The 144,179-nt window shown below is 46.4% G+C and overlaps 1 protein-coding gene across 1 annotated transcript; it reads left to right on the top strand.

The window, feature by feature from the left end:
• Positions 1-37,537: 37,537 nt before the first annotated feature.
• On the top strand, positions 37,538-140,279 carry LOC147668315 (sterol 26-hydroxylase, mitochondrial-like). Its single transcript, XM_086948607.1, has 10 exons — positions 37,538-37,727; positions 45,582-45,781; positions 66,342-66,539; positions 77,412-77,575; positions 100,638-100,804; positions 120,071-120,152; positions 128,155-128,355; positions 129,289-136,437; positions 136,480-139,689; positions 139,863-140,279. Exons 1-8 carry the CDS (start codon positions 37,564-37,566, stop codon positions 129,412-129,414), a joined length of 1,302 nt encoding a protein of 433 aa, XP_086804733.1. The 5' UTR covers positions 37,538-37,563; the 3' UTR covers positions 129,415-136,437; positions 136,480-139,689; positions 139,863-140,279.
• Positions 140,280-144,179: the final 3,900 nt, after the last annotated feature.

Below are 144,179 nucleotides of genomic sequence, written 5' to 3'. Positions count from 1 at the left end.
TTTTAGGTTTTAGGGTAGGGTTTGGGTTTTGGGGTACAGGGGTGTTTTTAGGTTTTAGGGCAGGGTTTGGGTTTTGGGGTACAGGGGTGTTTTTAGGTTTTAGGGCAGGGTTTGGGTTTTGGGGTACAGGGGTGTTTTTAGGTTTTAGGGCAGGGTTTGGGTTTTGGGGTACAGGGGTGTTTTTAGGTTTTAGGGCAGGGTTTGGGTTTTGGGGTACAGGGGTGTTTTTAGGTTTTAGGGCAGGGTTTGGGTTTTGGGGTACAGGGGTGTTTTTAGGTTTTAGGGCAGGGTTTGGGTTTTGGGGTACAGGGGTGTTTTTAGGTTTTAGGGCAGGGTTTGGGTTTTGGGGTACAGGGTTGTTTTTAGGTTTTAGGGCAGGGTTTGGGTTTTGGGGTACAGGGGTGTTTTTAGGTTTTAGGGCTGGGTTTGTTTTTTGGGGTACAGGGGTATTACGACTTTATATAAATTAAATAAATTAAATTAATTTTATTTAATTTAATTACATTAATAACTATATTTACAATTATTAATTTAATTGTATTAATAAACGATTATTTTTAAATTACATTATTTAAAAATGTTTAATTAATTAAATTCTTTTAAATATATTAAATATAATTATATTATGTATTATTTATAATTTAATTAAATTATAATTATATTTATTGTAATTAATTACATTATATTACTTACTATTTATAAATTTTTTATATTTCATTAATTATATTATTTTATATATATTAAATTAATATCAATTTTAATATTAATTAAATTATTATAATTAAATTAATTACTGTTTTAAAAATGTTATATTATTTTTATTAATTTAAATTAATTTAATTAACTTTATTACATTTTTTTTTAAAAAGATATACTTACCTATACTTACGATGTAATGGCATGCGTTGTAAAAGTATCTGCTATGTAATGCCATGCGTTGTAATGGCATGCATTGTAATGGTTTTTGCGATGTAAAAATCGCGTTGTAACGGAATACGTTGTAAAATAACGCGTTGTACTGACACCAATCCCAGGTAGAAGCTCTGAGGGCAGAAGGGAGAGAGTTCCAAAAGGATGGAGCTAGGACCGCAAATCTTGTCCCCCCGGACCTCTTCTTCCTAAAGCGGGGAATTGTCAAGAGGGCCTGGTGAGATGAGCGGAGCTCTCTGGCCGGGAGGTAGGGTGATATGACATCACAGAGGAAGGCAGGGGCAGTCCCTGACCTAGCCTGATAAGTCATGCAGCCCAACTTAAAGAGAGCCCTCTCCTTCACCGGTAACCAGTGCAGAGATTGCAGCAGAGGGGTGGCATGGTGAAATTTAGGAAGTCCGTAAATCAGGCGGGCGGCCTGATTTTGAATCTGTTGAAGGCGACTGATCAGGTAGTCTGGGGCGCCATTGTAGACCACATTCCCATAGTCAAGGCGCGATAGCACCATGGCCATGAGGATAAGCTTAAGGGCGGGAACAGAAAAAAAACGGGAAACCTTACGAATAGTGCGAAGTGAAAAGAAACAAGAGGACACCACTGAGTGAACCTGCGTGTGAAGGGAGAGCTGGGAGTTGATAAAGATGCCCAGGGTTTTGACCTTTGGAACCGGGAGGGGAGGGGGACCAAGTGAATCGGGCCAAAAAGAGGGGGACCAGAGACTGCAACCACTCCCGGTCAAAACCAGTTCGGTTTTGTCGGGATTTAGCTTGAGGTGGTTGCAGTTCATCCAATCTTGGATGAAGAGCATCACCCTCTGGAAATTCTGGGCAGAGGAGGGAGAATGGGAAAGGTTAAAGATAAGTTGGAGGTCGTCGGCGTAATTGAACACCGAGACCTCCATCTGCTGTAAAGAAAAAATAAGGGGTGAGATGTATAAATTAAATAGCAGGGGAGACAAAGAGGAGCCCTGGGGAACGCCGCACATCACTCTACGAGGAGGGGCAGCAAAGTCGGCCAGATGGACAGCCTGCTCCCTGTCCGTAAGAAAGGACCGGAGCCTATGTATGTATATGCATATTTATATTTATACCAGTGGCGGCTGGTGAACTTTCTGATAGGCGGGGCGTAAAGGCCTGCACATAATGATCCAGAGGAAGCCCAAAGTCTGAGAGGTGACATTCCACTCCTCGAAGAAATTCTAGAAAATATAGATGCCAATCAGTGCATTTATGGTCTCTTTTTTCCCACAACCCTCCCTAAACCAGCGTGCACATATGTGACTTCTTAACAATTTACACTTTGAGACAGTTTAGTATTTCCTTTCTTTGGACCGAGAGGGTTACAACACTAGCTACGGTCACCAAGGGAAGAAGACCCTGACAACACACTAAGCAGTCTTTTCAGTTTTCTCTCATTGTTACAAACTAAGGATAGTCTGCTGTAGCAAAAAGAGCAACTTGTTTAAGATTCACGACTGGCAGGTGACTACAAGTGTGTCAATGCTTCAACCGTGCTACCCAGAAGCACAGTGCCATGAGGCGGGGAACACTGTGCCAACACGACGACCAAGCTAGAGAATAGGTTTTGGATACAGTAGTACAAGGGAACCAACCACAGTGCACCCATGTCAGTAAGGCCATCTTCGCCCTCCGCTGCAGTAAGCATAAAGTATAAAATCCAACTGCTCAGGTTTTATGCCCTGCCGCACTGGGTTAAGCTGGGTGCATTCCACGGGACACCATCAGATTTTTGTCAGTAAATGCCCTCAGCAAGGAGCACAGAGGTAAGAGCCTCACAGAAAAGGCAGAAAACCAATGACGACACAAAGTATAAAAACAGAAACCCACTCGAGAGGGTGCCAACCGGAAGATTAAATGTGAACAAGGCAGCCAGGGATCCAAGGTCTAATAAACGGTGTCTATTGTTTTCACGGATTTCACTTGGCCTGGCATCCAGCAAAAAACACATTTGTGGGTTTTTGAGCTCTGTGATTCCCACAATCTAGCAGAGGGAAGAGTCATCTGAGGTTTCAAACACAAAGCTTAGCTATCAAATAAAAAAAAATAAACTTACGGACCGGAGACTCAGTCCCGACTCCCGCCTTCCTCGGTACGCAGCACGTCATCACAGGAAGGCGGCGCGGCAGGCAGCCTCCCTCTCCACCGCCGCAGGTTGATTGGTGCGGCCGGCTGCCCCAGATTACGTCATTTTCTCTCGTATGTTGCTGCTGCAGCATACAGAGAACAGGGAGAGCTGAGGCCAGGGGGGAGTGGCTTGGGCGAGGGGCTTTCCCACTGTAGTTAATACTTTCTGTTTGGGCGGCCTCAGGCTGTCCAAACAGTCAGTATTAACAACAGTGGGCAAGCCACTCCCCCAAGCCACTCCCCCTGCCCTCGAGTAACGCACCCACTCACTCTAAACCAGGAAGTGTTCTGCTTTCTCGTCGTGCGAGAAGGCAGAAACAAATCACAAATGGTAGTTATATAACTACAATTTTTTTCTGCCTTCTCGCACGGCGAGAAAGCAGGGGGGGCGGCGCCCATACGCCCCCATGGAGGAATCGCCTCTGCCTGCCACGAGGTTACGTGTTTGCTCCTTAACTCCTGCTCCCTTATAAAACAAAAAGTAGAGTTTGCTGATCTTATCGATCAAGAGAACAGGGACATTGCTTTCCTGACTGAAACATGGGCAGATGAAGCACCTGACCCGGATTTCATAACATGCATACTTGAAGGTTATGATCTAATTAGGCTAGGTAGACCATACCGGAGAGGTGGTGGGCTTGCAAATATCCACCGTAATTTCATAAAGCTACTTTTAAACCCCTCTTTAACCTGAACTCTGAGGCCCTTATATTTAATCTGAAAATTCATAACACTTATTCCTTCAAAGGCCTACTAATCTATCCTCCCCAGGCCTGAGAGAGAATTTTATACGGACACTGCTAGGCTTCACTGAATCCTGCGCCGACTATTTCAATTTTACCATCCTTGGAGACTTTAATTTTCATCTAGGATGTCTGGAAAATAAAATCACCAAACACTTACTTTATACTTTACAGAGTTTCGGTCTTCAGCAGTTGATCTAACATCATACTACTGATGCCTCATATACACTTGATGGTATTTTCACAAATAGCGCCAACATAGAAATCAGGAAGGGGGTGTGGCCTGACGCCGATGGAGTGAGCAGTGTTGCGCTGAGCTCCAACCGGCCGAGCCCCTTCTAGTGCCATCCTGACTACATGAAACCAGCCAGGTGACCCCAAACGTCTGCCTGCTGCTACCTGCTTGGGGAGAGGGGGGTCTGCTCTAGCCATGGATGCATGGTGAGGCTTCAGCCCAAGATGGAGGCAGTGGCAACCCTGACGACATAACCTATAGTACTGCACTGCTGGTGCTGGGACTCTGATTTAACGGAGTGGCTGCACTTCGCTTGGTGAAGGTGCTGGTGGCTCCAGAGCCACATCCCCCCTGCAGCGGGATCACTATTGCCCCTACATAACTGCACTAAGGAAGTGATACATTGCCATGCATTGAAGGAGAGGGTGCGGGGCCTCCGACGAAGTCCCCCCGAGATACTTTGATCCGATCATCGAGAGAGCAGAGCCTTGGATGCTGCAGCCCTGAAGGGAGCGGAGCGAGGTGAGCCTATGGCTGCCGGGAGGTGGGGTGTATGATGAACTCCTCCCAGGGCCGGCACTGGCTGCGCCTGACAGAGACATCGGGGCAGCGGAGTGGCCTCCACCCCCCTGACTGTGTGTTGTGAGTTGCCTATGGGGATGCCTGGAGCCCGCATAACGACAGTTGACCCAGCATCTTGGTACTGAGGGGCGGAGGTCCACTTGGCTACCCCCAGGCTGAGGATCGGGTGTGAAGGCCTGAGAGCAGGGATGTTTGCCGACGCTTCTTCTGGTGCCCTGCCCACCAAACGTTTTGACATTTGTACTGTTGCTTCCTGCTGTCTGGGGCACCATGGAGGCAATTCCAGTGTGCTGTCATGAATGATTAGGGAGTACTCTCTATGCCGGTGGACCCCGTGCCTGAAGGGGCCTGCCAGCACTGGTCTAAATTGATGTTGGCAGAGGACCTTATAAGAAACTGGGTAGATGTTGGTTCTGATAGGGACTCCTGCGATTAATCCGGACTGTGCCTCCAATAAGCACTGGAGCTGTGGTGCGCTTTCTGCTGGTAGGTGGAAAGAGGCCATTGCGCTGCGGTCTCCTGGCGGGGGGAGACAGTAAGAAGGGAACTGTCTGCCCGTATATCTCCTTGGACTTCAACAAAATCTGGAGGTCGAGTGTAAGTGTAATTAACAATTGACAATGGATATGCTGCCCATAAACTAGCAACAGATTCAGTAGGGTAACAAGGAGTACCTTTTCCAAAAAATCTATTGTGTGTGTCTAGAAATACATTACCCGGTGCTGCCCGTTTGGTGCGGACCTGCAAAGCAACTTTAGTCTTAGCACATGATGATATATCCTGATCACAGTCCAAAACCCAGGACACCCCTCCCAGAATTAATAATAGCAAAATCACAAATCAACGCATAATATTTTCCTTTTCGTAGACCAAAATATACGTGTATGAACAAGGGGGATAACAGGCTGTTCTTCATCAACAGCCGTTCCGACAAAGGGATGCATAGCTAATAATGGGATCAAGGGGAGGAAAATGCCAGCAAAGGGACTATATATGTTCCCAGTGTCCGTCAGAGCCTCACTGGTGCAGGGTCCAATTGTCCATCAAACGTTGGTGCTCTGGAGCACCAGCGGTGGAGCTTGCTCAGTCCTAAACTTGGGTTCCCATGTCGAGCAGGGTAAGCTACCCCCCTTCAAGGGAATACTTTTATACTATCCTGTCCAATTTTCAAGCAGTGCACAGTTCCCAAATCACCCTAAACTAACTCCGTTGGTACTGTAGCAAAGTGCACCCTAACTTGAGTATTCCACCCCTGACTAATCTGACTTCTCCTTTGGTGCACTGTCTTTCAACCGGGGGCACAAATTGTACCTAGTAACTCAAGGCACAGAGGGGTCAACAAGAAGGGGTTCCTGAATTGCTCGTATTTCTGGAGGAACTGCTGCATTGAGTACTTCATCGTTTACCTCAACGGTTTTGGTCTGGGTCAACCTTGCATCACTAAAGGGGACACACCAGGGCACTTTTAAACTCTGAGCCCCTGACTCCATACTTTACCCATTGGTCTTAGGGCAGAGGAAGATGGACCTTGCAGCAGTGGGTGGCATGCACCCAGTTCTTCCGGGCGGCGACTTTAACAGCGGTAAGAGTAGATAAGAGGACCTGTTCCGGTGCCTTCCATCACAGCTTCAAAATCTTTTTCCGGTGGAAATTGCACCCTAAGATGTAGTCGCCGGGCTGGATGTCATACCCGGGTCCTTCTAGTGTAACTGGCAAAGCTTCCCGGATCTGTTGGTGGATAGAATGCAAACTTTCAGTTAACTGGCACAAATAATCAATCAACAAGGGATAATCAATATCAGAGAACCATCAAGGACGCGGGACGTCCCAGACATTTTCCGGGCATCCAAACACGACCTCATACGGGGATAATCCTGTCCTAGAATGTGCTGTAGTTCTGGTAGATAAAAGAGCTAATGGTAAAGAATTTGGCCACTTTATCCCTGTAGTCTCTTGAATTTTTGCCAATTTCAGTTTGAGAGTACAATTGTACTTTTCAACCAAACCCACTGACTGCGGGTGGTTTGCAGCATGAAACTTCTGTTTTATGTGCAAACCATCAGATATTAACTGAATGACCCTGGCATTGAAATGACTTCCGTTATCCCTTCAAATCAAATGGGGCAAGCGGAAACGAGGGAAGAACTCCTTACTGAAGGCGCAAACAACCACCAAGATATACTTCAGATTATTGCACCTCTCCAGTTCAATGTAATCCATCTGGAGAACCTCAAAAGGAAAAGTGGGTGGTGCAAAATTACCTGGCGGTATAGGGGTACCTTTACCAGGATTATGCATCATGCACACCATACACAACGTCACTAAATGTGTGGCCGTTTTCGAAATGTTATCATTCTGCCATACAGGGTCTAGTAACTTGCAAATACCCTTAGCACTATTATGGGTTGGGTCATGGGCCGTTGTGACTATAGGAAGAACATACGCATCTGGTAACCTCATCTCTGTTTCCCTGACTTATCTATCCAACACTCCTCATCATTCAGTTGTGCTGTACTTTCTTGCTAAATTGCTAATTCCTCTATTGTGGCCTCACTTTGTATTTCTTACACATTTTCAACCTGGTAACTTCAGGCACCCACCTAGCAGGACCTGCTACAAACATTATTTTCATTTTAGTTCATGCTGTTTCCTTACTTACTTTTCAAAAAGGGGAGAGTGATCAGTAGATCAACGGACACTAATTATCACTTGAGGAAGTGAAAGGTCCAGTCACAGCATGTGCCCGTATCTGGTACAAGTAGTTCAACAAAAAGGGGGGTGCTGCACTGTTCCTCAAAGGAGGGAAAGATTAGGAAAAGCTGACGTGACCGAAGGTGTGAGTAGTACACCCTGGGGCATCCATTTTGTTGGATGGATTTGCCTCACACACCCAAAAGGGTGTCATGCTTCATCATTGGCGGTTGCTCCTCGTTGGGGGGGCGGTGCAATCCCCAACGGGCTCACCTCGAGGAGGGGCTCTTTAGCGGAGATCTTTTTTATCCATCTGCCCTATGGTGAAGTGCGGGTGTGTGGGTAGAGTAGCAGGTAGGCTCGTGTAGTGATTAAAATGCAGCAGGGGGTGCCGGAAACAACTTTATTCTGGAGGTCCCCCTACTACAAATAAAACCAGTGAAAAAAGGGGGCTCGCTAGGTGTCACCACGTTAGGTAGAGTGATCCTAGAGAAGCCTTAGAAAACAATTGGTCAACATGTTTCTCGCACTTAGGTTAGTCACCTGCGATTCATCAGGACCTTGTAGAGGTGAAAAGAAAAAGAACTCAACAACATGCCAGTGTCATGTATGTGGTGTAGGTGTATTTTACCTTAGTGGAAATTCCTATGCCTAGATAATGAGAAAAAAACAGATAATTATTAATAATATATTTCTCATCAAAAGAGCAGGCAAGGTCAGCGTCAGAATATAAAAACAGTGAGGCATGCTAAGGGTGGTGTTGGGGGATGTACCCAACCTATGCATGCCAAGTGATTACAGCGTGCAGTGTAAAACACACACACTCACACTGTGTTTGTGATGGTAAAACACAATGGTAAAAACCAGTGATTAAAAGTAGCAGAATTATCTAAAAACACCATCTATGTTGTTCAGTGGCAGGTCGTTCCATAATTATATAAGTGACACCACCTATTTATCTGTGTGGTCTGGTAAACAAAGTATATACAGGCTAATGGCTCACCTAATGGTCAAGGTCTAAGAGCCACATGAGTGCTCGGCGGGTCAGTCCAACGGGGTTAAGCCTTCAGGTGTGGCTGCAAGGCGAATTGAATGTTAAACCTCGGGGCGAAAATTAAAAGGTAAAGAACTAGCTAACAAAGACTGTGGGAATCCAAGTCTAGTAGAGTAGTCCCTTCTTACCTTAGTCAGCCCGTGACCGCGTGGATGCACCTACCCATCTCCGCCGAGTTCGGATAGATGGGTAGTTCTGACGGTGTTTGTTATTTATGGAGAACCGGCAGAGTGGGACCTCGCCAATTGCGCCCTTCCGTGTGGGTCACATGACAAAAAGAGGTTACTGTAGCGGCCATGATGTAATGGTGAAACGTGTATACGGGAGGCTACAGCCGACGTGGCTCAATGACTGGAGTTTCTGAAAATGAGCGGGCAAACAATTCAACCAATACCCATGTCGTTGCAATCATATTTTATATGAGCCCGCTCGGTGTATCTAGTCGTACGCTTAATTTACAATGTAGTTCTGGCCCCTTAAAAAGTCACGTGGTATATTCTGTGGACAGGTCGGCCATGATGGAACGGGGCGAAGGTGATGAGAACCTGAATGTAACACAACCAGTGGGGGTTTGGTCGCGTAGACACCGGGCAGCGTTCCGCGAGATTAAGAACTGCAACCCTTCCAAGGCATGTGTTAATACTTAATATTTTTATTATTATTTTGATTTTTAGCCCGCATAATGTGCCCGGTCATGCACTATATTAACGATGTAAATTTAGGCACAAAACTTGTGGTGTGCTGTATGGACTGCTCGGTCATATTGGAGGGGGCGAAAAGTGATGTGGCACAACTCCCGAAGGTCTAAACAGGTAGACACGGAGATGCGTCCCACACGTATTTGAGCTACCACCCGTGCTGGTTATTGTTTTACAAAATAGTGTCAGCCAAGATCTAGTGAAGGCACCTGGAATCTGGTCACATAAACAGAGAGTGTCATTGTTGTATGTAGTCCATGCCTAACCAAATTAAAGGGGAGCCAATATCAGTGTAAGGTAATTGTTAAAGGTTGACTTACAGCGAATGCCAGGGAATATCTTCATTCAAACCATGGCTATCAGAGGATAAGCGATGGACCCATCTCTGCTCCTTCATAAAGAGTGCATTTTTTGGGGAATTAGGGCTGGATTCCAAGATGACCCATTTCAAGGAATCTTCATTATGATTGCATTCCACGTAGTGTTTACACATTTTTGTATTGGTTTTTTTACAGCGAAAATTGCAGCGGTGTTCAATGATGCGGGTTTTAATGGGGCGGGTGGTCATCCCAATATATTGCAAATTGCATGGGCAAGTCAGTAAGTAGATGCAATGTGTAGTATTGCAATTAGTGTGTTGCCTGAGTTCCCAATTGAAAGTCTCAGAAAGTTTGATGGTTTTCACTGTTGAGGTATATCTGCAGACACCACAGGATCCACATGGGTAGTGGCCCCTGACAGGAGGTAGATGCCAAAGGGTTTGTTGTGTCTCTTTTGTGACCTTCTTTGGTCTGGTACTGATCAGAATATCCTTCAGGTTCTGTGATCTCCTGAAAGCAAACCTAGGTTGTTCCATATCCAGGTCACCAGTGTTAAGGATCCCCCAGTGACGTTTAATGGTCTGTTTGATTTTGTTGGACAGTGGGGTAAAAGTGGTGACACAAGTGATCGGTTGGTTCTCGATCGGTGTACTCTCCTGTCTCTCTAGTAGAGCTTCTCGGTTGTTATTCCGAGCCCGTTTTCTAGCTTTGGAGACATCGCTTTTTGGATATCCTCTGTCAAGGAGGTTCTTGGAAAGGATTAAGGATTCCTTCTTATAATCGGTCACATCGCTACAATTGCGCCGTATCCGGAGACATTGTCCGAATGGTAAGTTTGAGCGCAGGGCCTTTGGGTGGTGACTTTTATAATGAAGTAGACTATTACGGTCTGTAGGTTTTCTGTACATTGAAGTACTGAGGGACCCCTCTTCTAATTTGATAGTAAGATCAAGGAAGGCAATTTCCTTCGGTGAAGAGGACATGGTAAAATGTAAGAAGGGGTTCAGTGTATTCACCCATTCAAAGAACTCCTCGTGGGCTGTTGTGGGGCCTGTCCAGAGTATTAAGACGTCATCTATGAAGCGTCTCCATACTTGAATATTACCTCGAAAAGGGTTAGACTGGTGATGTATATGCTTGTCTTCGAACTCTTTTTTGGAGATCCATTCTTCACTCTCAGCACCCATCACCAACCCTGCGATAATGGTCTGTAGGCGCCTGGTTGGATCACCGGGGATAGGTGTGTAGTACCTGTTATCATTTAACTGTCTGGTACACTCCAGATCATAATCAGCAGTATTCAACAGGACTGTGGCTCCACCCTTATCCGCCTGTTTAATGGTAATGAGCGGGTCTTCTGCCAGTGATTTTAAAACCGACATTTCGTTATTAGAGATGTTCGAATAACGAGTCTGTCTGTCCAGTTGGTTAATTTCTTTGAGTACTGCTTGTTCAAAAGTCAAGACTTCGTTTGGAACCATACCATTATGTGGTGTAAAAGTGGAAGGGTTATGTAAACCAGAGTCTTCAATAGGTTCACAGGGTTTGCCTTCAAAGAAGGCCTTAAGTCTTATTTTTCCGGAAAAACGATTTGATTTCCCTTGTCTGTTGGAATAGGTCGGTACTCGGGGATCTCCAAAAAAGAGGCAGAGTTCTTGATGAAAAGGGACCCCCGGGTACCATATTTCTATATACTGCCCAAGATCCATAAGGGAACGAGACCAGTACCAGGGAGACCAATCGTGTCAGGGATCAACTCAATCCTAGAGCCACTCTCACAATTTTGTGACCATTTTTTACAACCACTGGTTAAATGCATTCCCTCTTACATCCAGGACACAACAGATGTCCTACGCATTCTGAACTCCATCCAGGACACAACACAAATTGACCTTTTGATTACTCTAGATGTGGAGGCCCTCTATACGAATATTCCACAGAGGGCCACCCTAGAAGTAATAGAGGAAAGATTGGGGCAACAAACCTGGAATTCTAACACTCCACAAACCTTCATCATGGAGTGCGCCACTCTTGCACTCACCGAGAATTACTTCGAGTACAAGGGACAATACTATCACCAGACCCAAGGGACATCAATGGGCAGTACCTTCGCTCCTTCGGTGGCCTGTTTGTATATGGCAGAGTTCGAAGACAAGCATATACATCACCAGTCTAACCCTTTTCGAGATAATATTCAAGTATGGAGATGCTTCATAGATGACGTCTTAATACTCTGGACAGGCCCCACAACAGCCCACGAGGAGTTCTTTGAATGGGTGAATACACTGAACCCCTTCTTACATTTTACCATGTCCTCTTCACCGAAGGAAATTGCCTTCCTTGATCTTACTATCAAATTGGAAGAGGGGTCCCTCAGTACTTCAATGTACAGAAAACCTACAGACCGTAATAGTCTACTTCATTATAAAAGTCACCACCCAAAGGCCCTGCACTCAAACTTACCATTCGGACAATTTCTCCGGATACGGCGCAATTGTAGCGATGTGACCGATTATAAGAAGGAATCCTTAATCCTTTCCAGGAACCTCCTTGACAGAGGATATCCAAAAAGCGATGTCTCCAAAGCTAGAAAACGGGCTCGGAATAACAACCGAGAAGCTCTACTAGAGAGACAGGAGAGTACACCGATCGAGAACCAACCGATCACTTGTGTCACCACTTTTACCCCACTGTCCAACAAAATCAAACAGACCATTAAACGTCACTGGGGGATCCTTAACACTGGTGACCTGGATATGGAACAACCTAGGTTTGCTTTCAGGAGATCACAGAACCTGAAGGATATTCTGATCAGTACCAGACCAAAGAAGGTCACAAAAGAGACACAACAAACCCTTTGGCATCTACCTCCTGTCAGGGGCCACTACCCATGTGGCTCCTGTGGTGTCTGCAGATATACCTCAACAGTGAAAACCATCAAACTTTCTGAGACTTTCAATTGGGAACTCAGGCAACACACTAATTGCAATACTACACATTGCATCTACTTACTGACTTGCCCATGCAATTTGCAATATATTGGGATGACCACCCGCCCCATTAAAACCTGCATCATAGAACACCGCAACAATTTTCGCTGTAAAAAAACCAATACAAAAATGTGTAAACACTACGTGGAATGCAATCATAATGAAGATTCCTTGAAATGGGTCATCTTGGAATCCAGCCCTAATTCCCCAAAAAATGCACTCTTTATGAAGGAGCAGAGATGGGTCCATCGCTTATCCTCTGATAGCCATGGTTTGAATGAAGATATTCCCTGGCATTCGCTGTAAGTCAACCTTTAACAATTACCTTACACTGATATTGGCTCCCCTTTAATTTGGTTAGGCATGGACTACATACAACAATGACACTCTCTGTTTATGTGACCTGATTTCAGGTGCCTTCACTAGATCTTGGCTGACACTATTTTGTAAAACAATAGATAACCAGCACGGGTGGTAGCTCAAATACGTGTGGGACGCATCTCCGTGTCTACCTGTTTAGACCTTCTGGAGTTGTGCCACATCACTTTTCGCCCCCTCCAATATGACCGAGCAGTCCATACAGCACACCACAAGTTTTGTGCCTAAATTTACATCGTTAATATAGTGCATGACCGGGCACATTATGCGGGCTAAAAATCAAAATAATAATAAAAATATTAAGTATTGACACATGCCTTGGAAGGGTTGCAGTTCTTAATCTCGCGGAACGCTGCCCGGTGTCTACGCGACCAAACCCCCACTGGTTGTGTTACATTCAGGTTCTCATCACCTTCGCCCCGTTCCATCATGGCCGACCTGTCCACAGAATATACCACGTGACTTTTTAAGGGGCCAGAACTACATTGTAAATTAAGCGTACGACTAGATACACCGAGCGGGCTCATATAAAATATGATTGCAACGACATGGGTATTGGTTGAATTGTTTGCCCGCTCATTTTCAGAAACTCCAGTCATTGAGCCACGTCGGCTGTAGCCTCCCGTATACACGTTTCACCATTACATCATGGCCGCTACAGTAACCTCTTTTTGTCATGTGACCCACACGGAAGGGCGTAATCGGCGAGGTCCCACTCTGCCGGTTCTCCATAAATAACAAACACCGTCAGAACTACCCATCTATCCGAACTCGGCGGAGATGGATAGGTGCATCCACACGGTCACGGGCTGACTAAGGTAAGAAGGGACTACTCTACTAGACTTGGATTCCCACAGTCTTTGTTAGCTAGTTCTTTACCTTTTAATTTTCGCCCCGAGGTTTAACATTCAATTCGCCTTGCAGCCACACCTGAAGGCTTAACCCCGTTGGACTGACCCGCCGAGCACTCATGTGGCTCTTAGACCTTGACCATTAGGTGAGCCATTAGCCTGTATATACTTTGTTTACCAGACCACACAGATAAATATGTGGTGTCACTTATATAATTATGGAACGACCTGCCACTGAACAACATAGATGGTGTTTTTAGATAATTCTGCTGCTTTTAATCACTGGTTTTTACCATTGTGTTTTACCATCACAAACACAGTGTGAGTGTGTGTGTTTTACACTGCACGCTGTAATCACTTGGCATGCATAGGTTGGGTACATCCCCCAACACCACCCTTAGCATGCCTCACTGTTTTTATATTCTGACGCTGACCTTGCCTGTTCTTTTGATGAGAAATATATTATTAATAATTATCTGTTTTTTTCTCATTATCTAGGCATAGGAATTTCCACTAAGGTAAAATACACCTACACCACATACATGACACTGGCATGTTGTTGAGTTCTTTTTCTTTTCACCTCTACAAGGTCCTGATGAATCGCAGGTGACTAACCTAAGTGCGAGAAACATGTTGACCAATTGTTTTCTAAGGCTTCTCTAGGATCACTCTACCTAACGTGGTGACACCTAGCGAGCCCCCTTTTTTCACTGGTTTTATTTGTAGTAGGGGGACCTCCAGAATAAAGTTGTTTCCGGCACCCCCTGCTGCATTTTAATCACTACACCGAGCCTACCTGCTACTCTACCCACACACCCGCACTTCACCATAGGGCAGTTGGATAAAAAAGATCTCCGCTAAAGAGCCCCTCCTCGAGGTGAGCCCGTTGGGGATTGCACCGCCCCCCCAACGAGGAGCAACCGCCAATGATGAAGCATGACACCCTTTTGGGTGTGTGAGGCAAATCCATCCAACAAAATGGATGCCCCAGGGTGTACTACTCACACCTTCGGTCACGTCAGCTTTTCCTAATCTTTCCCTCCTTTGAGGAACAGTGCAGCACCCCCCTTTTTGTTGAACTACTTGTTTCCTTACTTACGTCATCAGTAAATTTACGATGGGCACTAGACTTTACTATAGCGAATCTTTTAGATAACGTCAAAGCAGACAAAAGCCTAAATATAAGGTGTCCACGTTGTATCTTGGTGCCATGTGAAGTGAGGAAGTCTGCTCAGAGTCGCCCAATATTATCTGCAGCTCAAAAGGCATATTGGCTGTCAGTATAGATATTGACAACCAGTCCCTCAGGGATACTTAATAGGGGGGCCATAATCTCTTCTGCGTCTAAGGGTGCATCTAGTCTCTTCCCATCCTCCTCAAGGAGAGTGGAAACCGGAATGTCCTGCAGGTATGCCTGTATTTCAGAGGGGTCTTTTGCTTGCACCTCATCGTATAGCTTGAGGTAGAACTTCCTAAAAACTTCACGTATACCTTCATGATCTGTAAGGTGTCGCCCAGCAGAGACCGCGATTTCCTTTACTTCACCTGTAGCTGCTTTCTGTCTAGCCCAAACCGCTAATGTGCAGCCCACGGATCCGCTAAGCTCATAACCGCGCTCTCTGTTTGCTAAAAAGATTTTGGCAGGCTCGCGCGCGGCAGATACATCAAAAGTGCAATACGAAATTGAAATAGATATTTTACCAGTTCTTTTATTTAATGTGCGAATGAATCGGATGTTTGTACACTTTTGGGAGGCTGAATTGGATAACATTCTGGAACACAATCCTCATGTTTTTCAATTGATTTTATATTGTGCTACTATTTTTCTAAAAGTTGTGTTTTGTTCTCCTGTGGCCCCCCCGGTCCACCGCCGGAAAGAGCGGACTGTTTGTTGTGGAGGGAGGTCACAGGACAATTCTTTCTTTCATCCCTAACCCACTTCCGGGTTGTGCCACACGCCGCCGCCATTTTGGGGAAAGTGACGCTGTAGTTGTTGCGTTCCCCTCCCAAGGCGGGGGCCTCAAAAGCAGCCTATGGAGCGTGCGCGCAGCGAGCACGCCAGCGGCAAGCCCGTCTGCGCCCGTCCGCGCCAGGCCGGGACCCGGGGCCCGGGGCCCAAACCCCTGCTTCTCTGAATATCGATATTTTAAGTTATTCCTCTTCTCAGCTTCAAAATCTTCGCATGCTCTCTCAGCCTGAATGTACCTGCTTAAACACAGGTGGGAATATGGGTGCAACTTCTCTATTAATACTGACACACATGAATCTGACCGTGTTATTAAAGCTCATACTGCACTGAGTCAGCCTACTTAGTACAAGCTGAATTGAATTCAAAGCAACCTCCCACCTATAGCTTCTTATTTTATAATATTAATTGCCGATCCCTCCAAAAACATCAGGCTGACGTACTTGTGGACTCTCAGTCTGATGCGATCTTCCTCACCGAGACATGGCCCTGACGTTGCTAGAGCATTGTCATCCAACTATACCATAGTCCGGAAAGATCGAGAAGACAGAATTGGTGGTGGAATCGCTATAATTTAAAAAAAAATCTTTTGTTGTAAGTTTGATGAGCTGCTCATCCCTGGTTGTGAAGCAGCAGTGTTCAAATTATGCCTGACACCTTCTTTTTCCTTCTCTGGGATACTCCTATACCGCCTACCAGGGCCACCTGGCCCGTGGGCTATAAATTTCCCAGATTTTACTTTCCCTTTTCTTTTTAGCTCGGCCAATTTCACAATGTCAGGAGATTTTAATCTCCATCTGGAAGACCCTGACTGCAATGTCAGCAGCACCTTTATCTCTGACCTGGCCGCTATGAATATCCTACTTCATAATTCAGGCCCTACCCATAAAGCTGGTCATCTGCTTGACCTTATTCTTTCTAATATACTCTGCCTTATCTGACCAGCTGCTACTCCACTGTGTTGGTCCGACCACTTTTTAGTGAACTTTTCGCTTGCGGTCCCTTGTCCTTCACATAAATGGAGCGACAGCGCAAAAAACCCAAATAGAAACTGGAAAGATCTAGACGTGGCTAAACTTAATCATTTTCTTTCTGCTAATGCTCCTACCTTTAAAAATATACGTGCCCTTGATCTGGTGGCCTTTCAATGCTGGATTCAATCAGCACTGGATACCTGTCTTCCGGTTTCATCTAGGAAATTAAACCACCACCGCCCTCCCGGCAGCTGGTTTTCTGATGAACAAAAAAGGGAAAAAAACCAAATGCAAAAATATGGAAAGACGATGGCGTAAGACCTATGCACCTGATGCTAAAGCTGCCAATTTGTCAGCAAAAAGGGCGTATCATTCCCACTGTAGGTCCGCATGTGCCAATTTTGTCTCTTCTACCATTACAGGGGCTAACAACTGTCCTAAAACCCTTTTCAAGATGGTCAAAGATCTCGCAGGTGCAGCTACTGCGCAGGTTCCCCCCAGCCTAAATACAATGCAAAGCGAGGATCTTGCTCAGTTTTTTCTTAATAAAGTGGAAACAATATACTCTGCACTGGGAGGCAACATCCCTCCACCTAACCCTCTGTCTACCTTGATTTCTGATCAATCTAGCCCCCTGCTCGACTGTCCAATTGCGCTTGCTTCTGACCAGGGAAATTTACTCAACACCAGGCCACTTCTTGATATGACCATGCTTAAACTACTCCTTAATAAGATTCACTCTGGATCCCCGCTCAATACCCTTCCCATCTCGGTACTACAACAGCTTGAACAGCCAGTCCTTCAACGCATTTTGGAACTCCTTAATGCATCCCTTATGAAGTCTTCCATCCCTGCTGACTGGAAGCACGCAATGGTGGTTCCTCTATTGAAAAAAGTTAATACAGACCCGGCTCCTCCCTCCAACTATCGACCTATTTCTTTGCTTCCCGCCCTCTCTAAGGTCTTAGAGAGACATATCAACATCCAGTTATGTCAGTACGTCGAAACTAACAAGCTTCTCCATCCCTCCCAATCCGGTTTTCGGACCGGCTATTCGACTGAGATGACACTTTTAAGTGTTACTGAACTGCTTCGCAGGAACATGGATGCGGGCGATACGGTGGCCTTGGTACTATTGGACTTGAGTAAGGCCTTTGATATGGTTTCCCATGCCGTACTAATACAATCCCTCCAATCCATAAGAGTAACGGGCGCCGCTCTAAATTGGCTGACTTCATTTCTACGAACCGTACATTTCAGGTTTTTTCATCTACTGTCAATTCCACGGTCCACTCATCACCTTATGGTGTCCCACAGGGTTCGATTCTTAGTCCCTTGTTATTTAACATTTATGTTAGACCCCTAGCTACTATTGTTGAGGAATATGGGTTGTCGATTTTTTCCTATGCCGACGACACCCTGATTGTCTTCTCTCTTTCAGCAGGGAAGACCACAAAGCCCTCAGCCCTTAGGATAGGGCTAAACAAGGTGGCGTCTTGGATGAAGGCAAATCTTTTAAAATTGAATGGTGAAAAAACGGAGGTGCTGGTCCTGGGCAAAGAGAAAGGACTCTGGGCCCTCTACATTGGCCGACAGAAATGGTTCCTCTTCCTCAGCCTTCCTCCCAGGTCTGCAACCTTGGCTTTATCATTGATGAATCTCTATCTATGCGTCAACAGGTCACCAAGGTTGCGGCTACCTGCTTTACCATCTTGAGATGGCTGAGGAAGATTGTATGGATGTTGCCTGTCTCTACCCAGAGAACCGTAGTCCAGGCCCTTGTCACTTCAAGGCTGGACTACGGTAACATCCTTTAACTGGGAGCTAATAAAGATGTCTTGCGCAAGTTGCAGCTCGTGCAAAACACGGCCGCAAGATTATTGTGCCAGGCCTACAGATTCTCCTCGGCCTCCGGTCTGCTGAATAAGCTACATTGACTCTCAGTCGAAAAATGGACCAGGTTTAAGGCTTTAACCCACAGCTTTCCAAACTGCGTGGCGCGACATGTTACTGTGTCGCGCCCCATGCGTAGGTGTGTCGCGCGATCAACATGCTGTTTAGAGCACCCCCGCTGGCCTTCCAGCAACAGGCAGAGTGGCGCTGCAGGGGCTCTAACATGAATAACAACAAAGCCTTATTAGCACGTTAAATGGTCTTTTAAAGACCTGTGAAGTGCTCGGGTGCGGCTGTGTTTGTGCCCGGGAGCCGTCTGAGGGGCACTACCAATACCGAGACATTACAACATCACAAATTGTGATCGGGCAGACCTTACAAGCAGTGTTTTCCTTCGCACCAGCTGTTTACCATAAAGAGAGTGTTTCTCGCTACACTTGGCAGGCTTTTCTTCGTCACCAAAATGTATCTGGGAAGGCTAAAAGATGTTTTATAAATGAAGAGTGTTGCAGCTCTCACCGGTGATCGATGACTCTGTTGCCGGCCACAGTTTTATGTATTACTTACTTTGTGAGAAGACCAGCGCCGTACGCTTGTTGCCAAGACAGTCGCCATCAGCACTTATTTATTACCACCATTAGGAACCATTCTATCTGGGATTCTGCAAGTCCCTAAATTACCCTGGAGGATCAGCTAAATCTGACACTAATGTATTAGTTTTATCAGTTGCTTTTTGGGCGAAGGCAGTCTTTTTTTTACTCTTTTATTTGTCTGCTTTAATTACTTTCACATCTAGCTAATAGGTCGTTCCTATGCTGTTTTTATGATGCGCATTTCATTTTCCGACTTGACAAATTGAGTTCATAAACTCTCATTATATCAGGGGTGCCTGGTGCATGCTCAGCATCCCTTCAAAGTACCATTTGAGAAGACTTAACACATTCTTACCGATTATGGATTCAGGCAGAGCTAGTGATTATCACCGGAACCTCCGCTTTTCAGTTTATGAAAATATGCATATTTAATTATGAAATACGTATCTCCATTTAAAAAAAAATAAACTCAATACTTCCTAGAAAAAAAGTTTCTCGTTTTTCATTTTTAGAAAACTTAGTGCCAAAAGATTAAATTGGAACTTTAATCAATCACAAATACTGCTGCCACAGATGGATAGATTGTGCTTTGCAAGCCCAAGCATTATCCGCTCATGACATGGATGCCCACAATATGCCAGGAATTGCCAGTAAGCCTTGCCAGCTGATTTTCTAGGTGTCCACAAAAGGCCAGGTTTAACAACTATTGTTGTAGGCTACATTACACAATGGGTGGCAGTAGGTATAGATGGTCACCTTATGCTATGTATTGTTAGCATTCCAGAGACAACAGTACCATGGGGAGACACCGGCAGCCCTTATATGCCCATACAATGACCAGAACTACCACCAATATACCAGAGCCAGCATCACAGACACATACGCAGACATGCTATCATGCACATACACAATGCAAGTAAAAACCAGGCCTGGGCGTAGTTTGCAGAGTTTTGCTACGTGGAACTCTGCGAAGTGACAATAAACCTCAACCGACTTCTGCTCGTGGCGTAGTGCAGCTCGTTCTCTCAAACTCACCGGTTGCAAGCATGAGCCGGGAAAAAAAACACTGCCCTACGTGAAGTGGAGGTTTCTGCACTCCGAGGAGTGCAGACATTTCTGCAAACTCCGCACCTGCGCACCGCCAATACTGGAAAATATTAAAACGATTTAAGAATGAAAGCAACATGCTTTCCTCTTTGTCACAGACCCTTATGGAACCCACAGAGTATGTTGGTCAGGGGGAGAGGGCGGGACGGAGACAGAGAAGGAGGGAGTGAGACAGAGAGGGAGGAAGACAGAGAGAGAGTGAGACAGAGGGAGACAGACAGGGAGGGAGACAGAGAGAGTGAAGCAGACAGAGGGAGACGGAGGGAGAGAGTGAGACGGAGGGAGACGGAGGGAGACAGTCAGAGGGAAAGGGAGGGAGACAGAGAGGGAGGGAGGGAGACAGAGGGAGGGAGACAGTCAGAGGGAGAGGTAGTGAGACAGAGGGAGGAAGGCAGACAGAAAGGGAGTGAGACAGACAGAGAGGGAGGGAGGGAGACGGATGTATGACATTACAACGCATGCTTTTACCACGCATGCCTTTACAACGCGGTTTTTACATCGCAAACCATTACAACGCATAGCGCTTTGGGGTGCTGGATAGTGAAAAGTTTAATTTACTATTCCAACACCAGTCCCCATGGACACTAGGGAAGGTGTTGGATAGTAAATTAAACGTATTCCCTATCTTAGAGCCCCCCCCCCAGCGCAATGCGTTGTAATGGTTTGTGTTGTAAATACCGCGTTGTAAAGGCACTGCGTGGTAAAAGTTGCGTTGTAAAGGTTGTTCACCGAGGGAGACAGTCGGAGGGAGACAGATGGAGGGAAAGGCCACCTCCGTCACTGATTCCCTCACTAGTAGCCTTTAACAGTGGCCCTCAAGTCTCTATAACCACTGTCTCTCAGATTTCTATGTCTGACAGCTGTCGAATAGTCCTACTTTTATGTCGATGGTTAGTGCAAACCGTAGTCCTATTTCTATGTGGCAAGAATAGGCTTGAGTGTTGTGTGGAAAAGCAAACCCAGCTGAAGCCAGTATACTAGATCAAAAGTGTGGCCATGAAGAGCAGAGTTTTACGAGACAGAATTCCTCCAAGAACGTGCAACATTTTGGGATTCTAGACCACAGAGATTTAGTCTAGTGCCGAAACTGGTGACCTAGTGATCTGGAACTTTTGGTTTTAATTCCAGCTCTGGCACTTGACTTTAAAATGCGTGATTCTGGGCAAAGTAGTTGACCTCACTGTTCATAACATTGTAAATATGTGTGGAATGTAACATGATTGTAAATATATAAAATGTAATATCACAAATGTGCAAATCTCCTGTTCATGCTCTGTTACCAACCATGTGGGTTTTCTTCAGATCCATACAAACATACGTACATTATCTGGGGGTGGATGTGTGTGGGGTTGTGTGTGTGTGGGGTTGTGTGTGTGTGGGTGTCGGTGTGTGTGTGGGTGGGTGTGTCGGGGTGTGTGTGGGGGCGTGTGTGTAGGGGTGTGTGTGGGGTTGTGGGGGTGGGGTAGGTTGTGTGTGTGAGAGGTTGTGTGTGTGGGTTGTGTGTGGGGTTGTGGGTGGTTTGGACTAGTTCGCTGCGCTCGCTCGCGTTACCATGTCCCTGAAATTTTTTTGACAAAAAGGTGTGTCACCAACATGAAAAGTTTGGAAAGCTGTGCTTTAACCTATATGTTCCGTTTTACGTACAATAGAGCCCCCTCTATCTCAAACACCTAGCCCACCCCTATGTACCTTCCCGCACTCTTTGGTCTGCCACACAAGCTAAATTCCAGGTCCCCAAGATAAGACTTTCCCGTATGGACGGTCGGTCTTTTTCATACTTGGGTCCTGTATTATGGAATGCTCTTCCTCTTTCTCTGCGCATGCAATCCGACCTTCTCCTGTTTCGAAAGTAACTTAAAACCTGGCTATTTGGCCAGTAGATTGTTTTTACTCTGCTGCTCCTTTGATAGCGCCGGGAAACCCTTATTGGGTAGCTGTTTGCGCTCATACAAATTTAATAACATAAAATAAATAAATAAAATGAATAAATATTAGCTATATTCTCGTCTGCCTCCGCTTTTGCCCTAGCTATTTTAATAAGTACCTGCTCTAGCGGTACCGCTGTTAACACACAATGGGCCAACTCTTCTTCAGCACTCAATAACACCCTAGCTAGTTCTACCATCCTTAACCGCTCTTGCTTCTGTTTAACACCTTCCATGCTATTGCTTTTCCCGTCCTGTGCTTGAAAAGCTTGAAAGGCATTATTTCATGACGAGCTCACCTTGTCATAAGCACAGCTCCAGTGTGCCTTATGACGAGCTGAGCTCGTCATGAGCATGGAAGGGGTTAAAAGTACTAAAGCTTACTGTCTCCCTCCGAACGGCCGCCTTAAAAGCATCCCAAACAATTCCTGTTGCAGTGCTACCCCTATTAATCTCACAGACATTTTTAATCCACTGTGTCATGTGCCTGGTATATTTATCATCTTTCAACAACCCCCTCTCAAAAGTCCACACCCGCTCCAACCTGCATCTTGTTGCTACCTCTAGAGTAAAGATCAGAGGGATGTGATCCGAAATGATCCTGGGAAGTCTTTCAATTTCCGATTTAGTTAGAATAGAGTTTGACACAAAAAAATAATCCAGCCTGACACACAATTTATGGGGAGCCGAGTAATAAGTAAAGCCTTGATCTTTAGGTTTTAAACTTCCCCATAGATCCACCAGTGCATTATTCCTTGCGAGACTAAGTATTGCTTGACAAACTCTCTTCTTCCGGCCTTGTATCTCCCATAAGAATCCAAGCCCAAACCCCCCGCCCCATTGATATTAAAATCCCCAGCAAGAACAATACATGGGGACCATGTGGCCAATTCAAGATCTAGAAAATCGAAGATTTCAGAATCATCTTCCGTTGAGGCATAGATTGATCTCAGAGTAACCCAATCACCATCAAGCAAACATTCTACAAACACCCATCTGCCCCACTGATCTTCAAGCTTCTTCCTTATTGTAACATCCTTACGTTTTGATAATATAGCCCCTCCTCTAGTCCTAGCCCCCTGTTTCCAATATTCGAGCAAGTGAAATCCTAAGTGTTCTAGAAAGAACCCTTTTGTTCCCTCAATGTCACCCCCTCCCAAGACCTCTGCGACGCATTATCCTCCTTTTTCTACAACAAGATCGCAGACATCCACAACAGCTTTGAGAATTCTCCCAGCGATCAACCCTCTCCACCCCCTTCAGATCCCACTCCACCAACTAACAACCTCAACGCCTGGAACCCAATCACCACTGAAGACACCATTCGCCTCATTAACTCCATCCACTCTGGCTCGCCTTCTGACCCCTGCCCCCACCACATCTTCTACAAAGCTGACTCCATCATTGCACCCCACCTCAGCGATGTCATCAACTGCTCTTTCAACTCCGCCACCTTCCCAGAAAGCTGGAAACACGCCGAACTCAGCACCCTTCTGAAGAAACCCACAGCTGACCCTTCTGAACTTAAAAATTACCGACCCATATCCCTCCTCCCATTCCCGGCCAAAGTCATAGAGAAAGCCGTCAACAGCCAGCTTGCCGCCTTCCTTGAATCCAACAACTCCCTTGATCCATCTCAATCCGGGTTTCGAGCCAAACACAGCACCGAAACCGCCCTCATTGCAGCGACCGACAACATCCGATCACTCGTGGACAACTGAGAAACAGTGGCCCTCATCCTACTCGACCTTTCCGCCGCTTTCGACACAGTCTGCCACAGCACCCTTATACAACGCCTCAGCAACATCGGCATACAAGGAAAAGCCTTGGACTGGATCATCTCATTCCTCGCTGGGAGAACTCAAAGAGTCCGACTTCCCCCATTCAACTCAGAGGCCACTGAAGTCATCTGTGGCGTACCTCAAGGATCCTCACTCAGCCCCACCCTCTTCAACGTCTACATGAGTCCTCTCGCCTCCATCGCGCGTCATCACAACCTTAACATCATCTCTTACGCCGATGACACCCAGCTAATCCTTTCCCTCACCAAAGACCCCAACACCGCCAACACCAATCTTCACGAAGGCATGAAAGAAGTAGCCGAATGGATGAAACAGAGCCGCCTAAAACTCAACTCAGACAAAACGGAGGTGCTCATCCTAGGATCCTCCCCCTCAGCTTGGGACGACTCTTGGTGGCCTTCCGCTCTGGGCACAGCACCCACACCCACAGACCACGCACGTAACCTTGGCTTCATCCTAGACTCCTCTCTCTCGATGTCCAGACAAGTCAACGCTGTCTCATCCTCCTGCTTCAACGTACTTCGCATTCTCAAAAAGATCTTCCGCTGGATCCCCCCCGAAACAAGGAAGACTGTCACCCACGCTCTGGTCACGAGTCGACTGGATTATGGTAACACACTTTACGCCGGAATCACCACAAAATTACAGAAAAAACTCCAGCGCATCCAAAACGCGTCAGCTAGACTCATACTAGACATCCCGCGCCAAGATCACATCAACGGACATCTAAAAGACCTCCACTGGCTTCCCGTCAGCAAAAGAATTACATTCCGCCTTCTCACCCACGCACACAAGGCCCTCTACAATCTAGGACCCGAATGCCTCAACACTCGACTGTCCTTCTACAAACCCACCCGTCAACTAAGATCGTCCAATCAAGCCCTTGCCGCAGTCCCGCGCATCCGGAAATCCACCATGGGTGGCAGATCCTTCTCCTTCCTGGCTGCCAAGACCTGGAACTCACTCCCCACCCACCTCCGCCTTACTCAGAACCACATCTCCTTCAGAAAAGAGCTCAAAACCTGGCTATTCGACAAATAATCTACCCCTCCCCCTAGCGCCTTGAGACCCTCTGGGTGAGTAGTGCGCTATACAAATGCCCGAACTTGAACTTGAACTTGTCTCTTGCAGACACACAAAGTCTACACACATAGTTTTCAATAAAGTAGCTACTCGTTGTCTCTTGAGGCGGTCATTCAGACCACACACATTCAGTGTGACTATTCGAATACCCATTTAAAAAACATCCGGCGACTGCCCTAACCAGTTTACCAACCTGTAACGGGCGTGGGAGGAATAGGCAGGAGGCGAGTCCGTGTTAAAGAAGGTTTTAATGCGGCATACAGAAAGTCAGTGCAGGTTTTCCTAACGTGGAGGGCCCGGCGTGGGGATCGACTGCGGCTGGTTCTTTTGGGCTTTCTTGTGCTGGATTTCTCCTCCGACGTCCTTCGGGGTTCCTCCCAGGACGGGACTCGTCTACTTCCGTGATGCCTCTCGACAGCAAACAAAAGCAAGAAAGAAGTATCAGGGGGAGTGTCCGGGCTATTTACACGTGCAGAGGGGAAAGGAGTGAGGTAATAACCTGTGTCACACTTTCAAGGCGTTCGTTAGTGAAGGGGTCTGTGCACAAGGTAAGGGGATACCAGGAAACGGGAGAACCCTGTTACGGTGTCGGTTCGCTCTTCCTCCCCAGCCAACCCGCAATCCGACCGCGTACCTGTGTAAGCCACACACCTCCCACGGGTGTGTGGCAGGGCGATTCGTATGGACGGTGGCCTCCTGGCGTACTCTCCGTCTCGAGTACTGCTTCTCGTCTCAGCTCCTCTTCCTCCGATCTTCCCACGCTCTCGTCCTCCGCTTCTACGCTTCTCCTCTCTCTCGATTCTCCTCTACAACCACCAACACTCCTCCAGTTTCCGTATTTGACATTGGAGCGTCTCCTGCTAGCTCCGCCCCCTCCTCCTAGGGCTGGGAATTAAAGGGCCTGGGAATGTCATTGTCGTCTGACAACCTGGCAAGGTAATTCATCGAGGGAAGTTCGGTCTGTGTAGGGTAGAGAAGAGAGGAGGGGTCTCATAAGTTCAGCGGGGGTGCACCATACTCTCCATTCCGTTAGGTTCGCTGACCCACTCCGTTACACAACCAAAATTCATTCAAGTTTCCTCCAACCTCTATTGCTTCTGCCAAGTCTACTGTCACATTAATTTTGCTCTTTATATTCCAAATTGTGCCTTCTCTGTGTGCAAAATGATACAAAAGTGTGCCGTGCCCTGTACCCTTGTCCCCCCTGACCCTCCCCAATGCCCTTCCCTCAGGACCCCCCCTACAGCAAAAAGGTCAATCCTGACCTATATGTGACAGCTAGAGCCCCAGGAAGCCCCACCCCCCCTCCCGTTATATACTCTAAACCTATTTGCTGTGCTGGTGCTAATGCCAGTGCTCCGTGTAATTAACATAATAACATAATAGCTCATGTCAGAACATAACTCCTTAACACTACTTAACATTACTAATGACCCTTCTGCATTGGTTATCTTACAGCAACCGTCATACTATTTTGGCCCCTTTTCTCTCGTAACTCAGTTAGATATGCTTGAGCCTTAATTTCAGAAAAAAACATCCTAGTTTGGCCATTTACCACCACCTTAAGACGACATGGGAACATCAAGAAGGCCTCGCACCCCAAATTTTGAAATGGAGATATCTTCTCTCAACTGTGGCGAGGCAAAATCTGGGCGGGCAAAGAATGTTGTGCCATCGTAAGATCACCTGGCCTCGGATTTGGCCTTGTCCATGACCTGTTGTCTAAGTAATAATTTCCTACATAGACCAATATAGCCCTAGGCTTGTCCGCCTGCGACGCTGTATGGCCTTTCTTCTGGACAAGTAGGAACCGATGGGCGCGCTGTATTTCACTCTCCCAGTTCCAAGCTGTTATGTCAGGAAAGTACCCCCTAAGCAAAGCAATGACAAATGCCCGCACATCCTGCCCTTCCTTCCCTTCTGCAACCCCAAGCAGTCTAATGTTATTGCGTCTCTGATGAGTCTCGAAGTCCTTGATCTTCCACAGAACATCCGCCAATATTTTCTCCTGATCCTGCTTGAATTCCTGCCACTTTGTTACTTCATCCTTTAGTTTCCCTGTCCTTTCTTCCACCTCAGTGACTCTGCATAGAGTTTGTTCATTTTTCTTAGCTATCCCTGTATTTTCTTATTTGCTTGCTTGGCCCTTCGGCTTTCAGATCTAGCCTCCCCTTGCATTTGTTTCAAGGGGATGTATGACATTACAACGCATGCTTTTACCACGCATGCCTTTACAACGCGGTTTTTACAACGAAAACCTTTAAAACGCATAGCGCTTTGGGGTGCTGGATAGTGAATAGTTTAATTTACTATTCCAACTCCAGTCCCTGTGGACACTAGGGAAGGTGTTGGATAGTAAATTAAACTTATTCCCTATCCTAGAGCGCCCCCCAGCGCAATGCGTTGTAATGGTTTGCGTTGTAAAAGTTGTGTCGTAAAGGCACTGCGTGGTAAACGTTGCGTTGTAAAGGATGTTTCCCGTTTCAAGGTATTGTATAGCAGATCCATGGTGGTGCCCTGCGGTGGAGTGAGAGTGGTGCACATTGCTTTCTTCCCCCTCTTGATATAACTGGGAGGTATCGGAGTAGTGCCAATCCAGCTTCTTGACTACCTTCGACTGGGACGGGCTCCCTAACATCTTTTACTGGGTACGAGCTCTGTTTTTTGTATATTTAGGCTTTTAGTGAGCAGAGATCCTATGAACAGAAGTACTTTCTACAGCCGATGAATCAGATTCCAAATCTGAGTCTCCTGTACCACTCACTTCTGCTATTGATGATGAACCTGAATCGACGTCGTCCACAGAAAAGAAGCAGTCATCACTGGGTGATCCCGGTATTGAGGTAGCAGGATCCTTTCTCTGTGGTGGAGCCGCATATTTAATTGGGGCATTCATGTTTTTGGCTAAATCCGAGTTTACCTTTGATCGTACTACCTGTTCGCCGCTATGTCCCCGCATCCTTAGCGCCACCATTATTGTCAATCTCTTTAACCTGAGCGCCTGCACCTGTGACAAAGATATTGTTCAGATCAGCGCTGGCCATATGTTTTATCTTGCACCATGAGCCCTCCACTGCTTGTACCAGTATATGCCTCGCTACCCGTATTACTTCCAGCAGGGATGTGCGATTGCACAACTGGCCCCGGCCCCGTGTTTCTACCACCCAGTACCTGTGGTGTCTGCTGTTCTACCAAGGGGTCTGCCAAAAGGTTGATCTGTTCTGTGAGCTGGTCTGCGGGAGAAAACGCCAGCCGCGAGGTCTCGTCAAGAACTATCATCCGTGTATCGGCATCCGCAGTCAGAGTCTCTCTCTGCTCATCCGCACTGTCGTCGCTCGGCTCTCCTTGCCTTCCGTAGACCCTACGCATTGAGCAGGGCTTCTCGGTGAGAGGTGCTTCTGGATTTAGTGCAGGCGTTACTGGAAAACATTCATACAGGCTTTGGTCCTTTCGGCGCCGCAGCAAGTTGCTCTGATTTAAAGGAAAGTAGTACTTCTTTGTTCCGATGGCTAAGGAGATAATACGCTGTTGTAGTAGCTTAATTTCTTCCCTAGACAGCCAGTCCAGAAGGCGCTGAATTAGGTTAGATAGAAACAGCATACTCCAGGCTAAAGCAGCAGCATTTCACAGCAGCATTTGAGAATCCTGGGGAGAGAGAGAGGATGCGACTGCTCCTTAGGGGCTGTCAGTGGCCATCTTGCCTCTTTCACTTGTGAGAATCATGCCTGTTGGACTTAAGTCTCCCTTCGGGCAAAGCAGCAGGGCCAGACCAGATACCAATTGAATTTTTTTTAAACTTTCTGGGATACAATTAGTAAGGACCTAATTGCTACAATACAGCAGGCACACATCAGGGGCATCTATACCAGGTACCTGGGCAGGCGCAGATATAGTGATTATTTTAAAGACAGGAAAGCCACCTGCAGAACCAGGATCATATAGGCCAATCACGCTCATGAACGCGGATGCAAAGATCTTTTCTAAAGCATTGGCAAACAGATTTGCAAGAATAGTAGGTACATTGGTGAGTATTAATCAACATGGCTTTATCCCAGGATGAGGCACGATGCATCACACACGTAAGGTTATTACCTTATTTGATGCCATGGAAGTTCCAGGAGACCCAATGGCAGTTATGCTACTGGATGCCGAGAAATCATTCGGTCGGGTCTCCTGGGATTTCCTATGGGCAATTCTGAGATGCGCAGGTATCGGGGAGGGTTTCATTAAAGCAATACAAGTATTGTATGTAGCCCCTACAGCTCGAATTCGAGTGAATGCAGGATATACAACACCGTTCCAGATTAAGCAAGGCACTAGGCAGGGCTGCCCATGCTCTCCACTCCTTTTTGCCATGTATATGGACCCTTTAATACGTAAAATGGAGCTGAATGATAGCATTCCCCCATTAGATACTCATTGGAGACATTGAAAATCTTGGCATATGCTGATGACGTGGCTGTCATTACCCCAGATCCCACAGAGGCTATACGACAGGTGGAGGCAGAAGCTTTGCGCTTTGGACCGGTCTCAGGATATGCCTTGAACACCTCTAAGACACAAATTATTAAGAATGGGAATGTAGAATGCTCCGATCCTCGTGTAGTACAATCAGGAGTTTATTTAGGGGTAACTATCACCGCGGATTTGGATAGATTAGTGGAGGCAAACATAGGGCCAATAGTCACTAAAGCTAAGAAAGATCTGGATAGATTGCACAATCTTCATCTCTCCATAGGCACCAACATTGTCAAGATGATCCTCCTCCCGAAGTTTCTTTATTTATTTAGGGCAATCCCACTCATGTTCGAAACAAAGTGGTTTACTATTTTAGAACACATCATAAATAGGTTTGTTTGGGCACATGGCAAGACTAGAAGAGCATTGAGGTACATGTTGCTCCCTAGGGAGAGAGGAGGATGGGCCTTACCCGATTTAAAGTAGTACTATTGGGCAGCAGCCCTGCAATATCTGACGGGGTTATTGGGGGGATCAGAGACAGAAGTAGAGAATGGGCTAGGAACTGTAGCTATATATGCACTGGTGCTAGGTGCTGAGGCAGAGAACGTCTTTTTGAAAAATACTGACCCTAGCTATTTCAAAAGAATCAAATTCAAGACGGTGATTGCAGCACATAATATCTGGAAGGTTTTTATGAAGAAATGGGGCCTGGGGAGGTATAATGCGTACACAAGACTGATGGTAACCCTACACTCCTACACTCCCTCGGGAGATATTCTCAGATGCTGTGTTTGTAGAATGGGGGAGGCAGGGAATAAAGAAGCTGCGAGATATAATGGGGGCAGAGGAAATGATGCAATTCTCTGATATGCGGACATCATATGGCCTTCATCAAGGATTTTTTTTTAATTTTTACAAGTTAGAAGCTTTCTAGTGGGGAAAAAAGGTGGGCCGGCCAGGTTTGGAAATAATTCTATCTTGGAAGTCATTCAAGGTGGAGCTGACTGTACGATAAAACGATTCTATGCCGAATTGATTGAATATAAGCAAGATGACTTGGAGAAATATGAAGGCAAATGGCCACATAAGTTAGGTCTAGCGCAGGAATGTTTCCGACTCTAACTAGACCTGGGGCAGAGAATTTTTTGCTCAGCGGCCCTTGAGGCACAGCATTATAAAACACTCTATTCATTGTATTACACACCTGCAAGGATTGCACAGTGGGGAGGAACAAGTGGAATAAAATGCCCTTGCTGTGACAGCCTTGAGGCTGATAAAGTGCATATCTTCGCCACGTGCCCACATTTGCAACCAACCCGGGATGCTATAGAAGCCTTTCTTAAAATGTCACTGAAAATAGAAATCACATTAACATCATCAATAATTTTGCTTGGGGTAGACAATGATGCCAGGCAGGCTCAATCCGATCATTTTATATTGGTAGCCATGGCAATTTTGCGGATGTGCATTGCCTCGGCATGGCTTGACCGACTTCCGTCTACTTTTCATCAATGGCTGGCTAAACTCTTGTCAGCCTATAATGTTGAAAAGGCAATCTATGCAAGGAGGGGAAAAAGGGGAAGGAAACTAGGATTACAAATATGGGAACCCATAAAGAGATGGAAGGAGAGACCACTCTAGTTTTTTTTTTGTATTAGTTGAGAACAATTTCTTGAGTAGATAAGTATGGTTAGCATTTGAAATCATCTGTGTGCTTCAACTTATGTATGTGTATGTAAAACTGCGACCAGCTAGTGTAAACCCAAACAGATACCTGCTATCCGAATGAAAAGGAATACTAAAGAATGCATTTTTTAAATCAATGACAGAGACAAATTTTGCAGTGGAAGGAATCCTAGTCAAAAGGGCAGTAATGTTAGGAACCACTGGAAACTAGGGAAACACAATTTTATTAACTTTGCGCAAATCAATCACAAAGCGGTAAACATCTTCATGCTCGTCAAGAATGCGGCTATTGCAAATATTAGATGTTGTCTCCTCAACCACTCCTTTCTTAATCAAGTCCGGTATAATTTGCAATAGGGCTCGCTCACCTCCCTGTGGTATTTTATACTGAAGTATACTAGACAAAATAGTACCATCCTTAACCTGTATTGAAATTGGTGGTATTTGTAACAGCTCCACATCTGTGTCTCCTGTCGCCCACAAGGTGGGCGGTACATCTTTAAATTCAACAGGAAGAGGCGCATCTTTAGGCAAACACTGTTTAGCAGGCAAATGAGTCTTAAGAGACAACACTTCTTTTCTTTTCCACAGAGTATAGACCCATTGCTCCTGAAAGAGGGCCGCTTCCCTTGTCCATGTAACATTACCATGCTGATCCGTTAATTCTGGTATTTCTGGATGATATATAGGATCAAACTTCCGCATCAGTAATTAAGACCCTGACCTTGGACTTTCCTCATGTAATCTTCCCCTATAACCTATTATTGTTGTAACATTAGAAAAAACCTGTCTCAACCCTAATTTGCTAATATACACCCGATCTCTAATGTCATATAAAATTTGGGGCGCTTCTGCTTTGAAGTACTGTTGCCAAAGATCAATTAATGTTGCGCACATGTGTTTGAGGGAATGCTGCTATATAAAGGCCACAAATCCTCTCATAGACGCCCAGACATCTTCTACACTATAAATAGGATTACAGGCCCATTGTGCAGCCTGGTTAGTGATTACCTGCTATCATCATCATCCCCCACATAAGATGGCACCATCGTCCCCTTGCGGTCTTTACATTTTTTCCAATCCCTATCCTTAAATCCATTTGTCGGAGTCCCGCTACTTGCCAATGTCAGAGGAAGAAAAATCATAGTGGGAGAAGCAACGAAAGTAACAGGTACTAACTTCGCTAATGATTGTGTTGTGGGAGAAAGAGCTGGCAAAAGGGACGCAGAGACAATAGGTGTAGCAGGAGTTCTAACAGTCACCTTTGCCTTCAGATGGCGAAGAAACAGCAGAAAGAGGAGGAGGAGGAGGAGCCGAAGCCACAGCCATTGAAACAAAAGCAGTAGACAGGCAGCAACTGTAGACACAACTGTAACAGGTGGCTGTGAGGACACCGGAACAATAGGATATATTCTTTATGGAGCATATGAAGGTGGGGGTCGGGTGTTTAACAATTCTTCTACAAAAATATCATCATCTTCCTGAACCACCTATGATTTATCAATTTGTAATCAGAAACTTCTATCTTCACATTCAACATTGTTTCCTGTTTCTCCCTATCATAGGCAACTGCTTTCTGAGTCAGTGTATGCATTCTTACCTTCAGAGCCTCTTTCTCTGCTTTCATTCGTCTCTGCTTAGCTGCCTTCTACCACGTTCTGAGGGAATCAAACATAGACTGCCTACTTTTTTTCTTAAACATCTGTTCTTATAAATACTCAACCTTTTGTTCGTCAAAAGTACCTGTCAGTTGCCACTGCAACTCAGCATTATCCCTCATATATTTGTGCCACAATGCACTAAAAATTATAGGGCCAAGACTGTGCTTCACATACATATCAAAATTCTGAGTGCCTTCTGGAGGCGCTGGCTGACTTTCTATCAATCGAGCATCAGTAGAAAAACAACAACACAAGGCAAACAGTTTACTGAAACTAGGCACTTTCAAAAGAAAACAAGTTTACTATTTTATGCCTAGCAAAACAATTGCAATTGTTTTTATCCAAAAGACGGTCCTTAGACCGTAACAAATACAAACCAAAATGGTACCATTTCCACAAACAACCAAAACAAATTCACCTGGTATACGCAGGTCAAACAAATTCATTCTCTACTGCCGATTCTTCAGACCAAACGGTCAGATCCAAGGGTTTTGCCGTTCAGGACTCCAGTCGGGATGACCACTGGGCGAGGCACCGTCCAGCGGAACAGAAGGGGCAGCTGCAAGTACAAGGATCTCTTTGTGCAGGGATCCCTGATCCGTCCGTCCAACCGAACGATGGCCTCGACCTTCCTCGCCGTCCGTGGACGTGGATGGGTCACTCACCCGAAGGAGTACCTGTTCGGGCGCCAACTGAAGGAAATGACCCAAATCGGGCCACCTGGGTCACTCATGACCACCTCTCAGCCTTCCATACCAAGTGAAGAGTCGGTCAGACAGTAGAGAATACACAACAATAATCGTTTATTCAAATACACTCAGAGTGGAGACCGATCTGCCCAGTCGCTTAGGAGTGTTGCAGAGGGGCTAACATTAGCAAGCATAACGATACATTATGTACATTTTAGAACCAGAAGAAGCACGCCCACCATGGAATTCTCCAAACCAAGGCAGCTGAACAGTAAATTACAAAGGAGTATGTTTCGATTCTGAGGCCGGGCGCCCATTATCTGTTGGTCAAGGTCATCCTGCCTGTGCCTGCCACTAGACACATGGGAGAAGGCCTACATCTCACAACAAAGGTATGCACTAATAAGAACAGTGTATTCGTTAATGTACTGAAACTCGGCTCTGAAGAAACATAACCTAAGGAAATGCATTTCACGGAAAAGGCAAAGGATTGGTTTTGATCATGACTTAAAATGGCGGCAGTACATAAAATGGTGCTGCAAATGCTAACTTTACGTGAACAGGAACAAAAACATATTTCATTATTATTTTTATTCTAACAACCCTCACCCTTGACCATTTGGAAGTGAAAAAGTATAGGCCCATTTTTTGCCTACCTCTTCTGGCTAAAATACTAGAGAAAGCCATGAATGTATTTGTACATGCTGCTCAGCTGAACTTTTACTTCCGGACTTTGCAGTGGGAAAATAGCAGACCATCTCTTATTCCTGCCTCTTCATGGGCTGGTAGGGCCATGCCCCAAACACCCATATGGATGAGCCACCTTTGGAAATAACAAAGAAATTAGTTTACAAAACTTGCCTGAATGGTGGTGCTACCCATAGAACCATACGTTCATACATAATAGCTGTTAGTGGCTTTATTCATGTCATCAAAATTATAGGACTAACAGGAGTGACCTCGCAGGAAGGGACATCACACAGTGACTGTCGTGTTCCCGGGCCCCAAGAACACGCAGGAAACTGTAGGGTCTTCAATATCTTCTTTATTTAGATCGAGAGTACATCACTGCAGCGCTTCGTGTTCCCCAACCTCTTACCCCGAGGTCCTGCTAGTAACTGACCCCTTGTCCCCTCCCCTGACCGGATGTGGTGTCCGGTGTCCCCTGTCCCCGCCCTGTGCCCCAGGGTCCTAGTGCCATTTCCACGGCACTACATCTCCCCCTTTGTTGTGAGAGAGAGAGAAAAGAGAGAGAGAGAGAGAGAGAGAGACTGGGTGTCCCTTTACATCTCCTCAATCAGTCTTTTTGTCTTCTTGCACTCTCTTTTTGGTCGTTGTTCTCTGACGTTAGTTCGTGATTCTGTTTGTGCTGTGTCTTCGTTCTGTTCTTGCTTTGGTGTCTCCTCTTCTCTTGTTTTTAGTTCTCTGAAATGGGAGCTGTTCCCCGTGATGTGATATCTGCCGGCCGATGCTGTTATCATAGGCCCCTTGACACCTTCAAAGGTTCCTTTGCGAAAGCGCTGTCCGATTTTTTTACTCGTCTCTGTTTCACTAGCACGGTGTCTCCTTTAATTGTTGTGCTTGTCGCGTGTCTTCTCTGGTCAGCATACTCCTTCATTTTCGCCTTCTGTTCCTTGTCTCTTGTCGCGATGTCCCTTTGTTCTGTCTGCTCCACCTCTTTCATTTGTGGCAATCTCGTTCTGCTTGAGCGCCCTAGTACCAGTTCTGCGGGGCATTTCCCTGTGGAGCTGTGGGGGGTGTTGCGATAGTCTCTCAGCACCTGACATAGTGCCCTGTCGATATTTGTGTCAGTTTCGCTATCTGTATCGCCTTTTTGATTGTTCCCATGAATCGTTCTGCCATGCCATTTGCCTGTGGCCACAGCGGCGTTATTCTTCTGTGATTTATTCCCAGATACGCCATGAATCTCTTGAATTCCTCGCCGGAAAATAGCGGGCCATTGTCTGTTTTTAGTGTCTGGGGCGAGCCCCATGCTGTGAATACATCATCTAGCACAGGCAGTGTCGCATTTGCTGACGTTGATGTCACTGATTTCACTGTTGGGAATCTTGAGTATTCGTCTATGATCACCAACAGGTAACTTCCTGTTTCCAAAGGCCCATAGAAGTCTGCTGCCAGCTCTGTCCACACCGCCTTCGGTAGTGGGGACATTTGCAGTGGTTCCGGCTTTGATGACGGTCCTGTTATTTGGCAGATGTACCAGTTCATCACCATTTCTTCCACCATATTGTCTAGTCCCGGAAACCACACTTTTTCCCGCAGCATTTCTTTTGTTGCTACCATTCCATGTGACTCATGTGCTAGCTCCACAGTCCTTTTTGTCAGTGTTTTGAGCATCACTATCCGTGTGCCTCTCATTAGTATTAGTATTAGTATTCCATTCCCGCAATCCGAAATTTCTTCACTTATCCTTTTGAAAGCTAACAGTTCTTCTTTTTCTACCCCTTTTTCCACATAGCTGTTGCTGTTCACATGTCTCCATCTTTGCTGTTTGGTGATCTTTTTTGGTCTCGTCCTCTAGCTCTTCCAATGTGATTGTTGCTGGTGTACTCAGTTTCATTGCAAAGTGGAGGTATTCTTCTGCCATCATTGCTGCTTGTGATACTTGTGGCAGGGAGTGTGCGATACATAGTCAGCGGGGTTGTGCTCTTTTCCTGGCTTGTGAATGATCTTGAAGTTGTAGTCCATTAGCCTGATTCCCCATCTCTCTATCCTGGGCGGTATTTTTGTGTTCGGGTTCCCATAAATTTTTGTGAGTGCCTGGTGGTCTGTTATGATTGTAAATGGCTTTCCGTAGATGAACATGTGGTAGTGTTCGCAGGCCCTCACCACTGCCAAACTCTCCTTTTCTGGTTGCGAGTATGTTTTTTCAAAATCTGACAGGCTCTTGCTTCCGTATGCCACTATTTGTCTTGTGGAGTCCCTCCCCTGCTGATGCTGAGCAAGTATTGCTCCCAGCCCGACTGGGCTAGCGTCTACTGTTAACTCTGTGCATAGTCTTGGGTCGAAATAGGCGAGATGATACACTGCTGTTACGGCCTGTCTTATTGCTTCAAATGCTTTGCTGCATTCGCCGGTCCACAGGAAACGTTGCCCTTGTTTTGTTAGTTCTCTTAGTGGTGCTCTTACAGTGGCAAAGTCTTTGATATATCTTGCGCAGTAGCTTGCTAGACCAAGAAATGACCTTACTTCTGCTACATCCGTTGTTTTTTTTTTGATTTTTCCAGTGTTTCCACCTTGCTATGATCCGGCCGCATTCCTTTCCTGGAGAAGATGTGGCCAAAGAAAACCAGTTCATTTCGCCCTAGCTTTGCATGTTGTTTGGCCAGCACTGATTACTGACTATTTGGATGTGGCAGTAGAGTGCACTACTTAAACTAGATGAGTAGTCATGTTAGTTATACCACATTGGTTGGAAAGCAGTACACAGGTTCGGCAAGCAGCAGTTTAGGGATAGTAGTTGTAATTCCTAGCTGTTCTAACTGTCCATGATCTGTATGTGACTAGCTGTTAGAGTGAACATATAAAATAACTGCATTCTTTCTGTCTCTTACGTCTATGTGTCAAGGTATCACACCTCCATATGCACCACTCACTCTTAAGCATTATGGCAGAGCGCATGCTAGTTTCAGGGGTATGTTTGTGGTCAGGAACATTTAGGACACAGGGGTCCCTAGAAGCAATAAGGCAAGGGACACAAGGCATAAATTCCACTCCTTCTTGAGCGAAAGTCATTACAAGGCATTGTCTTGGATAAATAATTTGGAAGAGTCATCCAGGAAACTGATACTTCATTTATCTACAATGAGAGTCATACAGATAGGGCATTTCACAACTATCTTGGCTAATCCTATCCCACAGAATGTCCACTGTCTTGCTAAGAAATACTATTTCTGTCCATTAAAAGTGGTTGTTATTCTTAAGAGAAAGACTTTAAAATGTTTCTTTAGAATATAACCACTGCTGTTTAACGCGCTGGCTGTGTTCTGCACAGCTAAAATGATACCAAGCCAAGATCTGTTTCAATGATGTCTTGTATCTGTGGCTTGTGTCTTGCAGCTGATTTTCAAAAAAGTGTATGGACCCATGTGGAAATCCACATTTGGGCCATACAAGAACATGAACATTGCCTCCCCGGAGATTTTGGAGATGGTGCTGAGGCAAGAGGGGAAATACCCCATGAGATGTGACATGGCGCTCTGGAAGGAACACCGAGACCTGAGAGATTTCGCATATGGGCCCCTGACTGAGTAAGAACATTGTTCTTTGTTTTTCTCATAATGTGATGAAATTGCTGATCTATAATGCACAGGCGCTAACATGTACATGTTTTCTGGACTTGGGTGTAGTCTGCTGGTCCCACATTGAGGACATCTTTCAAGTAGAAATGGTGTACCACTCCCTAACAGGGCACCGAAGGGATTTCTGGCCTAAGATGTAGTATGAAGGGCCCCAACAGAGTACCTAAGGGATTCCTGGTGTAGTTTACAGGCCCCTGACAAAGAGATGCCTGGTATTGACCAGGAACCCTTTCTGTATTCTGTTAGCTACCAGTAGAATGTATCTTACTTGTAGATCACCGGTCCCTAAGAGAATATGTAAAGGGTTATATGTAATCTACTAGTCCTCTATGAAGTGAGTAGGGAATTCCTGTTCCTATGTGTAATCAACAGGTCCCTTACAGAATTTGTAAAATATTCCTCTTCTCAAGTGTAGACTACAGGTATATAATGTGAATTCGTAGTGTTATGTTCACTTATCTCGCCAGTAGCACAATATGTAGGGAATGTCCAGTCTAAGATGTAGCCTGACAGAATACATACAATTATTTGTTTTAGGTGTAGTTAGCAGAGAATGTAAGGAATCCCTGGACTTAGGTGAAGACTATGTGCCCATGTCAGAGTGAGAAAGAGATTCCTGGTTTAAATGGAGTCCACAGACCCTTAACACAGGAAGGAAGAGAGTCCTGGTTTGAGGTGTAGTCTTCAGGCTCTTGATATAGGATGGAAGAGATCTCTGGTCTTGACTGTAATCGACAGATCCATAGCACAGTGTGTAAGGGATTCCTGTTATTAATCGTAGTCGACAGGTCCATAGAGTAAAGAAGGAAATCCTGAAATGAAGTGTTGTCTACAGACCTTTAAAAGAGTAAGAAATGGCCCCTGATCCTAGGTGTAGTCTACAGCCCCTTAGAGTAAAGTAGGGAGTCTTTGCCTTAGGTGTGGTCTGCAGACCCCTGACAGTGTCTGTAATGTAATCCTGGTCTTAGGTGGAACCTACAGATCGCTACTCTGGCGTGTAACGTGTTCCTGGTCTTAGGTGTAATCTACGCATCTCTAACTCAGTACAAAAGAGATTCCTGTTCTTGGGTGTAATCAGCAACCCTCAACATGCCATGGACGATATTAGACCTTGACATAGTATACACGCATTTCCTGGCCTTAGATGTAGTCTGTGGGTTGTTAGCAGAGTATCGATGGAATTCTTGGTCTTATAAGCAGTATGCAAGTCCCAGGTATGGAATGTCAGGGGTTTCTGGTCCTTGACAAAGAACAGCCCTGCGCTGCATCGGTGACTGTCATATAACAATATCAAGCGCGTCATTTTAAGTAAAGCCGACCTACTAGATTTATCAACTGTTCAGCACAGCAAAATTTTAAAAGCAAGGACGTACTTGTTTATCAAGGGGTCAGCCCATCAACAAGTATAAAGCAGAGCTATTGGCTTTTTCAAAAAGTCACCAATAACTATAATCAAATATATATTTTATAAATTCACAAATTGCAATGTTTAGTTATTGTGATTATCACAAAATATTTTAAATAAACATTTTTTAAAAATACATAAATTATGTTTTAGAGGAATTATTTTCACATTTTTCAGGCCAAAAAGTGCAGCCATAGAATCAACCACAAGGGGTCCCCGCAGGCCAGGTGATGAGCATAGAGCTCCATCTCAGAATGCTTTAACAACATATGCTAAGCTCTACTTGGGGCATGGATTCATTGACCCAGGAGACTTACTATGCTTTTTAATGTTGGGGCTGCTGCATTATCTGCTGCACTCCACATCATTAAAAACAAGCATTTGCAATGCAATAGATCTCACTGTTGCAATTATTTAAGCGATTGGCATTGTTAATGACAATTTCAAAAACAACAGTTGATGGACAGAATGCAGAACAATGTCATACATTCACCCCAGTACAGAGATCTGGGCCTAAATCCGTCGTTTTTTTGCTCACCACCCCAATTCAGACATGGCCATATGCAAATCAGCCTTGACCCTGTGCCTCATGGGAACAGTCCAGCCCGAACTGCCAAGCCATGTCTTCCCTGGACTGGAATCGAGCATCCTAGGACCGGTTTCTGGCTATCAGCCATCTTCAACCAGGATAGCTTGACTCCAGTGGCGTGAAGCGCACGGGACTCACGTCTGAGCATAACTGTCCCACTCGGTGTGACAAATGCAAAAACAACAGTTGATGGACAGAATGCAGAACAATGTCATACATTCACCCAGTACAGAGATCTGGGCCTAAATCCATCGTCTGTTCGCCCTATGTGGGAAGGGTATGCCCAGACGTGGGTCCCGTGCTCACTACGCCACTTGAGTCAAGCTATCCTGGCTGAAGACGGCTGATAGCCAGAAACCGGTCCTAGGATGCTTGATTCAGTTCCAGGGAAGACATGGCTTGGCAGTTCGGTCTGGACTGTTCCCATGAGGCAAAGGGTCAAGACTGATTTTCATATGGCCATGTCTGAACTGGGGTGGCGTGGTGAGCAAAATAACGACGGATTAAACCCAGATCTGTGACTGGGGGCGAATGTTTTGCCAATGTGCAACATTCCGTCCATCACCTTGTGTGTTTTGCTGTTCGCCCTATGTGGAAGGGTATGCCCAGACGTGGGTCCTGTGCTCACTACGTCACTTGAGTCAAGCTATCCTGGATGAAGATGGCTGATAGCCAGAAACCGGTCCTAGGATGCTTGATTCCATTCCAGGGATGACATGGCTTGGCAGTTCGGTCTTGACTGCTCCCATGAGGCACAGGGTCAAGACTGATTTGCATATGGCCATGTCTGAACTGGGTTGGAGTGGTGAGAAAAAAAACAATGGATTAAACCCAGATCTGTGACTGGGGGCGAATGTTTTGCCAATGTGCAACATTCCGTCCATCACCTTGTGTGTTTTATTGTTAATGACAATGCCTTTTATTTATGTTACTAAAAAAATATATAAATAAAAGGCATTGTCATTTACAATACCAATAGCTCAAACTCTCACAAATGTGAGACCTAGTGCATTGCAAAGGCTTGTTACTAATTAGGATGATTAGTCATAGTTTAACAAGCATATCACAGAGCCCAGAGCCTGAGCTAACATCCTTGTGTGTATGTGGAGTCTGTGTTGTAGGTACATTGAGTGCTAGCAGGGCTAATTCTTGTGAAAGTGTGTATGCTGTAGCTATTGGGGTCTATTTTGGAAGGTAGGGGAGCCCCTTGAATGTAACTTGGTAACACCACTTCCATACTTCTAAAAAAGCTTTTGCTTACACTATAAAAGCAGACAACTACTCAGACCACCTTCACAGCCCTACCTCCCACTGCACCCCTGGCCATAGGACATTTTTCAGAGGGTGGCACACTGCATCGGATCAGCTTTGCTTTTCCTTTGCCACACAAAAATATATTTCTCTGTTGGAAATCTAGTGTTTTTCATTTGACATCCATTTCACACAATATGTATTTCTCCTAGATAATAGGCACTCACACTGAGGTTTTTGAATATTTGACCTATACTGCAACGTCTATGCCCGTTCGAATATACGTTTGAAAAAACGCTGTTGTACATTGAACCATGCAATCTCTATGTTACCAAAATATCCTTATGGTAAAACCTGCCCACCACACTAAATGTAGAGGGTTCCACTTCCTTGGAGGATTGCGAGGCGGGTATGAAAAAAACTGTTACTTGCTTTTAGTTTTGTGCATGGATGTGAGCGAACGTTTGGGACAACTGTGGGTTCATTACCAGCAGGGGTCACAGGCATCAGAATATAGGCATCAGAATATACACAACAGTGGTCTTTTTTTTTAACAACCTAAAAAAAAACCTTTGCAATCCATGGACTGTGCTCTGCTTCTCCTAGCTAAAGGGACCGCAGACAGAACTCACCTGCCTTGGCATAGGTACAGATGAGCACCGGCCGAGCCTCGAAACTCTCTACTTCAGCCTAATGATCAGCAAAATACTTGATGAAGGGGATAAGCAAAGCATGTGATTAATCCCCTCACCAAACAAGGAGAGAGGGGAAGGATCTCAAAACCTCCACGAAGATGGTACACTGATGGTAATTTACAAGCACAGTCCTCACGAGTTGACGCATGCAGCACAACACAGGATGATCTTCAGCACCCACCTGCTAGTTTCGCCTTTATTTCCCGAAAGACGCCGGCAGCCACGTACACTAAAGCATTTTTTTGCTGCCTTCTATATAATGCTAAAGAAACACTCTACCTTCGATTATACAGACCAGCCCATGTCCTACGGAGACCCGCAAACGATAAGGGGTCAGACAGGCGTCGACAATTCATTCAATAGGCTAACGGGAGACAAATAACGGACAGAGCGACAAACAATAATGGGAGAACGAAGAAGGCAAAGATAAAAATAACAAGCGCGCGGTGGGAGCATGTGAGCACGCGGTGGAAGCTTGCGAGGCAGAGAGGAGACGCCATGCGCGTGCACATCGCCTGTCCGTGCGCGCACATGGTTTGTCTCCCTTTGCACACCAAACTGACAACAATAGTCGCGCCAAGAGAATGCAACGCATGCGCTGCATTCGCTAGGCGAGACCTAAAAAGTGTTTGGTCATTCTCCTTGTAGGGACACCACAGTATCAAAAGGCTTTTTTGTCCTATTGTTTTTAAAGGCACTTCCCAGCTGTGAATATGACATTTCAAATTTCAGTTTTTTGGGGGTAGGTAGAACATGGACCTCTTCCCCGAACCATATCTGGGCCCCATGGACCAAAACCCCTAAATGGATCCCTTTTATTATGGGGTACCATCCCCCAAATGAATATTAATACAACCCCTTTTCACCTAATGTCATTGGCTGTATCGGTCCAAATCTAGTTACACTCAGAACAATGACAGTCTAGAGGGTCATATATCCTCCTCTCTCTCCATGGGTCTCAAACATCGGAACCGGCACATCTTGAGTAGAGGGGAGAGGTTGGGATTTCCCATCTAGAACGCCAAAAAGGGTATGTGAGGGGCATCTCAGAACAGACTCTTTTGCTACGTGCGGTAAACAATGAAATTCAAATATACATATGATTGCATTAGGGTTCTAGATGGAATTTAGGCCTCGTTCAGGCCTAGATTCGTCCAGCACAGGAAAATTCAGTTTCTCAAAGTGCTGTGTTTTCATTTTAGCTCAAACATGTTTATAATGATAGGCACACACTTTCAATAAATCAGACTCCTCTCTATCACCCGTTGTAAGCTTTTCGGTGCTTGCGGGGTTAACAGTGAATGGCAATAGACGGGTCTTGGTGAGAACAGGTTTTATTGAACTTAAAAGATGGTCCGAACAAGTCTTTCTTAAGACGGGGGTTCTCCTGGGGGATCTACTTCTAGACCTTCGCCTTCGGCGGTTCTCGAGAAGGGATGTCCTCCGATAGCCGGTCAGGCTCCGTCGGGCTGGGGTGTCTTCGGGGTCCGTCTTGGCCTTGCCTCCTCCCAGGGATCGGAAAGAAAACAAAACAAAAGGGCACTCGTGAGAGCGTTGTCCGGCTAGCAGCCGTATCGGGGAAAGGGTGTGAGGATTCCAAACCACGCGTGCTCCCGCTCTTTGTTACTAGTGAAAGTGGCGTTAAGGGGGGGGTTATGTGCTCAGGAAGGGGAAAACCGGGATCCAGGGAAATCTCAAGGAACCGTAGGACCTCCCTTACGTCCCACCCAGCCCCTGAGACGATTACGCACCTGCACAAGCCACGCACCTCCCCCGGGTGAGTGGCTGGGCGACTCGTGGGGTCTTTGGCCTACTGGCATCTCCAGGTCCGTCAAGGCTCCTCGTCCTCTTCCTGGCGCGTCTTCCGTCTCCTTCGCTCCTCTCTCTCGCCGTCCTCTCTCCTCTTCCTCACTCCAGGTGTACAAGCACACCTCGTCGGTCCGGACGTCCTCTTTTGACGGCTTACCGTCACTCCGTGACTCCGCCCACTCATCAGCACCTTGAAAGTTAAAGGGCCAGTCACTCTCTTCCTCCTGTATCACCGCAAAGTCTTCCCCTGACCCTCGATAGTCTGTCTGCTGAGGGATAGAAGAGGGGTTAATGCCAGCACTTTGCAGAGACTCTCGCACTCGCTTAGATCCCGAACTCTGAACGGGGCGCCCCGTTACACCCGTCAAACCTGCTCCCTTGCCACACCAAATATCCATCCTTTCCTGCTCCCTTGCCACAAGGAATATACTACTGGAAAAGCAGATCCATTGAGAGTGATCGTATGGAAAAAACTACTTCACTTTGTTTAGTTGATCTCAGAAAACCAGGATAAACCTTCCCACCGCGTCATCGCGGATAGAAGTTTCCAATAAAGCACAGACCAGCTGAACCGTTCCTCATTTCAACACTATCCCTAAGGACTCCTGTTAATGTGGAGAGGTGTGGCTCACTGGTTAGAGGCGGCAGACCCGAGTGCAGAGAACGGCCCGGGACCAGGGTTCGATTCCTGACGCGGCAGGGTCTTGAACCAGGATCAGCGGACTGATAATTCTCGCATCGGTGCCTACTCCGACCAGGGAGCACACTCGGTAACTCTGGGCATTACCTTGCCTCATCTCCACAACGGCCCCACACAAACGCCGGGGATGCCTGGTTTCACCTTGGAGACCCCCAGGAGGGACTATCTCACAGGGAAAGCCAGGACGGGTTCCCCAGCGGTCTATAGCGCTACGAGGCCTCCGGGTAGCAGTGCGCTTTACAAGACACAACAATTTACAATTTACAATGTCATCAAACAGACCATCCACTTCCTCAATCTATTACTGTTCGCCATTGTGGCCCACCACCCAAAACTACCTAAAATCAAGAGGAGCGATCCCCCATAACACGCAGGATTAATGTCTGTCCCTTTTAATTGTTCCACACTTAAATATAATGTGACAGAGAATCTCCAATGACATCTAGTTCTCCAATATTAAATCACAGCTTCTCGGTGACTTCACCTAACCAGGACCAGTTCCGTCCAATCCCAAACACCGCACCAGTCACAAAGCCTCCATCTCATCTGCAGCTTCAATCGCCTCTTCTGGCTCCTTGGGGAAAACAGGAGATATTCAGGATGACCTTGTTACCGCCGCCTTGTGAACACTCCAGTGACTTTTGGTGGATGAGCAGAGAAGACCTGCCCCTGACTATGATCTTGAAGGTGGTCCATCAAGATGGGGAACTGCATTTGAAAGAAATAATAAAAACGCAATCTCCTCATTAGCCCCTCTAACTCCTGGACAGGGAATGATTGTATCAATCAATCAATGTAAACTTTATTCGACTTTTGAAATAAAAACCATAAAAGTACAACACAATGTGATATACAAATCAAATAAGAAAACATCCTCCGAATGATCAATTTAAAACTTTAAAAAAGAACATACAGTATTTAGAAATACATTGAAAGAGCCAAGGATCATATAAATAAATACTCTTGGACAGGGGATGGCTGTACATTCCCAGGGTCGGAAGAAGCGCTGGGAAGGGTTTAAAGGGGGAGTAAGGTGTGAAATTGTTGCTAATAATGGGTGGTAAGTGGTAAAAATGAGCTCTCATTTGACTTGTGAGATATTAATAATCTGCATCAGTTTGAGTAGGTTGGAAGCTTCTCTTGTGTGTGTGTTGAATGCCTTGGATTCAGCACCCACACAGCTCTGGGTTTGTGCACCCTACAGATGTATTCACCTTAACTCCAGAGATTTCAGTACAGTTTTTCATGGAAGTGTTGTTTGAGTTCAGTACCAGGTTACAGTGTCTCCTGTCAAAGACTCATGCAGTGATTTAGGCACAGCATCTCACCTGTACACTTTTGATTCTTTTCACAGAGAAGGTCAGAGGTGGTACCAGCTGCGCACGGTCCTCAATAAGCGGATGCTGAAGCCGATGGAGGCGGTGCGCTATACGGGGGTCGTAAACGAGGTGGTGACGGACCTTCTCACCAGGCTCCAGAAGATGCGGAGCACCAGCGCCTCTGGTGTGATGGTCTGCGATATGGCCAATGTCCTCTACCGGTTCTCTTTTGAAGGTGAGACATCATGGCCTGCAGTACATGTCGACTGCATCATTCTGGCAAAACCTCAGCATTGTTCTGTACTGTGGGTTCCTCGTTGTCGGAGCCTTTGCAGACTGTTCACATTGCCCCAGTGGCTGGAAGACAATTGTGCAGCACGGGTGAGGTGTACTGGGAAGAGGCAGAGGTGTGTGAGAAACTGATTTTATACATAACTAAGCGAGCGAATAAAAAGAAATGGGTGGGACACTAATATAAGCTTCAAAATGAATTGTGATGGGTGTGATGACCCTTATTTTATTATGTTGTGCTTTGTTGCATTGTCTTGTGTATTGTCATGTCTTGTTATGTTGTATTGTGTGCTTTGTCTTGGCTTTTTTGTCCTAAATAAGTAGCCTGACTTGCCTGAATAGGAACACCTAATGGTTAATTATAAGTGTAGTTGGCACTGCTAGATTACCTATCGATGTAGTGTGTCCTTTGGGGTCTCTGGCACCTTACAGATCTGAATTCAAGTGAGCCAACTTGTGGCTGTGAAGGTTCTAGGCCATCTCAGGAGTGGTGACCACAGTCACTCATCCATGGGCCAACTCAATGTCTCCTGTGTGCCTCCAGGGTAATAGGTTAGTTTGCATTGCTTTCCCTCGCTTAGCAATGTGACCCTAGCCTCCATCCAGTGACTCAAATGAACATCAGTAAGAAAAATAAGTTCAGACCGTCCAAGTGCCTGAGGCTGAAATGTTTCCTTACTAAAAAATGTAATTTACTAAATCCATGACCGCATTTTACAAACAAGCAAAGCAGTTTGGACAATCTATGGTGTCCTGAGTTCTCCACGCCAGGAGAAGCATACCATTCTGGTGGAGTTCACGGGGAGTGTAAAAACCCTCCCTCGCCTCCATTTCGAGGGCGGTGGTACTTGGGTGCAGTGAATCTGGCTGGGGAAGTACTGAAACTGCATCGTGTACTCTGGTGAGGCCTTGTTGCTCCCTCCTCCGCCCCTCAGAAATACGGATAAGGCGGCAGTATCCCTTTCTAGCCAAAATGTGGAAATTTGGGAAGGAGTCCGTTTACCTCCGGCTCTGGAACTTGCTCTGCTCCCGGAATTCTGCTTTCTTAAAATACACTCTGAATAGGCTGCAGGGGGCGCCCGTTACCTGGTTCTCTCTTCCAAACTGAGTTGCAGTCATGTGTTATGTTTAGATGCCATTTGTACGGACAGCGTTACTAAATGAAATGTTATAAATCTCACAGTCTTGGTATATCAGCGGGATGGCGTCCCTAATAACTACGGACTCAGTTTATATTGTAGAAAAGGCCGCTCAATAAAACAGGTGCACAAAACGGCAGTAAAACCCAATTAACCTGGTTCTACGCCATACAGACTACTCATAGCCATGGCCTTACTATACATTTAATTAACTAACAAAAACGCCCCTCACTTTCCCCTAATCAACCCACTTTTAAAACCAAACCATTCAAAAACCAATTACACCCATCCGTCTTGCAGCCACCACTGTTGTCCTCTCATTCCACAACTCCCCCTCCCCCCTCCCCCAGAATTCAAATGGATATGAACATTGACCCGTGCTTTCTTTTTCATTCCTTTTTAACTGATGTGGGAAAAACTGCCACCAGAAAACGACCCCAGAGTTCTTCTGTCTCTCCCCCCCACTCCCCCTGGTAAAAACCAAACTTGCATTCCTATTAGCAAAAACAGCATGCCCTCCAACCTACTCTGGATCTGCATCAGGTACAATTCCACCCCGTAAAAAGACAAACACACCCAATCATCTCTAAAAAAAACACAGGTGCCTCATATGTGATGTCACGGTGTTCCAAGAAGAAAAACTCCTGCACCTTGCAAAGCTTCCGCAACTCCCTGTTCCCTTTTTGCCTCACTCTGTTGATGGGCCCTTGCCTGTTGGCCCCCCTCCATACTCTCCGTGGCATCAGCTCCGTGAATACCACCGTCGCGCCTGCCCACGCTGTCTTAATCTCTAGCCAGTACTGTTTTATAGCTTTTACGAAAGCCAAACCTTTCATCTTGACTAAGTCATTTTCTCTTAAATGTAAATGTAAATGTAGAGGTACTTGTATAGCGCACGACTACCCGGAGGCATCTCGGCGCTTGTACGAATAACGCTGAGGAACCCTTCCTAGCCTTTCCGTATGAAGTTCCCACTCCTGGGCACCCCCAAGGTGAGGCCAGGCATCCCAGCGTTGTTCGGGCCGTTGTGGAAATTAGGCAAGCTATTGCCCAGAGTTGCAGAGTGGGACCCATGATTAGAATAGGCACCGAGGCAAGAGAATTACCAGGTCCGAGGCAATTGAGCCCAAGACCCGCTGAGGCGAGAATTGAACCCTGTTCCCGGGCCAGACTTCTGCATCAGGGTCTGCCGCTCTAACCATTGAGCTTCACTTCTCTTAGGTGCACCATTAAAATGTCCAGGCCATGGGCTCCTTTTACCCAGTCCCGCAATTTGGGCAGTGGCTCGTGCCATCACATGACTCCTTTTCCAAACTATTTTAACTTGACTACCGTATCAGGCAGATCCAGCTGGCTTCCTCCTCGCCTTGACTCAGCATACCTCACTGCCCACTTCACAAAAGAATTCACACAGATCCAACAAACCTCGATATGGCTCGTAGTGGGCATGCAATGCAACCTAGGAAAAAACAAACTCATGTTATTGGTCTTCATGCAGCATCCACCCCATATGCACATACCGCCCGATAGCAGCTAGATCGCCAATGCCCCACCTGCTGAATCTTCCCCGCCGTCCAACGTCTGCCTTCTGCCTCTGTCGCCAGAATGAATGCGTCCCGAAATCCTTCGCCTCATAGCCCAACAAATTGAATGCTTTTCTCAGGAACCCCAACAACTGTGAAGCCGAGAACTATCTCTAATCTCCTCCCGACTACCCCCTTGTTTTCACAACCTAACCCATTATGGGCATACCAATTCATCGGGGTGCGCTCGCAATGTCACACAAAGGCCCTTGCCTGCTTGATCCGTCTTGGACTTGGGCATCCAAACCTCCACTGCCCTCCCCCCCTTGCACATAGACCTCACGCCAAAGAATCCCCCGCTCGTTGTACACCCAACCACTTCTGTAACCGGAAAAGCTAAAAAAAAAACAGCCACACCATAATGACCAAAAAACACAGTGTCTCCCATTCATCCCGGCACACTCTTGGTTGCTTCAGAATGCGCAGTGTAATGGCCCGTCTCAATCGGTCACTCATCCCCCTTTCCCTCGGCCACCACTCCCGGATGAGATTCCCCATGTCACCGGCAGATGGCTCGTATCCCCACCAGTTTTTAAAAAAAGGCTATGCCCGCCAACTTACCAGCTATCGTGACTGCCGACAAATCCTTGTTGACATGATCAAATTTACCACATCAATCGGTCGAGTTTAACCTCCATCGGAAATTCCCCAGGGGACCGCCCCTGACTGCAGAAACTCCTCCCACGTCAGCCCATAAGTTTTCTGCGTTGAATCCAATAGAGAACCCAGGATCAGTTGCATCACGTGCTTTCGCCTACTTCCCACAAGTAGTCCCGCAACACAGTCTTCCTCTCCTCCGCCCTTTGGCCAACCCATGGAACCTCGTCCACTGAAATCGAGAGAGAGTATCAGCAATTTTATTGTGTAATCCTGGAATGGGTTGTGCCCTGTAAGTAACACTGTGCTGCAAACATTCCAACACAAATACTCACAACAACTGCCACACCTTTGGCTCCCTTGCTGACTGCTGAATGTCCATGTCAACGAGCGCCATGTTATCCACATTAAAATAGACTGTCCTGTATGCAAAGTAGCGACCCACAAGCACAATGCCACCTCAAGAGGAAAAAAATCCAGGAAAGTGATCCTACGCCCTCCCCCTTCCAAGCCTATGGCCATTCCTTGGCGCCCCACCATCCTTGCCAGAAAAGGCCAAAACTGTGTCCGCCAGCGGCATCTGAAAACATCTCAAAAGACCACTCCATCTGCTCCCCAAGCCCCAACAGTGGAATGCCATTGTACTCGTCTAGAAAAGTACGCCAAAGCCTCAAACCCTCCTGGACCCCTGCTGTGATTCTCACCATGTGATGCTACATTGAAGTCACAGGCAGTGCCCAACCCAATCTCCTACAAAATGTCCTGCTGGCTCTGACCACCTTACATGCAAAGTTACGTCCTTCATCTGCGCTACTGACATGGATAAAACCGCATCCAAGAGCTCCAAGCAACAACTCTTATCAGCCAGGCGAATCTCCATCTTGTCTGAATCCAGCTCCACACTCAAAAAGGTAATCACCTGAACAGGCCCACCATCTGTCTGGCACTAAAGGACACCCACATCCTGCATTAAACCCTGGAACAAACCCCAAACTCTCCTGACAATCCCTGGAACATGAAGCCCCAGCCATGAAAAAATCATCCAAATAATGTGTCATTACATCCTTTCCAGCCACTTCGACAAATATTTTTTGCAAAAAGGAACTAAAAGCCTCAAACGGAGAACAGGAAACTGACCTTCCTATCGGCAAAGCCTTCTCAACAAAAAAATGCCCAACAACTCATGGTCAGCAGGGTGAACAGGAAGTAACCAAAAAGTTGATTTGTTGTCACATTTTGCCATAAGGGCACCCTTTCCCACCTTGTTGACCAACTGACCGCTGAGTCAATTGAGGCATATTGCACTTTGCTACACCCCCCAGGAATGACAGAGGGCCCTGCAGGCCAGGAAAGTGGATGAATGAGGCGAAACTCACCGCCTCCTTCTTGGGCACCAACCCAATGGGCAAAATCCTCAAATTCACTAGTGGCCAGAAAATGCCCCTCCATTCTGTCCTCAGACATCTTCATTAACTTTCTCCAAACCAACGCCTTGTGGCCTCTAACTAATCTCAAATTTACCACCCGTTTGATCCTTGGCACCACACACACGAAAACCAAACTGGAATCCTGTCAACAATAACTCCCTTTCCCATTCGGACCTCAGCATGACCAGCCATCTGTCCAAGCAGTCCAACACAACCGATGTACATGTCTTTGCCCATGGAACCCTGACCTCCTATACACCGTCCCCGGTCATTGTATCCCGTACACTGTCCCCTGACACCCCTTTGTGACCCAGTGAACCCTTCCTGGATGCCACACTGTGTAAGCATGTGCTTGCCACCACATTTTGAACACTCGTGGAGGTATTTGCAATATTCCCGCAAGCACTGTCCACTATTGAATGACCAGCATGCTCCATTCGTAGCTGTCCATCCCTGTCCTGCTGTACCCACCCCTGTCTGGGGGGAAGCCCTCAAAAAGACCGGTAGATGAACGGCCAGCCACTCACTGTATAAGTCGATGGGGCTGGCCTCTCCGGTGTCATAGTTTGCAAGAACAACTCATAATCCAATTGCCCCCACATCCCATCCTCTTCCTGTGCCAAATGTGCCCAAAATACCTCGTTGTAATGTACCCACGCCCAACCTCCAAAAGTCACCTGCACCTTCCACACTACGTCCAGATATTTAAACAGAGAAACGTACCTCTCTGGATACTTTTCACAATACACTCTTGCATATATGAGAAAAGCTAATGTCCAGTTTTCGATATCAACCTGAACACACAAATTCCCCTTTCCAAATCTGCTCTTTCGTAGCAGTCTTCAAATGCACCCCAAAAGGTTTAGTGGTTCCCATGTATGACATCTTCTTCCTTCTCACATCTTTGCTCTCATTTTTTCCGTTGTCTTCCTCCACTCCTCCAGTTTTGGTGGTCTTTGTGGCTTGTGCCATGTCTCCTACTATGTCCAAACCCAAACCCTGGTCCTGCACATACTTATCCCTCGGGCAGCCCCCATACCACCCTCCCTTTGCTCCTCTGCCTCATAGCCTGAGGCTTGAACTCCCACTTTCACAAAACCACCTGTTCAGCCTTTTTGCATCACCCACCCTTTACTTGGCATCAAGATCAGGGCCCGAGCCAAGCTGTCTGTTCTGCCCCCGCTGGTCTCTCCTTTTGGGTCGATTGGGTGCTTGTTGCCACGTCCTGCAAGACACCAACACTACCCCTCTGATTAGGCACACCTGCCCTCTACTTATAGGAGGTTCCGCCCACCACTCATTCTCACAGTCACCCCCTTCCAACAACTCACCATGATCCACAATCTTACCCTCTTCCAACTCTTCTTCATCAGAGTCAGGGTCCCAGTCCCCCTACCCCACCATCCCCACACTTTGCACTTGTGCTCTGCATTTCCCCATAACCTATTAAACCATCTCCAAATTGCTCCTGAAACAAATCCTGCGAAGAGTGGACAGGCTGCACTAGACCCTCAAAACTGACCCGCCTGCGACCATTCCAACACGCCTACCTCCAACCCCTGGTTGGCACTAGACTGTCCCTGCCCTGCCTGCCCAGAGTGGGGAAGTGGCACCACACCCACCAACCTGGGCTCCCATCCTGGAAAGCCTCAGCCCCCACCCAAATCATGGAACAAGGTGGGAGGGTAGACAGGACCCCCACCTCAAGACCCATGCACCTGTGCTCCCACAGGGTGCTACCACCCTCCTCCACCCCAGCTGGTACTGCCCTTGCCTCTCTCTCTCCATGCCTGCCCTCCAGAACCTGGAACAACCCTCCCACCCTCAGTACAAGGGCATCCGCACTGAACACCCCCTGCCCCCAAAACACCAACAGCTCCACCTCATGGGCCCCAACTCGCCCCACATCAGACACGGGGGCGGGCACCAGTTGCATTCTCTGCCCTTCCCCTCTCCCCAATCCTGCCTCCTCACTGCTCCGCCCAGCCAAGGCCTGCCTACATGGACAGGAGATGTCCAGCGGCAGGCCTTGAGCAGTGCAAGCCCCGCCCAGCCACATCATTCTGCCCGGCCCCCTAACAGCCCAACCGCGTCACTGCGCCCTCTGCCTGCACTACAGGGTGCAGGCCAGAGCCATGAGGACTCCCCATCTCTCGGCCCGTGGACACACCCCTGCTGCCCGCCTCCCTCTGTCCTTCAATGAACGGAGGGGCCTGAACGTTTGCCGTGATAGAGAGCGGGCTCACCTGCTTGTTTTACCATACTCACCTAGGCCCATAAAAACATACACACTTTGAACAGGTGAACCTTTTGCTAAATCAGAATTTTAACCATTTAGGACCTATACCATTGACTTACCAATCCTTGTCACTGGTACCTAAAGTCCCCTGGGATCAAGGGAGTTAGCAAGAAAATAGGTAGTAGATATCATTTGCATTCATAAAATAACCACAGACTCTGGAAAGGTTTAAACACTTAATCTATGTAAATTCTTAAATGTTAGAGTCCATACCAATTCAATTAAAGCTTGTTCAATTAGGAAGAGAATAATCAAAGCAAGATGTGAAAATATTATGAGACTTTCTTTCAGCATTGAAACATAGGAAGGGTAAGAAAAGGAAAACAGTACAAAGACATACTCACACTGATTTATAATTACCTAGAATGGTGTGAAGACCAACCCTGGCCACGGGCTGGGATAAAGGACAGGACCCCTGATAGTTCAGGTGCCAACAGGACAGGACAGGTGCAGACCAGAATCAGGACAAGTACGGACCAAATTGGATCAGGACAGGACCACCGCAGGTCAGGACCCGCACCCACAGCTAAAGTACAACGCCAGCATCACACCCTCTCTGCAACTAACAGTCGAACCCCGATTGAGTTATTGAATCTCCTTCCCTGAACCCTGATTTGGTTATCGAATTCCTATCCCTTAAACCCCCGATTGGGTTATCGATTCTTCTGACAGAGTGCTCCGCCAGCACCTCTGCTCTCGATCGCCTATTGAGTGCGTTGGGTCAGTGACAGGTCAGCTATTCGGACAAGTCGGACAATCTAACTAGGTAAGCCTACCTTAGATATACCATTTTCCAGGGCAATGTACCGCCACCTAATGTTGCAAATTGTGTATTCCCTCAATGTGATTGGTCAAAATGTGAGGAAAGGTCATCACACCATACTAGTTATGATATCATTTCATTCAAATATTCAAATTAATGTTCCCTCCCATAGTTTTATTTTCCCATGCCTGTTTTATTCCACCCGACAATGGATGTTTCAATAATAAATACAATGTATTCTTTTTGTACAGTTTAGTTTCCTTTAGAGAGTTCATTAGGTTAGGTTCTCATGGTTTTTCACAGGCAAGACTGTCGTTGGCACAGGTTCAATGCCATGACTTGTGGACTCTTGAGCTCTTCTGCACAGTTGTAGGATTTCAAGATGGAGTGGAGCAAGGTTTCATCAGGCCCAAATACGAGCTAATAGCAAAGTCAAAAGAGAAACAATTTTAGAACAAAGAATAAATGAATACACTGTATACCACCTATCTCTACTCTACTCTCATTACTTTATTTTAACTATAGCATTAGAGATAAAGCAGTATGAACAGGGTTCAGTATAAGCTACAGTGCAAGCATTAGCATGTGAAGCATAGAGCAGCCATCTTTAGTTCTAGTGCGCAGAAGCAAAGTTTTCCCACCAAGCAAAGAATACGTCATGTCACGTGAGTGTGACAGACACATGCGCAGAAAGGTTCCCACATTGCGGTGGCCATTTTAGGTCACTCGAGTTACTGTTAGTAAAAGCACATTGAGAAGCTTCCCCTGGATGCTAGAAATATTGTGTGGTGCGTTATTAGTGATACGAAACATGTTGATTAGTACATTCTATATATATTATTTCGAGAGGATTGAATCCGAGCAAGTCTCTGTACGTGCGAAACCTTGCTCCATCAGCCACTCACCACGACCCGTGCTACCTCTGCCGCCTGCCCCCCCACCGCTTCGCGTATAACACTAGCGGTCTTTGCAGCATTCCCCCTGCCTACCGTAACCCTCCCTGTAAACGGAACAATCCTGGCCGCTACCAAGCCCGGCCCCATACCTTGTACCCCGCCCACCAGCACTCCGAGCGTCTTGCTGAAAAAGGCAGCCTGCTCGTTTCAGGCTGTTTCAACCCACCTTTTGATACCTTGCGGGCATGCCATGCCGGCAGCTGCCACTTCGTCCGCTGATCATTGTTTTGCGTGCTCCACGGGGGTACATCCGCCTGTTGCAGCGCTCCAGCCGCCAGCAGATCAGTCCTGCCCGTCTGCTGCACATCGATCGGGACCGCCATGCTACCTCCCGGAGCGAACATTACCACTACTACCACATGCAAACACACACCCCTAACTCTGACCCTGCCAACCGGGGGGTGCTGATTCAGAATGGCACCTGGACCCTGTTACCCATCACCCAGGAACCTATCTAAGCCTCACCCTTCACCCTCTGCAAATCTCTATGCTCTACGCTCTCGGACCCTATCACCTGCTCGAAAATAATAGGAGGGTAGGGCTTATGCCCATTCCCCCAATACCATCATAGTCTACAAGAGCGAGGCAGCTTTTACAGTATAAAAACACAGGCAGAAGCACAGATAATGTCCCAAAAATATGTCCAGGTTATCAGTAAGGTTCTAGGAAACTTAGCTAGACAGGACTTACAGACTTAGAACACAAAAGTGTTACCCTATTCTTTTAGCCTAAGCGAGCAGTACTGGTGATTTCATGAAACCAAACCAACATAAAAAGCCTTACTAGTATTGGTGATGCAATGAGTAATGCAATAACAACCATACCAGTAACTATTCTCTGACACAGAAGAAATCAATATAGTCTTCCTAACTCACTATGAGTTTTAACACACATATCAGTTCCTAACATTTTATGAAAATACTCGTATTATTCCCCACAAATTACCGATGTCTTACAATACACATTTACTATCAAATGAAATAAATTCATTTTGAATAAATACATTCAAATTCCCCACCAAAAAGTCTACCCTGTGCATTAAAAAAACATTGGTTTTTTGTTCAGAAATACCAACTTTTAATTTTCAGTAAACATGTGTTTGGCCCTCATACATCAGTGTGTCGCTGTCATCAAGGGTTCTTCGTGTGCACTACCCATGCATCATCATCAGATAGCCTGGATGTTAGTTATTTGCCAAGGATTGTCATTGGTGCTACGCCTGGGATGCCCGCAGTTATTTAAGAAGTACACAATATATAATAGTTGGGCACCATTGCTGCATTATCTTCAGTTGGTCGGGGGACTGCTCTGTAAAGCCAAAGATGTCCATATGATCAGGATGACCAGCTTCATGCCAGGGCTGGGATCCACCGTGCAGGAGATGCCACAAATGACACTCATTATGCCAGACCTCCCACTTATGGAAGAGACTGGCATCATTATGCCAGTGATGCCACATTATTCCAAGTGTGGCCATAGTTATGCGAAGAGCTTCACTGTGCCAAGTGTGGAAACTATTATTCCACAGACATCCACAAAGCGGAAAGAGCAGCTATAGAATTGGGGCCGCATTAACAAAAGGCCTTCGCCGCCGGAGCATCACATTTCATGAAGATCCGGTGGCGCAGGCCTCTCAATCATATCTATGATGCGACACAAAGCCACCCTGCGTGGCTCTGCATGGCCTCAAAGATATGGAGTAAGGAACGGCAGCGCAAAATTCTGCGTTGCCTTACTCTGTGTAAAGGAGGTGCTCCATGGGCATTACAGTGGTTGCTCCCATGGAACAACCATTGATTTTGATGCTGCTCCAGATTTACAAAATCATCTAAACCTGAGGAAGCGCCACAACCGTACACCTGCCCAGAGCAGGCGTAACAAGGAGAACTGTTTACATTCCTCCTTGTTTTTTTGTCATGTACTGCAATCTGCAGCACAAATAGAATGAGCAAAACACCCCTAGTGATTGTTTGTTTGGTCTCCCTTCCTCAATAAAAACAATCCTGCCAACAACACTGACACACTTGCACCGCGGTGCTAGGGTGCCTGCCTTGGCGCTTGGCTGCAAATTTTGCGCCGGCTGAAAAGACAGAAATCCACCCCATCTTGTAAATACGGCGCATTCCTATCCTTTCGAATTGGCGTAGGGCAGCGCAGCGAAATGACTTGCGGCGCTGCCCTACGCCAATTCTTTGTAAAGGAGGCCCTGAATGTGCATCCCAGAAAGGTCATAACCTGCGCTTGTGCACTGAGCCATAAAGGACAGAGCAAGCACCAAATCTTTGTACTTTCTAACATAATCCCAGCATAATTCCAGGTCATAATCCCTAAAGTGTTTGCAAGATTGTGCATAGAAGTCGAACAGAGTTGGGATAAACTAAGGTAACACCGCAAATACACCGTTTTGCTGTTTAAAAGGGTTTGTTCTTGTGTACTCTACTTTTACTTTGCATGCTGTTGTGGTTAACTTTGTGCCAGGGTGCTGTGAGGAACAGTGACATCAGAGGTCCGTTACCAGGGCCTCCGAGCCAGTCGAGGAGCTGTGGCTGGCCTAGGGCACCGCTGCTGTTATGGTCTGTGCACAAATAAACCTGGATGAAGAGCAGAACATCCGGTGTGGACGAGGAGCGACCATGAGTCCCAGACCATCTATCCAAAGAGAGAAGCAGGACAAACCCATCCGGAGCACAACAAGCGAGACGAAACCAGGAAACACGTCTTCACATCAGCATTTATTTATTTATTTATTTATTTATGCATTTTTATATAGCGCGGACTTTACCCGAAGGCGTCAGAGCGCTTCACATTAGGAACAGAAATGAAACATAATGAGAACCATTACAAAAGAGCAGATTACTAAAACATACGTTACTTACATAAGGTAATAGTGACAATTGTGAGCAAACAAAAAACATGAGGTAGTAAAAATTGTGAGCAACCAAAAATACAAGAGGTAATAAAGGTAATAATGACAACTGTGAGCAAACAAAATACTTGAGGTAGTAAAAATTGTGAGCAACCAAAAATACATGCGGTAGTAAAGGTAGTAGTGACAATTGTGAGCAAACAAAATACTTGAGGTAGTAAAAATTGTGAACAACCAAAAATACATGAGGTAGTCAAAAGTGCACAAGAGGAAAAGTGACAAGTGTGCAGTTATAAGAGAAAACAGAGTGTAATTTGAGGTATAATACTGCAATAAGTGCTGGCACAAGAACAGGCGTTACGTAGGCAAGGTGGCCCTTGTGCAAGTATCAAAGGTAAAAACATGTGAGAGGTAGCAACCGTGTGTTACATGGGCAAAGTGTAGTGTGCATGTTACAAAAGGGCACCGAACACAAGTACATGGAGAATACTGCAAAAAGGCAGACACTCCCACCACAGGAAAACACTGGGAAGGCACTCCCATGGTCATGGAAAGTAGAAAATATCAGTAGTGGGGAGTCTTCCTCCAAATAGCAAGAGGACGTGAATTACTTTTGGAGGTGTCTCTGGAGGAGGAGAACTTTGAGGTCCCTTTTGAAGGCCTGGGAGGAGGCGGTGGTCCGGAGCTCAGGCGGAAACGAGTTCTAGATTCTCACTGCGTTGCCTGAAAAGGATTGGGCCATTGTTCTTTCCTTCTTGAAAGTGGGAGGTTCAAGCAGTAGATTCTCGGCATTGCGTGAAGGTCTAGAGCCTCCAGAGAGTTTCAGTTTATTCGCCAGGTAGCGGGGAGAGGAGGAGTGCAAGGCTTTGTGGGTGATACAAGCGGTCTTGTAGATAGCTCTAGCCTCGAAGGGAAGCCAGCGGAGGGTGGATAACATCGGTGTGATGTGATCGCTTCTTTTGGCCCCATAGATGAAACGAGCTGCTGAATGGAAGACAGACTTAAGTGGAGACAGGTGAGATTTGGGGAGGCCAGTAAGAAGAGAATTGCAGTAGTCTAGTCTGGAGAGGACCAGCGATTGCACCAGGGTTATAAGGTCCTGCTCCGGGAAGAAGCGACGGATTCCCCAAAGAAGGCGCAGTTGGTAGCGAGCAGATTTTGCAATAGAATTGATGTGGGGAGTTAGATTTATTTTATTTATTTATTTATTATTACATTTATTAAGCGCGCAGCTACCCGTAGGTTACCCGGCGCTAGAGCAAACTGATCAGAGATAGAAGGGAGGAACATTAGTTGTTGAAAAGCCAGGTCTTTATTCCCTTACGGAATTTCAGAAAGCACGATTCCGTGCGCAAGGACTGAGGAAGAGAATTCCATAAGGATGGGGCCAACAGAGCAAACGAGCGGCCACCCATTTTGGCTCTGTTGATGCGAGGAATTTTAAATTTGTTATGCGATGAGGACTTAAGTGTGCGGGGGGAACATATTGCTGAACTAGAGCAGCAAGATAGCGCGGGGCTCTATCAGTCATGATTTTATGCATGTAGCAGAGTTTTTTGTCTAGAATGACACCAAGAGATTTTGCGCTGTTGACAATGATGGGTTTATTGTTTAGTAGATTCATCTGATCCATCCATGATTGAACCGGGGGAGGAGAGAGTGAGGAGGAGAAGAGGAGGAATTCAGTTTTGGAGGGATTCAGAATCAATTGATGAGATGACATCCAGTTTTGAATGGAGTCAAGAGTAGATCTTAGGATGGAGAGATCATGAGTGGAGGCAACCTTGAGGTAGAGTTGAGTGTCATCAGCATAGAGATGATAGTGAATCCCGGATTTGCTTAGGAGGTTTCCCAGTGGTTCTAAGTAGAGATTGAACAGTGTGGGTGCAAGTATAGAGCCTTGGGGAACACCTTGACCCACCGCCACAGGAGAAGAAAGACTGTTCGCTATTTTGATCATTTGAGATCTGTCAGAGAGGAAGGATGCAAACCATTTAAGCACAGTGCCCTCCATGACCATTCTCTGTTGAAGAATATTGAGGAGGGTGTTGTGATTAACAGTGTCGAAGGCTGCGGAGAGGTCAAGGAGAATTAGCAGACAGGACCCCCCTGAGTCGAGTATCCCCAGCGCATCATCAACCACTTGCAGTAGGGCTGTTTCAGTGCTGCAGTTTTGGATGAAGCCGGACTGGCAATTGTCAAGAAGATCATTGTCCTTGATATGACGAGAGAGTTGTTTGGCTACACATCTTTCCGTGATCTTTGCAAGAAAGGGAAGGTTAGTGATGGGGCGGAAGTTGTTGAGGTCATTCGCATCAGCAGTGGGCTTTTTCAGCAGAGGGGTAACCTGCCCAGTTTTGAAGGAGACAGGAAGGGAGCCTTGCCAGAGGGAGAGGTTGATCAGAGTGGTCCAATAGGAGAGGGAATGGGTATAGAAGTCAAAGGCAATGGCACTGGGGATAGGGTCAAGAGAATGGTTGGAGGGCTTTGTTTCGCGTATGCACTTGAGAAGGGCATCTTCAGATATGGGGTCAAAGCTCTGCCAAATGGCTAAGGATTTGCGCTCCTCTGGAGGTGTAGGATGAGCAACCTGATCCACAAGTGATTTCACCTTTCCATCGAAGAAAGTAGCAAAATCCGCTGCTCTCTTTGTAGAATCCTCCACCTTGGAGGTTGGGGGAGAGCAGCTCGGAGTCTTGATGAGATCGAATAGTTTTTTGAGTCTATTTTTGGCGGAATCAAGGAGGGTTTTGAAGTGCGTCGCTTTCTCAAGGAAGATGTGCTTGTGGTATTTGGATCTTGCTGTGCGAAGCAAGGCTAATTTGTCAGTGGAAGGCAATTGCCTCCATTGCTGCTCCAGGAATCTTAGCTGCTTCCTTTCCTCATAAAGGGATTTGTTGAACCAAGGTGCTGAGGGAGAGGGCCTTATCCTTTTGCTTTTGAGTGGAGCGACGTTATTAATTTCAGCTGCAAGAACTGTGAGGCATTGGGAGGTGAGATCGTCAACAGCTATGTTCGGGTCTAGCCTTGGAAGTGAAAGCAAAGCTGATTCACAGAGGGGACCGACATCAATGTTTTTGGCATCACGGAACCAGGAGATGGCCCTCTTGGGTTGGCCAAGAGTTATAGAGTGTGAAAGTTGAAGAGAGAATGGGATGAGGTGGTGGTCAGACCAATCTACATGAATAGGGGTAGTAGTAGAAAGCATGCCTGCTTTAGAAATAACAAGGTCCAGGATTGCGCCCTTAGAGTGGGTTGGTTCAGTGCAGTGTTGGATAAGATCATTTGCCGAGAGGAAGGTGGCCAGTGAGTTCGCAGAGGAGTCTTGCGGTGCGCCCCAGTGGAGATTGAAGTCACCCACGATGGTCTGATTGTCACTTTGAGAGTATTGGTCGCTGATGAAGTCTTTGAGATCTTCTATAAACGAAGAGCTACTACTACGAGGCGGGCGGTAAATGATATGGAATCTGAGCGGTGAACGGTGTTGCAATTGAAGCTCAAGAGAAAGGCATTCAAAGGTGTGGGAGGAGCTGCTAGGAGACGCCTTAAGTTGGAGGGCGTTTCTGAAGATGACTGCAACACCTCCCCCCGTGTTGTCAGTTCTGTCATTCCTAAATATGGAATAACCTGTGGGTAATAGGAGATCAAACATAGAGTGAGAGGTATCTTAGAACCAGGTCTCTGTGAGGAAGAGCATGTCAAGTTTGTGAAGGGTGATGGTGTCGGAGATTTCAAGTTTGTGTTTTACTGCAGATCTGCAGTTGTGAAGCATACAGCGCAGCTCTGTCAAGACTGTTTTGGTGATGGGGGCACTTGGGCTCTGAAGGGTGATCGGGATATTGTACATTTGCGGAGGTGCTCGGGAGGGTTTAGGTGGACGCTTTATTCTGAGAGAGGTGATTGTCGGAAAAGTGTAGACAGTGGGGTTGCTAGGGTATGCCTGTTGAAGAAGGGTGGCGTTCAAGGGCTTGTGTGAGTTAACAACGCTTGCAGACGAAGGGTTGAGCTTGGCTGTATTGGGGTGAGGGGGCGAGGTGCATCTCTGGGGAAGTTGGGAGGGGGTAGAGGTGCATGGAGGGGTGGGGATCTTAGAGCATAAAAGTGAAATGGCAGCTGTCAGCTGAGAGATGGAGGTGATCAGAGAGCCTAGCGTATTTTCCAGTGAGAAAGAGGCAGAGCACGGAAGGTTGGGTGGCTCGATTGAAATAAGGGGGGGTGGAATTGGTGGACGGCAGGGAAAGGTGGGGGGACAGGGGGTGTGTTGGGGGGTGGGGTTCACAGGTGGGGAAATGTGGAGGTTGAGAGCGGGAGTAAATGAATTGGGGGTTAAGGGAGAGTTGTCATTGTTGGTGTTGCAAGAGGGAGAGGAATTGGGGACAAATTTAGAGGGAGAAATGTGCGGAACACGTCGGTCGGGAAGTAGGAGGGGGGAGGCCTGTGTGGCGTCATGGGAGTGTAGGAGGTTTGGGCGGAAAAGAGGTGCATTGGTTGCGGAGGTCCTGTCAGTTAGGAGAGGTAGCAGTGAGGGAACGGTCATCTGGCAGAATGAGGGGGGTTGAGAGAAAGGGAAGTTGAGGAGGGGAAGTGGTTCTGCTGGGCCCGAGGGAGGGAGAAGGAAGGTGTTCCTTTCGAGGGGAAAGGGGGTAGTGCGGCAGTACTGGAGGAGTAGGAGGGAGGAGAGAGATGCAGTGGGAATGTGGCAAACACGGGGTGAATGACGAGGGAATGAAGGGGTGGAGAGGAGGGACGGAAGGAGGGCTAAGGGGAGCATAGAGACAGTTAATTGGGGAAGAGTGTTGGAGGAGAGGTGGACTAAAGAAGGGGGTGATGGGAAGAAGTATGGGGGAGGAGAATAGATTGGAGTATCGTGATAGTGCAGATGGGACGAGGAGTGTGTTAGCTAGTGGTAAGGCTGAAGTAAAGCGGGAGGGGACATACTGTGGGGGGGTAGGAATAGGAGATGAGGTAAGTTGGGGGGGAAAGGGAAGAGGGCCGACCTGCGCTTCTCGAGAGTGCAGCCAATTTGAGTGGGGTGGGGTCGGCGGGGGAGAAAGGGAGTAATGGGTGGAACTGGAAGGAGAGTCAGGGGGAAACCCGGTTGCAGAGACGAGGAGTAAGGTGGGGAAGAGGTGGTCAAAGAGCGAGAGGCAGGAGTCTTTGCCTTGGATCATGACAGTACCGTTGTTATAGAGTGAGATAGTGAGGTAGCCATTGAAGCACCCAGAGGGGGAAATTTTTAGTTGTTTCCCATAAGGGATAGAGGAGGAGGAGGTGACGTTAAGGGAATTGTAAAAACTGTTGGACCAAGAGGGGATGTCGCGAGTGAAGAAGATGTCGCGAGTGAAGAAGCATTCCTTCCATCGGCGGGGGGAGGGGGGGGGGGGACAAGGTGGGGGGACCTGTGGGACAGAAAGATGGATGAAACACAACATTACTTCTTCACATCTGTTCGCTTCAATGGCAGACAAGTACGGGCGCGCCGCAGCTGTCAGCGCGTGAGGCCCTCGGCACGCACAGAATTCCCTTTGCCCAGCGCTCGAGGGTGTACAGAGGCCCATAACATCTGGAACACAGCCCCGGACTGAGCAAAGGCTCCGAGGTAGAGCGCAAAACCCCACACTGACTGCGCTCCAGCCAGCCACAGTGACTGTCCGTGTAGAGTGACATTAATAAAGATAGTTTAAACTTACCTCTGTCATCGCAATAAGTTGTTTACTTCCACAGCGAGGAGGAAGATGTTGGAAAACAGCATTATTATTGATCGTGGGGCTTTATCTAAGAAGGATTAAACACTGAACAACACGGCCACCTATTGTCCATAGTGAAAATTACAAGTGGAATTAAAGTATTTATAACGTGGAAGCAAACCAGGGAACCCTGGTCCACCTCTGAATGTGAGCAGGGGACCTTTGAGAATTACTCGGTAACTTTGGATGGTCAAAACCTCAGTCCTAACAGGAAAAAGGTACTTTTGATTATGGGTTGGGTAAAGAAGGACAACATAGCTTCAAATACTGACCAGTGGCACTGGATCAACACGTTCAACCTATTCAAGACCCTCAAAAGAAAGTCAAACAGTTACTAGAGGTTTGATTTGCCGAAGCAGTTATATCGCTGTGGCAAGAAACACATTTCACACACACCCACAACCACAAGATGAATATGTAGAGGAATGTGTGGCTCCCCTAAAAGAGACCTCAAGATCAAATGCCAATTTGGTGAAATGATGGATGAACTAATAAAAGACCAATTTATAACTCGGTGTTCTTCTAAGAACATGCATGAAAGGCTTTGGGCTGCCAAGAATCCAACCCTCAAAGAGGCAACTGATATGGCTAAGATTGTCAAGCAATCCTGCTCATGCATGAAGGAAATGGACCTCAAAGACCTCAATATGACGCAAGAAATAGGAAAGCACTAGGACAGGGAGGGTGTGGCAGTGGTAATTAAATTACATACGTTTTCCACTGTTAGACCTTCTTGAAACAAACAAGCTCCAATGAGAAACAGACAATATGATGGAGAAAAGTTATGTAGCAGATGTGGAAGTGCACAGGAGCGGTCCGTGCTGGCAAGAGCGGTGGGGCGGGGTGGGGGCGAGTCAACAGACAACGATGAGGTATAGTTAAATAAATAAGAAGCACATAAAACTCATGGTTCATTCAGACTCAATGTTCACCAGTGTGCCTGAAGCCCCGTAGACGGAAACATGGCGCAGATCTACATTGTATCTCAACGACATCAGTCCCACAGGGTATGAGAGTGGAAATATTGATGTGTTGGGTTATATGTGGGTTGATATTGTCTTTCAAGGAAGGAAAATATGAGGCATGGTCAATATTGCACAATCTTGGCCCTTGTGTTTGGGTTGGTCCACCAATACGATCTCTATATTATTATTACTAATCCTCGAACTGTCAGATGATAGTGGTAGAGGACACAAGCATGGAGAAGAATATAGACAATGCCGAAGATCATTTAATTAATTTAGGGGCTTTTGAGGGGTATGTAAAAAAAATAATCCTAAAACGCGATGCTCAGCCTGTTCAGCATAGGCCCAGGAGAATAGTGATCGCCTTTAGGGACGAGGTTAAAAAAAATGTTGAACAGCACAATAAAGGATGAGCTAATAGAGCCAGAGGAACTTTGCTGAGTGGGTTTCTTTTACGGTAATCACAAAAAAAAACAATGGCAAGTTGAGGTTTTGTGTCAACCTCCACACCCTCAACCAGCACATCGTAATGGACAGGTTTTCTTTGACACATATAGGGGAGATGGTTCTGATGTTAAAAGGTGGAAAGTGCTTTTGAAACCGTGCCTTCACAGTGCGGATGCCCCAGGTTAAGTTGCACCCTGATTCTAAAAACGTGACCGCCTTTATAACTACTAAGTGAGTATTTCAATTCAACTGCCTTTTTTTTGCATTGGCTTTGACAACAAGCATATTCCAACGGGTCATGACACAGATCCTTAAGGGTGAGAAACAAGTTGCCTTCTTTCAAGATGACATTATGATATTTGGCGAATCTGTGGAGGAATACAACTTGGTTCTGAAGCAAGTGTTGGCTTAGGTAGAAAAAGCCGGGTTAACTCTGCAAAGATAAATGCCAATTTTTAAAGGAAAAGTTGAATACCTAAGCTATTCATTATGTGCGTAAGGTGTTAGGCCCAAACCTGATTTGATAAAGGCCATAAAAGATACCCCCAGCCATGAGACAATGAAGAGTTGAGGTCCTTTTTGGGTCTTGTGGAGTAATATGCAAAATTTGTCAAGATCTTTTCAGAAAAAACAGAACTTTTACAATTCTTGTTGTTAAAGGAGGTGAAGGTTGACAGGAATCTGGGAAAGTATCAGCATTTGAAAGTCTCAAGAGTGAGATTACATTTGCAGAAACATTGACACCATTTGGCTTGAATTGCAAAATACTCATTACGGTAGGTGCCAGCGCTGTGGGTATTGATGTGGCGTTGTCGCAAAAGAAGGCAGGCGATGAAAAGACAGTGTGCGACAGAGTGAGAGGCAAAAGCAACAGACAGTAGATATTCCGTCACAGAGAGAAAGGCATCGGTGCCAGCTTGGCCACTGGAACATTGTAGGACCTACATTTGGGGAATGGTTTTTTTGCTGCACATGGATCACAAGCTTTTAATTCGAGTATTGCAACCCGGGGGAGCTTCAAATACCTGAGCAAGGCTGGCAAGATTAGCATCCCATCTTAAAGATTACTATCACACCAAAGAGCATGTGCCAAGTTGGGAAAAGTGACAGGCGGATTGTTTGCTCAGATTACTGATTGAAGAATGTGTGATTGAATATGAAATTCACCCTCAATAATTGCGGCTGGGGCCGAAACCAACCTTAGTAACCTCTGAAGTAAGGAATGTACAGCTTGCCCTCATTAAGAGTTGAGGTACTTTATAGCCCAGGATCCAGTTTTCTTAAAGCTGCTTCATTTGGAGAGCATGCTACCATGGACAATCTCTTGTTACTGATATTAATACATCTGTGTTGGAGGTATTGTTTCCAGCTGAACAAAAGAAGAGCTTACTGCATCACGTGTGCTTTTTAATGCAGTTTTTTTTAATGCAGTAACATGACTGTTTATTTTAATGTCCTTCTTGGCGTATTGTAGATGAGGTAATTCATTCTGCACTTTTCTATATATTTTATGTAAGGATGTTTTTGATGTGAATGCTTGTATTTATATGGTGGCATACTACTATGGCTGACCAATAACTTCGAACTTTTTTTGAAAAGTTTTTTGTTGTATTATTTTCCAAAACTGTGTGATTAAATCCTTTAAGAAATGTATTTGTCCTTGCCTTGTAACATGAAGTTAATTCTGTCGCTGGTGTGTTTCACCCCCTTTACAGGAATCTCCGCCATCCTCTTTGAAACGCGCCTTGGCTGCTTGGAGGAGCAGATCCCGCCTGAGACGCAGAAATTCATTGACTCCATTGGCTACATGTTCAAAAACTCCGTGTTCGCCACAGTCCTGCCCACCTGGACGCGGGGCGTTCTGCCCTTCTGGAACCGCTACCTCGAGGGCTGGGATACCATCTTCGGCATTGGTAAGGTGTAATTGGCCAGCGTCACTTAAACTGCATTCAAACCCACCAATGACAGTGAGCATACAACTGGTGCACTTATGCATCACCTCAAGCGTTGGAGGCTCAAATCCATCAGCCTGAAAAATATAGATTTGTTGAAAGAGATACAGTTATAGACATAAAATCCTTTTTTCACCTCTTTTTTTTTCTTTCCCCCTCAGATCAAAATTCTTCACTTTCGTTGCAGGGAAAGTTTTCCATATTAGACCATAGATTAATCCCAGCCAGGCTGGGTAACTTTGTATAGAGAGAGTTTGCTGTTTCCAGACTCGTTTCGTCAGCACACACAGGTGCATGGAGAATGGGCTTTAGGTCAGCCACCTTCAGCTGCCAGCTTGCTTTGGTCACCCCCGTCAACTAATGCTTGTTTAAAGTGCCTTTCACATTTTGTATCGGCCATTGGAGTATTGTGCATAGACACATCACGGCAACAGGACCCCCCGCCCCACAATGTTAAGAATCCCGCAAATAACACATAAGACACCAGTGTTAGATTGGGAAAAGGTGATCCTCCTGGACCTCAGTGCCGCCTTTGATACGGTGGATCACCGTGTCCTTCTACATCGCCTGGCCAGGGCAGGAATCGTGGGCTCAGCACACGCCTGGATTAACTCCTTCCTATCAGGCCGTACTTTTCAGGTGTGGGACGGCAACTCTCGCTCAGACCCCCGTCCACTCACATGCGGAGTCCCGCAGGGGTCCTCGCTTAGTCCCACCCTGTTTAATGTTTACATGGCCCCCCTGGAAGATGTTGTGACCCCCTATGGGATCAAGGTTGTCAACTACGCTGATGACACCCAACTGGTCGTCTCCCTCTCCCAGCTGGACAAACATCCAGACAGCCTGCGGAACTGTCTCCAGGACATCTACTCCTGGATGTGCGAATCTTCCCTCAAATTGAACGGTGCCAAAACCGAAATTATGCTCCTGGGTAACAAATGGTCCTCAATCCCCGCCGCGGTGTGGCCAGACACCTTTGGTGAGATTCCCACTCCCAAGACCCAAGTCAAAACGCTAGGCGTCTGGCTGGAACCAAGCCTCACCATGAAGACCCAGGCGACCAAGACCGCTGGAACATGCTTTGGCCTCTTGCGGTCTACCCGCAAGATCCTCCCCCTCCTCCCCCCGCTCTCCAGGAAGCTGCTGGTTCAAGGGCTCATCCTAGCCAGACTTGATTATAGCAACGCCGTCTACCTTGGTGCACCGGAGTTCACCTTAGCCAAACTCCAACGGGCACAAAACGCTGCGGCAAGGCTCATATTGGACCTCCCCCCTAGAGCCTCTGCCAAACCGGCCCTCAAGGCCCTTCACTGGCTCCCTGTCCGCCAGCGAATTGAGTTTAAAGCAATGTGCACCAGTCATAAACTCATTAATGGTGCCGGCCCGGCCGCCCTGAAAGACCTTGTCACCCCCTACAAAGCCTCAAGGTCACTGCGCTCGGACGATGAGCATCTGGCCATCGTCCCTAAATTTAAGAAGGCTCGAACCGGCGGCCGCCGCTTCTCGGTCAAAGCCTCCTCAGGGTGGAACGCACTGCCTCGCCACTTGCGTCTGGAACCCTCCCACGCCCTCTTCCGAAAAAAACTAAAGACTTTCCTATTCCCTAAATAGTCCTCCGGTCCCCCCCTCCTCTTGGATATTGCAAGTCTATAGCGCGGGGATGCCTCCGGGTCACCAGGTGCTTTATAAATTTATTAATAATAATAATAATAATAATAATAAAAGTTGTTGCAGGTTTATTACATATACCGTTATGTAATGATGGGTTATCTTACGGGCAATCCAAGGGCAGGCCGCCTCTCGCCACGTGCCTGCCTGATGAGCCAAGAAGCACTGTGGCGAACCACCAGTGCTGCCCCTTATGGTAATAATACTAATAATGTTCACACCCCTAATGGGGGCGGAGCGTAGCTAGGCAAGCCCCCGGTTGCACAGGCCTACAACCGCCCGAAGGACTACTGGGGCGCCGACACGTGTTCCCGGGCCTCCCCTGAGGCTCCAGGTTTTAGGCTCTGGCACCCCTATGTGCCCGCTGAGGTACATTGTTGCACCTTGCTGCCTCCGGATCGCCCTGTAACTCCGCCTGCAACGATAAAAGCACACATTACAAAGTTCAAAGAGCCCATCAGCTGGCACTCGGGGTGAGCGGCAGGGAGGGAGAAGAGTGCCCAACGTGGGCGCGCGACGTCCGGAGCGGCAAAGAGGCTAGTAAAATGGCGAGGGGGGGGGTTAAATACCCCTCACCACGCCTGCCGCCCCGGACGTGCGTGTCTGGCCCACCCACCCTACCAACGACTTCCCCCCCCCCCCCGAGGGGGAGGAGCCCAAGAGCAGAGGGCGGGGCGCCCTTCCGTGTCTAAGAGGGCCGCCCTCCTGATGGCCACCGGGTGGCCTCGGGCAGCCTCATAGACACATCACGGCAACAGGACCCCCCGCCCCACAATGGTAAGAATCCCGCAAATAACACACAAGACACCAGTGTTAGATTGGAAAAAGTTGCTGCAGGTTTATTACATACACCGTTATGTAATGATGGGTTATCTTACGGGCGATCCAAGGGCAGGCCGCCTCTCGCCACCTGCCCGCCTGATGAGCCAAGCAGCACCGTGGCGAATCACCAGTGCTGCCCCTTATGGTAATAATACTAATTAATTAATTAATTAATTGCAGGTTTATATAGCGCTAGGATCGACTCCCGGAGGAGTATCTCCGCGCTTCGACCGCTGCGAAACCCTTCCTGGCTTCCCTGAGAGATGGTCCCTTAATGGGTATCTCCAGGGTGAGACCAGGCATCCCCGGCGGTCTGGTGGGGCCGTTAGTGAAGATGAGGCAAGCTTATGCCCAGAGTTGCCGAGTGTGATCGCTGATCAGAGTGGGCACCGAGGCGAGAGAATTATCAAGTCCGCTGACCTTGGTCCAGAAACCTGCCGCGTCGGGAATCGAACCCTGGTCCCGGGCCGTCCTCTGCTCTCGGGTCTGCCGCCTCTAACCAGTGACGGGGGCGGAGCGTAGCTAGGCAAGCCCCGGTTGCACAGGCCTACAACCGCCCGAAGGACTACTGGGGCGCCGACACGTGTTCCCGGGCCTCCCCTGAGGCTCCAGGTTTTAGGCTCTGGCACCCCTATGTGCCCGCTGAGGTACATTGTTGCACCTTGCTGCTTCCGGATCGCCCTGTAACTCCGCCACAGCCCCACCGGCGGCTTCCGTCGCCCCCCACACTTAGTTACCACTTTTACCTGCAACCTTTGCTCTGCAGCGCTTCCTCTAAGTCTAAGAGGAACAGATCCATTCCTACCGGGGTCAGGTGTACACCATCAGCCTCAACGTACCCCTTGACCCTGTCCTGGATCATCTCATGCCTTTCAATGTTGTTTATCTGTACTTGTTTTTTGCACCTAAATGTAGTACCACACCCCTGCTGACTGTGCACAATGGATGATCTATCACTTACATAAGTTTGTGTACATACGTTTGATTGTTGAGGTTGCACTTAGGGTGATTTAGTACATAATTGTGACCTTTCACCTAAATGTGTTTTTGCTTTGAAATGTGATTTTTTTCCCCCAATCCTGTCCACTTTGCAGCAAGGGAGATTTGCCATTAAATGTGATTTTTTCCTAAGCCTTTCCCACATGTGTGTTCACATTGCTTCATGGGCAGCGATTTTGTACCTCAATGTGCTGTCAGCCAAATTTGTTCTCAAGGGTATGGCTGTAAAGATGGGTGTTCAAAGGTAAAGCATATAGCAGCATAGCTATGGTGACCTTTTGCCAAGTAACTATAAACAGAGTCCAGATAAACCGACAAGATTGCAAGATTGGAGGCAGTGTTTGATTTTTGTAGGAGCCTCCACTAAGCTGTAGAGCTCCTTGTTTATTTTATTTGTATGTAATCTTGCAGCAACAATAACCACACGAGGGCGAGTTACTGCCCTTCATGTCTCGATTTCGACATGCTAAATATCTTGTGTAGCCCTGACTTCATCAAGACTTTGAGTTGCCAGTCAAACTAGTCCCCCTGAGGCTGCCTGAATTTATGGATGCAGGTGGGGAGTACATGTGTTCTGAGTTGAACTATAGTTTACTTATCTTCCCTAAATGAATACTCTCACAGTATTCAGTGTTTGCCCTTTAAAAAGAATTGTTAGACTTGGCTTTTTCAGCAGGTTTACTCCCAGACGTTTTGCTTTTTGACCTCCTGTTTTTTACCCTGGGCACTGTACCACTGCCATTCAGTGCTAAAGTGCATATGCTTTCTGTGTAAATTGTGTTTATGGATTTGTGATTCCATGATTGCCATTTTTGATTTGCTGCTAAGCCCTTAGTTCAGTGCACTGTGTGTGCCCAGGTCCTGTAAATCAAATGCTGCTAGTGGGCCTGCAGCAGTGAAATGTAACTCAGTCCTGCCACTGCAGTGTCTGTGTGCAGTCAGGTACTTCTATGCCGAACTGGCAAGTGCACCCACTTGCCAGACCCTAACCTTCCCTTTTCTTACATGTAAGACACCCATAAGGTAGGCCCAAGGTAGCCCCATGGGCAGGGTGCAGTATATGTGAAAGATGGGACATGTGCTGAGGTGTGTGGCATGTCCTGATAGTGAAATACTACAAATTTTGTTTTTCACTATTGAAAGGCTACCTGTACCATAGGATAGGATGGGAGTTTATATATAACATTATATAAATATAACTTCTCATTGGGACAAGATAGAAAGATGGAGTTTAGTATGACTGAAATCAGAATATAAAAATGCATCTTTTAGTAAAGATGATTTTTATATTGTGTATTTGAAAATGCCACTTTTAGAAAGGGGGTATTTACTTGCTTAGCCATCCTGTGTGCCTCTGTGCTGGTTTGTGGATTAACTTTCTGGCTTTTGAATGACAGGGGCTGGGGATGTGCATTCTCTCAGACGACTACTGGGAAGGGAGGGGGTTAATGTATGTCCTGCCTTTCCTGGATGAGTCAGGGCTGGGCTTAATAGACCTGTTCTGCATTTAGAGTAGGGGAGGAGATTTCTTTCAATCCTGAATGGGCCTGATCTGCCTTGGACAATGCTGTCTCCACGTCCTGCGGGGCAGCTGCACCAGAGTGGACAGAACCCATTTTGGCTGGGCAAAGAGCATCTCTGCCGCCACCAGAGAACGGCATGAGACGGGAACAAATGACTTTTATGCATTCATGAGTACCATAGCAGCTCGTCTGGATAAGACTTTATTTAGCAGCATCGAACAGGGTGCTAGCATTATTTATATGAGTGTTAGTATCCCAGCCAGGTGTGAAACTGTGTTGGTGTGTACTAACTAACTGATCTGATTATTTTTGAGTAAATTGTGGCATCAGAATTGATAACGTGAGATTGCCTGATATGGACCCACACTCCTCCGCTGGTTTACCTTTTTTAGGTCTCGTGGTGTTTACCGCGCGAAAGGAGACAAGAGATGGCCATGCGCATCTCGAAAAATCGGATCGGATCGGAGCGGGCCGCGCGCGAACGCGCTCGCTGTGGCCATCTCCTGTCTCCTGGGAAGCGCAAACACACACAGCTACACCTCCCCCTGCTTTCAAACATGCATGTGCACACTGAGACACACACACACACACACACACACACACGAGCGCACATACAGGCACGCACACATACAGAGACAACCCCCCCCCGCCGCCGCACACACACACGAGCGCACACAGACCCCCCCCGCCTCCCCCCTCCAACTAAGCCCCACTCACCTCATCGGCGCCACTCCTCCCGGCCCAGGTGGGGCATCGGCTTCCGACCCACCAGCCACATCGCCTAGTTCCCGGCGCCCCACCAGCGTTAGTCCGGCTTCTTCCGTGGAGACTGCTGGTCACACTGGCATTTCCTACCCAGGGGAGGGGTATCACAGGGGCGATACGGGCACCATGAGCGTCCTGCTGTTGGCTGAGCCTTGAGGAAGCCCACTCTTCCCGGACCACTGAGCCCAAGCCCTGCCTCGCGCCGCTGCTGTGGGAGGGCAGGACAGTGCAATACGATCACACTACGCGCAGGAACGTCAGAGCTTCCATGACGTACGACGCGGTCGTCATCTGAAGGGAAAAAAGCACTTGCATGCTGGTATTTTTAGTCTCCCTATTTGGCCAAAGTACTTCAAGACCCACAAACACTTTGTTGAAGCAAATGAAGAATAATGGTAGAATAGTAATTTATCCTCTCCTATAATATTTAGGGAACTTATTTGCCTCTCTTTCGAGTTTCAAGGGAGGCTCAGAAATACAGGCATTTTCAGCAGGCGTCAGCCCCGTGCGTGAGGTGCATCATCAGAGCTGTGTGAATAATAACAGCTGTGAGCCCGTGCGTGAGGTGCATCACTTATTTGCCTCTTTCGAGTTTCAAGGGAGGCTCAGAAATACAGGCACTTTCAGGAGGCGTCAGCCCCGTGCGTGAGGTGCATCATCAGAGCTGTGTGAATAATAACAGCTCTGAGCCCCGTGCTGAGGTGCATCAGAGCTGTGTGAATAATAACTGCTTCAGCCCCGTGCCTGAGGTGCATCATCAGATCTGTGTGAATAATAACAGCTGTGAGCCCCGTGCCTGAGGTGCATCATCAGAGCTGCGTTAATAATAACAGCTGTGAGCCCCGTGCCTGAGGTGCATCATCAGAGCTGTGTGAATAATAACAGCTGTGAGCCCGTGCGTAAGGCGCATCATCAGAGCTGTGTAAATAATAACAGCTGTGAGCCCGTGCCTGAGGTGCATCATCAGAGCTGTGTAAATAATAACAGCTGTGAGCCCGTGCCTCAAGTGCATCGTCAGAGCTGTGTGAATAATAAATGCGTCAGCCCCGTGTGTGAGGTGCATCATCAGAGCTGTGTGAATAATAACAGCTGTGAGCCCGTGCCTGAGGTGCATCATCAGAGCTGTGTGAATAATAACAACTGTGAGCCCGTGCCTGAGGTGCATCATCAGAGCTGTGTGAATAATGACTGCATCAGCCCCGTGCGTGAGGTGCATCATCAGAGCTGTGTGAATAATAACAGCTGTGAGCCCGTGCCTAAGGTGCATCATCAGAGCTGTATGAATAACTGCATCAGCCCCGTGCGTGAGGTGCATCATCAGAGCTTTGTGAATAATAACAGCTGTGAGCCCGTGCGTGAGGTGCATCATCAGAGCTGTGTGAATAATAACTGCATCAGCCCCATGCCTGAGGTGCATCTTAAGAGCTGTGTAAATAACAGCTGTGATCCCCGTGCCTGAGGTGCATCGTCAGAGCTGTGTGAATAATAACTGTGTCAGCCCCGTGCCTGAGGTGCATCATAAGAGCTGTGTAAATAACAGCTGTGAGCCCCGTGCCTGAGGTGCATCGTCGGAGCTGTGTGAATAATAACTGCCGGCAGCCCCGTGCTGAGGTGCATCATCAGAGCTGTGTGAATAATAACTGCGTCAGCCCCGTGCCTGAGGTGCATCATCAGAGCTGTGTGAATAATAACTGCTGTGAGCCCGTGCCTGAGGTGCATCATCAGAGCTGTGTGAATAATAACAGCTGTGAGCCCGTGCGTGAGGTGCATCATCAGAGCTGTGTGAATAATAACTGCTCAGCCCCGTGCGTGAGGTACATCATCAGAGCTGTGTGAATAATAACTGCGTCAGCCCCGTGCGTGAGGTGCATCATCAGAGCTGTGTGAATAATAACTGCGTCAGCCGTGTGGGTGAGGTGCATCATCAGAGCTGTGTGAATATTAACTGCATCAGCCCCATGCGTGAGGTGCATCATCAGAGCTGTGTGAATAATAACAGCTGTGAGCCCGTGCCTGAGGTGAATCATCAGAGCTGTGTAAATAACTGCGTCAGCCGTGTGCATGAGGTGCATCATCAGAGCTGTGTGAATAATAACTGCGTTAGCCCCATGCGTGAGGTGCATCATCAGAGCTGTGTGAATAATAACAGCTGTGAGCCTGTGCCTGAGGTGCATCATCAGAGCTCTGTGAATAATAACAGCTGTGAACCCTTGCCTAAGGTGCATTATCAGAGCTTTGTGAATAATAACTGCGTAAGCCCCGTGCGTGAGGTGCATCATCAGAGCTGTGTAAATAACAGCTGTGAGCCCCGTGCCTGAGGTGCATCATCAGAGCTGTGTGAATAATAACTGCCGGCAGCCCCGTGCTGAGGTGTATCATCAGAGCTCTGTGAATAATAACTGCATCAGCCCCGTGCCTGAGGTGCATCATCAGAGCTGTGTGAATAATAACTGCTGTGAGCCCGTGCGTGAGGTGCATCATCAGAGCTGTGTAAATAATAACTGCATCAGTCCCGTGCGTGAGGTGCATCATCAGAGCTGTGTGAATAATAACAGCTGTGAGCCCGTGCCTGAGGTGCATCATCAGAGCTGTGTGATTAATAACTGCGTCAGCCCCGTGCGTGAGTTGCATCATCAGAGCTGTGTGAATAATAACTGTGTCAGCCGTGTGCGTGAGGTGCATCCTCAGAGCTGTGTGAATAATAACTGCGTCAGCCCCGTGCGTGAGGTGCATCATCAGAGCTGTGTGAATAATAACAGCTGTGAGCCCGTGCCTGAGGTGCATCATCAGAGCTGTGTGAATAATAACAGCTGTGAGCCTGTGCCTGAGGTGAATCATCAGAGCTGTGTGAATAATAACTGCGTCAGCCGTGTGCATGAGGTGCATCATCAGAGCTGTGTGAATAATAACTGCGTCAGCCCTGTGCGTGAGGTGCATCATCAGAGCTGTGTGAATAATAACAGCTGTGAGCAACAGCATACTCTTGCACACACTCTCACTGCTCACCAAATCAAAGTTTGCTAAAAATGTTATGCAACGCATTGTCATACACAATGCCAATAACTCAAACTTTAATGCTGCAAGACCTATTGCATTGTAAATGCTTGTTTCAAGAATGCTGCAATACAGATATTATACCAAGCTCTTGATTTTTCCATACCAGCCTCAATGGTCTTAATAACCTGTAAAAACAGTGACTTTGAATATGTTATGTTATGTTTTGGTATGTTATGCAGATTTGTAGAGCGCACTATCACCCAGGAGGGTATCCTGGTGCGGAGCTGGCGGGAGTCTAGCTAAAGATCGACCTAGTGGGACTACTAGAAAGCCAAGTCTTCAGTTTTTTGTGGAATTCAAGAAGTGAGGAGAAAGCTCTTATTTGCAGCAGCAGGTTGTTCCAGTCTTTGGGAGTGATGCGCGAGAAGGCTTGGTCGCCAGTTTTTTTCTGAATGCATGGGATGTGTGCAAGAAGGAGTCTGGACGAGCGGTGGTTTCTGGTAGGTTTATGAAGCAGATGCATTTCTTGAGCTATGCTGGGCCAGTGTTATGTAGAGCCTTGAAAGTGTGGGTAAGAAATCTGAATTGTGCTAGTCTGTGTATAGGAGGCCAGTGGAGCTCCTTCAGTTGAGATGTGAGTGTGACGTGGGAGGCTGACAGTGATTCTGGCCACTGAGTTCTGAATGGTCTGCAGTCTTCGGGTGAGTTTTTTGCTGTGGAGAGGTGTGGTGCAGCGGCCATGGCTGCTGACTTCGGAACACAGGGTTCACGGTTCGATCCCTGGCTCCGGCGGCAGCTCAGCTCAGCACCATGTGACTCTGGGCAAAAGCTCACTTAATTTCTACGAGGGCCCCAGGGCCCTGAGACCTGTACGGGTGAGTAGTTCATGCTTTAGAAATACGGATTTGCTGATCCCGGTATTGCGGGTGTTCCTGTAGTCCAGCTTGGTTGTGACGAGGTCTTGCATGACTGTTTACCCGGGTGCTCATTAGGAGCCCTTTGAAAACAACTCTCCTAATAACTCTTGTAGAATTCAAAAGGCATAAGATCCTCACCCGTAGCCTTTCAATAGGAAGAGATGCAATAGCTTTATTAGCCTTCTCAATTGTAATATCCATTTCTAAACTTATTCAATGATCTTCATTGAGTCAGGTTAGCTGTATTTGAGATATGAATTGATCTGCATCTTCTTCAGAGCTAGTTAAGTCACCAGTATATGGTTCTTGATAGAACTGTTGAAGTTGCTGTAGTATTTCTCTTATATGTGTGCAGCCATTTTCTCTCTGAGGCAGCAACTGATGTGTGCACGCATAGCATCTATTTGCAAAAATAATCCCATCACTTCCTGTATTTGATATCTAACTGTTTCTTTCTGTGCAATGTCAGGTTTTCTTAAAGTGATCTTTGTCGCCTGATTCTCAGTATATTTCTATTTTCTTCTATACAGAATAATTGTATATGATACCCCATTATATTGTGAGTTTCCATTAGCCTTAAATTAATATTTGCCCGCAAAGTGTGGTAAACTCAGCAATGTGTCAATTTTATTTTAAAAGGGGTGAAAAACTACTAGTAGTAACGTTCCACTTGTAAATTCTGTTTCAAGAATCACCTCCCTCATATTTGAAAGGTTGGAAACATGTAAGTCTGCACCTATGCGTAAATCTTCCCCTCAGAATTGGTGAATAGCATAAGAGTGGAGTCACACCTAGTTATAGGAGTAAGTAAAATAGGGGCTTAACATGAGATTGTTCACACAACGCCTTCTGCCCATATGTTACAGGTTTGCATCTCATAAAGAAATATAAAGAAGAAATGCTGTCTCAACTAAGTTCTGCTTGTGCCTCCATTTTGGAGGAGGGCTCAAGACAATCCTCTACAAGAGCAGAAAAAGCAGGGAGGGAGCATTAATGATCATGTTTATGGTTGAATGTGCCAACAAATCTGTCTTTTTCTAATCCTTTGACAGTGAATTGGAAACAAATTCTAGTCCTTCATGGATTGAACGTTCTTCTTGTTAACGATATTGCTGCCGGTTGTTCTCTTGTGTCGTACACAGGGAAGAAACTCATTGACAAGAAGATGAAACTGATCCAGGAGCGCATGGCGCAGGGCACCGAGGTGGAAGGCGAGTACCTGACTTATCTGGTTTCCAGTGGAAAGCTAACACTACAGGAGGTGACCGGAAGCATGGCCGAGCTGCTGTTGGCCGGAGTAGACACTGTACGTAATGCCTGATGTCGGTCTTGCATCCCAATAGAGAGATCAAGCCTGCTAGCTTGTAGTCATCTGGTAGTGTAGAAGGAAAAGTCTTCCATAACAGTGCTGAGCCGGTTGGGATGGTGCAGGCTTTAACACTGTAGCTTTGGGAATTGTCTCTGCATTTACTTTCACCTCTGGTCACACAATAGATTGATTGCAAATTGTGGACAGTGGGGTGCAAGTTCCTCATACCTTCCAGCAGCTCAGTCCCCTTGCTGATCTCCTGGTCAGAGGCCTGCACCTCTCCTCTCACTGGGCAGTCCAGGGTCCTCATTATTCGAGTTTAGGACCCAGAAGCAGACCTTCGCCCAAATTCTAGGTTTTCTTGTCTGGGGAGTGAAGACACAAAGAGGGCCCTGGTGAGGCTTATCTGCGCTGTGCTTCTCTGTGCATGGGGCTGTGAGGGTCTCTTCTCAAAGTCCAGAAGAATCCCTGGCTCAAAAGCCAATATTTATCCCACTTGCAGACAGCCAGACCCAAGCAATGTGCCAGCTTATTTCTCAGTTTTCAGCACTGCTGAAATACCAGCATAAAATACATCTTAGTTCTTGTTGTGGGACAGTGGGGAATATTTACTATAAACTGGGAGGAATGTAGTGAAATTTAAGGAGGGGTTGGGAGGAGTTGCTTAAACAAAACACACACACACAAACAGTAACACAATTAAAAATCACAAAATAGCTGCTAAAGTAACAACAGCCCTAAAGGCATCAAAACATTTGCAACTGTACTCCGGCACAGCCGTCTAATAATTCTGCACAGTACCTGACCAACCAACGGCACTGCAACATTGGAGGCAGGGAATTAAAGTAGGATCTTATGGTAAACCCTGTTGTTACGTAATATTACAATGAAGTAAAAATATAGGACATTTTTTTAATTATTTTTAAAAAGTCTTAAATTAACTATATAAATTACTTTTAACCAAGTTATAACCACATTTACTAAATATCCAATAAACGCACAAATATTAGTAGTGGTGAGTATATTTTTAAATTATTGTTTAAAAAGTGATAATTGTGAATTCAATAGTTTAAGTCTGCTAATATGCTGTAAAATGTTATTTTATTATTTATTATTTCCAGTTTAATAATAAATACTGGAACATATTTTTGAATTATTATTTTTAATAGTAAATATTATTAAAAGGTCCCAATACTTTCACAGAGGAAGAGCTCCACCCAGGTGGCGAGGATCCCAACCAAGAGGTAAAAAAGTAATAGCAGTAACTTTACAAATCTTAATGATGTTTTAGGAGACTCCACCACTTCTTTGGAGGGGTTGGAGACATGCAAGTCTACAGCTAGGTGTAAATCACCACTCGAAAAAGATGCGAAGCAAAAAAGTGGAGTTACATCTAGGTATAGGAGCAAATATGCATGTGAGTACACCTGAGCCATGTTTCCACTGATACTTTGTGATGCCCAGTGCAAGACACGACAAGGGAAATGGTGGGTTTCGTGTAGAGAAGGGAAGGCTGGTCTAACAAGGGAAAGAAGGCTGATTCTTCACCAGCTGACTGACCCCTCCAGCTGGTGATTGGAGACCCAAGGAACCAAGCACATGTCGGCCATCATTCACCAAGAAAGCAGCCGGGGTGATAGAGGATACCAGCTCAGGACCTGCCCCTTGGGAGCTAATGCACCTCAATCCAGAATAAGGTGCTCTCTTTAGTTTCTGCAGCTTGACCTAAATTCTCCCAGGCTTCCACTTGCAACTCTTTCTTTCTATTACTTTAGTCTTCTTATATCTACGTCTAGCTTCCCGAGCAGACACAAGGTCCCTAGGTTTCAAATGTAATTGTTTTATAAGGTCCCGCGCCTGGCAGCATGGGTGGTTAAACTAACCTGTTTTCCCTCCCTTTGCCCACAGACCTCACAGTCCATGTTTGGCTCATTGAATGAGATATGGAGAGGTGAGACTCCAATGTCTCCTCGTGATTACTTTCGAAAGCCAGACCTGTCATAAAAGGCCCCATGATCCTGGCTTCCAGCTTGTTTAAAAAACGAAAGGGATCAACACCAGCCCAACCCAGCGAGCATGGAGATTAGCTTACTGTCCACAGGCTAAAGCAGTGTTTCGCTCAGCTCAGCGAGATTACTATACTAGCATTAAACATGCAAAAATTGAGTTTTTTTCTAAAAGAATTGAGAGAGCTAATAACAACAGTCGGGAAATTTTTTCGATAGTGAAGAGCTTTCTCTCTCCCTGTGCTGAGCAGGTATCTATGAGTCCTTCTACCGAATGGTGTGAAAAGCTCTCCTCCTTCTTCCTAACGAAAATTGCTAACATTCAACACAGTTTGAGAACAGTTGGAGGAGGCTATGAGATGATGGATAACAATGAAACTAAGGTTCCATCCATCATCATCATGGAGAGACTTATCCCCCCTTCGGTCGAGGATACCCTGGCAGCAATTAAATCATTAAAATCTGGTGCTCCCGGGGATGTCTGCCCGGCCCGGGTGCTGGCCGAAGCAGCCGAAGTAGATGCTTCTGAAGTCTCCCAAATAATAGGACTATCATTTACTACTGCAACTGTCCCTAAAATATGGAAACAGGCTAAGCTTTTGCCATTGCTAAAGAAAACAGGCGCGGATCCAGCTGTGCCGAGCAACTACAGACCTATTTCTCTTCTGACAGCTATGGCTAAAATTGGTGAGAAGCTTGCATTTTCCCAGCTTAATGCCTTTGTGGAAACTTCAGGGGCGTTACATCCAGCCCAATCTGGCTTTCGTGCAGCTTATAGCACAGAGACAGCGCTGGTAGAGGTTACAGAGGCGATTAGAGGGTGTTTGGACAGTGGCGGCAGAGCGGTCCTAATTTTATTGGACCTCTCTGCTGCGATTGACACTGTTCCACACACACTTCTCTTGGCACGGCTGGCCGATATCGGCATAGTGAGTTCCGCTCTGGAATGGGTGAAATCCTTTCTTTCAGATAGATCTCAGCAGGTCTGGATTCCTCCTTACTCATCCTCAATTAAAACCCCTTACTACAGGAGTACCCCAGGGCTCTACTTTGAGCCCCCTCCTTTTCAATGTATATCTCACTCCTCTTATTTTTTTAGCTGAACAAATGGGAGCTAAAATAATAGCATATGCGGATGACACGCAACTCCTGTTTACGTGGCCAGATGCGAACACTGACACTGAGGTTGTGCGTTCATGCCTCTCCGCTGTGTTCAACTGGTTAGCAGCAGCACAGCTAAAGTGCAATGAAGATAAAACAGAAATCTTGCTATATGGCCAGTTTCCGCCCAACTTCAGAGAAACTCTGTGGCCTTCCGATTTTCCCCAGCCAGGCTCCGTCAATATTCCTGCTAAAAACTTGGGAGTCTGGTTTGGGGAGGATTTGCGATTCGAAGCACACATAAAAAAACTCACTGGGGTGTGCTTCGGGTCCCTAAAAGCCATGAGGAAGATTTTTCCTTATCTGCCGTCTTCAGCAAGAGAGTCGGTCGCGAGGGCCCTTATTTTATCACGGCTCGACTATGCCAACTCTCTGCTGTGTGGCTCTCCGGCTTTTTTAATCACAAGGCTTCAGATCATCCAAAATGCGACTGTTCGTCTACTGTGCAATGTGCCATATAGAGAAAGTACTCGGACTCACATGAAGGAACTACACTGGCTGCCAGTAGCGCAGAGGATAACCTTTAAAATTCTTACTATAGCCTTTAAAGCAGTTCATGACCTTGGCCCCTCTTATTTGAGGGAAAGATTTTCCCGCTATGTCCCTACTCGGGCTCTGCGTTCAGCTGACTGTAATTTTCTAAGAGTACCCCGATTTCAGCGAGTTCGCTTAGGAGGCCAATCACTTGCTGTCACCGCGGCTAGGACTTGGAATACCCTCCCCCTTTCACTGAGATTAACTGGAAATTTTGTGACATTCAAGAAGGCACTTAAAACTTATCTTTTCAGAATGGCTTATTAAAATTCTAATAGTAAAAAAGAAAATTCTGATCTCTACTTTTTTCTCCGGCCACATGCTTGTTTCTCTTTTTACGCGCCAGGACACTCTGGTAGTATATGAGCGCGCTACAAAACAGCTAAAATAAATAAAAATAAATAAATAAATTTCAGAGAAGCAGGGGTTACATGATCAATGGTACCTGCATCAGGGGCTGAATCTAAGGCAATGTGACTGGATTATGATCCCTGATGCAGGGTACTCCCTCCTGTAACTCCTTTGGAGTCATTCTATCCCTCTCTGAAATAAGAAAGTAGCCCATGTTACTGTTACTCTCCCTATAAAGGTCGAAGGCTGAAGGTGGCAATTCGGGATACAAAAGTTTGCTATCTCTAGATTATGTTTCAGCAAAAGAGCGTTTAATGCTGAGCAAGATGCGCAGTGTTTGAAATGGCCCGCGTCGTTTCGCCTAATGCCCATAAAACCATACGCCTGTTTAGACGGAATGTTATATCAAAATCAGAATACTCCATATGTTGTAAGAAAATAGCACAGGAATAAAAAAAAGTATACCTGCATTAAAACAAAACACAGAATTTCAAAAACAGAGTGCGAAATTGCTTGATTAGTGGATTTCCTACACCGGTTGGCGCTATTTAATTCCAAGCTTGGCAGGTACTTGGAGTGGGATGATGGGGGTTGTATAAGGGGCTCTGAGACGGGTACAGTGTGCTGCCATAATCTACCATGGACACTACTAGCACTGGTGAACCACAAGCGTGATAATAGGGACCATTGTGACTGTGATTGTTGAATTTTATTGAGAGATGCATATTTTGACATGTAGAGCAGCATTTAAAGGGGCTAGGACGGGCTGGACCTATTGGGTACTGGACATTGGCCCAGCAGGCTGGAGAGGTGAGGCTTCTTTTGGTGGCAAAGAGGCCACTGCTGTGACCCCCTTCCCCCCACCCAGCAGGCTGAGCTCCTAGGTGGGTGAAGGGAGTATTGATAACCTTGTATGACATCCCTTCATTCAAGGGGGCCTGCTGGTAGGGCTGCCACGTACTGCGGCTGGGCCTTCATGATACCACCCACGCAGAAACACATCTTGGCAGCACCTGCAGTGAGCACCCTCACTTCTTGATTTGGAGGGCGAGGAGAGCTACCAATGGCTGCAGCAAAAGGTACCGCACTAAGCTGCGCCTGCTGCCCACTGACTGCGCTTGCTGCCGCTCTATTCACCCATTGTAAAAATTCATTGTTATAGAGCGTGAGCCCTCATAGCGCCTTCCCTGAAGCAGGCCCGGACTGGCAATTCCGGGCACCGGGCAATTCCCCGGTAGGCTGGATGGGGTGGGGGCCGGTTTCTCGACAGGGGGCCGGTTTTTTAAGAGGGGGCCGGTTTGGACCCTGGCGTGACCGAGCAGAAAACAAGCATACCTGCAACTATTGCATAAAATGCAGCTGCTGCCTTGTGGTGCTGCACGCACTTGTCCAGCACTGCAGAATATTATTTATTTAAAAATCCACTGGGTGGTCTGATCATCGGCACCATGCGCAGCGTAGTATCCGCCTTCAGGTCTGCGTGGGCGTGGCGCATCATTAACTCTTATGGTGGGGGCGTGGGTCTGGAGTCAGTGGTCAGAGGTTATCATGCGCAGGCGCATTGGGGTCACGCAATCGAAAGTGCGCGTGACTGCGACGTAGAGGAGGCCAGAGAGTGAGCGAGAGGCCCCACAATTAAATTATTTGTAGCCTGCCTCGGCCCCCGGCCCCGGGCCGTGTCTGCCGGCTGCCACCAAACGCCCACAGGTGAGTGATCATTTGCAGGCACTGTGACTTTCTAGGGGCGTCGTGTCGTGACCGGGCCGGAATTAAAAGCAATTAAAGCCTGGTTAGCTTAGGCCCCGGGCCCGGTTCCGCAACCGCAGCATGGTTTTATTCAACGTGACAAGCAGAATCTTCACTCTGTTACCTTAAGTCAGAATGGGCGAGTGAGCAAAGGTCTGACAATGCGATGTATATTTTACTGTCTTTGTATGTGAAGAGCAATTGTGCCGTGTGGCCGCCACTCTACGTTCTCTAGGCTAGCGTGTTTTTGTGGTAGATGGCAGGCAATAATTAACAATTGTGAATTTAGAGTCCAGTGCCACAAAAGCGAAGCAACGGTCTCACACGTATCGAGGGAACACAGTAGGAGTATTTACAGGCCCATGTCACTCTGCCCAGTTGAGAGCAAAATGCTTTCCATGCTGCAGCAATGATGGGGCTCAGTGTCCTGCTCAGGTACGGTCGCACCATATTGGCAACTCTTTTCAGATTGCCGATGGAGAATTATCTGATAATCAGCAGTCCAGATCCCGGGTGCCTTGCTGCTCCAACCTCCACATGCGAGATAGGATAGGTTATCAATGAAAGTTGCCATGGGCCGGTTAGTCGAGTTCTGCCACATCTATGTAAAGTTCTAATGTCGGTAATAGACACACACACACAGTAAGACTTTTCAGGACTTGGATATATAGCGATGAGCTGCCCAGCGCTTTTTGAAATAATTACAGCACCTGCTGTAGTGCCTCACTCACTCTGAGGCTTGCCTAATCAATGCCCGGAAGTGCTGCTCTCGAGTCAGCGAGTTTAGTACCTACTGTTGGGTGTTGATTCTGTACTATAAATTAAGCAGCTGGGAGCTAAACTGTGTGCCCCTGGCTGCAGTGCCTGTGGGGCTGGGAAGGTAGCGGCGCACCGATTGTGACAGCTTTGGGTCATGATTTGATTTGGCCTGAGAGTAGTAATAGTTTTTAAATAACTACTCTACAGCGTCCGACTCACCTATCTCACTATGTGTGCCTCAGCCTTGCCCAGTGCCAGACCACGGAAGTGTGTGGAGTCAGCTGACTGTTGACTCCTAATTTTAATTACGCAATGCAGCTGAGAAGGCTCTCCATCTTCTCAGCTGCTGTGCGTAATTAAAATTACGAATTTTGCGTTGTTGAGGGCCTCACATCACCAATCCTTTTTCTTTCTCTCCATTCCTTGTATTTTAGTTCTATATTTTTCCTTGTGTAAATTCAGAACTAGAAGAACCAAAAAACAAACCTCAACTGGTTGAGCTATGCACAAATTAATGGAATTGAAAGCCCTCTTTCAAATAGAAGAGGTGCAACATCTTTAGGCGCCATTCAAGCTTCCTTGCATAAAATAGCGGTATTATGAGCAGGAGGCGCACCAGCTTCCTTGAGGGAAGTATCACAATTTTGTAGCGTGCACTAATAATCCTTGTGCACACAAATAATCCATAGCATGGGAGCAGCTCCATGTTGCTCTCTCTCACCTGAGTGCTTCTCTTCCTCTCTCCCACGCTCCGTGTTGTTCTCATTTGTTTGTATGCTCCTTTGGATCCCACAGTATTCCTCTTCCTTGTGTGCTGCTTTTCCCCTCCCCTCTCATTCCTTCCAGAACTGACCTCCAATTCCCCCACCACTCAGTCCTATGTTTTTTAAATATTTGTTTTTTTATGTTATACTTTACCGATTCCTTTTCTTAAAAAAAAAGAGGCACTTGCGTCAATTTGGAAGCGTGCATGCATGGTCATGCACAAGGCGCTTGCATAATGACACATATATTACATCACATATGCGCTATCGCACCTTTTCTTTTCTCTTTGTTGCTGTAAAGAGTACAGCATAATGGATTGGAAGAGCCAATAGTCCTCAAAGACAAGACCTATTGAATTTGATTGAACCCTAGACGGGGATCCTGGGGGCACAGCGGGCAAAGCTGGCTGAGGTAGGAATAAAGTTGTTTTTCTGCCGCCCACCCTGCAATATTACTAAAGGTTGAGATGAGAATGTTGTTGGGGCCTCACATCCTGTTTGGGCCGGGTCCCACGTGGGACAGAGAGGCACTGGAGTCCAAACTGTGAAGGTCTGCATCTGCGCATCATTAATAGCCAGGGACCTGGGAGGAGTATGAGGGCTCACTCAAAAGCCTGACTATGGCAATCGGTTGTTAATTGGCTTTTCTGACGATCCGTCAGGCACACATCAATAAGTCCAACCAGGCTCAGGTAGCGCAGTCCTATGTCTTCCTGCCTCAGCCTGTGCTCCTGTCGAACCCAGGTGTATGTCTATTTTATGTGCACAGAACTTAATAAAGTACTGCCTCTGAAAAACGTGTTTAATATCATGGTTACACATTCGTTTAACAGTATGATCTGGTTACAAGGACTCAAGTGCTCTTCAATTTCTGGTGCTTTGCAGTAGTTTTAAAACCTTGTAAGGGTTTCTTGTTGCTCAAATGGTTGTAATTTCTGATATTTATGATTCCCTTGGCGTCTTTGCTTAATTGTGCTCACAAGAAAGTGTCACAAATGTCACACATAGCAATCTGAAACCTTGGCAGCTATGCATCTTCCCAGCCCCCATGATCCTCTATTTTCCGTCCAAGTAGTGATCATTACCATGTCGTCTACTTCATGGCCTGCAGCATGTGTTCGCTGGTCCAGAGGCCAGCAGATCCACTCTTCATCAAATCCCAGGGGCTCCATTACTCTGCCATTCAAAGGCGAGCTGGCTAGATTTTATGGTAAGTGCGAGCCGGGGGGGTCTGAGACTCCCTCGGATCAGGGATGTGCACTGTGATGTTTGCAGCACTTGTCTTTATCCAACATATACCCACAAATTGTATACCCACAAACCAACTATCATACTCCAACACGCAAAACCAAATAAACCCAAATGCAACGAAATTGTCTAATACTTGGAAAGCAGCAATGCCACAAACATTTAAATACATGAAACTTAAAAGTTAAGGCATTCCCTCATTGTGATATTTAAACAGTGGCCCTATCACAAAGCCTTCCCCCCGAAAAGACTGACTTCTGTGCACCCGTTACTGGTCGAGTTATTTTTAAGACCTAATTAGCAGCAACAAAGGAGGAATAATATAAATGTTGTGGAAGCCTCATCCAGTGGAAAAAATATGAAAAAGCAAAAATACTTCCGCCGCCTGCCCTGTAGGAGTCCGCCTCTGCCGACTGCCTTCTTGTCCTGTAGGAGGCCGCCTCTGCCGACTGCCTTCTTGTCCTGTAGGAGGCCGCCTCTGCCTGTAACTTGTACCCTGTAGGAGGTCACCTCTACCTGTAACATGCCTGTGTAACGTGCACTGGCAATGCCTGGGAAATCTTGGCTCTATATGAAAATAGACATAGATTTGAGTGAGTCACGCGCATGCGGGAAACTGAAGGGACGGGTTGATATTTATTTCACATTTTATTCTTTATTTTAGGTTTTGTTTTTAAATAAAGGATCTGACCCAAGGGGCACGGACACTGAATAGAGCAAGGGGAGGCCAAGAGGAATGGGTTATTATGGCACACAGTTGGCGTTTCAACTGCACGGGCCTGTGACCTACTTTTTCAAGTCCCTGCCAGCCTTTTTAAAGTCCAGCCTCTACCACAACAAGCCTTACAGTCAGAGGAACTAGCCTAGCTGACTTCATTTTTATCCCACTGAGTAATATAGTTCCGCATTTAGCGTGTCCCTTTAAAGTTGAAGCATTTAAGTAGTGAGTCCGCCTTTCATCTGTATGAAGTCAACTGACTAACAGTGAGTTCGGAAATATTAACTCTATTTGTTGAAATGTGTTAAAATGATGCCATATTATGTTACCTAGGATTCCAATAGAACATAGTTATCACCAGTGGGGTATCATGTCACTTAAACTCTCTGGATGTGGTAATTGTGTTTCAGAATCGGTTTCTTCGATGGTTTTGCTTGAACAGTGTTTTTCTGTGTTGTAAACCAGAGACAATTTTGTTTATAGTCTGTTTGGACCAGCATCAAAATGTGTGCAAATTTATTTGACCTGTGTTTTTTTTCCTATGTGCAACTTCCTAGATTTTCTGTAATACTGCCGTATGGTGTTTGTTGATTTATCAGAGATTATTTTGCACCCACAGTCACTGTCTACCACAACCATTTTAAAAGTCCTCTAGAACTGAAATGTCATTAACTGCCCTTGTTCTGTCTCAACTGGCACTCCCAGCTATGGAAGTGCAGTGTAATCCAGCTCCTACCTCCCCTCTCAAAACAACTGGAACGGAAATGTATTTAACTGCTTGTAATACTTGGCCTGTATCTATGTCTATTCTACCAAGACTGAGATGCAACTAAACTGCAAGTAACCTGCCAGAACGGCCCATGTTCTCTGGTCACACTCGCCCCCTTTCTCTCTCTCCCTCTCTTGCTCCCTCCCTCCCTCCCTCTCTCTCTCCCCCTCTATTCCTCTATTCCTCGCTCACTCCATCACACACTCTTTTTATCCCTCTCAATCTCTCTATTCCTATCCCCCTCTTAGTCTCTCTCCCCTCTCTCTCCCTCCCACTCTCCCCCTCTCTCCCTCTATCCCCATATTTCTGTCAGTTCTTCTCTCACTCTCTATCCCTTTCTCTCTATCATTTTCTCTCTCTATCCCTCTCTTTTTTATCCCTGCATTTCTCTCCCCCTCTCTCTCCCCTCCCTCCCCTCTCTATCTCTATTCTCTCCTGTCTCCCTCTGTCCCTCCCACTTTCTTTCCCTCGCTCCCTCTGTCACTTTCTTGCTCCCTCCCTCTCTCTATTTCTCTATCCCTCTCTCTCGCTCCCTCACACGCTATCTATTTATCCCTCTCACTCTCTCTATACCTATCCCTCTCTCACTCTCTCCTCCTCTCTCTCCCTCCCTCTATCCCCCTCTCTCCCTCTCTATCCCCACATCTCTCTTGGTTCTTCTCTCACTCTCTATCCCTTTCTCTCTATCCTTTTCTCTCTCTATCCCTCTTTCTATCCCTCCCTCTCTCTTTTCTATCCCTGTATTTGTCACCACCTCTCTCTCCCTCTCCTCCCTTTCTCCTCTATCTCTATCTCTATTGTAGGAGAGTAGGGTCTGCTTCCTATGGTCACCCCCACTTTTTACTCCACTGGTTTTCGACTTTAGTGTGGCTGTGGGCCTGCTAATCAGACCCGCAGCCCAGCTGTGCTCTCTCTAAATTGATACCATGGACTTTAGGTACATGCCACATTGGATATTGGGTCAACCTTGTCAGTCCCTGTACAGTGTACCCTAGGTACCCAGGGCATAGGTGCACCAAGGGCTACCAGGGGCTGCAGCATGTATTATGCCACCCCTGGCTGGCCTTCCTAAATTGACAGAACTGGCTGATCACTCAGCTGGGGCAAGGTGGTGTAATCACCCTTTGCTTAGATATAGTATACCTATATCTGACTTGTATATAGACACATAGTAACCTATAAGTCACTCCTATGGCAGGCCTTAACAATCCTGGAGGCAGAGTGCTTGGTTTTGTGTGAGAGGGTGCCCTAGCATGAGCTGAGCCCCACTGCAGCTTGTGGAACCATGCCCTTATAGCTGTTCTATGATATCGCCATACCATATACTCTTAAGTGCATTATAATCCTCGCGGTTATTGCTAACTTTGGTTTGGCTTTATCGAAACATGTCGTGTAAGGTGTCATACGCTTTGGAATACTACCTCCTCACCAGTTCTGGCGACGGGGGTAGCATTCCACCCTTTTAGAGGGAGAAGACATGTTGTAACTACTGTACCTGGTTAAAGTTAACCAGAGCCTCAGCATCACAAAATGGATGCTGCTGCCACAGACACGAGTCTGACCTCCTGCAGCTGGGAGCCCTTCCAGCAAGAGAGGCCTGGACAATAGGTTTCCGGTCAGGGGAGGTGCTTGCACCTCCCCAGACAGCCATTAGTATATTGGGGCAGGGTGGGTTGAATGAAATGAGACATGCATAGCCCGGTTCAAACCAGTTGCTGGGGCACTTTCATGCTCGACATTTCATTTTTAGTGTTCTCTGTAGGAATGTCTGTGATTTATGACTGGGTATCCTGGTGCTCTACAAGGTAATCCTTTACTACGCTTTAAAAGTTAATACAATCTAATATGTAATGAGAAATGTGTTGAAAAATGCTTTGTTTTGGCCTGTCTCCCAAATTTTCTTGGGGGGAGAAGTTCAACTCCCCAAACTCCCCCTAGCAGTGGTTGCTCACTGCGCTTGCTCGCTACCCACTGTGTGGGGGCTGGTCTCACTTTGTTCTCTCTGATTCACTACTTGTGTCTATTTTTGGTGCTTTCTGAAAGAATGTCCTATGGGTACATATGACTGGGTGGGTAACCTGATGTTCTTTAAGGTCATCATCTACTATTTTCTGTGCTTTGAAAGTTGATACAATTTGAATATGTAATCAAAAATGTGCTGTAAAATTCACCATTTTGGTCTGTCATTTTCCAAAATTTTCTTGGGGGGAGAACCCCCCCAAGCCCCCCTTGTGCCGGTCGGCTCGCTCGCTGCGCTCGCTCGCTGTGCGCCGGACGGGGGCTGGTCTCAGAAAATTTGCCAGGGCTGCTTTCAGTTCCCAGTCCGGCCCTGCCCTGAAGCATTTTAAAGCTCCATGGCCTTTTTAGATGTGGGGGGATACATTCTGAGAAAAATCTGCAACAAAAAAGCAACATCACTAGCTTTTCAAAGAAACTTGTATGTGCACACATTTCTGGAGATATTTCACTGTGGGCAGTGTGTGGCATTAGTGACTATAGGGCAAACATGAACAAAGCACAAGGTGAATGAAAGAAAAATGAGTGCATCAGCAGGTAATACCCAGGTGGAGCGGAGCAGGGATGTCTGGTGGGTGTGTAGGCGATGCAGTGGTTTAGTTATGCAGGTCCAGTGTTGTGAAGGGCTTTGTAGGAGTGTGTGAGGAGCTTGAATGTGATTCTTTTGTTGATCTGGAGCCAGTGAAGAGCTTACTACAACAAAAGGTATCCAGGAGTCACACCCATGTCTTTGTACTTTAGACTGACCACCGTACGACCAACAAATTAAATTGTGAGTTAAATACTATTTGTATATAAATACCATTCAACCACTCATACATTTGACATGAAACCAAGGTAGGAATTTTTCCCATCAGTTGCCGTTCTGTACCACCACTATCACATCATTTGGGTTCTCCTTACCCAGGAGTTAGTACGAAGACAGTCACACTAGATTGAAAAGTGAGGACTGTGTGAGTGAGGAGACTGATGTTAATTGTTTCACTGGGTGGTACCAGTATGGTGTTGGTGTGATATTTACAACTGAAAAAAAGCAGTGCATGTGAAAAAGGGTGTAGTGAGTAAAATTAAGTGGAACTGAGTAGAATAAGTATTTTATTGTTTTCTCTCAGACCCCTAAGTTTAAAAACAAGTGAACAGTGGAAAGTAGATTTGACATAATATCTACTCAGCAAGTGGTCGACATGTTTCTGCATATAAATGGAATTTATCCTATGCATTCATCAGGACCTCGAAGTTGCTACTGCTTGCATAACTTAGTGATAAAGAAATAAAGGAAAAATATCACCTGTTTGTCAGGTGTTGATTCTCCACCACAATCTAAAACAGTTGTATGGATAAGGAAAGAAAAAAAGAGAAAAACAGGCATATTTGTCACAGAATACACTCCTTAGTAGCGATATTCGTGTGGTCATGTACATACAATTTGATTGACATGATATCACTCACCCAATTTGAAGAGCTGTCAGGTGACTGTGGCGGGGGATGTCCAGGATAAGTCTGGCTGAGGCGTTCTGGATGTGCCGCAGTTTCCTTTGTTACTTTCGGATGGCGCTGGCGTAGAGTGCATTGCCGTAGTCTAGCTTGCTGCTTAGAAGCGCCTGGGTGACAGTTCTCCTGGATTCGTTAGGGATCCACTTGAAGATCTTCCCTAGCATGCGGAGCGTGTGGAATCAGGGGGATGAGGCAGCGTTGATTTGGCGGTTCATTTAGAATGAGGAGTCGAGGATGATGCTGCAGTTATGTGTATGGTCGGTGGGTGTGGGGGAGTTCTAAGCACTGCAGGCCACCAGGAGTTGTACCAAGTGGAGTGGTTGTGCCCAGGAGGACGACTTTTGTTTTGTTGGAATTGAGTTTGACAGCTCTACTTCATCCAGGTGGCTACTGCCTTAATCCATTGTGCAAGTTGCTCTTAGTGGCTGTGGGGTCGTCAGTGAGGTAGAGAATCAGCTGGGTGTCGTCGGCATACAGGGGATCTCTAAGCCTTCAGAACAACCCAACGAAAGCAGTAAGGTTTGCTGAGTTGGTGCGTTGCCGGGACCGGCACTCATGCGGAGGACGGTGAGACTAGGAACACCGTTCAGCATTGTTGGCTGAAAGAGGTTCCGTCATATATCGGTCTGGGGATTGGTATCTTTTCTTTCTTTTGTTACGTAGTGTGGTGTTAACCCGGTAACAAACCTTTATGTTGAACTACCTTACTCTGGACCAAATACTCATTCTTTATTGTGCCATCAATAAATCCTTGATAGCATTCTCCTGGGGTCCAGTGAATTTACTAATGTTTATATGAGCTGTTGTCTTCCTTTTTTTTTTTTTTTTTTTTTTTTTTTTTTTTTTTTTTTTTTTAATTTTTATTTAAAAAATTTTTATGGCACATCATACAACAGTTTATCAATTTGCATACACAGAGATCCCAATACTCGGTATAACACAAACAATTACTATACTGGAAAAACAAGGATTATAAGTCATCAACACTTTCAGATGGGAAACAAGCCTTATAAATTATTAACCAAGGGGTATCCTTACTCTCTCTTTCCACCGATATATAGGATTCCAAATTTTTAATCCCAATTTTTTAGATCTTTTACCTTTCCTGGCATATATACCTTTTTCAAGATTAAATATCCCTAATAGGAGAGCAATCCATTGTTGAATTGTAGGGGGGGTAGGGTCCCGCCATGCTCTTGCAATTAATAGTCTGTACACTGCCATTGCTAGGAATATAAATTCAGTGTTATCGTCCCTATAACCCTTAACCCCTAGCATGATAGCCGTTGGTGTTAGAGTCTCATTTACACCCAGAGTAAACCTCATAAAATCTTCAATCTTCCTTCTTAAATTCTCTAATTGGGGACACAGTGCGAAGATGTGAATACTATCTGCTACTGGAGCATTACATCGAAAACATGTTGTCCCAGTGGTCGCCCCCCACTGTGCAATGCGGTCCGGTGTATGATAGAGTTGAAATATAGTTTTAAAATGCTGCGATTGGAGAGGAGCAGAACACAACACAGAACATCCTAACTCTAGTGAGTCCAGAAAAAGTTGACTCTGTACACCTAGTTTCCCCGCCCATTTATCTCCAAATTTCACAGTGTCGTCTTTTTTTAAACCTGCTAGACTAGCATAAAAAAATCGTATAGAACACACTCCCCCCTGTAATATAGATTCCATAAGGTTACATTTCCGAAACCCGAATTCTCCCCCCTTTTTCTTACACAAAAAGCTCCTGACTTGTAAATACTTAAAAAAACTATTTCTTGTAATGCCAAATTTACCCGACAGATCTGAAAATTGTAATACATTCCCGTCCGTTCCCATCAGATCCCCTATGCTTCTTACGCCTTGCATATCCCATTCCGCCATTATAGAATCAGAAAATATCACGGGGGGAAGTGTTCTATTCCTGTACAATCTAGTATACCTATTGTATCTTCCTAGTCCACATTTCTTTGCTACTGCTATCCAGATATTATATGCAGCTTTAACTGTTTTAAAACGTGTATGCTTGTAGTAAAGAAAATCTGCATGATTTAGGTAAGCATTAGCGGCATCTGTCCCCAATACAATAGTATATACCATTGTCGAGCACAATCTAACATTCATATCTCGATTATCAGCCCCCAGTAAACCCTGGATGTATTGTAATACAGATGCCCAGTAATATAGCCTGAAGTCTGGGACCCCCCACCCTCCTCTAACCCTTGGTAGCGTCATAAACTTATAGGCCCTTCTCGTTTTCCCATAAGACCATATAAATTTATTAAGAATTGATTCTAGTTTACTAAACCAGATTGTTTCAAAGAAAAGAGGAATAGAGCGAAAAAAATAAAGGAATTTGGGAAGAATAATCATTTTAATTACATTTGTGCGGCCTACTAGTGAAAGTTTAAGCTTATCGATTCTAGCCAAATCCGTACTTACATTTTTAATTAACGGAGAGATATTCCGTCCTACCACTGTATCTAGATTAGGTGATATCTCAACCCCCAAATATGTTGCTGCGGGAACCACTCGAACATCATTATATGAGACCACAGTGTTTTGGATAATTTGTGTCTTTGCACTATTTAGTTTATACCCGGATATTCTTCCAAATTTACTAGCCTCCCGCTCCACCTCTTCCATTGCCTCAGCTGGGTCTGGAGTGATTATAGCAACATCATCTGCATATGCTAGAACGTTAACCTCCACTCCGTTCACAGCGAGCGGTGGAATATTCGGGTTCGCTTTTAAATAACGTAAATATGGATCCATGTATAGTGCGAAAAGTAGCATATGCAGATGATGTTGATGAGCTGTTGTCTTCCCTTGACCGTCATCTGATCCTGAGGTCTGACAGGGATTACATAATATCCGACCTCACCAACTTAATCCTCCTCCTGGTCGGGTGGTAGGTATCATGGCCACGCTGAAAGATGTCTTGGCAGCATTGGTTGCTGTGCAAAATGCACTAGCAGCGTCTAGACAGGAGACTGCCGATTTAACGGCAAGGATGGACACGATTAGGCTTTCCTGTTTTCAGTTTCTATTTTTGGTAAATGCTGGTGGGGTTTTTTCAGTGTTTTCAATATCTTAAAAAACAGTTGTTATCAGTGGTTACACATTTTCGTGCCACTAAAAACAACTGAAAAAGTGTTTTTCCGGTGTTTATGGAACGTTTTGCTTTTATTATTGCTTGCTTTCTGCACTGAAAGAACATAGTATATAGACAGTGTACTTATAGTGTATATGAGGTCAAAATAGATTTTTGCAAATGAATCCTATTGTAGTACACCATACAATACTTCTTCAGTGAGTCTTTGGGTCATGTGCAATTACTCTTTCCTTCCCATGTAAACTTCTGTGAAAAGGCCCTCTCAGCATTCATAGCCCCATGGGCTGAGAACCATCAGCTAAGGGAAACAGTTGGGATGACTCTTTCTTTGATGCCACATAAAGCACAAAATCATAAATATTTGCATTTTAGTTCCTGTGCATAAGAAAAGAATGCACCAGAATGGACTAAAAATTCAATAGCATCCCTCATTAACTTAAGATTGTAAAGATGCTTTCAGCATACCATCTAACAAGTGGCAAGGATCTCCTACAGGGAATCACTTCAGCTCGGTTATCAATTTTGACAGGTCATCAAACAACTTTTATATATACGTAGCTGAATCACTGCAAATACAAACAATATCACTCCAATCTTTGTTGAACTTGGAAAGAACCTTGTTTGCATAGCATTACAAGTGAGACTGCATTCCATGTTTTCCAAAAGTCTGGTGTCATGTTTTCACCACTATCCCAGATGCTTGGTGATATATATATACTTGTCACTATACCTTGCATTGAATGTTTAAAGCCTGAGGTGTTGGCAATTCACCTACTATCAATACTGACCCACTAGAAACTATGGCCTGATGTATTAAGGGTTTTTACCCATTCTATGTGGGTAAATGTGATGACACATATTAGGAAATATTTTTATGAAACCAGCCATTTTACCTATCAGTGAAAGAATCAAATGCAGCCAAAATATCAAATATGAGTTTGATATTTCCTGATTCTCTATAGTTTATAAAATAATTAAACTAGACCTAAAACATAAAACTAAACCCTGCATCCTTAGACCAAAGGCCACAAAACTGAAAAAATAAAAAGAAGAAGAAACAATATATTAGTGGCATCTCTAAAGAACAAACCTCAAGCAGAATATTGTTACTGCTAGCTTGTATAACGAAGTTACTTTGTATTGACCCCTTCAGGAAGAAAAAAATTACTCTTTCACTCTCTTTTTCCTTTTTTTGAATGGCATTTAGTTTGTGGTTGTCCAGGTGTTTTTTCAGTGTTTATATGTTTTCACCAGTGAGGGCTATTTTCTTTTCAGTGGGCTTTTATCAGTTTAAACCTAAAACCCCACAGCCTAGACACGATGCAGCGGAACCCTTTTAATGCTGGGGCTGCTACTGCCATCCAGCCGGGTGCGGTTGTGGTGGACATGCCCGTATCCATACCGCTGGCCACGCCCAAAAGATATAGCGGGGATTCCAGCATCGTCCAGGTGTTTTTAACACAGGTGGCCTTACATTTCTCGTGCAAGCCAAAGTCCTTTCCCACCAACCAGGCGAGAGTCCCATTCCTAATGTCTTATCTGGCAGGAAACACCGCGCAATGGGCAGTGCCTTTAGTAAGTCATGGTGACCCTCTACATCACGATGGGAAGCCTTTCAGGAAGAATTCGTGAAAGTGTTCGACCGTAGGGCTGACTCGTACACAGAAGACAGAGAACTGTTAGAACTACGTCAGGGCGGCAACGGTCTTGTGCAGTATTTGAACTCCTTTCGGCGCTTGGTAGCCGAAACCAAGTGGCCTACGTCGAAACAAGCGGCGCTATTCCATCAAGGGTTGAGCGAAGAGATAAAAGACTTAATAGCCCAGATAGTCCCCCAACCCACGACTTGTGAGGATCTGATCAATCTGGTCCTTCGACTCGACCATAGGTTGAGTGAACGCCGAGGTGATCACAAGAAAAAAGAGAAAACCGTGCCTTACTACGGACAACAAGGGTCCCATGAACCGCACCCTGCCTCTCGGCCGGAACCGATGGACATAGGGGCCATTTGAGCTAGCCTTACATCCACAGAGAAGGAGTCACGCCGCAAACAGGGACTATGTTTGTACTGCGGCAAGAAGGGCCATTTCGTAAGAGAGTGTCCGGCTAAACCAAAGATGGGTCGTTTCCGTACCAATAGGTTGGCAACAGCGGCAGTGGAACAAAAGGGGGTGGTGATGGACGGAGCATCTGAATCAATCAAACACTCACACCCAGTCAGAAGATCTGGGTTTAATCCGTCACCGTTCTTTAGCCCACTCTGCCACCCCAGTTCAGACATGGCTATATGCAAATCAAACAGCGGCAGTGGATATCGGGGCGGAAAACTGAAGGACTCCCGGAACGTTGAAGGGGATTCCCGGAGTCGCAGTTATATCCCTTCCTTGCTAAGTAGAACACTGATGAGTTGTAGGCACCTCTTCATCACTATCCAGCTTCTGGTTCAAGCAGTGTGGGTGTTGGTGGTTGCCATGATTGACTCAGGGGCCACAGGTCTGTTTATGGATGCGGAAGAGGCATGTCGCATAGGCATCGATCTTCTCCCTAAACCGTTCCCCGAGGACGTATATGCTGTGGATGGGCGGAGGCTGGTCACAGGGCCCATAGGTCACCACACGGGAGAAGTTCCAGTAGGATATGGAGAACAGCATAAGGAAGTTAACGATTTCAGCATCATCCGAGCTCCCCAGTACAGAGTCATACTAGGGTTGCCCTGGCTTCAGAAACACAAACCCTCCGTAGATTGGGTATCACAGGAGATACGCATGAACTCTCCGTATTGCCTACAACATGGCGGTGTACAAACAAATCAGCCTCTACGGGTACAGGACACAGGACATATGGTGGCCACGGCGGATGAGAAAGCTGTTAATCTCCCTACAGAGTATAAAGACTACAGAGATGTGTTTGATGACATGCAAGCTGAGGTGCTCCCTCCGCACAGGATCTATGACTGCCAGATAGACCTGGTCCCTGGGGTCAGTGTACCTAGCAGGCTGTACGTGCTAACAGAACCTGAAAACGTCGATTTGCGCTCTTACTTGGACAAAATGCTTGGTCTAGGTTTTATCAGATCTTCGAAATCTCCGGCGGCATCGCCTCTTTTTTTTATTCCTAAAGCCAATGGGGAACTGCGTGCCTGTGTGGACTTTAGGGCACTTAACACTATCACGGTGAAGAACCGGTACCCTTTGCCACTCATTAACGTACTCTTGGAACAAGTTAAGTCGGCTAACGTCTACACCAAGCTTGACCTCAAAGGGGCATACCACCTTGTGAGAATGCGGAGCGGGGACGAGTGGAAGATGGCATTCAAGACCAGGTACGGGTTGTTCCAGTACCTGGTAATGCATTTGGGCTCTGTAACGCCCTGCTGCATTCCAGTACTTCCTGAACGACGTGCTGCAAGAAATATTGGATGTCTACGTCGTAGTATACATCGACGATATTCTGGTGTACTCTAACAACACGGCAGAACACATCCAGCATGTCGCATCCGTCTTGCATATCCTACGAGAGAACCGATTGTTCTGCAAGCTCAGCAAGTGCGATTTCCATGTAACATCAGTGGAATTCTTGGGAGTCATGTTGAGTCAGGAAGGACAGGAGATGGCGGAACGTAAGGTCAAGGCCATAATGGAGTGGCCACTCCCTCGGAATGTTAAGGATGTGCAAAGCTTCATAGGCTTCGCCAACTTTTATAGGCGGTTCATCGATATGTTCTCGGGGTTGGTGGCTTCCGTTACTCAGCTGCTGAGAAAATCGCAGTCTTTTATGTGGACCCCCGAGGCGCAGGATGCATTCATTGCCCTGAAGCGTGCATTTGTAACGGCTTCTGATCTGCCATACGACGTTGAGGCGGACGCATCGAAAGTGGCCTTGGGGGCCATATTATCACAGAGGCATCCGGTTTCGGGTCTACTCCATCCGGTGGCCTTCATGTCACTGAAACTGAACGGGGCCGAGAGGAATTACCACATCGCCGAAAAGGAACTGTTAGCCATCAAAGACGCATTCACTGAGTGGAGAGACCTCCTGATGGGTGCAAAACATGTGGTCTCAGTGTTCAGTAACCACAGGAACCTCCCGTTCATGACTGCAGACAGACAGCTCTCCCCCGTCAGCTTAGATGGATGCGTTTCTTCTCAGGCTTTCACTTTACTATCACGTACAGGCCTGGAATAGAAAACAGGAAGGCAGAAGCTCTTTCTCACCAGTCAACGGTCACAACGCTTCTCCCTGCACCTGTTAGACCCATCATCCCGCCTAGCGCAGTGGTGGGGGTGATACAACCAGTGGAATTTCTCAGAGGGGTGTAAAATGGTGTCCTTTCCTTTGCATGGAAATCCTGGCTTCAATGGCACAAGGAGTGGTTGGTCAGGGATGGAATACAGATGAAAGGCCGTTGCATCTTGCTGCCCACACCAAGGCTTCGGAAACAAGCGTTTCGTTGGTGTCATGAATCACCCAGTGCAGGCCATCTGGGAACGGAGAAAACGGCAGAACACTTATCGAGGCAATTCTAGTGGCCATCTATGCGAACAGACATGAAGGAATGGGTCGCGTCATGCAGCATCTGCTGCGCAATGAAATCAGACCATCGCCGTCTGCAGGGACTGTTACAACCCCTTCGACTCCCTCAAGACCCTGGGAAAACATCTCATTGGACTTTATAGTGGGGTTGCCTGTGGATCAAGGGTGCACCTCTCTCCTGGTAGTGGTCGACTACCTTACCAAGATGGGGCATTTTATAGCCTGCAAGAGGGATCCATCGGTGGGACAACTGGCCAGTCTGTTGTTGAAAGAGGTGGTACGCATACACGGCCTGCCCAGCGTGATTGTGTCCGATAGGGGTTCACAGTTCACGGTTCGATTCTGGAAAACCTGGTGCTCCTCTCTACATGTCACTTCAGCGTTGTCCACCAGCTACCATCCTCAAACGGACGGCCAGACAGAAAGCCTCAACCAGACCCTAAAGCAGTACCTGCGTTGTTTCATCGAGCAGGGCAAAGAAGAGTGGGTCGATCAGTTGTGGCTAGCGGAGATCGCTTACAATAACGCCACACATAGCTCCACCAAAGTGTCCCCGTTTTATTGTAACCACCCCAGATTTCTCCCGTTTGTGCACCCAGCCGGGAACACAGGTCTGCCGGAAACAACCAGGAGAGTGGCCCACATTAAAGAGACTGTGTTGCTCACACAACGTTGTTTGGCGGCTGCCAAGGCCTATGCGGATAAGCGCCGAAGGCCTGGTCCTTTGTACAAAGTAGGGGACCACGTATCAGTGTCATCCAGGAATTTACACTTCTGCAAACACAGCATGTTTCATCCGAGATACATAGGACCTTATCGCATAGTCAAGTGTATCAGCCCGGTGAACATGAAACTGGCCCTGCCAACGAATATGCGTGTTCATCCTGTTTTTTACATCTCTCTGTTGAAGCCTTCTGCCTCTCGGCAACGTCCGTCCCCCTTGCCTGTTCTGGTGGATGCGGAACAGGAATACGAGATTGAAGGCATACGCGATTCGAAGCGGAGGAGAGATAAGCTGTGGTACCTGGTAGCATGGAAGGGGTACGGCCCTGAGGAGAAATCATGGGAACCCGCTTCTGGGGTCCACGCGCCTTGTTTGGTGTCCTCATTCCACAGGAAGTATCCTGCCAAGCCGGCTCCCGCTGCAGTCCCCTGAGTGGGGTGGGATGTACTGTCAGGTTCGCTGAGGGGGCGAGAACCGGCCATTTTCTAGCACTGTGCCCTCCGTTGGAGAGTTGCCGGGACCGGCACTCTTGCGGAGGACGGTGAGTCCTTGAATTCATCTTCAGGCGCAGACTTACCAATACGATAGGGCAGAACTCGAGTGGCATTGTTGGCCACTTCTTAGCACAGTGCCCTCCATTGGGGAGTTGCCGGGACCGGCATTTATGCGGAGGACGGTGAGACTAGGAACACCGTTGAGCATTGTCGGCTGAAAGAGGTTCCGTCATATATCATTCTGGGGATTGGTATTGTTACTTGCTTTACTTTCTTTTGTTATGTAGGGTGGTGTTAACCCGGTAACAAACCTTTATGTTGAACTACCTTACTTAATTCTTTATTGTGCCATCAATAAATCCTTGATAGCAATTTCCTGGCTCCCTTTAGTGAACTTACTAATGTTTATATGAGCTGTTGTATTCCCGACCATCATCCGATCCTGAGGTCTGACAGGGATTACAATTAAAGTGGTCATGGGTAAAGGATGGTATGAAATGTTTTCTCTCTTCTTTGAGGCATAACTGCAAGTGATTCTATCACAAATGACTTTAGTAAAAAAAACTATGCTGATGTAGGTATTAAAGTGTACCAAACAAAGCCCCTATAAGTTCTTCCTTCCTGTCTGTGCAGACTTCCAACACATTGTCTTGGACCCTTTATCATCTGGCGAAGGAACCTGAGATCCAAAATGCCCTTTACGAGGAAGTGATCCGAGCCATCCCCGAAGACCAGATCCCAACCACAGAACATATTGCAGAAATGCCGCTGCTGAAGGCTGTTATCAAAGAAACGCTCAGGTAAAACCCCCGAGCTAAGTCCAGGAGTCCCTGGTGTGGGACATCAGAAGTTGCACATGTTTTCTGTGTGGGCAGGGTGAGGGGTCAGTCACTAATGCCTTGATGGGCTCCAGAAGGTAATATCTGTTCATCCTCTGGCCCAGTTCCAGCAGTGATGGTGAGGTCGCTGCTGACCGAAGGTGCCTAGGACCGGTAAGACCTGGGTGCTTCTGTGGTGCCTCGAAGAACGGCCCAGTGAGCAGCTTCTAATGAGGCATGCCCCAGCAAATTGATTCTCTGTGCCCCACTAGCCTGGCTTCCCCACCACATTAGACAACAGGCTGGACCCTGTGGTACTTCCAATTTTCATTTGTTTATATTTGCTATATTTTATATTTAGCTGAAACGGCTGTAGTTACATAGTGCAGACCTGATTACAAAATTCAGCATGGAGCTTAGTAGGGTAACAATAATACAAGGTAGGCATGCACGGCTATAAGGTGTTCATGAGGATGCTTGCATAGTGCTGGGTTTATATGAATCAGATGGGTATACAAAAAAAGATTGAGAGTTTGGTAGAGACCGTATGAGCGGAGTATCCATGTTTACAGAGTGCAAACAATGTTGTTTACATATTTACTGGGTACATTAATAGAAATGGTTATGTGAAAATATTTAGGAGCTAGATTTGTCACACACCGTCAAGGACATTTGTTATGTCAACCCTTAACTAGCCTCCAACCCACCGCTCTGGGTGTCTTATCTACTGGCAGTACATAAGAGACACCTGGTACACCATGCCAGCATGCTGTCAAGGATTATTTGTCTCCCAGAAAGCTCCTTCCATGGATGCAGGCACTACTTCAGGGAAAAGTATCCATGTAAACATCATAGAACTCTGAATTTGCTAGCCTGACTGCCACCAACATGGCAGAAACACTGCCTTTTTCCCAGAAAGATTCAGTGACCAGGCCACCAAGTTCTAAGTGAGGCTCTAAGTCTGGACTTGGAATGATGCATCCTCCCTACCACTTGAAGCAAGACCATTTGTAAAAGATACTGTGTTGATGTAAAAATGTGATAATGATTCTGTCTCTTTTCATTTGTTGCCCCTAAGTTTTCCACACTATTGCTAGCCATTCTTCTGCTTTTCTCTCCCGCTATTTGTTTCAATTCACCTCTCCCCAATTATTTTTTTAAATCTCGCCACCCTTGTTTCATAACCCTAATATTATATGTCACTGCTCCTTTCCATGCCTGGGCTTCCATACTATCTCTTTTCACTCACCCCTTCCCCTCCCCCCTTGTGTTGTCTCCTTCTGCTCTCTATCTTCCTCCACCCATGGGTCCATTTAATCAATAGTTCTCACCCCTGAAGAAGGCTGCAGCAGAAGACATGATTATACACACCCACATTTTCTCAGGAGAGCCCCCAAATGTTTGTGTGTGATTCAAACTAAATGATTGACTCTGAGAGCCATGGGTGTGACTCCCACCAATTGAGTGAGACTGTATCAATCACACTAATGGATTGAGGCTAGGCTCCAAGAAGCAAGACTTTAAAGCAATAAGCAAGTCTGATCCAAGAGGTGAGATTCTCACCTATTCAGTGAGTTTGTGCTCCAAGATGTAAGACTCTCGTTCATTGGATCACATTCTGCTTCAAAAAGTAGCACCCAATGGGTCAAACTCTTCTACACGGCATGCCACTTGCACGCGGTAAGAAAGTCTTTGCAGCAAGCTGTGAAAGAGACTGTGCAGTAATGTGAGAGACTTTCATCGGGTGAGTAATGCAGTGCTGCAAGCGTTGAATATCATATGTTATGTGTGAGAATGAAATTCAAGACATGAGACTAAAACCCGTCATGCTCTTTCTAGCTCATGGTGTTGGCGCCTCTCTATCTTGTGTTCTCTGGTGCGTTCTGTTTTACTCTAGACTCACATGCTATGTGTGTGTGCTACTGGAGGCTGCACCCTTTCCGGCCTCTGCAGCGTCTGAAATTATTTTTAAAAAGGACATAAGGGACCATGGTAGAGAGACCCTGACCCCCTAACCCTTGTGGGAAGCAGCACTAATTAGCTTAACTGTGGGTCGGGTGGGAGGGCGCACACATTCTCAGGCACACACACCCACACACACATTCCTCCCAAGCATATTTTGTTTTTACATATTGACTCACATCAGACCAGGGCGATGGGGTCCCCGAGGCCAAACGTTTGCTGGGAAAGGGGGGGTGGCTGACTCATGGCCCTCTCCCACCAGTCATTAAAAAATAGAAATTTGCCACCTCATTTAGATTTTTTTTTTGTCATCAATGATGTCATAAGTGATATCATCGATTGTCATTGAACACGTCATGACTGATGTAATATGTGAGGTCATAAGCACTGCATGGGGACCATTTACAGTTATCTCACTGAACTATGACTGGGAAAATAACCTTTTTTTAAAGTAAATTTCTAGTTTTTATTTAATCTAAGTGAATGTCTTCTATACCTAACTATAATGTAACTTTAAGCTTTTTTTTCAGTGCCCTTTAATATGTATATGGAGATATATATATATATATATATATATATATATATATATATATATATATATATATATATATATATATATATATACAAACATTCATATATAGATTCACAACTCCTTTCTCCTTATAGAAACAAACCAGAACTCCAAAGGGATTTCACTCGTTTTTATTATTTTTCTTTGTGACGGTATCTACGCGTTTCGACTGCTACATGCAGCCTTGTTCACGACACAGATCACCATTTTCCTCAGCCTTAAATACATACAATCTATTATCATGGAAATTAACATAGACAAAGGACAATTACCAAGGCAGTATATTCAGGAAAATATGGGTGCCATTTTGGAACAGAATTTGTTTTACATAGTACTTTGTCATATACTAATGCTAGTGCATAATTTAATCAATAAAATATAGTTGAAGCCAAAAATTCCAAATTATTGGATGAATTTTAAATAAAGACATACATATTTACACATAAAAAGGAAAGTTCCCCTTTAAAAATAAAGTGCAAATGCCTACTGCTCCTTAGCTGCCTTTTTACATATAGACAAACTATATGTACTTGCCACTTGCCCGCCTAATTCTTATAAAGTGCTTAGAGCTTTCTATTTTTATTTTTTGTTTTTTCTAAAGTTGTTTTCTAAAGTGCCAGTGCTGATACTCCTGCTTGAAAAGAAATGTTTAAAGTGTTTTGCAATAAAGTAAATTGTAAATTGTAAATTGTTGTGTCTTGTAAAGCGCACTGCTACCCGGAGGCCTCGTAGCGCTATAGACCGCTGGGGAACCCGTCCTGGCTTTCCCTGTGAGATAGTCCCTCCTGGGGGTCTCCAAGGTGAAACCAGGCATCCCCGGCGTTTGTGTGGAGCCGTTGTGGAGATGAGGCAAGCTAATGCCCAGAGTTGCCGAGTGTGCTCCCTGGTCGGAGTAGGCACCGATGCGAGAATTATCAGTCCGCTGATCCTGGTCCAAGACCCTGCCGCGTCGGGAATCGAACCCTGGTCCCGGGCCGTTCTCTGCACTCGGGTCTGCCGCCTCTAACCAGTGAGCCACACCTCTCCAAGTGCTAGTGTCCATTGTCCTTCTCTTAAAATTCACGTGAAAAATGGTTCTCTGAATGTGCAAACTCTACAGCAGTTACTACAGGCATGTAAATAGATCTTCATCAGTATTCAATCCAGTAGACTCTTTACTATCAAACTCAAGAATAAAATACGTTTCCAGTTTTTGCAGTTCTTTTTCTCTATTACCGCCCCTCCTTTTTCTTGGAATCTCTGCTATGCAGCTATAGCACATTAAATTCGAGTCACTCTGGTGGTTTTTCTCAAAATGCCTGGCTCCAGGGTAACTTCTGTCTTTGTTGATTATTGCCCTTCTATTTTGCAGAATTATTTTATGGGCCGATAATGCTGTACTCCCTATATAAACTTTCTCACAAGGGCATTTTAAAATATATACAACAAAGCTAGATTTACAGTTTAAACAACCTCTCGTCTTTATAGTTTTAATAAAAATAGTTTTCAATTCAGGGAGGATATATATATATATTATTTTATGGGCCGATAATGCTGTACTCCCTATATAAACTTTCTCACAAGGGCATTTTAAAATATATACAACAAAGCTAGATTTACAGTTTAAACAACCTCTCGTCTTTATAGTTTTATTAAAAATTGTTTTCAATTCAGGGAGGATATATATATATAAAGGAATCCTTCCAGGCCATAGGAAAGCCAGACCTTTTCTCGCAAATGACAGTTTAAGCCCAGGGGCTGTTAATATCACAGAAGAGTTACACCATAAATTTGCCACTGCCCAGCGTCTCTGACTGAATGTCTTTCTTTATCACATAGAGGCCCTGGTGGCTGCGATCTCAGTTCTCCACAGGACACGCTTCATTTAGTTTTATTGTGTAAATTGTTTTCAGTGGCAACAAAATGATTCATCCGGCCTTTACTAAAGAGTTTAAAGCTTATGCAGGCCAAAGCGGCACTGTAGCACTCGCAGTTGTTACCAAATCCCTAGACCCTTCACGCAGTGATATGCGTTTTGCGAGCAGCTCATGAATCTAAGCTTTTTTGTATTCATTCCGGCGCAATGGGGCGTATAGCCTTAGATCCTTAGGGTTTTAGTAACTTGTTCTGTTTTAACCAGCTGCGTGTTTTGTCTGCTTATAATGACTTTTTTATTCTATGTTTGTATTATTGTATCTTTTATGGATCTGTTTCCTTCCGAATACAGAAAGAAATTAATTGAATTAAACTTAGATTCGTCTAACAATGCCAAAGTTATTGGAAATGAAAAAACGCTCTAGGTCCTAACTATACTGGCGACTGCCAGTAGGATATATACCCTTCGTACAGTTAAAATGATTTGTAAGTGCCCCCTTGTGTGTATATCTCACTACAGCTGTCATCTGGCCATGGAGTGATGTAAGTAAATGGACAATAGAATGGTCCAAAGAAATTTCCCACAACTTAGTCTGGTTAACTCGATCAAACGCGGATGTAAGGTCCATGAAGTCTAGATACAAAACACCAGGTTGTATCAGTGTGTATTTGGCTGTCAAAAGGTAAATATTGAGACATTGGTCTGTAGTTGACCTGCCTTCACGGAAACCAAATTGAACGTCCGATAAAATCTGACTGTCTATTGCCCCCAAGGACAATCTGGATGAAAGGACCTGACCCAGGACCTTTACTACAGCATCAATAAGGGAGATTGGACAATATGATTGCGGATTGTTCTTGCCCCCTTTTGTGTAAATTGGGATTATTGTAGTGGTAGACCAGGAAGGCAACATCCACTATAAGGCTGCCCCATTTAGGACTTGAGTTAATAGAGGGGCCCAGACCTCAATATTATTGTGAAAGAGATCTGGGGGTGTTCCGTCGGGAACCGGGGCCTTATTTAGCAATAGCACCTCTATGCTTGAGTGTACCTCATCCAGAGAGAAGCTAATGGGGATTATATCCAGACTAGGAGGTATGTCTACCCATTGCTCCACCAAGGAGCCTACAATATAAACCTTTTCGAAATGGGAATCCCACTGGTCTGACGTTATATGATGGCACATGGTCGGTCTCGCTGGTTCCGCAAAGCAGGGACTATTAATGAGCTTACAGAATAAGGCTGAATCCCTCAACTCACCCAATTTAGATAGATCCTCCCAGGCCTGCTCTTGCAACTGGCACCTGCTCACTTTCACCGACTCTATGTAAAGGCGCCGGCACAGAGTCTCTCTATCTTTTTCCCGGGGTACCTGATTCACAGCAACCTTTAACCTCCTCAGTGCTTGCGAGCACTTGTGATCTAACCACGAATAAGAAGCCTGAACCTGCCTCACTGTCTGTGTAGTTAAAAAGCCAGAAACTACCGGGGTGATGAACATTAGTATGTCCTCGCAGAAGTATAAGGATCCAAACAAAGGCCTATCTCAAGCTGGCAGGAGGAGAAAAGGCTATGATTAAAAGCCTTGGCATCTATGCTTGAACAACATAGGGGCCTACCCTGATCCTAGGGGTGCCCGGGAATTACGAGGGCCCATTATATGGATACCCACCCCCTCAGTATTTGTTAAATTAGCGGGAGACTTGTGGACCCCGCACCCTGGGGACAACCCCCCCTCACACCACCTCCGGGGCTTTCTGTATTTTAAAAAGGAAGGGCGGCCCATGCTTAAGAAAGGAGGGGGGCCCTCCTGGAGCCTTAGATGGCCCTGGGGACCACCACTCCACAGGGCAGGCTCCGGATATGTAATGGGGTGCCCACTTCTGTACGTTTCAGAAAAGGGGGTGGTGATGGACAGAGTTTCTGAATTAAGCAGAATACTCCTACCCAGTCAAGAGATCAGGGCTTGATCCATCACCGTTTTTTAGGTCACTGCACCATCCCAGCTCAGAACCTGGCTACATGCAAATTAGTCTGTCCCTGGCCCAGTGCATCATGGGAACAGGGCAGACCAAACTACCAAGCCAATTCTTTTACTGGAAAGGAAACATGCTTCCGGGGACCGGTTTCTGGCATTACAGCCGTCTTTGGCCCGGCTTGCTTGAATCCTGATGGTGCAGTGAGCAAGGGACTCACATTTGAGCATACCCTTCCACGCTTGTGGTGGACAAAACGATTCAGAAAAGGGGGTGGTGATGGACAGAGTTTCTGAATTAAGCAGAATACTCCTACCCAGTCAAGAGATCAGGGCTTGATCCATCACCGTTTTTTAGCTCACTGCACCATCCCAGCTCAGAACCTGGCTACATGCAAATTAGTCTGTCCCTGGCCCAGTGCATCATGGGAACAGGGAAGACCAAACTACCAAGCCAATTCTTTTACTGGAAAGGAAAAAAAGCTTCCGGGGACCGGTTTCTGGCATTACAGCCGTCTTCGGCCCGGCTTGCTTGAATCCTGATGGTGCAGTGAGCAAGGGACTCACATCTGAGCATACCCTTCCACGCTTGTGGTGGACAAAACGATTCAGTAAAGGGGGTGGTGATGGACAGAGTTTCTGAATTAAGCAGAATACTCCTACCCAGTCAAGAGATCAGGGCTTGATCCATCACCGTTTTTTAGCTCACTGCACCATCCCAGCTCAGAACCTGGCTACATGCAAATTAGTCTGCCCCTGGCCCAGTGCATCATGGGAACAGGGCAGACCAAACTACCAAGCCAATTCTTTTACTGGAAAGGAAACAAGCTTCCAGGGACCGGTTTCTGGCATTACAGCCGTCTTCGGCCCGGCTTGCTTGAATCCTGATGGTGCAGTGAGAAAGGGACTCACATCTGAGCATACCCTTCCACGCTTATGGTGGACAAAACGATTCAGAAAAGGGGGTGGTGATGGACAGAGTTTCTGAATTAAGCAGAATACTCCTACCCAGTCAAGAGATCAGGCCTTGATCCATCTTCTTCTGTACGTAGCTGTTCGCTGTGGCTTGGCAGGAGCTTTAACCGCTTGTTCCAAGCTACAGCAAACACGCCGCTTCCAGAAATGCTCTTGCTTGCTGGAAGTGGAGCATTCGTCTGTTTTCCTGCCCGCTGTGAAGCCAACTGGGAAACAGACTAATTGCTTTCACACACATGGAACTTCTCCCGTAGTCCCAGGGAACAGCAGGAAGATGCTAAATAAAGGACAGAAACAAGCAGAAAGAGGCAGAATAAAGGTCAGAAATGAGCAGCAAGAGGCAGAATAAAGGTCTGAAATGAGCAAAAAGAGGGAGAATTAAGATCAGCAACGAGCAGGAGGAGGTTAAATAGTGGTGAGAAACAATCACCAAGAGGCAGAATAGAGGTCAGAAGTGAGCAGAAAGAGGCAGAATAAAGGTTAGAAGCGACCTTGTTGAGAATTACTGAAAGCTCGTCGGAGGCTCAGGCCCTTTCTCAGCCACTCTGTACAAGGGCCTCCTGGCATACTACTGGTTGGGGGATGAACTCCACTTGGCTACTGACTGTAGTTCGGGGCCAAGAACCCCTATTGTTGTGACAAGTAAGTCCCCCACAGTCGGATTGCTGAAATGCCATCAGAGGCCCGCCCCATTTCTCAACCACTCTGCACAGGGGCCTCCTGGCATACTGCTCAGTAGGGGATGAACGCCACTTGGCTACTGAGGGTCATTGGGTGCCAGGACCTCTACTGTTGTGACAAGTAAGTCCCCTACAGTGAGATTGCTGAGAATTCTTCGGATACTCGTTCTCAACCACTCTGCACAGGGGACTCCTGCCATACTACTGATTGGGCGATGAACTCCCTTGGCTGGTGAGGGTCGTTGGGGGCCAAGAACCCCTATTGTTGCAACAATTAAGTGCCCCGAAGCTGGATTGCTGAGACCTCATCGGAGGCCTCTCCCCCTTTCTTAACCACTCTGCAAAGGGCCTCCTGGCACTCTACTGGTTGGGGGATGAACTCCCCTTGGATTCTGAGGGTTGCCCGGCCCACTGGTGAGTGCTTGTCAAATCTCACGCACACAAAGTGATGTGACTAGTGCGTCAATGGAAAAAGAGATTCCACTCCGTTGCGGAGTGCGGAGTTTAAATGTAACTCCGCATTCTTAGCGGAACGCAGAGTTGCCAAATTCCGCAAGCGAAGCCAAATATTACGCCCATGCCTAGAAATAAACAAAGGTTACAGGGACATTATAGTTAGGAAAAAGAATTTTAAAAACTTAGAAATTCATTGAAAGGCCAACTTGTCGGGCGCAAGATGTGTCCAGGCAGGAATACCAGTACCCCAGAAGCAAAGCTAGGCCTCCACGTTTCCCAAAGGTGTTTCCCTCTCTGTGTTACAGAAAACACAACAGTGAGGAAAGAACCACTTCAGAAAATGAAGAGACCAAAGTCAAGATGTCCGCAGCTAAGAGCCTTAATCAGGAGGGTTGGAATGGCTCATACAGGAATAGGGAATCACTGCAGAGGAGGAGAACACAAAACAAGAAATATTTAGAATGATTATCAAGGCAGGATATAACAAACTGAGTCAAGGTTACACTCCCCAACTGTGTGCTATCCCATACTCACCAGCGAACATAAGGTAGAAAGCTCGATACCTAAGGTCGTGGTCTCTTGAATAACAAAAGGTTTGTACGAACGTTGCATCAAACAAAAAAGATAAGGTCCCAAATAAGCGAAAAGGGAAGTTCCAGGGATTCTTGTAAGAATAAGAAAAAGCCCAAATGTCTTTGAAGGAGTTTGTTGTGCAACAAAGTAAAGTCAGTAGCAACCCAAAGCTTCCGGGTAAATCACTGGAGAAAGAACGATGCGTGATATCCAGGAATCTCTTCAAGTAGCAAAAAAGCACCCAGCGAGTCACACGCAAAGGAACAATGCGTGTTGTCCAGGCGCTTATGTTAACAAGGATTAGAACACGTGTTTGTTTGCGTAAAGTTCTCAATAAAAAGAAGGAAGCGTCTACCATTACTCCACGGGGACGCCAAGTGTCAGCGTTCAGGTGCGTACGCTATATGCCGGGAAAGGCAGCGCACATACAGGGGAATGAATCACACAGTGGTTCTCCAGGTAAGCTACCGTCGAACATCCGCGACTCTGGGATATCAAGGGAGGGATGACGAGAGACTAGACTCGACAGGATGCCGCAAAGGTGACAAACCACACGCAGCACACAAATAAGGAAGGTGCCGAATCAGAGGGAATCCATAGATCAAAGGCTAAGCGTAACTCCAAATGTAGCGAGGCAGGAAAACAGGGAATCCAAGACAGGATACTTCAGGACTGAGGTGGAAAGCCAAGCGCCGCCATTACGTCTCTCGAAGTTTAAGAACCTCCCCTGACATCAGGTGACTTAGCGTAAAGCAGTATGGGATAGCACACTGTTCAAACCCCTTACAAGGCATAATGGTCTTTGTAGTGTTTGTTGTGTAGCCCTGGTTCGAGGTCTAACACAACTGGTACAGAGACATTATAGTTAGATGCACTTTTCACTTGTACAAAGTTATAAGTATCCAAACTAACTATACGTTACGCTCCCGTTATGCACTGCTTATGACCTCACATAGTACATCACTCAAGACATGGTCCGTGACATCACTGATGATATCTCAAATGACATCACTGATGACATCATCCAGTGAGAGTGAGTGTTTTCTAAAAATGTATCCATGCTAAGCCCCCTTTGTGCCTCTGTGTGCATGCAGGGGGGCACATAGTGTGCCCCCTTGTATAATGCACCCCCAGTTCCTGTATGGGAAGCAATGCATGACATAATGCATTCCTTCATGTGCAGGAACGTGCTGCAGAGGTCCCACACTACTGACTGTTGATGGCTCTTCTATGACCCTTTAGACAGGCACCATCATGTCCGCCTGCCAAGTTTTACACTCGTATTACATTCGTAATCCGGCGGGTAGTGTCAGAATGGCTTTGGCAGTCCTCCTACAGGGCACTGGTGTGGCGCTCTGGAGGAGGACTGCCAAAGTCATAATCCGGCCCTTAGTCTCCTGTCCTGAAAAAGTCTGACAAAAATAATATATTGGGGCAGGGTAGGGATGCCCTGATAGCCAAAAGTAAAAAAAAAAATGATTTCTTTCCACAAAATCCTGCTGTTCGGTCCTGGGGACCAATACTTTTTATTGTTCCTGGGTGCTCCCCCAGGGACACTGCGATTTTCTACCCGAGAGAGGGTGAGCACACCCTGACCAGACTTTCCTTGGAAGGGTACTGTTAGAAATGGGTTTTCTGGTAGGCAAAGGCACGGGCCGAAGCCAGGCAAAAATCTCCACTTTAGTCAGGATAAAATAACCTCTCCTCACCCCCTTGGTAGCTTGGCATGAGTAGTCAGGCTTATTTTAGAGGCAGTGTGTAAAGCATGTGCACAGAACCCACAGTAATACAGTGTATGCACTACAAACGGACACCACACCAGTTTAGAAAAATATCCAATATTTTTATATAATTAAAACAAGACCAAAAACGACAAAAATCCACAGTATTATATTAAAAAAAAGCTTTTAGTTACCAAAAGAAGTTTAAAACAAAGTTCCTCAAAGTCGGTAGCTCCATCCGGGGCTACCATGGCGTCATGAACAACAAATCCAACAGTTCTGGTTGGTCGCGGGGTTGCTGGCCAATTACGGTGTCGGGAAGACCCGCAAACAGTACCTGTGAAAAATGCAGGGTGATGAGGCCCTTGCAGTCACTCGCGTTGCAGGTCAAGATCCTCGCTGATGGAATCAGGAGTGCTGGCGTCGGCAGGCGTTGGGTGCTGCGGTACGAAGTGCAGTGGTGCAGCGAGCGTCGCCCCCAGGTTGCGGAATGAGCAGTAGCTCGGTGGCGGGGTCGGATGGCGTCGTCGGTGAAAGCAGGGTCACGGTGCAAGATGAAGGCGGTGCTCATCATGGTACTGGCAGGTCACGGTGCAAGCAACGGCGTCGACGTTACTGAAGCTGGGGTCAATGGTGTCGGTGGGCCAAGGCTGCAGTGCAGGATGAGGGCGGTGCTTCGTATGACTTATGAGCGGCGCCCGCGAACAACGATGCAAGCAGCCGCATCGATTTCGGCGTGGAGTGGCGGCGTTGGGGAGGCCAAGGCGTCCTCGTGAAGCAACCCAAGACAGAAGCAGCCACTGCAGGTCAGCCCAGCAAAGTGGTAGTTCCTCCTCCAGCTCTTATTCTTGGCAGTCTTCTTGATCCAGATGAGTTCTAAAGTTCAGGGGTCTGGGACCCAGTATTTATGTCCAAACATCCTTTGATCTTTCAGGAAAAGGGTGTCTGTGCCTGGCCAGAAACATTTGGGCTTTCTCTGGTGTGAATTCCTGGCAGGAGGTGGAACCGGCATTTGGCAGAGGCAGACCAGGCCCTTTGAGGTGCAAGGAAAACTCCTCCCCCTTCCCCATCGTAGCCTAGGTCTAATCAGACCTTTCCTGACCTACCTAGACTATATGGAGCCCCTCTGGCCCAACAGCTGTCTGTCATCCAAAACCCAGACAGGCAAACCACATTCCAGCAGAGGCACACGGGATGACTGAGCAAGAAAATACACACTTTCTAAAAGTGGTATTTTCACAAGCAGAATGTAAAAATCACATTCACTAAAAGATGCATCTTTAGATTCTGAGTTCAGGCATACTAAATGTTCTTTTCTTACCGAATTCCCTGGGCCAGTTATGTTTATAAGATGTTATAAACAACCCTCCAATTCTATCCTATGGGGAACTGGTAACCTTGCAATAGTAAAAAATGAAATTAGCTGTAATTCACTATTAGGACATGCCACACACACCTGGGCATGTCCTACCTTTCACATGCATTGCACCCTGCCCACAGGGGTATCTTGGGCCTCCCTGAGGGATGTCTGACATGTAAGAAAAAAGGTAAGGTTCGGGACCGGCCAGTGTGTGCACTGGCCTAGTCGACAAGGCAGTTACAAACTGTCTGCAGACTGCAATGGCACGTCTGAGTTATCGTTTTCAGGGCTACTCACAGGGGGTGGCACAACCAGTGCTGCAGACCCCCGGGTAACATTTAATTCACCGGCCCTGGCACATGCAGTGCCCTTTACTAGGGGCTAACAGGTAAATCAAATATTCAATCATGGAAACACCAATCAATACCACAATTGACATAGAGAGCTCCTGCACTTTGCCACTGATCGGGAGTGCGAAAAGTGCGCAGAAACGTTACACCAGCAAAAACAGGTCAAAACTGGGAGATCAGAAAGCAAAAACTCAGGGGAAACACGCCAAAAGATGCCAAGTCTAACAGGTACAGAACTAAAAAATGTTGCTCTCATCTGGGCTAGAGAGAAGGAAAGGTTCTGGTGTAATATGGTGCTGGCCAGGGAGGCAGTAGGGGCTACAGTGGCTGTGGGGCTCCCCCCTGGCCTGAATGTAGGCAGCACTGTGGGTGCCCTGAGTGGGCACCGTGGTACCCACCTACCATCAAAAAATGGCTGGCACCCGCCAGTGAAGCCAGCTGGGGAAGCGGGGTACTGGGGCCCCCGCCACAGCCCTCAACACAATTTAGCTCATGGGTGCCCCATGTGGGCACCTGGCACCAACTAAAACATTACCGAGGTGTCTGTGGAGCCGGCCAGGGCCGCAGGGGCCCTCTAGCTCCCCCTGACCCACAACATTAAAAAAAAGAATTGGGTGCCCCGGGTGAGCACAACAGCACCCAAAAAATGTAATATTTTTTTTTTAAAAAGGTGAATAATAAATGAGTTGCAGGATCTGTTTATTTATTATTTACTGCTCCGCTAAGGAGGGCCACGTAATGCCTTGCGAGGGCATTTTGTTTATTTTTTTGGAGCTTGCTTAATGCTATGGGGGGCTGCAGGGAGTGTAGCTGCCCCTCAGGAACCTTAAAAAAAATACTGTAAATCTCCAGGGTCATTAAATCTATGACCCAGGAGAGCTCTCCTTATTTGTTTAAGGCATTCCTACCGGAAGCTCTATGCTCTTCATCTGGAGTGCAGAACCCCCTTGTGGCTGATGCTATGGCTGCTTTTGTCGCTTAATTTTTTTTTTTTTAAGACTTAGACATTTTTTTTAATAAAACATTTTTTTTTAAGGCATTCACTTTTATTACAACATTTCAACATTTGAAAACATCTAATAGACTTGCCCTGATGAAGTTCTTGGTATAGAACGAAAGGCGTTGGCTGTTTGCTGTACATTTGTCAACATTGTAAAGAAGAATAAAGAATGTTTTGATTTCTCTCAACACTGGACGTAAATTCGTATATTTACATCTTTATGGACTTCCTTGTAAGGTGGTGCAACCTGCAGTTGTTACAAGTATATATTTGGTTATTCTAACCGCCCCTAGAGGAACGGCAGGGGCAGCAGAGTTGCGCACAGTGCGAGCATAAGGCTCTGTGTTAGGTTTAAATTATTGAGGAGGCTATAGAAGGAGGGAGGTGCATCACAAAAACCAGGGAGTTTTTGTATAGATTGGCTGTTCCCTTGTTGCTCTAGAAATGAATAGTCATGCTGAGAATGAGTAGATTAGAATGAGTGAAGAAGTCATAGTAATTTGAATAGAAAACCGACAGCTCAAAAAAATGAATGAATTCAAACAATGTATAAAACAGTATTCAAAAGTAGAAGACAACAAAAAACGTAGTCCAGGCAACAAAAGTATACAATTGTAAAAATTATATAAAACAAGTATATTCAACACGGTCATTTAATCCATGTGGCATCAAAGAAGTATTTGCGATTGTCTCTCCCATCCTTGAAATAAACAGTTTCAAGTATCATGTATACTTTTTTGGTGTAAAACCATTCAGCAGTTTTTGAGATTTTAAAGGAAATCCAAATTCATATATCTAGGGTCGCGAAGCCTTCGCGAATAATGACGAGCTTGTGCGGAGATCTGCACAGCTCTGATTGGCTGTTAACACTTCAACCAGGAAGTGTTGGCAGCCGAGTCCCAAAATAAAATGCAAGAAAAAAGTAAAGGGGGCCAGGTACGAATACCCTAAGCCCTTAACATTGGTCTTGGAGTCGCCCAGGGACTCGGCAAAACAGCATTTATTAAAATTCATGGCGTTGTTCAAAATATAATCTTAAATATCACCGTGAATTTTTAAAAGAATGCATAGTTTCCCATGCTTGTGTTTCAGTGAAGCCCCTGGGTGGGCCAGGTCTCGGTGACATGCATATTTTAACTAAAATAATGTAGGGGGGGAACATGTGGCACCCCTCCAATGTCATTTTAATGCCCCGGGACAGCCACCTCCCCAGACATCACCACCTCCCAGGGGCTTATTAAATAAAGGAGGAGGCTGCACGGATCCCCTTCCTTGGGCTTTTAGAAACCTCGGGGAACACTACCTTCCCAGGGCCAAATTTAAAATGTAAACATGCAGGGGGACCCCGTAAAACCCCCTCCGGGCCATATACGGCCGAGCCCACCGCCTCCCAGGGGCTGGCCCATGCAAAATAAAGGAGAGGTGCCTCGCAGCTCCCCTCCTGGAGTCATTCATGGCCCTGGGCACCGCCACCCCCAAGGCTAGCTCCTGCTATCGCCAGAGGTGACGCAAGCATGAGCTCCACTCCCAGCAAGGGATAGCTGTCAAACTTTGTCTTCTTGCTGGGAGCGAAGTTTACATCTGCTTCCCTGCCCGCTGAGAAGTGGGTAGGGAAGCAGATGAAAGGATTGCTCCCACATGCAGGAAGCTGGAGGTGAGGAGCTGGCATTCAGGCTCCCTCCCTGCGGGTCCCAACATAGCACACTGGGTGGGGCCAGGGCACCAAGGTAGATGTGGCCAGGCTCTGGATGATAGAATTGTGGGGCTGAAATCGGCAAGGAGAGGGGGCCCATGTTGCCCCCTCCCCTCATTGACTTTTTGCCGGGCCCTTGTGAATGGGGTCCGACGGGCTATTCTGGCCCTGATGCTCGTTTCACAGAAATTAAACCTCAACATGAAGCACGTACAAATATAAACATAGCAGGTGCCTCCACCTCCACTTCTGTACAGGACAAATGATCCTAACTCCCTCGCTTGGCGAAGGTAAAGCAAGTATGCTTTCTCAGCATTTCCATATTGAAAGATGATCTGAAATTCTTTGTGGAGGTGAATGCATCATTGTATTGGAGTGCAATCCATAGTGACTGAGCCAAGTGAGTCCTTCTTGTCCTTACCTGCTGAGAGCAGAGTCCATGGTTCTCCCTTTAAATTCTAAGAGTATTCAAATGTACAAATCAATGAATGCAAAGGTTTTCCTACCTTTTGCCAGTATAATGAAGAGCTTAACAAGTAGCCCCCAGTGCATTCCCCACCCATTCTGGTTACACATTCTTGATGCCAAGGAGTATGAGGACATCTCTAACAAACAAAGAACCACTAGCTTCATATAGTTAAGTAGAAAGACCCTTGTTTGTTGGAGATTTGCCTTTTTGTAGACTCTTTGTCTTCTTTACAGGAGTATCCATGTTATCACATATTTCCGGATAAAGACATACGAGAAACAATCACAATGCCGAAACGCACACAAGGTCACTGGAGACATTTCCTCATAGTCCATTACGCAGCTGTACTGTAGATTAAGTACTGAACATTTTCCCAAGGAGGAAGCACTTTGATGATTAACCATTAGAAAGTTCTCCACTTGGGTAGTTACTTTGTTAAAAACTGTGGACTCTTGTTGGATAAAGAGGCAAGTGCAGTTCCTTTGTGGCCGAGTCACTCACAACTACTTACACCTCCACATAGACACTTAGACATCCACTCAGACACTCACATACCCACTGACAGGCCTACTCAGATACTGATACACCCACTACAGATCCCCTCAGACACTCACATGCCCACTCAAAGAACTTCTCACTTGCTCTCATAGACCCACTCAGACAGTAATACCCCATGCACAGATGCCCTCAGACACTCACACATCCACTCACAAACCCACTCGGGCACTCCTGCACCCAATAACAGAACCACTTAGACACTCTCACAGTGACTTTCATGCCCATTCAGACACGCCCACTCACAAACCCATACAGCCACTCACACCCAGAAAATCACACATACACCCAGTCACAACCCCTTACAGCCAGTCAGACACCCACTGACCGAACAACTCATACTCACTCACACCCACTCACAGACCTACTTAGAGACTCACACACCAACTCACAGACCCACTCACAGACACACCCAGAGACTCACACACCCATTCACAGACCCACTCAGAGACTCACACACCCACTCACAAACTCACTCACAGACTGACTCACCCACTCCTTGAGGCACTCACAAACCCACTCAGACACTCTCACATCCACTCACAGACCCACTCGGACACTTTCACACACACTCATGCAATCAGTCAGACACTCACGCACCCACTCAAACACCCGTACCATCACACACACCCACCCACAGCCACTCACACCCACAAACCTAATCACACACCCATCACAGACCCATACAGCCACTCACACACCCAGCCACCGACCTGTACAGCCACTCACACACACACTCTTAAAGGTTACAGGTCACAGTTAGTAGCTAATTAATAAAAAAACTTCGAAAACAAAGGTTACAGGGATGTTATAGTTAAGAATTAACGTTAGGCTCAGATTTTACTCGTACAAAACCAGTGACATTCAGCAGTTATAGTTAGCTGATCTCACTATAACTTACACCCCCGCAATGCACTGCTTATGACCTCATATATTACAACGCTCATGACATCTCAATTGGATAAAAATAATAATGTGCTGCATAATTTGCATTTTTTGTTTTCCAGTTAAATTTGGCACCATTTGATGACTGTAAAGTTTCAGGGTGATTCGTCAAGCGGGGGCCAAGGAAAACGGAGGTTCCCAATGCAATGTACATGGGGATTTTGCATTTTTTTAATTCGACTACAGCCCAAACTGCTGAATGGATTGAAACCAAATTTGACAGAAAGATCGATCTTGGTCCGGAAAGCGTGCTTTTTGTAATTTTCTGCAAATCCGCTCATTAGTTTTAGAGTTATTAAAGAAAAAAGAAATGTGTATATCTAGTGACGCAGATCCACAATCAATCAGCAATCCTTAGCGGATCCACTCATGGGGGATCTACGGATCCAGATCCACAAGCCAGGCCCCGATTGGCTGGACGCAACTTATAAGGGAAGTTGAAGCCGCCATTTTGTTTCTTGGCTGGGCCACTGAGGAGATAACCTAAAAAACACAATCATAAGGGCTCAGGATAAAGGAGTCCTGACCCCATTGGACACTTAGAGGAGTCTCTGAGGGACCTCTCATGGGCAAAATGTGTCTATATTCTTTTTTGGGGGGCCAACCCGTGGATCCAAAGCAGAGCTCAGCATGACCCCAGTGTAAATCTGCGATGGATCAGCATATCCGAAACCGAATGGAAAAAAACTGTGCCCACACACACACAGAAGTCTGTGCGCAGTGTGTGGTTGGGTAATCCAATGGGGTTAACCAAACCCCGCCGCACATGGGCAAAGGCTGTGCATGGCAGTGATTGTATTAATGTATGGTAATTATATATTACTTTATGTAAAAAAAAACATAGAACTTCACTGAAAACCCTGAGGTTACTAGGACATTATAGTTCGGTTCATGATTTACCCACATATAACCATGGAAATTCAGCAGTTATGGTTATACTTAAAGTTATACTAATCTAAAGAAACTATAACGTGTGCCGTTAAGTAACTTTAGGCTACAAGTTATAGTTTTTTAACATAAGTATAACTATAACTGCTGAATTTCTATGGTTTTGTGTGGGTCAAAAGTGAACCTAACTATATCGTCTCTGTAGAAATTGTTTTTTTCCTGTGAATATATATATTTGTTTTGGCCTTTTAAGGCTTTCTTCTCCAAAACAAACATGTAATATAAAAAATACATAATGGTAGAATGTATAATATCGTCCTATGTTGCGATCTTGGGGCGCTGATGACATTTACTAACCACTGGATCTTCGGCCTAGTAATTTATGATGTAACTAGAACCCATTGATGGCAGTAATGGACAATCTTACTCAGTTACTAAGTATGTATTAATTCTCTCTCTGTCTGTGCATGTGTGTGTGTGTATCTGTGTTGGTACAGGTAATTTATAGTAACATTTGCTTCATGTGTAGAAATACAGTCAAAAGTAATGTAGTTACACCCTTTGGAGGTGTCGAAGATCAGTTCCACCTTTCGCATACCTTTGCACATCATATATATAGGTTATGCATTTGTCCCAACCATTATGCAAAAGTAACACCCATAAACTACACCTATGACCGGGAACTGCAGCAAGTCCAGCTACTTTTCTATGTAAATTGTGCGTAACTTGTATTTCACACGTTCACCCAGAAAGGTATCTCGATGATAAATAACAGATGTTCATTGTTACCCAAATCATTGGCACTCATTTTATAGACCTCAGAAGGATGAAAAGCTGAGTGGATCCACCGGGATTTGAACCTGTTACCATGAGGTCAAACGCAGGCCCCTGTAGTGGCTAAGCCACCAAACCCATGAATCTGTGGTGGGCATAGGCACTTTTTCAGCAAATTCTCTTTTTGTCTTTGTACAATATTGATTGCTATTTCTGTAACAACTACTAAAAGACTTGAAGGGGATTCCCAATATTCTAACTGGAAACATTTGCCAGCTTGCTCCCTGGCTCCTCTACTACTCTTATGATTTGCTACAAAGGAAACTACAACAAAATAATTTTTTGTGAAAAAAATCAATATAAAAGCAATAATTTCACTAAGAGAAGTAATGTAGTTCAACTCTGATCTTTCCTATTCAATAATGATGTTTTGTTTGCTTTGCCAGGCTGTACCCTGTTATTCCAACTAATTCCAGGGTTTCTACTGAGAAAGACATAAGTATCGGAGATTATTATTTTCCCAAAAACGTAAGTCTGCTTTTCCCACTCACTCTTGGTGCTAGGCTCAGAAGCATAATACATATGGGGATTTGTGGGCATTTGTTGAGGACTATGTGAAGTTGTTGAATAGGTGTGTGTCTTTTGAGGGTTACATGACTGCCTATTGAGGCATACAAGGGGGTCTTATAAGGCCTAGGTGAGGGTCTGGTGGTGGTTATGCAAAGGTTTTGTCAGGTATGTAAGGCTCAGCTTTGGACAAATAAGGACTATTTGAGGATCAATCACTTTATTTCTAAAGCGCGCTACATACCGCGCTACATACCCGTGATCGAAGAGCCAGATCTTGAGAAGTCTTCTGAAGGCCAGCAGGTCCTGAGTCTGTGTAGGCTGGTAGGGAGAGCGTTCCAGGTCTTGGAGGCGAGGTAGGAGAAGGATCTTCCGCCGGCCAGGATATCTTAAGGGGTATGTAAAGATCTGTTTGAGATGATTCAGGAGTCATTTGCGATTATCTGAGAGTTAAGTGATGAGAATAATATATCTAAGGTTATGCCTCAGTAAGTGGATAGATATGTGATGGATGGTTGTGGGTTATATTCGAGTAAGTTGAGCTGATGGCTATGTGTGTTGAAGGTTTATCGAGAGCTATATGAGTGGTAGGGTGTGTATTTGATGGTGTTTAGGTTAGGTAGGCTGCTTTGTGGATTATATAAGAGTAAGTTGACTATGTAAAGGTCTGTTGATAGTATGTTGTTGTCAGCTGCAATACGTGCAGGTAACATCGGTGAGGCCGGATAAGGGGGGATTTCGAGGGACGATGCAGAGGTAGAATTAAATAAATAATGCATCTTCCCTCTGCACGGTCACTCGAAATCCCCCCTTACACAGCCCCACCGTTGTTACCTGCACGGACCGCGGCTGGTTGTGGAGAGGGCTACGAGTTGAGGGTTTGGAATGGCTTACTGTTGAGAGCCATGTAAGTGTCAAAGGAGGGTGTGCTTAAATTATGGTAGATTGCATTGAGGCCTGTGTGAGTTGAAAAGCTGTGACTGTGAGGGTTTGTTGACAGTTCTATGAGCAGTCATTTGGCTGATATTTGATAGTGTGTTGGTGTGTGTTTGAGGACCGATTTGCAGATCTGTCATTTTCTGTTACGTGGGTTTGTAAAAGTCATTTGTGGTCATGAGTGTCTGAGGGTTATATGCGAGGCTGGATATGTGACGGTTTGGTAAATAGACAAAGTGAGAGTCAGTAAATGGATATGTGAAAATGGTTTGTGGGTTGTTTTAGAGAATATTGTGTTGCGAGCTGTGTACGTTTGGTGGTCTGTTGAATTCATTATGATACTCAAGTGGTGGGTATGTGAAGGCTTCCTAAGGGCTTTAAAAGAGATATTCACTGTATATGTGAATGCCTTGTGGGGAAATTTGAGAGTCAATCAGTGGATATTGCTGGGGGACATAGGAGGTGTAGGTCAGGCGGTTAAGTGATGGTTTGAGAGGGCAATATGAGAGTTAGTCAGTGAATATGTAAGTGTTTGCTAGATTTTATATTAGTGAATGTTGTGCTGAGGGCTATGTGAGTGTAAGATTGCATTTTGTTATGTTAAAAGCTATCTGATTATTGTTTTGTGATATCTATAGGATAGTCAGACAGTGGGAATGTGATGATCTTGTGAGGACTGTAGTTGACTCAGTTGGTTATTTTGTGAGTTTAGGGTCCATTGGTGATTCTGCGATGAGCTGGTGAGACTTACTTGAGCTACTAGTTGATGGATATTTGATGGTCTGTTGGGACTGGATGAGGATATCGTTAGTGATATGTGAGCTTCTGTTGGTAGCTATGTGATGGTCCTTTGTAGCGATGTGAGAGTCTGGCAAGGCAATATGCGGTACTTTTGTTGGCTACATTAGAATCTGTCAGTGCATATGTGATAGTCTTGTAAGAGTTGCATGAGAGAGGATTGATTTGTGTTAGCAGGTTTGTGTGGAAGGGTTGATGAGTTGATGGTTTGTTGTTTATTAGGTGAGGTGCTCTTGAGGGAAACATGAGACCTCTGTGGCTGTGGGAGGGTTATATGAGAATTGGTCTGAATATTTCATGACATGTAGGGCCGACCTTAGATATGTTGTGTTTAAGAATATGTAATAGTCTGTCAGGGCCTTTGAGAATCTAGCACTATGCAAAGATCTGTTGTAGGCTGGTTGAAGTTCTCTCATGGATTATGTGAAAGCCTTATGTGAACTATGAAAGGATCAGTTGTGGACTATAGGACCATCAGGTAAAGCTCTGTTGTTCTTATGTAATAAACAGAATATATATTGGGTACCCATGTACTATGGTTCTATGTTGCCATTGAGTGGTGATAAACTACAATGCTGAAGAATGAGTGGTATGGAAAAGTCGTCTGAACATCAGCTAAGCACAAATTGGGCCCTCCGTCTGTAGGAGACACTGCTGATTATGTTATATCCTGTCATGTAATGTCTTGTAATGTTGAGTGTGCACTGTTACCTGGGAGAGTATTGTGGTGCTGAATTTGTGTGAATCTAGCTTTGTCAGGAGCAGGCTGAGGAGTGGTTATTTGAAGAGTTTTGTAGGTGTTGCTCAGGAGCGATTTGAATATTTTCCTCAGCATCTTAAGGGAGAGAAGCAGGATGCGGTGACACCGATGAGTTGTGTGGTAATATCCAATTTTCTGTCTATGATGATCCTGAAGTTCCTGGCAAGGGTACTGGGGGTGGTTCCTAGTTCAGTCAGCCACCAGTTGGAGTCATGTGGTGAGGTGTTCTTGCTGCAAATCACTTCTGTCTTTTTGTTGTTGAGTTTGAGACAGCTAGACTTTGTCCAGTTGGTGATTTTAGTCATGCAGGCTTGAACTTGTGCTGTGTCTTGGGAGTCTTATCCAAGAGGGAGTGTATGAGTTGCATGTCGTCGGCATAGGAGAGGACGTCAATGTCGTGGGAGCGGATGACTCTGGCTAGAGCGATCATGTATACATTTAAGAGGGCTGAGAGACAAACCTTTTGGAACTCCAAAGATGAGGTTGTGGGTGTCCCAGGAGCAAAGGTAAGAGTAAGGGGCAAGGATTACTGCTATGAGTTTTGCCAGTAAGGAAAGAGCAAAGCCAGCAAAGAGCAGGTCCTTGGATTCCAATCTTGTGTAAGCGTCGGATCAGGATGGCATGGGAGACTGTGTTGAATGCTGCAGTGCAGAGAGGTCAACGAGGATGAGGACTGTTGTATCTTCTGAATGAATAAATTAAGTACTAAAGCGCACAGCTACTCCTGCCCAGTTTCATGTGGATTTAATCTGTAGTGACAATGAAAGCTGTTTCAGTGCTGTGGTTGGGTTTGAAGTCTGACTGTGTAGTGTTGGTGGTTGCTTAGGTGGTTGGTGAGGCATCGTTTGATGAGTTTCTTTAAGATTTTGGCCAGTTAAGGTCTATAATTTGTGAGTGCAGACCCATTGGCGGACAGTTTCTTGAGTAGTAGGGGAACTGTGGCATTTTCTAGAAATAGAAGCTTTGAGGATCTGTATGAATGCTTCGCAGATATGTTGGAGTCGTCTGGTGAAGGCATGATGGGGAATGGGTCTGATAGGACCCCAGAATGGAATGCCTTCATGGCGAGGACAATCTTGTCCGTGGTGATGGCAAGCCATGTAGTCAAGGTTTCCTCTTTGGTTGAGATGGCTAGTTGAGTTGTGAGGTCCTGTTCAGGAATGAAGTTGCTGTTTTTTGAGGTTATCTTACTGTTGAAGAATCCTGAGAGCTTGTTGCAGAGGTCCTGTGAGGGAATTTTGTTGTTGCAGGTGGTAGTTGGTGAGGGGAAATCTTTCACAATGGTGAAGATCTCTTTACTGCTGTTGGTGCTGGTGCTGATTCGGTCTGCACGGGTGGTGTGCATGGGGCTCTGGATCTGTTGGTGGTAGCATCTCAGGGTAGATTCGATGTCCAAAGTCATTCTCATGTGCTCTAAATGTTTGAAATGATGCATTTTCATCCTGAGTTCCTCTGTGTACCAACCGGCTTGCAGTCTGGATTTTGTTGCTTTTGCTGCATTTGAGGGCGGCCAAGGTGTCGGCTCATTCAGTGATCTAGCTGTTGCACCTTTGATGGTTTCCAGCAGGCTGTTGGTGTGTTTGGGCTAGTGTGGTGAGAGCAGTGATCCAGTTTTTCTCTGGGATACTGTTCCTGTTCCAGCGGGCAGGTCCAGTGGTGGCTACTCTATAGTGGAGTGTGATGGGGATGCTGACTCTGATAAGGACACCTTGTCCAGTTGATCGGTGATAGCTTGTCAACTCCAATGTTGTTAAAAGAGGTAACAATCAGGTCCAGAAGATGTCTGGTAGAATGTGTGGGTTCAGTCACGTGTTGGATGAGGCCGAGATTTCAGAGGTTTTCTAGCAGAGCTGTGACTTTGGATCTGTGGATGTTCAGTTCTCTGAGAAGGATGAAGGAGCTGGAGTCAATGTTGAGGGTTGCAGCGAAACCTGTGATGGCACTGGCGAAGTTGGTGCACGGTCCTGGTGATCTATGGATGAGGTCTCTGTGCACGGTGAAGTTGTTTGTCATGTGCAGTTTTGACCTAAGGTATGCCATGTAGCTGGAGGATGTGAAGCAGCTGGTGGCATCCTTGAAAATGATTGCGACTTTGTCACCGGACATGTACTGATGGTCCTACCTGGCATTCTTGTAGTTGGTGGGGATGGCAGCAAGAAAGCCCCATGGTTCACCGACGAACTCAAGAGCTCCAAGAAGAACTGCCGAGCCCTCGAGAAAGTCTGGAGAAGGGAACCGACACCGGACAACAGGACCTCCTTCAAACTTGCCACCCGGAAACACCACCAGCTGATCCGCGCCGCCAAGAAAACAGCATTCAAGGACCGGTTGGACAACAACGCACACAACTGCAAGGAACTCTTCAACATCGTCAAAGAGCTTTCCAACCCCAGCGCAGGAAACAACGACATCACCCCATCGCAAGACCTCTGCAACTCCTGGCTTCATACTTCCACAACAAGATCGCGGACATACACAACAGCTTCAACAACCAACCAACGCACACCATGACCGAACAACCACCCCCCACCACCACCCTCCACGCCTGGACCCCGATCAGCACCGAAGACACCATCCGCACGATGAACTCCATCCACTCCGGATCACCGACCGACCCCTGCCCTCACCACGTCTTCAACAAAGCCGACGCTGTCATCGCACCCCACCTGCGAGACATCATCAACACATCCCTCAACACCACCATCTTCCCCGAGAGCTGGAAACACGCCGAACTCAGCGCCCTACTCAAGAAACCAACAGCGGACCCCACCGACCTCAAGAATTACCGCCCCATCTCGCTCCTCCCGTTTCCAGCCAAAGTCATCGAGAAGACCGTCAACAAGCAGATGGCCGCTTTCCTCGAGACGAACGGATCCCTCGACCCCTCACAGTCCGGCTTCCGAGCCAACCACAGCACCGAGACCGCCCTCATCGCCGCCACCGACGACATCCGAGCCCTGATGGACAATGGAGAAACAGCGGCCCTCATCCTCCTAGACCTCTCCGCGGCATTCGACACGGTCTGCCACCGCACCCTAGTACGGCGCCTCAGCAACGTCGGAATCCAGGACAAGGCGCTGGAGTGGATCACCTCCTTCCTCGACGGGAGAACACAGAGAGTCCGCCTACCACCGTACAAGTCAGAGGCCACCGAAGTCATCTGCGGCGTCCCCCAAGGATCATCTCTGAGCCCCACCCTCTTCAACGTCTACATGAGCCCCCTCGCGGCCATCGTACGCAAACACAACCTCAGCATAATCTCCTACGCCGACGACACCCAGCTGATCCTCTCCCTGACCAACGACCCCGCCGCCGCCAGAGCCAACCTGCACGAAGGGATGAAAGAGGTAGCCGAGTGGATGACGACCAGCCGCCTGAAACTGAACTCGGACAAGACGGAGGTCCTCATCCTGGGCTCCTCTCCCTCCGCCTGGGACGACTCCTGGTGGCCTCCCGCCCTGGGCACCGCACCCAAACCGACAGACCATGCACGCAACCTGGGCTTCATCCTGGACTCCTCCCTCTCCATGACCAGGCAAGTCAACAACGTCTCCTCGGCATGCTTCAACATCCTACGCATGCTACGGAAGATCTTCTGGTGGATCCCCACCGAGACCAGGAAGACCGTCACCCAGGCCCTCGTCACCAGCCGACTGGACTACGGCAACGCCCTCTACGCCGGGACCACCGCCAAGCTCCAGAAGAGACTCCAGCGGATCCAGAACGCCTCAGCCAGACTCATCCTCGACATCCCACGAACCAGCCACATCTCCGGACATCTGCGAGACCTTCACTGGCTCCCAGTCAACAAAAGAATCACCTTCCGCCTCCTCACCCACGCACACAAAGCCCTACACGACCAAGGCCCGAGCTACCTCAACAGCCGAGTCAACTGCTACGCTCCCAAACGCCACCTCCGATCAGCCAACCATGCCCTCGCCGCCGTCCCCTGCATCCGAAGAGCGACTACAGGAGGAAGGTCCTTCTCCCACCTGGCCGCCAAGACCTGGAACTCCCTCCCGACCGACCTGCGCCTGACCCAAGACCACCTCTCCTTCAGGAAGAAGCTGAAGACCTGGCTGTTCGAGCAGTAGCGGCTCCCCCCCCCCCCCAGCGCCTTGAGACCCCACGGGTATGTAGCGCGCTTTATAAGTGTCACTGATTGATTGATTGATTGATGGTTGTAGCAATGTCAAGGGCTGATGCCAGATTCAGCCAGGCTCCAGTCAAGAACAGTTGATCCGGGATGTGCATGTCTCATGTCTCTGTGGCATGTTTGATAAGTAAGCAGGTGTTGAAGAGCATGCATGAGGCTGTGGAGTGTTACGTGGGTGATGACTGATCCATGTGAAGGTGAGAGTGAGGCAGAGGGTGCTACTGGTGTGAGCCAGGCTAGTGTTGGGTGTTGGGGATACCTGAGAAATGTCATGAGGTGCAGGAGAATGCTCATTTATTGTTGCACAGTGCAGCAGCAGTGCGGTGAGCGGCGGCCAGGGTTGAGAACATGAAGGCCCACTGTGGTTAGGAGGAGAACAGAGTGCCTGGCGCTGGCCTTGAGCAGGTTGCGAATGGGTGCAGATGCGCTTGTCTTCAGCGTGCAGCCTTCATTAAGTTGGTCCTAGGAGGTGCCGGGCAGAAAAAGAGCAAATAAGGTAAGGGAAACTGGTAGAAGGAGCAACAAGACAAAGATTTTGGCCGACAAAGGACTAAAGAGGCTAAAAAAGTGGCCAGAGAGAGCTAAAGTGGTAGCAATGGAAGAAAAAGAGCAAACAAGGTGAGAGAAGTGGGCAGAAAGAGCAAAGAGGCAAACAAACTCAAGTAATTGTTGACAGTGCAAGCACAAGTGATATGCAAACCAACAGAAATGAGTGAGAGTGATGAGTGAAAATGGGCAGGGATGAGTGGGGTCTGAAAGGGCCTTGTCTGGTTGAAGGACCAGGAGCAGGTATGTCCTAGGTGGGCGCTAGGCTGGCATGTGCTAGCCTAGCTCTCACGAAGGACTTTTTATAAGGCAATCTAGGTCAGTGGTAAAGCTTAGCAGAGTTCTACTTCTAACTAGGGAAGCCAGGCAAACTGACTTACAATACAATAGGTGAACTCGAACTCCTGCACCCACGAGGGTTGGAAGTAGCCAGAGATTACATGACTTCTAGTCACATGGGGCAAGCAACAGCCTTTAACTACAGCTCAAACCCCACGTCTTTATTGAATCTCATGCCTAAATCAGAACCTTCACAATGGGCTTTGGGGTATGGCCCGAACAGGTTTCATGTAAACATATCGATCTGCAGCAACATCGACTACTAGATATCACTCGCCAATATTTGGCATGGTTAGCATACATAGGGGGTTTAGAGTTTTTTTTCTAACTCTGCATCTGTTTACCTTAGCAGTGCTGTGGAGGAATATATTTTAAAGTTAATAATTTTGCCTGGGTTCTCCCTCTCACACTGTTCTTTCTTTCCACAGACAATGTTCACCCTGTGCCACTTTGCCCTCTCTAGAGATGCAACCAACTTTCCAGATCCAGACCGGTTCCTGCCCCAGCGCTGGCTGCGGGATGGTGGCATGAAGCATCATCCCTTCAGCTCCATCCCCTTCGGGTACGGGGTCCGAGCCTGCATTGGCCGGCGGATCGCGGAGCTGGAGATGCACTTGGCCCTCTCTCGGGTGAGTTAAACCATCAAACTCTCATTACCCGTGTCGGGCTCATCCAAACAATGAATCTGAAAGACCTTTATATTGCCTGAGGCTGGAGGAATGTTGTTTTCTCAGACAAAAATGTATGATGAGGTAGTATTGACCCATTCGGATATTTTCTAGGTGGCATGTGCCCTTCTACAGCACATATTGTCACGAGTTTTCCTTTAGATAACTAGTTCCAAGAGTATGACTTCGGATAGGATTAAACCCTCAATGTATCTTCAGTAAACGCATGTCAAATTATTTAAGGGCTAATAGTCCACTTTTTACTTGACCCCTGCATTACCTTCACTCTGGTTATTGTAGAATATAAATTGCCAGGAACCATATCTTCATTTCCACCTTTCCCCAAATGATACCCTCAAATGTCTCCTGATTGATGCACTTGCTTCCAGAATTGTAGATCTCTTTGTCTCAACCCTCTCAGCTCCACTGTGAAACATTAACAGCTGTAGGTACACCGACCAGATGCCCACACATACACATGGTGCATACATTGTGAACATAGAACCAAACGCGGATTGACCCATTTACAAATTGGCAGAGTCTGACTGACTCTAAGCATTTCCAAATTTACCAGCCTATGAGAGGCAACAACTTGTCAGGGTTTCTTCAAACCTCCTAGTGTGCTATTGTCTCAGGGTCTCAAACATCCATCCATCTTTCAAATCTCCTCCAGTAGTGGGCATTTGAAGTACAATTCACAATTTTCTGGAAAGACAAAGGTGAGAGAATGTTCCTATGAACTTATTAACTCTAGTGTTAAGCTGGCTCTGGGAGGATAGAGAGGCCTCCAGGTATGTCTTTTTATTGTCAATGTGAAACTAAAGGCCATAAATTTGGAGCAATCCCTAGTGTTCACTTCCAGCTGAACACTGTTGTGTCTGTTTCATCCTGCAGATAATACAGATGTTCGAGGTGAGACCTGACCCCAAAGGGGTGGACGTGAAAGCCATCTCTCGCATTGTCATGGTGGCGGACAGGCCGATTGACCTACAGTTCATCCAGAGGACCAAGAAGCAGTAGCCATACATAGTCAGCCATTATGAATTCTCCTGTAACCAGTGGGGCCCTAACAGCACCTGCCTTAATTCTTTGCTGAAAGACTTTCTCAGGGGTTTAACAGAAATTCCTTCATAGAAAACTGATCTACACTGAAACTTTGATGGTGTCTAGCTTTGTCTTTTCTCATCCGAATGAATGCGCAGAGCCCCCCCGAAGCTTGCTGGTATTTATTTTTTAAGAAAAATCCTTACTCTGATAAGTGAAAGCACAAAACATGGAACATATCTGAAATAAACATATTCAGCTTCAGTTTCATCAAGAATTTTGGATAACCTGCCCAGAATTTTCCTCCCAGCTGTGATAGTCTGGTAGAGTTGTTCTCTGTGTCTCCAAACAGGATTTGACCCCTAAGGACTTGGTGTCAAATGACCAGATGTACAGAGAGACAGTTTACAAATAGGGGTGGGCATAAATCGTAAAAAGAATTTTTGCGTAATATACAATTGTACCAAGATGCATCTATCACTGACAAATTAACAGTAAGGTCTGTTTGGAAAAAAATTCACTTCGAAAATTCAATTTTGAGTTGATTTTGGGTTGATCGCACTTAAAACAAGCCTTGTAGTTTGGTGCTAAAAAAGTACCTGAACGGTCTACTCAGGTAAAAAATGTACCTAAAATGCTACTTGCATTCAAAAAATTACCGGAATAGATTCTTGCATTCACGGATGTGGCGTAATCATCGTAATTCCTGTAGATTTTGTTACACAAAGTTGCCATTAGTATGGCAAATACTCCAATGTAATAAAAATGACTCCAATGTAATAAAAATTTTCCCCAGGCCTAGTTAGAAAAACTGTTTGTGTTGTAAAATCTCCAGTCACAAGACATTGCGACCTACTCAATGAATATTAATGATTCATACATTATTTTTAATTGGGTAGGTTGCTTTGCCATCCCCTGGGATTGGCTAAAATTACATGTATGGCGACCTACAAGGGATTTTTTTTAATGCAATCAGTGCTAACAGTTTAAACAAAAACATTTGCTGCTGTAAAAAAAAAGTTTCCCTTTTCTAATGCTGTCTAATGAGGACAATCCTCCCCTATGCACATCATATTTCTTTTGAGGATACAGGAGCATTTCTGTGTTTTGCTACTGAAATTGCAGTTGTAAACCACTATTATATGTTATTGCACTTCACCAAAAATAGGAGATGCCCCTTTCGCATGCCTCTTTATCGCAATTCAGAACGAGTTTGCAAAATGCCTTTCACGACTCAGAAAAGATTTTTCCTGGTCACAAAAGGGTTTCCCAGTCAGGTGTCATTTTACGGTCACAAACCCTGTGTTTTTGCAAATTGCAGTGTGTATGACACAAAATACTTTTTCAGTTGTAATCAATCGTCCCGTCAGCACAAATAGGTAACAATGGGAAGCTTATGCTCTTCACTCTCCGTGTGTTCCCAGTGTCATGGTAACAATTCTTTAAAAACCACTAATGGTGTATTAGAACTAAAAGACCACCACTACTAAATACTAGTGAAAGATTGTTGCATTGACTCTTAAAAAACGCAATACCACTTTCATGCACACAAAAGGTCTACAGAGGCACAAATGTGGAAGTCGGCTTTTGAATTCAAAGCAGAATTTATAATATTTATTCAACAAAGTGATATAACAAATTCTGTCTGCTCTCCCTGTCGCTACCAGACTTTTTATAATTCACCTCTTGCGCTGTGCTTGTGAAATCTATTGTTTTTAATATATCTTAAAAGGGACTTGCATCCTGCGTTCACTTTTTATTGGTTTGTATGCATGCCAGTTTTCTTTCCTCCGTTTCTATTAGTTGTAGCCTGTTCTCCCTTCTGTGTCTCTCTTATCAGTTTCCCGTGGCCTAACTAATCATTCCCATCTGGGTTGGAGGTTCCAACTTTTTGGGGGGGGGGGGGGTGGGGGGTGTTGTGTTCCAGTCTTTGCACGTCTGTGATGTAACGGGCGTGCAGCGTGAGTCACACGTGACCTACTTTAATAAAGAAGGGCCCCGCACGCACGTCGGCACTTGGCGATGGCGCACGCACGTCGGCACTTGGCGACGGCGCGCAGAGCCATTAAGACCATCCAGAGTGTCCTTGCATTATTAATGGTCTGGCCAAGTGAAGGCCTTAGCTACAAACCTAGGTGCCCCCTGAGTGTAGGCCCACTAGCATTGGCCCCTAGCTGTCACTGCCCTGACGACACAACTACTGGCGACGAGGGTGGTCGTGCCCTCGCTGTGCGCGCCTCGTGGGCATTCTGGTCTGGGGCGGCTGCAAGCTACCAAATCCCGCTTGCAGTGCTCGTGCCCCGATTCCCGCACATGCTGTGTGGGGAGGAGTGAAGTTATAGGCTCCCGCCCGGGCCACAGGTGAGCCCCTGCCCGACATTGCGCCCCGCTCCCGCACGTGGCACCGCCCACCTGACCCCGCTGGCAGCGGGTGTCGCATCGCCTGATTGGTGCCACTCAGTCCCTGCGCCCACCCCCAAGTCCCGTGCAGCGCCGCACCCGAGCAGGTCGCGGGTGCGCGAATGGCGCTGCCCGGGTGAAGCAGTGCCGCGGTGCACACGGGCCTGGCCAAACCCCTTGCTTCCGCGCGGGTCGGGCAAGGCCTGCAATTCCTCCCGCATCTCGCGGGCGTGCCGGCACGGGAGGGACAACCCGGCCGACTGCACCCTGAGGCACAGTAGGACTGTCGCGTCTCGGTGGGAGACAAGAAGAGAAACGCGCAGACATAAGGGCGCGGTTTGGGAAGCACACATACCTGGTGCACTCAGTCACCAGCGCCTGACAAGCGCTAGTTGCCGCGCCCTTCATCATCTCGTCAAAGGCCACACCCTGCACAGTATACAACTCATCAAGTGGCGCCCCGGACACAGTGATACCACACAAGAATCATGGCCACAATACCCCCCATTGAGCCGTTTGTGGTGGAAGGCTCGCCATCCTCGCTAGCCCCCAAATGGAAAGACTGGGTGGGTCACCTACTCATATTCTTCGAGGCCACTAAGGTTCAAAATGAGCAGAAGAGGGCCATGGTACTCCACCTAGGGGGCAAAGACGTCCACAACATCGCCAAAACATTGGTTGAAGCCACGCCAAAGACTCATAGTTCACTCATCAATGCATTGAACGCATACTTTAAGCCAATGGCCAATCAGGACTATGAGAGGTTTATTTTCAGGCAAGCCAGACAACTGCCGGAGGAGTCACTAGACACATATCCCGCCAGGTTGAAGCGATTGGCAATGTCATGCGGGTTTGTGGACACCACTGAAGAAATACGGGTCAAATAATTCAGGGCTGTGCCTCGGCCAAGCTCAGGGAACAAATCCTGGAGGAATCTGGAAAACCCTTAGCCGACTTCCTGACCTTGGGCCGCACAAAAGAACTGTCCAAAGCCCGAGCCGCTCACATGGAGGGCCCTCCAAGCGCCGGTGAAAGCTGAGCCGGTCAACAAAATCCAAGCAAAATCCCCAGCAAAATGGAACAAGAAGCCCCCTGGAAATGCGGCAGGCGCAGCTGGGAAGTCGTGTGGATACTGCGGAGGCCCACCACACCAGGCATTGGAGTGCCCAGCTCGAGGGAAGAGGTGTTCAGGGTGTGGTCGATTCAATCACTTTGAAAAAGTATGTCGGTCAAAGAAGTTCCGCAGGCCACGGAAAGTGGTGAACGCCATACCAGAACGGGACCCCAGCCAGAGTGACACGGATGATGATGAGGAGGAGGAAAGGACGGTGCACAAAGTGCACATGATCGGCACGGCCACTCGACGAGCCAGAAAGCTACCTCAGTGCTGCATCAGAGTAGCAGACCAAGAGGTCATGGCGGTGGTCGACACCGGAGCGACCATCAACCTCATGAGTGCAGCCTTGTACCGGACAATGGCTTGTCCCCCAACACTGAGTCCATCCCCCATCACCGTATTCGCATATGGTCAGGACACTCCGCTAAGAATCAGAGGGAAATTCAGAACGGCGATCAATCATGGTGACAGGACCGTCACCACGAACATATTTGTATCAGAGGACGGACAAGGTATGCTACTCGGATGCCGAGCTGCAGAAGATCTTGGAGTGGTTACGTTTGCATTTGGAGTTCACCAAGAGTCGGTACAACAGCTCATAGCCGCGTTCTCGGATATCTTCAAGGGAATCGGAAAATTCACAGGTCGACAAATACACATACATATTGATCCGACTGTCCAACCAGTGGCACTCTGGCATCGCCGCATCGCGTTCCACCTCCGACCTCTGGTAGAAGAAGAACTCAAGAAGTTAGAGGCAGCGGGCATCATAGAAAAGTGACGGGCCCCACCCCATGGGTATCGCCCATAGTGGTCACCCGAAAGCCGAAACAACCGGGAGCTGTCCGGATATGTGTAGACATGCGTCTTCCCAACGTTGCCATCAAGAGAGAGCGCCACATCACGCCCACCATCGATGACCTCATAGGAGAAATGGCGGGGGAGTGCTGGTTCTCGAAGTTGGACCTCCGATCCGGGTACCACCAATTGGTACTTGATGAAGAGTCACGGAATATAACTACATTCTCGACGCATGTGGGACTCCGGAGGTACACCCGACTTAGCTTTGGCGTGTCCAGCGCAGCGGAAGTATTCCAAAATGTGATCCAAGAACTAATTGCCGACATACCAGGTGTGATCAACGTCAGTGATGACATCATGGTACATGCCCGTACTATTCCTGAACACAACCAGCGACTGGCACAGGTGTTCCGAAAGTTGAGGGAAGCTGGCCTCACCTTACATAGGGAAAAATGCGAATTCCGGAGGCAGAAACTAGGATTTTTTGGATACACGTTCTCAGCTGACGGAGTCAACCCTGACCCAGAGAAGGTGAAGGACGTCAAAGAAGCTGCTCCCCCCACCTCAGTCACCGAGGTCCGCAGTTTCCTGGGAATGGTCAACTACTGTGGGCGATTCATCCGGGATATTGCTAATCTAACACTCACACTGAGAGAACTCACGAAAGAGTCCATGCCCTGGACATGGGGCATGGACTCAGAGCAAGAAAAGGCTTTCAAGGACATTAAAGCAGCTCTCTCAGACAACACCACTCTAGCATTCTTTGATCCCCAGAAGCAGACCCTGGTGGCGGTGGACTCTGGTCCCGCCGGATTAGGAGCGGTACTCATGCAAAAACAGCGAGATGAGATGGACTGGATTCCTGTTGCATTTGCTAGCCGGTCACTCACGGACACGGAACAACGGTACTCCCAGATTGAAAAGGAAGCCATAGCTATACACTGGGGATGCAGGCACTTCCATCTATACCTGTATGGGAAACCATTCACAGTAGTCACAGATCACAAACCACTGGTCGCCCTCTTCTCGGGAACATCAACAAAACCTCCACCTCGCATAGAGAAGTGGATGCTACAGCTTCAGGACTACAACTGTCAGATAGAATACCAACCAGGGTCACGAAATCCGGCGGATTACCTCTCACGACACCCAAGAGCAGCCACCCCGGCGGAAATGGAGGAGGCCGAGGATACGTAAGCCTACGTCAGGTGTGTCATTGCACGGTCATGCCCGAGGCCACTGTCTGTCAGCAACATTGCAGGGGCTACTCTGAAGGATGACTGCCTGCAACGAGCGAGGAGAGCCCTTCAAAGTGGAAACTGGCGTCGGGCCAAAGAGGAATGGAAAATACTGACACCAAACGCCCAACGCATCATGGAAAGCCTATACCATGTGAGAGGAGAACTGAACGAAGATAACTCAGGATGCCTGCTAAGAGGTCACCGGCTGGTGATACCCTCTGCCTTGACTGATCAAGTGGTGCAACTGGCCCATGTCGGTCACCAAGGAATGGTGAAAACTAAAGCAAGGCTGCGAACCAAAGTATGGTTTCCGCTCATGGATGACCTAGTGGAACCTACTGTAAGATCCTGTGCGGCCTGCCAAGTCGCGGGAGACGCCCCGCGGGAAGCACCAGTCATAGTCGAGCCTCGACCCCAACAACCTTGGGAATGTGTCAGCCTGGACTTCGGAAGTCTTCCCGATGGACGACACACCATGGTTGTAATAGATGATCACTCCAAATATCCTGAGGTAGAAATAATTACTACCACCAGTGCCACTGAAGTAATACCCAAACTGGAGAAGATCATAGCGGCTCATGGTGTAATGCGAGAGCTCAGAACGGACAATGGCCCTCCCTTTCAGGGTCAGGAACTAGCCAGCTACCTGCACGCCCTAGGAACCCGGCACCGCCGCATCACCCCTCGCTGGCCACAAGCAAATGGCGAAGTTGAGCGCTTCATGAGGACCCTCAACAAGGTTATCCGAATAGCACATGACAAGGGCCAATCGCTGGAGATGGCGATATTCACGTTCCTGAGAAGCTACCGACAAACGCCCCACACCACCACGGGGGTAGCTCCAGCACATGTCCTAATGGGACGGGTAGTGGCGGACTCCATTCCCCATCATCCCCAGTGGACACCTGCTAGGGTCAATGAAAGCAGGATTGAAGCGAAGCGACAAAAGTCATATGCCCAAGCTAGCCGGAGGAGGAGAGCCGTCCCCGCTGGAATCGAACAAGGTGACCTGGTACTGTTGAAGAACAGAGTAACCAGTGGGAAGTTTAGACTGACATATGAAAAGAGACCGTGGAAAGTCATCAGCGTAAAGGGCACTCGCATCATCGCCACCAGAGGTCGCGAAATGGTGACCCGGAATGTGTCCCACTTCAAGCCATTTCATCCGGAGGCGGAGACGATCACAAGTTCCGAATGTCCGGCGCCCCGAGTGGCTGCGAGTCCAGTGACTGAGAATATCCCGGAGCCTTGCAATGACTCTCTCAAAAACACTTCTTCCGCCGAGGCTAGCGAAGGCCCAGATGATGCAGAGAACTCCAGTGTGGCACCAGAGGGTCTGGCAGGTGATTCTATCAGCCACAGCCCAGCTTCCCCGGGCGGGGGTGAGGTCCCTAAAACCCGTGGGCCTTCCACCTACAAGCTGAGGAGCAATCCAGCACCGTCCTGCCGCCTTCGAGACTACATCATGTAAGACTGCTCCAGTGTGTTTATATATGTGTTGAAAGTGACTTCTCTTACAGTGCCGATCATGAACCTGAACAATGCCGCACCACCTCACAGAACAATGCAGTTTGTTTCGAGACTACATTGATGGTTTTCAATAAGTGCTTGTTTGTTTGTTTTATATTTTAGGAGGAATGTTGTGTTCCAGCCTTTGCATGCCTGTGACGTAACGGGCGTGCAGCGTGAGTCACACGTGACCTACTTTAATAAAGAAGGGCCCCGCACGCACGTCGGCACTTGGCGACGGCGCGCAGAGCCATTAAGACCATCCAGAGTGTCCTTGCATTATTGATGGTTTGGCCAAGTGAAGGCCTTAGCTACAAACCTAGGTGCCCCCTGAGTGTAGGCCCACTAGCAATGGCCCCTAGCTGTCACTGCCCTGACGACACAACAGGGGGGTCTTATGATGCAAACCGTTTACTGTTTACATTTTGTTATCTTTCAGTGTAAGCACTTAATACTGATATATTTTATTGTTAAATAGGCAGTCAGAATTGAAGTGACCTTTCAGTTAAAGGGGGCTTGATTTAAATGGTGCAGTGGTGCAGGGGCCAAAAGCCAGAGGGACCCCACTAAACCCAGATTATTACTAAATCTTTCTAATAAACAGACAGTCACAAGTGCCGTTATCTAGCAGGCACGAGGGTCATGATTACAATTGTGCAGCGAGTGTAGTGACACCAGGACCAAAAGCTCTAGGCACAACAATAAACACCTAATATTTCACTAATAAACAGGCAATCACAAATGCAGTTACCTTGCATGCAATAGGTTTGTGATTGAAATGGTGCAGCAGGTGCAGTTGCACCAGTGCCAGAAGTTGTCATATCTCCTCTAACCACCAAATATTGCAATATTTTACCACTAAACAGGTAGTCACAATTCCAATTGCCTTACAGTTAAAAGGGGCATGATTTGAATGGTGCACCAGGTTTCGTGGCAACGCGGTTAAAAGCTCTGGGGATCCCACTAAACATCGATAATCGTTTACTACTAAACAGGCAGTCATAAGGGCAGGCACTAGGGTCCTGATTTCAAAGCGTGCAGCAGGTGCAGTGGCACTGGGACCAAAAGCTCTAGGCACCCTACTAAACACTGAGGGGCAGATTTACAATTACTGGCGCATCCCTGCATATCGGCAGGGATGCGCCAGTAATTGTGCGCCGCAGCTCCGCTACTCTTGATGCGCCGCATTTACAATGCGGCGCACCATGGGGCAAAAACGGCACAGATGCGACACGCATCTGTGCCGTAAAAGCGGCACATTGCTGGAGTTGCGTCGCAAGCGCCACGTAGCTCCAGCAATGATCAGGGGGGCCCTATTTGCACAATGCTGCATCAATTCTTACGCCTGCTTCAGGCAGGCGCAGGGTTTTGACGCAGCATGGGCCCAAAAGTGACTGAGTGAAATCTTGTAGATTTCACTCAGCCACTTTTGAGAGGCATTCCTGCACCGGAACGCCTCCCCCTCCGATGGTACGTCTCTTCTGGCGCAGGGCTTTACAACGTGACGCATCTGGGAGATGCGTCACGTTGTAAATACCCCGCACCATGGCGTATCTTTTGTGCCGCCGCTGCGTCACAAAATTGACGCAACGTCGGCGTAAAATCGGCGCAAGGGGCTTGTAAATCTGCCCCTATTATTTACTATAGTTTACAACTAAACAGGGAGTCACAAGTGCAGTTAGCTTGCAGGCTCTAGGGTCATGATTTAAATGGTGCAGAAGGTGCAGTGGCACCAGGGCCAAAAGTTGTCAAACTCTGCTAAATACAAAATATGTATATATTTTACTACAAAACAGACAGTCACAAGTGCAGTTACCTTGCAGACCAAAGGGTCATGATTTAAGTGGTGCAGCAGGTGCAGTGGCACCGGGCCCAAATATTGTCAGAACTCCTCTAAACACCTAATATTGCAAAATTTAACTACAAACTTGCAGCCAAAATTGCAATTATCTTGCACTTTAAGTGGCCATTATTTGAATAGTGCAGCAGATGCAGTGGCACCGTGGTCAAAATCTCTAGGGGCTTGAATAAACACAGATTATTGCTAAATTTTATTACTAAACAGACAGTCAAAATTGCAGTTATCTAGCAGGCAATAAGGTAATGATTGTTATATTTTACTACTAAAAAGGCAGTCACAAATAAGGTTATCTAGTAGGCTCTAAGGTCATGATTTGAGTGGTGTAGCAGATGCAGTGGCACCGGGGCCAACATTTTTCAAACTCCTCTAAACACCAAATATTGCTGTATTTTACTACTGAACAGGCAGTCACAAGTGCAGTTACTGTGCAGGCAATAGGTTTGATTACAGTGTTGCAGCAGGCACAGTGACACTGGGACCAAAAGCTCTAGGCACACCACTAAACACCTAATATATTGCTATATTTTACTACTAAACAGTCACAAGTGTAGTTACCTTGCAGGCAAAAGGATCAGGATTTAAATCGTGTAGCAGGTGCAGTGGCACCGGGGCCAAAAGGTGTCATTACTCCTCTAAACACCAAATATTGTTATGTGTTTCTACTAAACAGGCAGTCATAAGTGCTGTTATCTAGCAGGCACTAGGGCCATGATTTCAATAGTGCAGCAGCACCGTGACCAAAAGCTCTAGACACCCCACTAAACACTGACTATTGCTATATTTTACAAATAGACAGTCACTAGTGCAATTATGTTGCAGACAGTAGGGTTAGGATTTGAATGGTGCAGCAGGTGCAGTGGCATCAGCATTAAAGTTGTGGAACTTTTTTTCTTACATTAAGGCTGCACAGCATTTACTGGCTGCATGCATTTAAAATGTGCTTGTTTAACTCAAATTTTCACATTCTTTATAAGATTGTTTTGTTAATAAAATAGCATTTTTTTATGTCATATGTTTGTCGCTAATAAAATCAACTTTTTTTCTGGTATATGCGTTTGCTGTTGGAAAATCATATATCGTGAATCCGAATGAAGTGATTGCAGTGCTTTACATGAGCACGCTCCGTGGTGCTCCGAAGGGATTTCTAACCTCTTTTATCCATTGGAACAGTTTCTGTATAACATTACTTGGATTGTAAACACGGTTTAGTGCCTGTTCTAAAAGTATTCCTCAAGTTTTGTGAATACAGCTGTTCCTTCTACTGGCCGGGAAGAGAGGCTGTATAGTTTTAAGAGCATTGTTGTCCGATTGCGTCAAAGATTGTTTTTGTGAGCAAGAAGCAAGGTGGTAATTTAGCAATATTCTGTGAACTGAAGCAGGAGTTATTTCCTCATAGTGAGAATGTTGACTTTCATCTTTCCGTGGATGCAAAATGCATTCATATTTATTTACATACTTTTAATGCGTAGTTAAGGGTTTGATTTGTCCAAAGTAGTTCAAACAGCCTCTTGTATTTTGGTTGTTATATAATATAGATTATTGCAACTGCTCATTCCTAAAACAGATAAAGTGCAGTTATCTAACATGCACTAGGGTAATTGTTTTAATAGTGAAGTGGGTGCAATGGCACTGGGACTTATAACAAATACAGTAGTTATTACATCATGCAAAGTTCGAAGTATATGGCACAATCATTGAAAATGTCACAGTGTACTGTTTAAAAAAAGAAAATTGTGAAACCATAAGTAACACAATGCCAATGAGAAAGCTCATTATTGTTTCAGAGTTTATGTTCATGCTTAAGTTTTTTCACAATAATAAAAAACAAATGTGTACTGCAAAATAATAAAAAAGACTTTGTAAGAAATATGTAATTAACAAAAGTTCCTATCTCAATAAAACAATAATCTCACTTTGTGTGTTTCTTTTACTTATATTGCACAACTGCTCAAATGCTCTATTGAAAAATTTAAAGTTAATTTGTATTTGTTTATCCTTACCGTAGACAATAACCAAACAGCACTGTTTCCTTTAGCTATCGTTATTTTGTTTTTTTGAATTTGTAAAAATAGTGTCTACGCTGTACTTGTATGGTTTTTCATCCATCCTTTACCTATTCTCCCTTAGCTGCACCACTTTCAGCCTACATTTTAGGTACATGTGTTTTTTTAATCTTTGTCCCCCACTATTTACCATCTCCCCATTTTATAATACCACTAATAACATAACAATATATTGCCCTTTTAACATAAGTCATAACACTTTAACAGACTTTGTGAAACTGAGCAAGTTACAGCTTACAACAAAAAAACTAATTATTAATCACATAGGCGAAACCTAATGCTTGTTTAGTATTCACTATTGTGTGTCTTGGAAGGAGTCTCTGTTGTGTAGCATTTTAGGACCCTAGTGTAATTTTCCCGATTCATGTTCTTATATAGGTATAAATCACCATATCCTTATATAGGCATATAAATCATAACCATATTTAGACATAGCTCATGCAGTCCAAATACGGCATGGCTACTTCCACTAGTTCCGAAAATCCACAACGATTTCTTGGAAAACTCGGTTTAGGCAGTTAGGGACTTACCCTTGCTTGAATATTGATTTGTCCAAGAACTCAAGGAGTTTTAAAAGAACTGAGACTCTTTGATGACGTTATTATGTCCACCTTTACATCAAACTTGGCACCTTCAAGGTATAAATATGCCCACACTCGCCCTAGCAAACACTAGGTGGTTTGGAGCAGTTCGACTATCTACTTGCCCGATGCATCCTGCCTCAGCAAGTGCCGAAGGAAGCCGACCCTCCAGCAGACGCACTAAGAGAGACGCTGTCTTTTCTCCTGCCGAGAAATCCAGCTCCAGTCTTTCCAAGCTCCCCTTGCGGGGTGTTGGGAAATCGAGTCCTGAGACAGTGAGATACCAGACCTCCTTCATTCTAAACCAAGGTACGGAGCTGATTAGACCCTAAGAGAAATCTTTGATAGATTCTTGGCAAAAGAATACTGAACTTATGCTACACCACACTTACTTCTTCCCTCGTACTAGACTTAGGTTAGGTACATCGGGGTAGGCGTATTTTAGAAGGGGAACATCCTTTTCAACGCAACTTTTACCACGCAGTGCCTTTACGACGCAACTATTACAACGCATGCCATTACAACGCATAGCACTGGGGGGCGCTCAAGGATAGAGGGAATAGATTTAATTTACTATCCAACACCTTCCCTACTATCCACGGGGACTGTAGTTGGAATAGTAAATTGAACTATTCACTATCCAGCACCCCTTAACGCTATGCGTTGTAACAGCATGCGTTGTAAAAACTGCGATGTAAAGGCATGCGTGGTAAAAGCATGCGTTGCGATGTCATACAACTATTTTAGAAGCGCTAGTTGAGTACTTTTAGTCTTTATTTATTCATGCATGTATTTTATGGCTTAGAAACCATACCATGCATTTACAATATTAGTTTCTATTACTCTTCTTGCTGTAGGCAATATACTTTACAACCAGTGTTACAATTGTAGCAGTTCATTTCTTCTGCATGAGAAAGAAGACTGTTCAATAAATACTTTTATTGAAAACGCCCGTCTCTCTATTTCTCTGCACCTCTGGTGAAACGAAGCATGCATGAATGACTGAGTGAAATATCTATCTATTGTTTCCACGACTCTAAAGATCAGTTTTATCTTGGGGAAACAAAGTTGTCATTTTTATGCAGTTGTCAGAAACGAATCCCTTCTTGTGAATTCGAGAACGTTTCTAGTGACCCTCTGAGCTAGCTGGCCCTCACAATTGTCTAATATATTTGATAGAGACCTTGTCGACGTAAGTCCTACGTCACATCCATAGGATATATTATTTCAATGTGCAGAGCCTATTGGGAATATAGGAACTAAAGAGTATACACTTGCAGCAAACATTGTCTGTTTTTTTCTCATTTGGTTGATTTACACTTTATGGCCCAGGTTAAGTGAAATATAATTGTATGATTTGTGTCCTGTGTCCTCAAGAGACCTCCATCTTTTGGTGGTGTTTTTGTGACAGAGGGCATCACAGGTAACAGTCCTTACACTCTCCAGCCTTTCGCTGGACACGCTGAGAGTAGAAGCCAAAAGACAGACTTGTGCCTGCCATACAACTGTGCAGGGAGGGTGTGGAATCATGGAGGGTTCCTGTGATGCAATGGAGAGGTAGATTGGTTGAGGGGGAAGTTACGGAAGTTCTTTCAGTACCTGACAAATTAAAACAAAAGAAAAAAGTTAAACATGCAACCTACTAACGTTTAGCAAGGGTGCAGGTTTGGCTATGGTAATGGGTGTACACACAGGCATAAGAAGCATAACAAATGACAGACAGCACAGAAACAAGGCAGGGATAATCTGTACACTTTTGTGTATTTCTGCAAGCCGGCTTTGTCAATTTGGGTTTTTCTCTGTACCTTGATGATCCTTAACAGGCCGAAACCAGTCTATAGATGATTGTGTTCCGATTCACAGGAGACAGAGCCTCTCAGTTTGGGATGGACGTTTCCCTTGGAACAGGACTAAGGCTGATTTGGGTTTGCTTGATCCCTATCAGTAGTAGCACGGTCAGCAGAAATAAAGGACTGGAATGTGGTTCAGGTTAATTACCAGTGGCTGAGATTAATTCAGGCATTCTAGTAAACACTTCTTTTTCTAAGTAGTTACAAATGTGGTTGTTGTCTTTGTCTGTACCATCCTGGCATTTGTTGAAGTTGGGTCTCTCTGCTGTGGGGGCAGCTGTTGTCATTGCTGGTGCTCCTGCTGTCATGGTAGCTACTTTTCCCCCTGTGTTCCAACTGTGGTGTCTGCTGTTGTCCATGGTATGGTGGCAGATGTTATTGCTGTTGTTGTCCTGAGGTAGTGGCAGCTTTAGTCATTGCTGAAATCCTTGCTGTGGTTAAAGCAGTGGCTGCTGCTTTGGTCCCAGCTATGCAGGTCTTGTGTTTCCCAGGGCTCTGGCCCAGGTCTACAAGGTTTGTATTCTCAAATCATGGGTGCAGGGACTGAGTTCAGTGCACCATCACTTGAACAGGAATGCCAGGTTACTGTAGCCCCGCCCACTCACCTGAGCATTCCTGCAGGCATGGGGTTTGCTCTTTCCGCGATACTAACAGTCCCTTGAAGGGTTCAGAGAAGCAGCGGCAATGCCTACGATCGTTCATTCATGAGTTACACACTCGAGGATCACTTGAAACAAGATATGAATGTTGACATATTTATTTTAAAAAGGTTATTTTAAAATGGCTGGATCTATTGCACACAATATTGTTTGGTAACATTACAGAAGATAAAAATTAGAAAGAGCAAAGCATTTCAAGAACACTGAAAACAACAGGTAAAAGTTGTATCATTATCACAGTTTGTAGCCCAACACCGTCACTGAGCTACTTCTGGGAGTTATGCTAGTTCTGGCAGATGAATAAGTAATAACTCTGGGGCATATTACCAAGCAATAGCGATAATTATCTCTATTGCTTGGTTAGAGACAACAATTTACCGCTGAGCTGCGGCGATTTTTACCGCAAATGAACATTGGTATTACCAAGGTTTAACGCAAATGCGATAAAAATCGCCGCAATGCATGAATATCGCTGAAAAGTCAGCGATATTCATGCATTACCGAGCTAATGCTCTTAGCCATGTTATCCACCTCCCATTGGATAACATGGCTAAGAACTGCTCAGGGCAGGTGTTAGCTTTTGGAGATATTCGCGCTTAGCGCGAATATCTCCAAAAGTTGGTAATAGGAGATAGCGATGTTAGCGAATGTTTTCAGTC

This window comes from Lissotriton vulgaris, unplaced genomic scaffold, assembly GCF_964263255.1.
Source record: "Lissotriton vulgaris unplaced genomic scaffold, aLisVul1.2 SCAFFOLD_3440, whole genome shotgun sequence".
Classification (NCBI taxonomy): domain Eukaryota; kingdom Metazoa; phylum Chordata; class Amphibia; order Caudata; family Salamandridae; genus Lissotriton; species Lissotriton vulgaris.
The sequence above is the reverse complement of the archived record's forward strand: the minus strand, read 5'-3'. Positions and strand labels throughout refer to the sequence as shown.

Excerpts from the sequence above, each read along its gene's own strand:
- LOC147668315 (XM_086948607.1), top strand. The coding sequence starts at position 37,564 with ATGTGGAAATCCACATTTGGGCCATACAAGAACATGAACATTGCCTCC. Across the intron at positions 45,782-66,341 it reads CTACCGGTTCTCTTTTGAAG|GAATCTCCGCCATCCTCTTT; the intron begins GTGAGACATCAT and ends CCCCCTTTACAG. Across the intron at positions 66,540-77,411 it reads GGATACCATCTTCGGCATTG|GGAAGAAACTCATTGACAAG; the intron begins GTAAGGTGTAAT and ends TGTCGTACACAG.